The sequence below is a fragment of the Micromesistius poutassou genome (assembly GCF_964030765.1).
Source record: "Micromesistius poutassou genome assembly, chromosome: 9".
NCBI lineage: Eukaryota > Metazoa > Chordata > Actinopteri > Gadiformes > Gadidae > Micromesistius > Micromesistius poutassou.
Window position 1 is genome coordinate 16,274,984 of NC_140279.1, and position 107,537 is coordinate 16,382,520.

At 46.5% G+C, this 107,537-nt stretch overlaps 7 protein-coding genes across 10 annotated transcripts in view; 4 read left to right on the forward strand and 3 right to left on the reverse strand.

The window, feature by feature from the left end:
• The window catches only part of atp10a (ATPase phospholipid transporting 10A), a 35,404-nt gene extending 6,145 nt beyond the window's left edge, over positions 1-29,259 (forward strand). The window contains exons 5-20 of the mRNA XM_084472940.1: positions 157-409; positions 2,069-2,289; positions 3,460-3,654; positions 5,652-5,877; positions 5,908-6,294; positions 12,475-12,578; positions 14,378-14,504; positions 15,741-15,925; positions 16,588-17,005; positions 20,266-20,342; positions 22,464-22,589; positions 23,889-24,089; positions 24,693-24,773; positions 25,489-25,593; positions 27,231-27,418; positions 27,897-29,259. Of these exons, the coding sequence (XP_084329066.1) occupies positions 157-409; positions 2,069-2,289; positions 3,460-3,654; positions 5,652-5,877; positions 5,908-6,294; positions 12,475-12,578; positions 14,378-14,504; positions 15,741-15,925; positions 16,588-17,005; positions 20,266-20,342; positions 22,464-22,589; positions 23,889-24,089; positions 24,693-24,773; positions 25,489-25,593; positions 27,231-27,418; positions 27,897-28,563 (3,561 nt within the window). The 3' untranslated portion in view covers positions 28,564-29,259. The remainder of the gene's footprint in view (positions 1-156; positions 410-2,068; positions 2,290-3,459; positions 3,655-5,651; positions 5,878-5,907; positions 6,295-12,474; positions 12,579-14,377; positions 14,505-15,740; positions 15,926-16,587; positions 17,006-20,265; positions 20,343-22,463; positions 22,590-23,888; positions 24,090-24,692; positions 24,774-25,488; positions 25,594-27,230; positions 27,419-27,896) is intronic.
• A 6,661-nt stretch (positions 29,260-35,920) lies between these two features.
• On the forward strand, positions 35,921-44,466 carry ube3a (ubiquitin protein ligase E3A). 2 transcript variants are annotated; one of them, XM_084473090.1, is made up of 11 exons: positions 35,921-36,167; positions 36,581-36,628; positions 37,078-37,373; positions 38,287-39,545; positions 39,823-39,967; positions 40,305-40,510; positions 41,024-41,188; positions 41,492-41,647; positions 41,752-41,825; positions 42,171-42,314; positions 42,953-44,466. In XM_084473090.1, coding segments are annotated over exons 2-11 (2,568 nt in total). In that variant the 5' UTR covers positions 35,921-36,167; positions 36,581-36,626; the 3' UTR covers positions 43,074-44,466. The 2 variants fall into 2 exon arrangements, with proteins under 2 accessions (XP_084329216.1, XP_084329217.1); XM_084473091.1 differs by having other exon boundaries at positions 36,586-36,628.
• A 719-nt stretch (positions 44,467-45,185) lies between these two features.
• cnga3a (cyclic nucleotide gated channel subunit alpha 3a) lies at positions 45,186-50,265 on the reverse strand (the record flags this gene model as incomplete). The annotated part of the gene is made up of 6 exons (XM_084472527.1): positions 45,186-46,582; positions 46,703-46,809; positions 46,901-47,002; positions 48,602-48,775; positions 49,179-49,262; positions 50,165-50,265. The coding sequence occupies 6 exons, from the start codon at positions 50,263-50,265 to the stop codon at positions 45,186-45,188; spliced, it is 1,965 nt and encodes a 654-aa protein (XP_084328653.1).
• An 11,031-nt stretch (positions 50,266-61,296) lies between these two features.
• On the forward strand, positions 61,297-84,676 carry tmem131 (transmembrane protein 131; the record flags this gene model as incomplete). The annotated part of the gene is made up of 35 exons (XM_084472941.1): positions 61,297-61,415; positions 62,661-62,781; positions 63,178-63,294; positions 65,597-65,719; positions 66,236-66,316; positions 66,652-66,787; positions 67,004-67,113; positions 67,527-67,629; positions 67,994-68,102; positions 68,454-68,607; positions 69,232-69,399; positions 69,842-69,952; positions 70,189-70,323; positions 71,093-71,197; positions 71,885-71,971; positions 72,573-72,722; positions 73,085-73,160; positions 73,692-73,806; positions 74,466-74,604; positions 75,321-75,430; positions 75,519-75,591; positions 75,941-76,056; positions 76,475-76,617; positions 77,432-77,618; positions 77,713-77,898; positions 78,353-78,466; positions 78,791-79,036; positions 80,697-80,815; positions 80,949-81,128; positions 81,522-81,669; positions 82,416-82,519; positions 83,142-83,226; positions 83,775-83,872; positions 84,153-84,325; positions 84,434-84,676. The coding sequence occupies 35 exons, from the start codon at positions 61,297-61,299 to the stop codon at positions 84,674-84,676; spliced, it is 4,584 nt and encodes a 1,527-aa protein (XP_084329067.1).
• A 602-nt stretch (positions 84,677-85,278) lies between these two features.
• On the reverse strand, positions 85,279-88,337 carry LOC311352695 (inosine-uridine preferring nucleoside hydrolase). Of its 2 annotated transcripts, none has more exons than XM_084472492.1 (6): positions 88,301-88,337; positions 87,476-87,679; positions 87,027-87,209; positions 86,796-86,907; positions 86,489-86,625; positions 85,279-85,909 (listed from the first exon to the last, which is right to left on the reverse strand). In XM_084472492.1, the coding sequence occupies exons 2-6, from the start codon at positions 87,653-87,655 to the stop codon at positions 85,553-85,555; spliced, it is 969 nt and encodes a 322-aa protein (XP_084328618.1). In that variant the 5' UTR covers positions 87,656-87,679; positions 88,301-88,337; the 3' UTR covers positions 85,279-85,552. The 2 variants fall into 2 exon arrangements, with proteins under 2 accessions (XP_084328618.1, XP_084328619.1); XM_084472493.1 differs by having other exon boundaries at positions 87,476-87,663; positions 88,301-88,315.
• Positions 88,338-88,865: 528 nt separating this feature from the next.
• On the forward strand, positions 88,866-94,863 carry LOC311352969 (basic immunoglobulin-like variable motif-containing protein). Of its 2 annotated transcripts, none has more exons than XM_084472811.1 (10): positions 88,866-88,949; positions 89,235-89,821; positions 90,169-90,283; positions 90,768-90,863; positions 91,315-91,419; positions 91,550-91,644; positions 92,443-92,575; positions 92,666-92,749; positions 93,311-93,407; positions 93,903-94,863. In XM_084472811.1, exons 2-10 carry the CDS (start codon positions 89,332-89,334, stop codon positions 94,221-94,223), a joined length of 1,536 nt encoding a protein of 511 aa, XP_084328937.1. In that variant the 5' UTR covers positions 88,866-88,949; positions 89,235-89,331; the 3' UTR covers positions 94,224-94,863. The 2 variants fall into 2 exon arrangements, with proteins under 2 accessions (XP_084328937.1, XP_084328936.1); XM_084472810.1 differs by having other exon boundaries at positions 88,907-89,015.
• Positions 94,864-94,932: 69 nt separating this feature from the next.
• Positions 94,933-100,294, reverse strand: LOC311352970 (uncharacterized protein). The gene is made up of 9 exons (XM_084472812.1): positions 100,082-100,294; positions 99,617-99,684; positions 99,351-99,523; positions 98,800-98,903; positions 98,350-98,511; positions 97,495-97,700; positions 96,920-96,999; positions 96,564-96,624; positions 94,933-95,545 (listed from the first exon to the last, which is right to left on the reverse strand). Exons 1-9 carry the CDS (start codon positions 100,181-100,183, stop codon positions 95,542-95,544), a joined length of 960 nt encoding a protein of 319 aa, XP_084328938.1. The 5' UTR covers positions 100,184-100,294; the 3' UTR covers positions 94,933-95,541.
• Between the last annotated feature and the right edge of the window lie 7,243 nt (positions 100,295-107,537).

Below are 107,537 nucleotides of genomic sequence, written 5' to 3' on the forward strand. Positions count from 1 at the left end.
TCTAAACTACCTCTTCTCTCTGTGTGTCTCTCTCTCTCTCTCCCTCCACCTCTTCACTCTGTCTCTTTCTTTCTTTTTCTTTCTCTCTTTCTTTCTCCTCTCACTCTGTCTCCTTTCTAATTTTTTTCCCTTCTGTACCCCCCCCGTCTCCCCCAGGTGCTGATCCCCATCTCCCTGTTCGTGTCCATCGAGATCGTGAAGGTCTGCCAGGTGTTCTTCATCCACCAGGACGCCGAGCTGTACGACGAGGAGACGGACACGCACCTGCAGTGCCGCGCCCTCAACATCACCGAGGACCTGGGCCAGATGCAGTACATCTTCTCCGACAAGACCGGCACGCTCACAGAGAACAAGATGGTGTTCCGCCGCTGCACCGTGGCCGGCGTGGAGTACTCCCATGATGCAAATGGTGAGTGACGACGCTGCGCCGCAGGTGGTGGACGGCTATTGGATGCTAGGTGCTGGATGCTAGGTGCTGGATGCTAGGTGCTGGATGCTAGGTGCTGGATGCTAGGTGCTGGATGCTAGGTGCTAGATGCTATGTGCTGGATGCTAGGTGCTGGATGCTAGGTGCTGGATGCTAGGTGCTGGATGCTAGGTGCTGAATGCTAGGTGCTGGATGCTAGGTGCTGGATGCTAGGTGCTGAATGCTAGGTGCTGAATGCTAGGTGCTGGATGCTAGGTGCTGGATGCTAGGTGCTGGATGCTAGGTGCTGGATGCTAGGTGCTGAATGCTAGGTGCTGAATGCTAGGTGATGGATGCTAGGTGCTGGATGCTAGGTGCTGAATGCTAGGTGCTGAATGCTAGGTGCTGGATGCTAGGTGCTGGATGCTAGGTGCTGGATGCTAGGTGCTGGATGCTAGGTGCTGGATGCTAGGTGCTGAATGCTAGGTGCTGGATGCTAGGTGATGGATGCTAGGTGCTGGATGCTAGGTGCTGGATGCTAGGTGCTGGATGCCTAATGCTAGGTGATGGATGCTAGGTGATGGATGCTGGTGCTGGATGCTAGGTGCTGGATTCTAGGTGATGGATGCTAGGTTCTAGATGCTTGGTGCTGGATGCTAGGTGCTGGATTCTAAGGGATGGATGTTTGAGGATAGATTAAAGGAGATGGATGCTAAATGCTTGGTGGTTCATGTAATTGGTATATGCTAGGTGCTGGATTCTAGAACATTATTACTAGGTGGAGGATGCTAGGTGTTGGATGCTTGGTGCTTAATGCTAGGGGGTGGTTGCTAAGGGATGGATGCTAGAGGATAGAGGCTAGGTACTGGATGGTAGGTGCTAGATGCTATTTGGTCATTATAAAACAGGTGGCTTAAATCAAGCGATCTGATTGGTTCCTAACTGTTGTATAATGAGCGTATACACACAGCTATGACGCCCATTCAGCTTACAGAGTTCTGTATCACTCTGCGCCTAACTTGAACTGTTGTTTATTTATATAAAAGCAAGAGCATAGTTCACTGAAGCCTAAAAATATGTTGATTGATGGAGAGGGTGGAAATGTTTTAAAACAATAAGCACACAGTGAGTGAACTGCTCGATAGTAGGCTAAATTGCCGGAGAACCAAGCTCCAAGTCTCTAGCCTTCTCTCTGAAGGACGCTACCGTGTGTTGCATAGCAACCGCCGCACACTTTGCAGGCAGCCAGGAGGGAATACATTTTTGTATTCATTAAACAAATTAAACAAATGCTAGTTTTTTCAAAATTGAGGGTGTCTATGACTTTCATTTCGCCATACTTACGTAACCGTTTTATAAAAGCAATAGATCACGACAAGGCTGTGGTATGTTCTCATTATACCACATTAAATGTTCTCATGTTCTCATTATATGTTTTCATTATACCAGCGGAGGGACTGGTCGGGGCGGACAACGCCCCTTAACTGTGGTATAATGAGAACATACCACAGCCTGTCGTGATCTATTATCTTAATTATAATGCGTGTTTCTTTCCACATTGTTATCGTCAAATGTTGTTTCACACATGGTATTATCATCATAACAAATAAAAAAATAAAAAACCTTGGTTGTAACTTCCCGTTTCCTGTTTGCCCCCCCCAGCGCGGCGGCTAGCCATGTACCAGGAGCTGGAGTCCGAGGAGGAGGCGGAGTGCCCGTCCCGCGGCGGCACGCTGCCCAGGCGGGACAGCGTGGGCAGCCACCAGAGCGCCCGCGTGGTCCTGCGCTCGCAGAGCACCAAGTCCCACCGCCGCACCGGCAGCCGCGCCGAGGCCAAGAGGGCTAGCATCCTGTCCAAGCACACTGCCTTCAGCAGCCCCATGGTTAGCGTTAGCGTTGCTAAAACACAGCCTCACTCGCTCTCTCTCTGTGTGTGTGCGCTACATGGTCAGCACCGCACGCTAAAGTGAAGACGAACTCGCTCTAGGTGCGCTACGTGGTTAGCACCGCACGCTAAAATACAGCCTCGCTCGCGCTCTGTTGCGCTACATGGTTAGCACCGCATGCTAAAGTAAAGACTAACTTGCTATACGTGTGCTACATGGTTAGCACGCTAAAATATAGACTAAGTTGCTCTATGCGTGCTACATGGTTAGCACAGTACGCTAAAATAAAGTCTGACTTTCTCCTTGTGTGCTAAATGGTTAGCAACGCAGCTTATAATACATGCTAACTTGCTCCCCGTGCGCTACATGGTTAGCATGGAGTGAACACAGACTCACTTGTCCGCTGTGTGCTACATGGTTAGCACTGCAAGCCCAAAAATCCCTACTGCCATAATAGAATCCTCCACTTGTTGATAAAGAAAGTCCCTGTACACGTACAGCGTGTTGGTATATGTTCAAAGTACACATGACCCTAGCTGTGTTCGAAATCGTTCCCCTATCATGGATATAGTGCACTATATAGGGCGCTCGCCATTTTGTAGTGGTGTAGTGGTTAATTTCATTCACTACATAGTGGACAATAAAATACCCCCAAATTTGAGTGAACATACGACGTTCCCTACATGTTACTCCCGTATACCACAATGCAATGCGGGCGCATTTACTGACGCAAATGACGTTTAGAAATGTTCAGCGTGGTGTCCGAACTCTCATTTGTTCGTTCCCTGTATAGTTCACTATGTCATAAACACTATATAGGGAATAGTGAGTGAGTTCGAACACAGCTCCATGTTGAAGGTGACATATTATAGCGCCAGGTGTGAGTGTGATTAGCCGTTATAAGGTGGACACGCCCACTTGTGATGTCAGAAGAGGCAGATTTTCAAAACGGCTTGTAACGGCTAATCACACTCACACCCGGTGGTATAGTATGTCACCTTTAATGTGCTTGCCTACTGCCCCAGCAAACGCCAACCTCAGGCCAGTGCGGTGGTTTGCCGTTCACCCAACTTTCACATCATTTCTAATGTTTGTGTGTTTGATCATAAACCAGTTCTGTACCTCGACCTCTGACCTCTTCACGTCTCTCTCTCTCTCTGCCCGCAGGAGAAGGACATCACGCCGGACCCCCAGCTCCTGGACAAGGTGAACGAGGGCGGCAGCCAGCTGAACTTCATCCACTTCCACCGCCAGCCTGTGTCCCAGCTGCCCTCCGACCTCGCCGACATCATCGACTTCTTCGTGGCGCTGACCATCTGCAACACGGTGGTGGTGTCGTCCCCCGACCAGCCCCGGCAGAAGGTACCCTCCCCTACCGGAGATAACCATAACCATAACCATAACCATAACCAGTACATGCTACCGTGGTTGCATGTAGGGCTGAACGATTTTGGGGGAAATGATCGAACCATTTCGACCAATATTGCGATTGCGATCTAGTATGACGATTTTTCTTTTTAAAGTTCCTTATATTCTGTAAGCAATAAATCATTCGATTAGTATGACCAACACAACATTGTTGACTTCAGTCAGTAACCATAACAAATCCAAAATAATAATTAAAAAAAATATATCCAAAGAATAAAAAGTATATCTTTTTTTAATCGCAGCCTTTGTGATTTACAAATCGCGTTCTATTTCATCGCGATGTCGCTCTGAATTCGATGAATCATTCAGCCCTTGTTACATGTAGTCGTGTAGCGGATGGTTTTAGCCGGCGAAAGTGTAAGTGCGGCTGAGACTAATCAGAGCGTACAATTGAAATTGGATTAGCTACAAAAATGTTAGCGTGACCACGGGAATCAGAAAGAAAAGGTTCATTCTTCTTGTGGGAAAACATCTATCATGTTTTAAAGGCTTTCTTTTTCGAAGACAGTTCCTACATTTCTAAACGGTCATAACAATGGCACTGCTCAATACAGTGTATTGTAGACTACAAGGTTGTGGCATGATTGTTGTTTCCATACGCTTTCAAAGTAATAATCCATAATCCAATGCATAGGGAACATGGTATTTAAACTGTGCTCTGGGGTTACTCCAACGCCTTCACCGATATACTCTGACAATACGTCCTCTATTTACCCATAGTTAACTTTTTATTGCATTAGCTGTGCCCCCTAACTATACACCACAACAACAACAACGACAAACTGAATGGCCCTCTGTGCTTATAATTAACCACGTGGTTCTAAGCGTTTAGTGTGTGTGTGTGTGTGTGTGTGTGTGTGTGTGTGTGTGTGTGTGTGTGTGTGTGTGCGTGTGCGTGCGTGCGTGCGTGCGTGCGTGCGTGGATTCGCTGGCCTGCCGCCCCAGAGGCCCTGAACATTAAATAATATTATTCATAATGTGACAGATTATATATCTCTTCTATGTTTACATTTTTAGAGGTTAGCGGCTGCACGCAGAAGAGGCTAAAACCTATCAAATTGAAACCTGCTATCTTTTGATCAATGGCTCCGTTGGTGGTTCATTTCTCCCGCTCGTATCTTCTGCTTGTTGTCCTGTGGGCCTCTGGGCACAGAGGTGGGGCTGGTGGTACGATGCCCTTGAGGTCCTGAGCCTCGGAGCAGCGGTGGGGCTGGTGGTACGAGGCCCCTGGGAGCCAGGGCCTCTGGGCAGAGGTGGGGCTGGTGGTACGAGGCCCCTGGGGGTCGGTGTGTGGATGATTTATACATGGGAACCATGCCTCCCTCCGCCACGCTGTGGTTACACCATGGGGAACCTGGAGGGGAATATAGCCAATACTGCGATTTATTATTCACTCTTTTGCCCACTCATTTGTTCTTTAGTTACTGTTGAATGTGTTGCTGTTTACTAACAGTTTACTCTTTTATCTATTGTGACTAGACAGTGAATTCAGATCATGTCGTTAAGGAGCAGGTAGGTGTAATGGGGCGTCTTGCTCTAGAATGCCTACAGGTAGACTGCAGACAGACACCCTAACCACTGCAATACGTGGTGGATGCTAGATGCTAGGGCCCAGGTGCTGAATGAACATGTTCTACCTAAAACAGCACTTGTGGCGTTGTCATTTATTTTTACACTAGTCATGTTAAATGACTAGTGCCTCCTCTCCCTGGAAGGATCGTACCGCTTGTGTGGGCGTGTGTAGGCGCTGGTATAGTTTGACTCCCAGCCAAAGTGCAGAACCTGTATGCATTGTGGAGCTCAATGCCCCCTAACCCGTTCCTGTTCCTCAACGGCCGTGTCTCAACACATCCAATGTTAGTCACTTACTCAACAGTTCAACACTAACCGGGTCCCCCCCCCCCCCCCCCCCCCCCCGGGTTCCCTCCCAGGTGCGGATGCGTTTCGAGCTCAAGTCCCCCGTGAAGACCATTGAGGACTTCATCAAGCGCTTCACGCCCAGCCGCCTCACCTCGGGCTCCAACAGCAGCTCCTCCTCCAGCCTGGTCACCAACCGCTCCTCGGCGCGTGGCTGCTCCAGCGCCCTGTCCTCGCCGTCCGCCGAGAGCACCCTCGCCAAGCTGCACGAGGAGGGCGCCCTGCTGGGCGGCGGCGGCGGTGGCGGCGGTGGCGGCGGCGGTGGTGGCGGCGGCGGCGGCGGCGCGGGGCTCCAGGCCGCCTTCAGCCCCGTCCCGCCCGGCTACGAGGGCGGGCCGACGGCGGCCAGGGGCGGCGGCGTCGGCGTCAGCGGCGGCGCCGAGCTGCGCTACGAGGCGGAGTCCCCCGACGAGGCGGCGCTGGTGTACGCCGCCCGGGCCTACAAGTGCTCCCTGGTGGGCCGGCTGCCCGACCAGGTGACGGTGGAGCTGCCCCACCTGGGCAAGCTGGGCTTCGAGCTGCTGCACACGCTGGGCTTCGACTCCACGCGGAAGAGGATGTCGGTGGTGGTGCGGCACCCGCTCACCGACCAGATCACCGTCTACACCAAGGGGGCCGACTCGGCCATCATGGAGCTCATCAAGCCGCCGCTCACCGGTAGGAGCCCGCTCTGCGCCGGGTCGCCCCCCCCCCCCCCCTCTCACACACACACACCCTCAGCCCCCAGCTCCCTGCTCTGCGCCGGGTCTGTCTCACACACCCTCGCCCTAACTGCACCTGTTCTCCCACTCACCATCGCTCCCTTATCTACACCCCTCTCACTTCCTAACCCTTAGCCTGGAGAAGTCTCCCCCACACCTGTCTCCCCGTCCTTCTCTCCCTTCTCTACTCTCTACTCTACTCTCTCTCGCTCTCGCTCTCTCTCTCTGAACCTAAACTGAATCCTTACTATAACCCCCAAAGGGCACAGGGAACAGCAGAGCAATGAGACGTGAACGACGGCAAAAAGAATGAAAGGCTGTCAAACTTGACAGGACCCAATTTTGACCCTTCTTTGTTGTGGTAGCCTAGTTTTCAGCTTGCAGCTAGCTTGTGTGTGAGCTCTGCTACCGGCCAGCCAGTGCCTGCATGGAAAGAGCCCAACTTCCACACAGAAACACACATCCACACGTCGTTATGTAAGAGCTCGTGTTTTATGCCCAGGTTCCACCTTCCAGCACCCGGCTTTTAATTGGAACCCCTTTAAAAAGAGTCCTGACGTCCTCCACACGCTCGGGACTCTGTTGTGCTCTTTTAAGACCGCCTCTTAAACATCCCCACCGGTGAACACAAGCATGCACGAAAATACACAAACACACTCACACACGCGCACAATGACCAAAGCCGCTGAGGTGGCTCTTTACCTCTTCTACTGTGTACACACGGACCAGATGTCTTGCCTGGGAATCAGAGGCCAGGGAACACAGATTGTAGCGGCACCAGAACAACAAGAGAGCCCTGTACTAGGGGAGCCACTGTTTTGGCCGCTTCCTCCCGCGGCGCACGGCTCCTGGGTTAGTAACACAAGACCTCCAGAGGTTGTGCTTGTTCATTTACCTCATGAACGTCCAACGGGATTTTTCCGATCTGTTGGCTTATTCTTTACTCTCCACTTTTGGGCGGGGTATAGTGTGGTGGTGGTGATGGTGTAGTACTGAAAATGAGAAGTGCAGGGTTTGATCCCCAATGTGCATTGTAATTGCATTGTACGGATCCTTGAGAAAGGAAAACGGCTACCTGCTTCTTAATGGCCTGTACCGAACATCACGGCAAATTGCTTTGCATCAAAACTTCTGCTACGGGATGAAATGGTATTGTTATTATACGTTTCAGGCTGTGGTCTCAGTGGTCTGGTTCTTGTTGGTTGAGGGGAGCGAGGACTTTCTACCCCTTTTTTACACGTGATTACGAGACATCTTGTTCTCTCTAGACGCAGTCTGACCGCCTGATGGGGGGGGGGGGGGGGTTACAGCCAGGAGCGGCCGGAGCCCGTCTGAATTGTATTTGCAAATACTGGATAAATATTGTCCAATGAAGCGGGAGTATGTTTCTCTAGCTGCCATCCATCGCTACGGAAACGTCCTCCTGTCTCACTTTGTGATATTTATTCTGTCTCGTTTCTCTTATTCCTCGACGCAGGGCGGGAAAGAAACGGTTTTACGCGCTACATGTGTTTTTTTTTTTTTTCTTTCGCCCATCAACGAGATGAAATCCGTCCGGTGCTTTTGCGTGTCGGACACTGTTGTCACCGTTTTTTTTATTTTTTTTTAAGTTTCTTTTTACGGAACATTTGAGTGGCCCGGCGCACGCTGGGACATTTTCAGGTAGGACGTTTGCTGCCTTGTTAAAATATTCACACAATTTTGCTCCCTGGATCATTACAGAGAGGGGGGTTTTAAAGTAATACACTTCTCACATCAACCTGGCACCCCAGCAACCCGGACCCCCCCCAGAGTCCTAGCTATCCCCCCCCCCCACTGTGCGTCTCAGCTGTTAAGACGTTAACCATAATGGTAGACTGGGCGTGCCCTCCTCCGCACAGACCACTCAGTACTTTGCCATTGGTGTTTGAAACAGCCAATTGCCGGGAACACGGACCCCCACAATGGCTCCATTCAGCCAGAAACGTCCGCCTGTGTGACTTTAATAACATGGTGCAAGGGAAGGTAAACAGCAGTGTTTTAGGTCCCCGGTGTTTGAAGTGTGTCTCTGGTGTTTGAGGCTGGGTTGTTGTGGTGGTGTGACTTTAATCATCGTAGAGAAGATGCCGGTTCTCTTGGAGGACAAAAGAAACCTTTTAATATGTATGTGTATATTTTTCGTGTCGATGTGCGTTGGAACGCGATAAAGCAGCCTCGTCAACTTTGGCAGCCCGTCACGGAAGGGCCGCCAAGAATGCTATCAGAGGACCAGAAACTGCTAGGAATAGTTTCTGATGATAACAAATGAATAATACATTCCATTTATACAGCTCTTTACTCAATCCTCAAAGACACTATACATAATTCGACTTAAAAAACAAACAAGAGATAACGAAAAGAAAATTAAGCAAAAATAATAATTAAAAGCATGATTAAAACATTTGAAAGGATACAAATTTATTTACTACCTTATCCACACAAAAGGCAGAAAGCAAACAGAAACTCAAATCAAATTGTAACCTCGTGACAATCATCCTTTCAAAAGGACAAAATGTGAAGAATAAGTTTAACTGTTTAACCAAAGCCGTGGGCTGCGGTGGCTTGATTGTGTGTTTTGACAAACGCTCCGGAGCTGAGGAACACATGGTGCAGGAATGCTCCTCCGGGTCGGATCCTTTTTTCTTTCTTTCTTTCTTTCCCTTTTTTAACAGGAAGGGAAAAACAAACAGCGGACTGAGCTCCACCTGTATCTGTCAGGCAGACCGCGCCTCGCAGCTCTCTGTGAAAAGCTGCGGTGCTTTCTCTGAGCTCGCTGAGCTTTTTTCTTTTTTTTTTTGGTTTTTTACAATGTCCCGAAAATAGGTCAGCTGGTGTGTAGTTCATCAGCCCAAGAATGACGCACGTGTGCAAAAAATTGCTCGCAAAAATAAACGCAATGCAGATAATATTTAGGATATTAATGTAATGTCACCGCATCACCCTTTATTTAGAAGTTGTTTTGTTCCATTTAGTAAAAATACCGTTGCTAGTGTTCTAATAGTAACAATATGTACATAGTTCTGATGTTACATTTACATTTAGGGCATTTAGCAGATGCTTTCATCCAAAGCAACTTAAAATAAGTACATTTGTCATATGAAGGAGAAACGACAATATATCACTGTCGGTGCAGTAAGGATGTTCATAGAACTAAGTGCCAAGCACTTACAATTGCTAGATTAACCCATTCCCCGTATACAACAAAGATAGCTAGGATAAGACAAGGCTAGTGACCATATGTACCTGGTACTGTTAGTGACCATATGTACCTGGTACTGATAGTGATAATATGTACCTGGTACTGTTAGTGACCATATGTACCTGGTACTGTTAGTGACCATATGTACCTGGTACTGTTAGTGACCATATGTATCTGGTACTGACAGTGATACTATGGACCTGGTATTGTTAGTGACCATATGGACCTGGTATTGACAGTGATACTATGGACCTGGTATTGTTAGTGACCATATGTATCTGGTATTGACAGTGATACTATGGACCTGGTCTTGTTAGTGACCATATGTACCTGGTACGGATAGTGATAATATGTACCTGGTACGGTTAGTGACCATATGTACCTGGTACTGATAGTGATAATATGTACCTGGTACTGTTAGTGACCATATGTACCTGATAGTGATAATATGTACTTGGTACTGTTAGTGACCATATGTACCTGATAGTGATAATATGTACCTGGTACGGTTAGTGACCATATGTACCTGGTACTGATAGTGATAATATGTACCTGGTACGGTTAGTGACCATATGGACCTGGTGTCAGTTATGTTGGCTTGTATAGAAGGTTTTTTCTTCTCTTCTTTCTCCTCCTCCTTGTTCTCGCTAGTCTCCTCCTCTTCCTTGTTCTCGCTAGTCTCCTCCTCCTCCTCACTAGTCTCCTCCTCGCTAGTCTCCTCCTCCTCCTCACTAGTCTCCTCCTCACTAGTCTCCTCCTCCTCCTCCTCCTCCTCCTCCTCCTCCTCCTCCTCCTCCTCCTCCTCTCTGGGATTATTTTCTCTCTGTTCCCTCGCTCTCTCCACCACCTCCCTTCTAGAGAGTCAAACAGACACACTTTGACTGAACACACACACACACACACACACACACACACACACACACACACACACACACACACACACACACACACACACACACACACACACACACACACACACACACACACACACACACACACAGTAGCGTGCTGCTTGCACCCTTCATATTAAACTAACCCTCGCCCTCATATATGATCATAGGGAAATTACTGGCGGGGGAAACGTCTCTCTAAAGCAAACAAAACAAGACGGACGACAAACATTCTTGGAGACATATTAAAGATGTTTATCTCCCTTACAGCGGAATACATTTACATGTTTTCAGCCAGCACGCACATTCAGCCCGGGCCACTTCCTATTGAAGCAGAGAACAATGGGTGGATACGGCCTCGAGTGGGAGCAGATGCACGGCGAACCGCCGCAGCACCCCACCACGCAGCACCCCACCACGCAGCACCCCACCACGCAGCACCCCACCACGCAGCACCCCACCACGCAGCACCCCACCACGCAGCACCCCACCACGCAGCACCCCACCACGCAGCACCCCACCACGCAGCACCCCACCACGCAGCACCCCACCACGCAGCACCCCACCACGCAGCACCCCACCACGCAGCACCCCACCATGCAGCACCCCACCACGCAGCACCCCACCACGCAGCACCCCACCACGCAGCACCCCACCACGCAGCACCCCACCACGCAGCACCCCACCACGCAGCACCCCACCACGCAGCACCCCACCACGCAGCACCCCACCACGCAGCACCCCACCACGCAGCACCCCACCACGCAGCACCCCACCACGCAGCACCCCACCACGCAGCACCCCACCACGCAGCACCCCACCACGCAGCACCCCACCACGCAGCACCCCACCACGCAGCACCCCACCACGCAGCACCCCACCACGCAGCACCCCACCACGCAGCACCCCACCACGCAGCACCCCACCACGCAGCACCCCACCACGCAGCACCCCACCACGCAGCACCCCACCATGCAGCACCGTCGCTGGAGACGGAGAGTAGCTTAGAGGCTCTGTTTTGCGGGTCTGTAGATCTGGTTCTCCAAGGTCACTGAGAACCAAGAGAAGCGTAAAGGCATGTAGATGTGTCAATAGTCCTGTCAATTCTTTGTACACGCCCCTTAATCACAGTTGCAGTCTCAAAGGGCTTCATGGGCCCGGGTTATAAAGGGCCTCGGTAGGACAAGAGGGGAAAACCATCCCGAGCCAGGGGGTAGAAACCTTGAGATGTAACCCCGAAGAGGGATCCCTCCTTCCAGAGACGGTTGGAAGGACAATTGCACATACAATGGTAGCACATAACAAAACCAAGCCTATGAAAGTTATTCCCAAATAGCATATCCGTAACGAGTTACAAATCCAACCATAGCCGTGGAATATACACAATATTTAAAATGTATATAAATTTTTTTTAAATGTGAATGGTAATCAACGTTTTGAAGACATATTGTGATTGTCGGTAGGAGAAAAGCTTCATGCTCAGGGATGCAGTTTGTGGTCATTGGGGTTCGAAACCCACAACCATTCCCCCTTACCACGAGACTTTCCATCTCCGACTCTAGTTGGTCGCCGTTAATCTGTGACGCTGTTCAAGCCGTCCAGCCCAGTCCATGTCCTGGTGGAGGAGGGCTGGTCACTAAGTAATCTGTCCACAGCCGACGTGCCAGGAGAGTTCAGATGATATGGAGCGAGATTGCCGTAGAGAGGCCTGTCTGAGAGCGACTAGCCAGCTTGGCGGTCGGCTGAGGCGTGAAGAGCAGATGGCCTCCATGTTCTTCTTGGAAGAACTCTGATGTTCTGCAGAAATCTGCCAATGCATTCCTAACCCCTGAATTATCTTTCTACACCATCTCTCCTCTCCTTCTCCTCCTCGTCCTGCTGTTACCCTCATCCCCTCTTCATCCTCCCGTCTTCTCCGTCTCTCCTCGCCTTCCATCTCCCACTCTCTGCATAAACCTTCTCATTCCTTCCTGACCCTTCCGTTGAAAACCCGTGGGCTGACTTCTTTGTTTTCTGTTCCCTACCGTAGATAATTCCAAAGGAAAACGCCAAAGAAAGATTCTGTGCAAGACTCAGAGCTACCTGAACCTCTACGCGGCGGACGGCCTGCGGACCCTGTGTATCGCCAAGAAGGTAGGGGGGTGCCCGGCCAGAAATGCACTGTGGATCGATCCCGGGCCATATCCAGACTAGAGTTATGAGTTATGAGTCAGGAGCTGAGTTCACATTCTGTTTCTCTCTGCAGATCAGTCTGGCTTCAAGCCCGCTGAAAGCCTCTCCAAGTACTTGTATTATGATGGGGGCCAATTAGCACCGGGGCGGGGGGGGGGGGGGGCGGGGTTTCAGTGTTTCAGTGTGGTATGATAAACAGCGTTTCCTGCTGAGTTTCCCCAGTGATGGCGGTGCCCTTGGAGAGTGAGTGTAGCAAAGAGAGTGTAGCATTTGAAACTGTTTTTCATGTGAATGGAGAGAATAATGATGTTAAAAGACGGACATCAATTTGACGATGGGCTTTTCTCCTCTGAGATAAGCTTCACTTTCAACCGGATTCAGCAAAAGCAAATAGAGTAAGATTAGTGATTTAGATCTGATCGGCTGGTAAAAAGAAAATCAGAGAAATCAATTGCTGCCAAGCCAGGGCCAGGCTGCTATTTATTAGGAAACGCACACTCGGCATATCATGACGTATTCACACGGCTAATGACTCCATATCACTCTGGCGTATTAACAGCAAAGATGGACAAAGTGCATCAAAATGTGTTTATCCATGCAGGCGGGCTGTAGTTATTACATTGCTGGCCTCTCCTCCCCTCCTCGCACAACGTGACTTCTGCACTTTTACATGTAAAACCGCCGTGGAGATGTACAGTAGATTTGCCGACCTTTTTAAATTGCGATATTGACATTTATTAGAATTAGAGTGCAACCCGAGGCCCAATAAAGCGGCGCCAAGCCCTGGACCCGCTCCTCCCTGCTGAATGTGGGGTGTTGGGGTGGGGGGGGACGGCCACTCAGAAGGGGGGGAACGGGGTCTTTATGGTGCCCACATGGACCTTCCCCAGCCTCCATCTCAGTGACTCAGCGACAATCTGCCTGCTTTCACAGCCTCCTAATTTATACCCTCACAGGCTGGTCTCATTATGTCCCTCCTCTTCCCTCTCGCTCGCTCTCTCTCTCTCTCTCTTCTCTCACTCTTTTCCATCTCTCCTCTGTCACGTTTGGCCCTCCTCTGTTCATTCTTGTCCCTCGCTCATCTTTTAGCAATCCCTCTCTCTCTCGCTCTCTCTTCCTTCCTCCCATCTCTTCTTCCTTCTCTCTCACTCTCTCTCTCTCTCTCTCTCTGTCTCTCGCCATCTCTCTCGCCCTCTCTCTCTCTCGCCATCCCTCTCTCTTTTGTTCCCTCTCTCCTTCGTTAAAAGTGCGTCACCATGTGAAAGTGATAAAACACAATTTGAAAGCTCTCATATACTCAGCATGTATCGATTCTGTCGAGTCGCAGGAAGAAAAAAACAGAAACACCTGTACATCTGCACTCTGACAGCAGGGCTTTGTACTCTGTGCCCTCTTCCCTTGTGCTCATATATATGTGTGTGTGTTTGTGTCTTTTTCTTCCTGTGTGTGTGTGTGTGTGTGTGTGTGTGTGTCTTGTGTGTGTTTGTCTTCTTGTGTGTGTGTGTGTGTGTGTGTGTGTGTGTGTGTGTGTGTATGTGTGTCTGTGTGTGTTTGTGTCTTTTTCTTTGTGTGTTTGTCTTTGTGTGTGTGTGTGTGTGTGTGTATGTATGTGTGAGTCTGTGTGTGTATATATGTCTGTTTGTCTTCCTGTTTGTGCTTGTCTTCTTCGTGTGTGTGTTTGTCTTCGTCTTCGTGTGTGTGTGTGTGTGTGTGTGTGTGTGTGTGTGTGTGTGTGTGTGCGTGTGCGTGCGTGCTTGTAGACTCTGAGTCAGGAGGAGTATGCCTGCTGGCTGCAGGGGCATCTGGAGGCGGAGACGGCCATCCACGGCCGGGAGGAGAAGCTCTTCCAGTCGGCCCTGCGGCTGGAGACGGATCTCCATCTCCTAGGTAACCCTTCTGGGCCCTCACTCACAGCGCTGTCCTCATTCTGCCACAGGAGCAGGACCAGTGGCCGGGGGTGGTGTGATGGTAGAACTCATTACAGTAGAGCTGCCTGGTGGCTGGAGACTGCAGCGCCCAGGTAGCTGTACAGGGCCTGTGCACTCACAGCTCTCTGCTGCACTAGTAGTGGAGCTTGATGCTCCATGTTATGACTTGGAACTCACTACAAATGATCACGAGTTAGAACTCATCTCAAATGATAAGTATTTGGTTAAGAAAAGGGGAGGAAATAGTGTTTGTTGTAATATGTGTTTGTTGTCAGTTGTACGTGTTTTGGTTATTTATTTACTTATTGATTATTATTTGTTTGTTGCTTAGTTATTTAGTTGTTTATTGTCTGTGTTGTTTGTAATTTAGTTGTGTGTCGTCTGTGTTGTAAACTGTTGTTGTTGTGTTTACTGTTTACTGTTGTGTGTTGCTGTGATGGTTATCCAGTGGTTTATTGTTGTGTTGTTTACTGCCGTGTGTTGCTGTGGTGGTTATCCAGTGGTTTATTGTTGTGTTGTTTACTGCCGTGTGTTGCTGTGGTGGTTATCCAGTGGTTTATTGTCGTGTTGCTGTGATGGTTATCCAGTGGTTTATTGTCGTGTTGCTGTGATGGTTATCCAGTGGTTTATTGTCGTGTTGCTGTGATGGTTATCCAGTGGTTTATTGTTGTGTTGTTTACTGCTGTGTGTTGCTGTGATGGTTATCCAGTGGTTTATTGTTGTGTTGTTGTGTGTGTTGTTTACTGCCCTGTGTTGCTGTGGTGGTTATCCAGTGGTTTATTGTCGTGTTGCTGTGATGGTTATCCAGTGGTTTATTGTCGTGTTGCTGTGATGGTTATCCAGTGGTTTATTGTCGTGTTGCTGTGATGGTTATCCAGTGGTTTATTGTCGTGTTGCTGTGATGGTTATCCAGTGGTTTATTGTCGTGTTGCTGTGGTGGTTATCCAGTGGTTTATTGTTGTGTTGTTGTGTGTGTTGTTTACTGCCCTGTGTTGCTGTGATGGTTATCCAGTGGTTTATTGTTGTGTTGTTTACTGCCGTGTGTTGCTGTGATGGTTATCCAGTGGTTTATTGTCGTGTTGCTGTGATGGTTATCCAGTGGTTTATTGTCGTGTTGCTGTGATGGTTATCCAGTGGTTTATTGTCGTGTTGCTGTGATGGTTATCCAGTGGTTTATTGTCGTGTTGCTGTGCAGGGGCCACGGGCATCGAGGACCGGCTGCAGGACGGCGTCCCGGAGACCATCGCCTCGCTGAGGAAGGCGGGGCTCCAGATATGGGTGCTGACGGGGGACAAACAGGAGACGGCCGTCAACATCGCCTACGCCTGCAAGCTGCTCGACCCAGAGGAGGAGATCCTCACCCTCAACGCAGACTCCCAGGTACAGTCCTGGTAGGGCCCAGGTACAGTCCTGGTAGGGCCCAGGTACAGTCCTGGTAGGGCCCAGGTACAGTCCTGGTAGGGCCCAGGTACAGTCCTGGTAGGGTCCAGGTACAGTCCTGGTAGGGCCCAGGTACAGTCCTGGTACGGTCCAGGTACAGTCCTGGTACGGTCCAGGTACAGTCCTGGTACGGTCCAGGTACAGTCCTGGTACGGTCCAGGTACAGTCCTGGTACGGTCCAGGTACAGTTCTGGTACGGTGCTCAAGCATTCGGGTACAGTCCTGTCTTTAAATTTAGGCTTATTAGTCTTGCCTTACTCCAAACACTAGTCTTTTATGTTTAGGATGAGTAAGATGGTTTTACTGGTCTTTAAGTTGAGGCTTAGTCTTACTTAGTCTAGTTTAAACACTAGTCTTGAGGTTCAGGCTTAGTCTAACTTAGTCTCCACTAAACACCAGTCGAAACGAAAAACAACCTCAGAAAAAATATTTACAGGATTTTTTTCTAAATGACTCTCAACCCATTCAGGCCGAGCTTGAGGATTTGGGTATTTGTCTAAATTCACCATTTCTCTGCTCGTCCCAATCCTCGAGCGATGACCCATGACCCCACTCCCGTCTGCCCCCACCCTCCCCCCCCCCCACCCCACCCCCATCACCAGGAGGCGTGCGCTGCCCTCCTGGAGGAGAGCCTCCTCTACATCCAGGCCAAGTTCCTCTGCTCCTCCTCCTCCTCCTCTCCGGACCACACCTCCAAGCAGCCCCCCTTCCACGGCGACCTCTCGGCCTTCCACCTCTATCCTCCGTCCTCCACCACCACCACCACCACCACCTCCTCCTCCACCTCCTCCCACGCCGCCGCCGCCGCCGCCGCCGCCGCCCCCTTCCTGGTGCACCGGCTGGGGCTGGTGATCGACGGGCGCACCCTGGCCTACGCGCTGGACAAGAGCCTGGAGGACAAGTTCCTGGAGGTGGCGCGGAGCTGCCGCTCGGTGCTCTGCTGCCGGTCCACGCCGCTGCAGAAGAGCACGGTGGTGAAGCTGGTGCGCAACAAGCTCAAGGTCATGACCCTGGCCATAGGTAGGTGCAGAACAAACAAAAAAAAATGGCTTGTTGTAAATAGGAGAGGTTTTTCCTTCAGATTAGTCCTGGAGCTGAAGGCCAGACGTCAGACGGATGTTTAATGGTGACTTGTTATACCACCGGGTGTCGAGTGTGATTAGACGTTACAAGCCGTTTTGAAAATCGGCCTCTTCTGACATCACAAGTGGGCGTGTCCACCTAGATGTATGATGGATAGAGCAGCAATGTTTTCTACAGTCCACTGGGTAGGCTGGACTGGTCTATCCAGCGCACGTCTAGGTGGACACGCCCACTTGTGATGTCAGAAGAGGCAGATTTTCAAAACGGCTTGTAGCTTCTAATCACTCTCACACCGGGTGGTATAATATGTCACCTTTAACACTGGTATGATAATACTGATAGTTGATTGGCTGATATTGATAATCTGCACTTTTTTTTACTAAATGTCAAGGACATGGTGTAGCACTGGGGGAAATGTATGTGAAACGCTGTCCGATGTATAAACAAGACTAATCTGAAATAAATTGGCTTTCAATGAGTTATGGAGATTAGGAAGCAAAAAAGGGGGAATATCGAACATCAAACTGAATTCATCGTGGCGGAATATCTTGTGTCTGAAACGACACAAACATATCAAATATCTCCTAAAGAAATCGATCCAATTTTACGTTAGGCGGCTATAATATTAAACTAAATAGGCAATAAAAGTGTGTGTGTTGTTATGTTATCGACTTAAGAAAAACGTGTCATCAGTTAAACTCAAACCTTGAAGCCGGTAGGCCGGTTGTCATGGAAATGCAAATCCCAGCCGCTAAGGCCAGCTCCGCTGGTTGAACCGCGTCAAGCCGGGCCAGTGTAGTACAGTGGTTGACCTCTGAACCCTTCCTGCTCCTTAATAACCTGTATCTGAATTTCACTGCAAGTTGCTTTGGATAAAACTGCTGAAGTCCTAAATAGTGGAATAGATGTTTGGCTCAATGGTTTACTTGTGGGCTACTTCGTGGATGAAGTGTGGCCAGGTTTGACTGCTGCAGTAGAGTGTCTTCAGTCACCTTAAAACGGTACAAACGGTACTCAGAAAACGACAATGGGAGTTCCATCTGAACTGCGTATTTATTATCCCCTCCACTTGTTGTCTGGCAAAGCGAAGACGGCCACCAGCAAGCGTTGTGCGTCCTGCTGTTCTGACTGCTGCCGTCGCTCCAAAGCGTATAATTGGCTTTTCCCCGAGAAGATGGTCATAAACTGTTGTCTGTTGAGAGGACAATATCCGTAGATCAGTGGCTGAGTATAAATGTTGTGCTCTTGTAATGCAGACACATTTGTGCACATAAAGTATTAACCACAGTGTTTAATTAAAAGGGGTTTTAAAGGGGGGATGCTTTGGGGCTTAATGACGCGCTGGTGTAATGTATGTGGTGTGTGCGTGTGCTAGGACAGCAGTGTGACTTATGACGCTCCGAGTACGGGAGATTTATTAGTGTCCTCCGCGGTCAGGTAGGGCTTTTGTTCCTGCCTTCCAAGCGCTTTTTCCCCTTCCTGCTGTGTTAGCAATGCAGAGAAGAGAGGGAGTAGAGATGTACTCGCAGATATTGCTACATCCTACTGCTATGTCCGCGTGGCAACGATGGCTGGCGATATGCTACTGCTATGTTGGTGTTAGCGATCATATAGATGGCTGGTGATATGCTACTGCTATGTTAGTGTTGCAGTGATAGCAAAGATGGCTGGTGATATGCTACTGCTATGTTAGTGTTGCAGTGATAGCAAAGATGGCTGGTGATATGCTACTGCTATGTTAGTGTTAGCGATCACATAGATGGCTGGTGATATGCTACTGCTATGTCAGTGTTAAAGGGATAACAAAGATAACCGGCGTTATGCTACTGCTATGTTTCAGGGCTCTCAAGTCTCACGCATTTGGCGTGAGACACACGCAATGCACACCCATGCACACGCTCACACACCACACTTCGTATTTCTCACGCAGAGAAATTACCAGGACACCAATTTGCGCCGCTATTTAACAGTGGAACAGGTAGGAATCAAATGGGTTTCCCGTACGTAGGGTAACCAGACGTCCTCTTTTGCCCGGACATGCCCTCTTTTTGAGACACTTAAAAAAAAAAAAAAAATGTGTGGCGGAATTTCTAAATCTGGATTTTATTAAAGCCTCATACACGTTCACATTGAATTTGCCTTGCGTTTCTCTGGGTCGTTCACAAACTAGTTAGGCTACGCCCTCCCCTACTCAGTTCTGTTCGCTTTGCATTGGTGGAAGTGAGTAGGGGGAGTGGTGAAGTAGAGCCATCGGATTGGACGGTTTGACTTAGTTAGTTACCGTCATTGTATTTATTTTTTTACCATTATTGTTTTATAGGGACAAACATTAACAAATTTCTCCTACAGGGGAAGTTTTATCTATTGAACAGAAAAAAACACTTGGTCATACTTTACACACTTTACCACAGCATTGGCCTACTGAATGCCACAGATATATTTTAAGCATTGGACTGAATGCCACATAAATATATAATTATGTTTTTGCACGTTTGCAACATTTAAAAGTTCAGGGAAAAGTATACGCCTCTACTGGTGTTGCTTAAGCCAATAGCCTTTTGAGGCAGTGTTGTTTCTGAATATTAGTGTTAAGGGCCAATAATGCTTACTATCATTCATTAGTCACCATGTCTGTGGACACATTTGTATGCAGTCACATGTTAATATTCCCCCCCCCACCCCGCCGCCGCCGACAAAATCTCACTCTGAATTCAGTTCAAAACTCGAGAGCCCTGATGTTTTATCTAAAAAATTGAAATAGTTGATACAGCAAAACAAGCCTGCATGTCGGCCAGCCGCTCCAAATGTCCCTGATGGTTTAATGGCTTTTGGTTATCTGGGGATCGAAGGTTATTGGCTGACATGCCATAAATAGCAGCGCTCCTGAGATGCTACGAAAGTAAAGAATGCCCCGGCCCAGGGGCACTTACCGCGGCTCGGCCTCCAGTTCAGGGACACTCTGGTCCCTTTGAGTCCAAGTGCTCTTGCCAACCAAACAACTGGCGGTTAAGGGCCGCCACTAATGGAAACTGTTGTTTAGCGTTTAACCGCCGCCAGCGCCCCCGCGCTATCGCACGTCTCGGGCTACGATGGCTAGCTGATGCTAGCTAGCTTATTCATTTTGTAATCTTTATGGTTTATTTTTTGAATAAAAAATGCATTGTCTGTCTGTCTGTCTGTCTGTCTGTCTCCATCAGGTGATGGAGCTAATGATGTCAGCATGATCCAGGTGGCGGATGTGGGCGTCGGCATCTCGGGGCAGGAGGGCATGCAGGTGGGGCGAGAGAGAGAGATTTATACATTGACTGTGGGGTAAAAGTCTGGTGGGTTAAGTAGAGTATAGTCCGTGTATCTACTGTGGTGATGAACAGTCAACAAAATAAATGAACCGCATTTTACATAGAGCTTTCCTGCACACTATGGCCACTCAACGTGATGTACGACGTCATTCACACCCGCTCGCTCCCCGTGGTGGAATAGCAGCCACTAAATGTTCCCGCAGCACGGGGCAAGCTACTATTCTGGGTACCCTGCCAACGCCGATCCTTAAGGCTCGGTCATGGTTCCACGTCGGCGTGACGTGACGACCGCGTGGACGCTTCAACGCGGTTGGTGAACAGTGAGCCTGTTTCGGCTCTGCGTCGGGTTTTAGTGAGCGGACCAATCGCAGCCCTTGCTGCTGCCTCGCCTTCGACGCTGGGCGAGGCAGGGGAGGCGCACCTCAGGTCCTCGCTGTGGACGCAAGGAGGGGTCCGCAAGGACGTAACGGGTCTGTAAACCCCCTTTGCGTTGCGGTCGACGTCCAACCATAACTCGCCCCACATCCGCCTCAAGAGCCTTTGCCCCACCCCTCAACTCTTTTCAGAGGTTGCCATGCCCCCTCACATCCACCCAACACCCCCCCCCCGCTCCGCTCCCCCTCCAGGGCTCAGGTAGGCTCCGCCCCCACCCCACCCACATCCACCCAACACCCCCCCCCCCCTCCACTCCCCCTCCACTCCCCCTCCAGGGCTCAGGTAGGCTCCGCCCCCCCCCCCCGCTCAGCGGGACGGCGCCCGGCGTCCTGGCGGTGATGGAGCCGTCCAATCAGCCTCCCCTCCGAGGCGGCCGGCCGCTGCTGTGCTGCACATCTGCTTAAAGACTGCGCATCCTGTCCTCGGCCGCCGCCGGCCCATCCATCATCGTTAATAACCGCCGGTCTTAACGAGCCGCCGGCCGCTCGCCCTGCACGCCGAGGGCGGGGTCCCGGTATGATTAACACGCCCGTCTCGCTCTCTCTCTCTCCCTACCCCCCCCCACCCCCCCAACGTCGCACCGTGCCTTTTTTTTATTTATTTTTTAACCGCGGCCATTAGCGGCGTAGCAGACGGTAAAGCTGCTCTTAGACGCGGCGTCGACCGTGTTCGTCTTGTTGACGGTGTGGGTCTGACAGCCGCCGTGTTTCACGTGGGGGGTGTGATGAAGCGAGTGTGCTTTTCGGGGCGAGACGTGCCGTCGGGTCCGTTAACGGGTGCGGGTGACTTTCCGACGAGTCCAGCCCCGGGTTATTGCGCGAAGGGGAGAGAAAACGGACGATATTCGGACCGCGATGGACACGATGGGCTGAGGATGCAGATGATGAGATATTTTTTTAATTCCAACCGAGCAGCAGCCCGTTAGCGTATTCCCCGTCATCAGCACCTCTGTCCCGGTGACACGGGGCGAGCGGATAAGACCCGAGTCAGCCGGTTCGGACCTGCGGGCCCCCGGGTCGGGGCAGGGTCGGCCTCTGGGGCCCACGGCAGAACAATGCCCCTTCAAAAGTGCTGCTCTTGTCAACTTTGTTTTTATTTATAGTTTTTTGTTATTATCTCTGCCGCGGGCTCTCTCCGGGTGTCACAGGCCCCGCCCCCTCACCCACCCCACCCCACATCCACTAGCACCCACACCACACACACATCCACTAGCACCCACACCACACACACATCCTCTAGCACCCACACCACACACACACATCCACTAGCACCCACACCACACACACACATCCACTAGCACCCACACATCCACTAGCACCCACACCACACACACATCTTCTAGCACCCACACCACACACACATCTTCTAGCACCCACACCACACACACATCCACTAGCACCCACACCACACACTGAACACCCACATCTACTGGCACCCACAACCACATCTACTAGCACCCACATCTACTGGCACCCACACAGCACACACATGTACTATCACCCACACCATACCCTGGACACCCACATCTACTGGCACCCACACCATACCCTGAACACACACACACACACACACACACACACATCTACTGGCACCCACACCATACCCTGAACACTCACATCGTCTGGGACCCACCTAACGTGTTTCTCCCTGGTTCTGTGCAGGCGGTCATGGCCAGTGACTTTGCCCTCCCGCGATTCCAGTACCTCCAGAAGCTTCTCCTGGTCCACGGACACTGGTGCTACTCTAGACTAGCCAACATGATTCTCTACTTCTTCTACAAGAACGCTGTGAGTTCCTCTGGCACCCTTCCACCGCCGCCCCCCCCCCCCCCCCCGTCTCCCAGGCTCTCCAGCCTCTCTGCTCCGTACATGCTCACTATTGACGTTTTTTTCGGAGGGTCCGTGTTTCCTGGGCGAGTTTATTCCAATGGCACCCTTGAAACTCGAATGCCCTTTGGTGCTTCACAGAGGCAGGAATCCCCGTTATTAAAGACATGTTTTAAACATTTAAATTTCAAAGCAGCGGGCAAACTTTCTGAGGGCTGTGGATCTGTTCTATTCGATTACATGGTGAAGAGGATTATTCCTTAAATACATTTCGGTTGGCTTTTCTCTTTTGAAACGTGGCCGTTTCGCAGAGAGCAGAGGAACATTCTGGGATGTTCTGTTAAAAAACCCCCCCTGTGGTTTCTTTGTGGGGGAGGGGAGGGGAGGGGTGGGGGTGGGGAAGCGAGCAAAGTGTTTCGTTCTGTTCTGTACCGTGAGTCCTGAGCAGAACCAGGCTGTTATGCTGCGTCACGCCGTAGTGGAACCAGGACCACTTACACTGCAGTAAGCAGCACACAGATCACAGCTATTACCGTGCTTTGTGGAAGCTCCTGCCCTGGGTAGTACTATTGACGTAATAGCGGTACCGATGTGTACCTGAATGTAATGGCACCTGCTCCCCGGTCCCTGGAAGCCAGACTAGCTGTAATCTGGTTAAAGCAATGCAATGAGGGATACTTAAGTGGCTCGATTGCTGTGTCGCTGTGTCACACACACACACACACACACACACACACACACACACACACACACACACACACACACACACACACACACACACACACACACACACACACACACACACACACACACACACACACACTCTTACTCATTCTTAATGAGTAATTCATCATTCATAAAACTGACCGTACATCGACTCGCTCCATTCGTTCATCCATTCAGTCAGTAAATTATCTGTCCATGATTTCATCCATCTTTTCATCAATGAATAAAACCATAAATTCAGTCACTCATCTACTACGACTTCATCTGTCCATTCATTCATTTCTCCATCCATTAATTCCCTAACTTGTCCATCTATCCGTCCATTATGCCATTAAGCCATCTAATTTAAACATGAATGATTTTATTTATTCATTTTTCATCCACTCCACCTATCCTGGAGTCATCCATCTATGAATGAACTCATGAATGAATTGATTACGTCAATAATGCACGCATTTATTAACTACCAAAGTAACGATTTCCTCCATTAACCGATGAATTCCTCCGTTCCCGCCGTGCTCCGGTCTCCCCCAGATGTTCGTGGCGCTCATCTTCTGGTTCCAGTTCTACTGCGGGTTCTCGGGCTCCTCCATGGTGGACCAGTGGTACCTGGTGTTCTTCAACCTCATGTTCTCCGCCTTCCCCCAGCTGGTCACCGGCACCCTGGACAAGGACGTGTCCGGCCGCACCCTGCAGGCCCTACCTCAGCTCTACATGAACGGACAGAACTCTGAGGTAGCGTTGTGGGGCCGCGTGTCCGGGTTCACCGTCGCGGAGGTTGTGGAGTCGTTTGGAGTTAAAACCGTGCATCAACGCCCTCGTGGTTGAATGCACGGCGTCCTGACCTAACATTTGCGTGGGGGGCAGGATAGTCTAGTGGTTAGGGTTAAGGAAAGTTCTGTGTTTAATCCCCATGGTTAACACCTTAGGGTGCCCAGCTACCTTTAGGCATCCTTGAGCAAGATGTCCCCACCCCCCTAGCTGCTCCTTAAAGCCCTTAATTCACTGTAAGTCGAGTTGGTAAATAGTGCATCTTACTCATCCGTATGAGTAATACATTCATTACGGAAGATTAATCCATAGCCGTGTGTGTGTGTGTGTGTGTGTGTGGGCATATCTACATTTTGTGTGTGTGTGGGCATTATCTACATTTTGTGTGTGTGTGGGCATATCTACATTTTGTGTGTGTGTGGGCGTATCTACATTTTGTGTGTGTGTGGGCGTATCTACATTGTGTGTGTGTGTGTGGGCCTATCTACATTGTGTGTGTGCTTATCTACATTGTGTGTGTGCGTGCGCATCTACATTGTGTGTCACACTAAGCTGTGTGTCCTGCAGGAGTACAAGCCATACATGTTCTGGATGAACATGATGGATGCCTTCTACCAGAGCCTGGTCTGCTTCTTCATCCCCTACTTTGTGAGTTCCCTCTGTGCCACGCTGCAGCGCACGCAAACAAATACAAATAAGATCTACCCGACTGCAGACTGTACATGATTTGATGAGAGGTGTGTGTGTGTGTGTGTGTGTGTGTTGAAAGAGGGTGTGAGTGTGCAGGGACTGTGTGAGTCCAGGTGGTGAACAGCAAAGCAGAAACCCTGTAAAGCTGCCATTCAGAGTTTGTGCACAATGCAGCAAAAAACTACATTAGATATAAATGATTTATCACAGGGTACTAACACTACACCTTCCTCCATACCCCGCTGCCTGGCCGGGCTCACACACTCAATATTCATCTCGCTCTGTGTAATTCTGTAACTCTCTAACTCTCTCTCTCTGTCTCTCTCTCTCTTTGTCTCTCTCTCTCTGTCTTACTCTCTCTCTGTGTCTCCATCACGATCTCTCTCTGTCTCTGTCTCGCTCTCTCTGTCTCACTCTTTCTGTGTCTCGCTGTCTCACTCTGTCTCACTCTCTCTCTCTGTCTCGCTCTCTCTCTCTCGCTCTCTCGCTCTCTGTCTCTCGCTCTCTCGCTCTCTCTGTCTCTCTCACTCTCTCGCTCTCTCTCTGTCTCTCTCACTCTCTCGCTCTCTCTCTCTCTGTCGCTCTCTCTCTCTCTCTCTCTCTCTCTCTCTCTCTCTCTCTCTCTCTCTCTCTCTCTCTCTCTCTCTCTCTCTCTCTCTCTCTCGCTCTCTAGGCCTATGCTGACTCTGATGTGGACTTGTTTACGTGGGGGACCCCCATCACCACGCTGGCCCTCATCACCATCCTGCTGCACCTGGGCATCGAGACCAAGACCTGGGTGAGACACCGGGAACGAGCCCTCCCCGACCTTCACAGCCACCGGCCAAGAAGCTAATTCTACCAATGTTTCCATCTTGCATATTTTCCATGCAGTTCAGCACATCAACCCCATGTGCTGAGCACCACAAACTGTCAGAAACAGAAACGTGAGCCCCCTCCCCCTCCACCCCCCCACCCCTCCTCCTCCTCCTCCCCCTCCTCCTTCTCCTCCCCCTCCACCCCTCCCTCAGAACATGAATGCGGGCAAACTTGTTGGCACCTGGTCGCATGGGCACCACTACAATATCTGCAGCTGATTAGATTGAGACGCAGCTGTCAATGCCATATAACACCCCCCCCCCCCCCCGACAGCTACACCCTCCATCCACCTCTACCACCCCCTCCGTCCACCTCTACCACCCCCTCCGTCCACCTCTACCACCCCCTCCGTCCACCTCTACCACCCCCTCCATCCACCTCTACCACCCCCTCCATCCATCTCTACCACCCCCTCCGTCCACCTCTACCACCCCCTCCGTCCACCTCTACCACCCTCTACCCAGATCTCTAGCCTCCCTTCCACCCAATTCCCTCCTCCACCCGCCTAGCCCACCCCTCCACCTCTTTTAGACTCACCCCTCTCCCTCCGTCCACCCCCAGCCACCTCCTCCCATCACTCCTCCTCCTCCTCCCCCCTGCTACACACAGGCGCTACACATTGAGACAGCCAGGTGGAGGTGGTCAAGGAACCCGGGGAATGACCCGCTCCTGTTTTGGGTTTGGACTTTGTGCTCTTTGTCTGGTGACGTCTCCCAGTCGGACCGTCTTATTGATCCCAGTTATCTTAAACTGTATTCTCGGTGCGCTCCTGGGTACTAGCCGCGTTTCCCCCCCCCCCGCCCCACCACTTCCATTACGCTGCAGCTGAAACCATAAATCCCCCCGGCTGGCAGGTCCTTGCTCTGTACGGGAGAAACTCCCTTTCCCCCCCCCGGGAGTGCTCCAATCGGTTGCTAGAAGCAGCAGCACTCCGAGAAGTCCAGCGGTCAGACCGGATGCATCCTCCGGTTGACCGGGACAAGCTGGCATGGAGCCCTGGGAGCTGTACTCCCTCTTTGAGGAGGGGGAGGAGGGTGGAGGAGGTGTCAGGAGGTGGGGGGGGGGGGGGGAAGATGTGGAATTTCCTGAGTAACTGAATCATGTATAATGTATTATTTATGCCTATTGCTCGCTGCTGTCCCGAGTGTTTGTGTGTGCCTGAGCTGATAAGGCTGGATGGAAACTTATCTGTAATCAAATGTCTTGTTGACTTCTCTCTTTCTCCCTCTGTCTCCCCTCCCTCTATTTCGTGTCCGTTTTATTCTCTTTCTCTCCGTTTACCATTCTTATTTTCTTATTCTTACTTTCCTATGTCCCTCTTCTTCCCACTTGCTTCATCTCCATCTACCCTCCCTCTCTTTAATATGTTCCTCTTCCCGCTTCCCCTCCCCCTCTTTAATGTCCCTCTTCCTCCTGCTTTATCCTCTGTCTCTCCTCTCTTCTTTCTCCCTCTCATCTCTTCCCCCCCTCCCCCCCCTCCCCTCCCCTCTCTCATTCACTCACTCCCTCTCTTCTCGCCTCTCTCTCTCTCTCCATCTTCTCCCACTGTCCTCACAGACGTGGATGAACTGGGCCTCCATCGTGTTCAGCGCGTGTCTGTTCTTCGCCGTGGCGTTGAGCTACAACTCGTCGTGTCCCACCTGCTACGCCCCCTCCAACCCCTACTGGACCATCCAGAGGCTGCTGCTGGAGCCCCGCTTCTACCTGCTCTGCCTCGTCACTCCCGTCACCGCTCTGCTGCCCAGGTACCCACAAACAAGGCAGGGACACGGTGGGGTCTCTTCACGGCTGGAGTTGATTCACTCTTTTGGTCGAGGGACTTTATGCATCCCTGGGGGAAAGTGTAGCGGTTACAATTGCTAAAAGATATTATGCACAAACAGTACGTCAATTAATATTGGAATAATATAATATCGGAAATTGTCTGCATGTCAATTTTTTTGGGGGGGATCACTGAATCAGTTAAAAAAAAAACATGTTGGTTACCATCTATATATCCTTGAGCAAGATTTCCTAACCCCTACGTGCCCCTTCATGAGAATGTATCTTAATAATCTAGTCCTTTTGGATTGAATGCTGACTAAATAGTAACTTTATAGGATCTGCTGTCTCTCTCTCTCTCTCTCTCTCTCTCTCTCTCTCTCTCTCTCTCTCTCTCTCTCTCTCTCTCTCTCCTCTCCCTCTCCCTCTCCCTCTCCCTCCCTCCCTCCCTCCGTCTTCCAGATACTTCTACCGGGCGTGCCAGGGCTCCCTGTTCCCCAGCCCCACCAAAGTGGGCCGCCAGCTGGACCGACTCTGCCGCCAGACCCACGGCAACATCCTCAGCCTGGGACGCCTCGCCTCGACCCCCTCCGACCCCCTGGGCCTGAGGACGGCCTTCCCCTCCCTCAGCAACCCCTTCCCCAGATACTTCCCTCCCAAAGACCACCCGCAGAGCAGCGCCCAGAGCACGCCGACCGCACCAAAGGACGCGGCGGCGGAGGCAAGGACTTCAGAGGGCCGCGGTCTGTCGATAGCGACGGACGACGCGCAGTCCCGCCTGGACGCCGCCAAAGAACTTCCCTGGGTCACGGAGGGGTCGCGGGTCGCCCACCCCCCGGAAGGGTCCGCGCCGCTCCGGCGGTCGGACGTCCCCTCCACTCCTCCTCCTCCCCCCCCACCACCTCCACCGCCGCCGCTCCTCCTCCTCCAGACAGAGGAGGTGGGGGTGGAGATGGGGGTGGAGCTGGGCGCGCCCCCTGGTGGGCGGTCGCAGTGCGTCGCCTACACCCGGAACTGGGAGCAGAAGAACCAGGGGTCGGACCCGCAGACCCCCCCTGTGGAGCGCCGAACCAGGACCCAGGCCGAGCAGTCGATTGCTGCAGACTATTCTGAAGAGGACCGGCTCTAGGACCCAGCCCAGGATGGATGTATTTAATGTTACTCAACATTTTGCACGATAGCTTTTTTTTTAAGTTGATATATATATATATATTATATTTTTCAAGAGGATTGTTTTTATAAAGACGAAATTAGGTACTTACTTGCTTTTATATTCCGAGACCGTGAAGATCGCGGTTGAGTTTAAAAGGAACTGGAATATCTTCAATATATTTCAATTCTGGAAGATTTTTTTGAGCTAATTATGCATTTCAGTACTTGTGAACAGGCATTTTATTTAAGAATAGTCATACCATCTCCCTTTGATACGACGTCCTATTCATTCTGGAAGTTAAACCAAACACAAGCGATACTGAGGCATTAGATTGGGATGGGATTATGGATGTTTAATTCATTCAGTCTTTTTATTCGTTTTCTCATTATTTTCCTTTTTACCGTAATTCTATGTGTCCGGTTTTCGACACCGGTTTAGGACCGGTGTAGCGGAGAGAAGAGATTTTAATGGTCTGATTTTTGTTCGGATTCCAAACGCTATTCGCTAGTATGGAATGGTTCTACCACATCAAGATCCATTTAATACATTCTCCATTTTATATATTCTCCATCCAAAGTGCTTTTTCTTTTCCACGAGAAAAGAGCAGGAAGAAATATTGATGTAGCACACAGTGGGTGTAAAACAACAATAAGGATAAATGTGGTTTGTTGGAAATGTAATCAGCCTGGAAGATGGATCGGTTCCCAATGCTACAGGATGTGGAGTAAAGTTGCTCCATTCAATTACTGCATCATATTAATATCTGTGTGTGTGTGTGTGTGTGTGTGTGTGTGTGTGTGTGTGTGTGTGTGTGTGTGTGTGTGTGTGTGTGTGTGTGTGTGTGTGTGTGTGTGTGTGTGTGTGTGTGAGATCTGTCCTTGTGTGTGCGCATGTGTCCACATTTACATTCCATCTGTTCAGGCTGCTGCCTGCTCCCAAGTACTTTTATTCAAATGAAGTGAAAGTACACAACAAGCTTTTTTTCAAATATTGCAGACAGGATTTCAGAAGTAGTCTACGTTTCGTGAAAAGAAAGATCAGATCAGAGATTGTTGGTTCTTTCGGTGTGTTCAGATGCAGGATACTGTTCCTATTGGCACTTTCCCAAAGCACAACGTGATTTTAATTCTATACAAACACCCAGTCAGGCTGTATGCTAAAGATAGTCAGTTTGTTGTTTGTTTCCAAAGATCTGCACCTTGAAAGTGTCATCCTTATTTGCGTGTTGGAGAGAGAACCATTCATACATTGAGATTCTCTCAACAGCAACATGTGCCTTAACACTGGATAAGATGTGTGAAACCTTTTGTTGTTCATTCAAGTTGAGATGGTTCCATGGGCCATCGCTGGTCAAAGAGATGTTGGTGTTTGTAGATATTTATCTGACGTGCGTTGGCTCCTGTATATCGCGTCGTTATTGGAGTTCAATGCCCTGTATTTTGTTGTACTCTCTGTACTGTACTACCAAAGCGTGATTAGCGTTGAACCAAAGCTAACCCACTGCTACATTCCAGGATAAATTCCATTCAAGGAACACCCAGATCTTAAACTGGCTATGGCCTGGAAGTTTTTTTTTTTTTTTATAATACTTGCATCAGTGTTATATGGCATTTTCTTATTGTTAGTTATTCATCATGATTAAATCTGTCCTTGATGTTATTTGTGTTCAATGCCAATGTATTGTTCAATTTCTAAATTTCTAAAATCTTTTAAGAGACATTTTGTACCTGAAACCTGACTTCATAAAACGAGATGCTTTACCAGAAAAAAAAAAAAATACTTATCTTTTTTTTTTTAGCAAATGAGGTTTCCATTCCGTGTAAAAGAAAAACTCTAAAAAATACGAATGAGGGCCAAAACCAAGTGCTGCAACTATTTGAAACTATGAGTTCATGTGAGCTCACAGTGTAAGCCTATTAAAAGCAGACTGTGTGTGTGGTCGTGATAAATGCTTGGTGACACCGGGGCCTACAGTATTTGTATCCGCAGCGAAAGTTCCCCATCTCGTTTCGTTATTCTTGGTAGTAACTTCCCCCTGCTCTGTTATGCTTTCCCTAAACCGCTTCATTCCCCGGAGAATCGAGTCTCTGTCTGGAGAGGAGATCCATACTCTCACAGCTCCCTCTCCTATAGAAGCGGAGTTCCTTAAAGATGTCTGCGGCGCCAGGGAGATGGATTGTCGGTGTGCTGTAGTGTTGCAGAGGTTTGTCTTCTCCCGCTGAGCTCTTTGTCAGGATAACGCTGTTATGAATGTTTCTGTTGCTGGGCTTGCATACTCGCCTGACCAACGCTGAAGTCGGGCCTGTGTGCTGCCGTACCATCCAACCACGGGTGGATGGCACGGCAGCACACAGCGGATTAAGTGTTTTGTTGGCAAACGTTGAGACAAAAGTGAGGAAAGACTCATTACTTGGCCGTCGCTGTTGTGCCGAAACCATCGTGATCTGTTCACTTTGCTGGTTACACCTTCTCTTGCTGACTGTATTCAACACGCCCAGAAAGTCCCTCAAATGTCAGAAAGCAAGAAGCCACACAAATTGTTTGACCAAGGACCTTCTGTATGATGAAGGCAATTTCCACCCTCCTCCTTCTCCTCCTGCAACCAGGCACCAGCCACCGCTTGACCCGCGTCTGCAACAGAATAAATATACAACTATACAGCGCGCAGCATGGAAAGGGGGATTGATTTCGGCCATATCTGTCCAATTCATCTTCGGGGACGATGTGTAAAAACATGAGTAATGCTCCTGGGGTTTGCGGGCTGAAGATCAATTATCCTAAATCCTTCCCAAGTTCCCCTCTCCTCTTTCAATGGCTTGATGACTTCCTATGATTACCTGCAGACCAGGCGCGTGCTACCATACCGGTGCTGCTCCCGGATAATGGCAAGTCATTTGCATTTTGTCATACAAATGCCTCGTCGACTGGAGTCGTTAAAACCGGGGTGACCCCCATCGTTCTGAAAGGCTGAAACCAAGGTATTTTCAATTTCCTGAGATGTCTCGTAAATAAAACCCGGTTCGATGCCGCTGTCGGAGGGCTGGCGCGTGTGACATGTTTATGTGTTTTTTAACTCGCCGGCTGCCTCTCCTCCGAACTTCTGAAATCACTCTGATGGCTGTAGGCATGACATCACGTTTTATGTCTAATAAACACGCGCTGACATCGTGTGCACGAGCCAAACCCCTTCACTAGGGGTAGACCCAATGGGCCCTTAACATTCCCCATGCTTTACCTTTCCATGTGCTACCCACCATGAATTACCATGCATTACCCAACATGTCTTCCCCAACATGCATTACCCCTCCATGCATCACCCAATAGCATTACCCCCCCCTAATGCGTTATCCAACATGAACTACCCCCTATGCATTACCCAACATGCGTTACCCCTCCATGCCTTACCCAACATGCCTTACCCCCCCATGCCTCCCCCCCGTGCCTTACCCAACATGCCTTACCCCCCCTCCCCTCCCCGTGTTGCCCAACATGCCGTAACCCCCCCCCCCCCCCCCCCCCCCCCTTCCTCCAGGTCATTAGCCTGGAAATCCAGACCCACATCTAGAAAGCTGCTCTCGCGAGAACTCTGGATTTCCAGGGCACCAGGTCAAATCAACAGGTATCTTAAACGCTAGGCCGTCGTCACAGACACGCTTAATCAGCGAAAAAAACTAAACCAGGCCAATTCACCCGGGTGGGGGGGTCTTGAGTTGGCCTAAATGAGGGGCATTCGATGATGAGAACCGTAATGACTCAGGTACTTTGCGGAAGTGTTTCCTCACCCCAATCACAGTAGTTTGCAGTTATCCGGTGATTGCGCCGGTAAATCACTGTCATCGCTGTGGCCCGCCCCCCATCCTCCGACGGCTGCTTCAAGGGACTTCTTCAGAGGGCCACCAGCACCGATCTCAAGTAACGATTATTCACGTTAATTCACCCTGAATGATTTAAACACAGGTTAAACGGAGGCGTCTTTTAAAAGAAGGTCGATGAAACCGTGTGGGATGCAAACTTCAGCTTTCCCTTGACCTTGTAGGCCACGTTCTTAAAACCACGGGCCCCACCAAGGTTAACCCTCGCCTGATAAACATTGTATATAGCCTACCTGAAGGAAACTAGGGGTGCTGCACTATAGGTTTATGACATGTGAGTCATGTTAATGTGGAATTCACGACGTTCTCTGTGCCCAGTGACCCAAAGGTCAAAACTACCCCCAATATAACTGAGCTAATCACCAGCATATTATTTTTTTCACAGGGTTTTGTTCAGATGTCCACCGCACATGAATCACGAGCATAACCGGTAAGGATGGGTTACCTGGGTACAATTTTGTTCCGTTGAAGATTTCTCTGCTTGATGCTTGGCCTTATAAATATTTCCCAACAACAAAAATCAAAAATTTTTGGTTTATGGTTGTGATTTATTTTCTGTTGAATACTGCCCTCTTGGCCGAGTCATCAAACGGAATTTTGGCAAGTGTTCGGGCAAATTGGCCGTTCGTTTTTCCGTAGTTACAAAGTTTGTTACAAATCTATGAAGACAACCTGCAGTCCAGTATTGTAGCCTACAATCTGCTGCGGTTCCTCTGTGGGTTTACAGCGACCCCTAGTGGCTCATATGGAACTGTATCTGGCTTCTTAATCATTCATCTTGGTTATAGTCTTATATCAATAACGGAGATATCATGTTTATATATACAATTAAAAATTATATATATATGTTTATTTTTTTCGTGTATGTAGTCTTTGTACCTTTAGTATTTCCTTACTTATCTAAGTTACTTGATTATCCATTAATGTATACATTCCAAGTTCAACCCTATAATGACAATGAATGATTAATGAATCACACATGCGAGTGTCAACCTACATGTATGAGGGATAGATCAACCAGTTGGTACAGTCCACTATGAAGCCTGATCTATGCTTCTTGTATATCCCCTACACCACCACACATCCAGCTATGTATAGGTGCTACACACTGATAGAGGATAAGGTGGGATATACCCCAAAATAACAATTGCCATGTAAAGCAATTTGAGTTCCATTGAAAAGCATTACATAAATACACTGAATAATTCATATTATCATCTGCGTGGATGCTCCTCCCCCTTGTGATGTCACAAATGGGTTGATTGTGTAACGGCTAATCAACATGCCTGGTGATAAAATAAGGGACCCTTTAACTGGAGTTCTTCCTCCTACAGAAGTTACTATCTTCCTCCTACAGAAGTTAAACATAAAGCTTGGCACAGAACTCTCTGGAAAAGAGACACTGGCAGAGTAACCATCTCTCCCTCTGGGGTACCAGCATAGCTATCTGCATGGATCTACATAATTTAACAGAACATCCTATTTCAGAACCAGGTCTCGCAGATTTGTCGATGTGCTGCACTGTGTGGTGGGTAGCGGGGGTGATTTATAGGTTATGAATATGATTTAAAGGCCTTGAATGTGATTGCTCTGTCTTTTGGCCCCGGCAGCTGCGACCGGTGTCTCTCTGCATTAAATATTCCTTGGCTGTCTTGTCATCGGCTGGCTGGGGATTTGAATGGAGTTGATGTATGTAGAATATTTTTATTATCGCTGTTTATCATTGAGCTTGTAGGAAAATCGGTGCATCTTATTTACACGTTCAACAGATTCATCATGTTCGAAAATAACCAGAGTTACTCATCAGGGAAATGGGAAAAGTGTAAATATTCCACAAATAGTATCTCCTGTGCTGCTGTGCCCTTGGGCAGGGTATCGACAAGGTTCTGCACACACACACACACACACACACACACACACACACACACACACACACGACTAACGTAGACTAACCTTGCTTATCTGATTCTTATGTCTGCTCTGCACGCATAGGAATGAGTTTTTCAACTAATAGGAATACTAGGAATTAACTTAATTAATTAATAACTAGACTGCAGTGCTATAACTAAGAGTTTTTGTAACTACTCATACTTTTTAATGCTCAAATTTTGATAGAAAATCTCAATCTAAATCTAGATGGGATATTCTAATAATGACACCATCATGAAGCCACGCTCTTTTCTAAGCCGTGTGTACACCAGCGGTGGAACCTTCAGCCCCGGCCTGCCGCCTCACCACCACCAGCGCGTGGTGTGGACTTTCGAGGCCTCCACACGCATGCCTACAGCGCACACGTAAAGCGCTGTTGCTTCTGTTCCACTCCAATGTTAGTCAAGGTGCGCTTCCACAACGCAGGCGGGACTGAACCACATTGCGGAGGGCAGCGTGCTTCTTCTGGTGTGGGGTCTGTTTATCCCACCTCCGCCTGGCGGTTTTTTTTTTACACTATTTTGTTCAGCTGATCAATTTAAATGGACCAGATGAGTGGGTCCGCATGAGTGAATTTCCCCGGTGCGTGAGGAGAAGGATGCAGGGAAGTTCCGCTTTCGTGTGCGCTTGAACGTTGGAGGCTGTGTGTAGAGGCCGTGTGTAGAGGCCGTAACGATGCTGGGTCATGTCGTTCAGGGTGAGGGCGGCAGAAGGCAGACTTAACGACCCCATTCCACTGTCTACACAACCACCCCCTCCACCCTTCCAGCAACCCTCTGTCGTGACTGGAGGGACAGATGAGGTCAGAGGTCAAGACCATAGACCAACAGGGCAACACTTTTTTTTTATGGGCTAGTTGATGACACAGCACAACCATGCATGTCTATGAGCACAGTGCACTGTGGTGTAACCTGATATACTCACATCCTCATACATATTTACACGCTTCCTGTTTATGGTTTACTGTCTAGTCATTTACCAGACACCTTCATCCAAAATAACTTTCAGTTCGTCTTCAGAATTAATCAGATGTGTGTTAGGAATGTCAAGGATTCCTACAGGCAGAGCATGGGAAATGGGTTAAACACAAAAGTCGCTAGGTAGACTAATCGGCCCGAAAGTTTCCCAATGATACAGTAAGGATACATTGTTTATATCATGTTATTTATTATTTTATTGGCATTTTCTTCGAAACATTTACTTTTTCAATTTTAAAATATTATATATTTATATTTAAAATATAAATATATAAAATTATATTTTAAGAAGACGTGTCATTGTTTATAAACGAAGATTAAAAAAAAGACAACGGATCACTGCAATTCACAGAATCGAAATGAAAAAATATGTCAAGTTTATTTGTATATACGCATTGGAGTCGGACTACTTCACAATATATTATCATGTGTAGAGTGGCGTGTTTTGGTGCGGGGAGGGGAGGCGGCGGAGGAAGGGGGAGGACGTGGGGAATGGGTGGGAGTCGGTATTCTGACAGCCCCGCGGTGCATGCTGGGATACCTCGCTATGTTTACAGTGAGGCGTTGGAAATTATTTCATCTGCAACAATGTTTCACATGTTCTTGTAACATTTAACCTACCGTTTTCTTGTCGGCTAGACTCGCAGTAAACACATCGAGCTCATCTAGCAGAAAATAAAAGATCATTTATTGTGATCGATGATCCGTCGGCGACCGCTGGCAGTCAGAAGACGTGATTTTGCACAGTCACAGAGCAGTACGGCCAGCTAGGGGACGACCCCTGATACACTTGTGATAATCGGTGAGTATCGTGTGATGATTTGAGTGATTCTATGAATCGCGTCTGTACCTGATGGTGTTCTGTGGTTGGTTCTAACAGGGTAGACCACCGTGGAGGTACTAGGGGTATGGTGGTCTGTTGACATGTCAGCTGCCCCCCCTGCTCGAGTTGCAACATCACTTGTTATTGTGGATTGAGTACGGACAGTGTGTGGATTTAATACATCTGCGGATTACACGGAAACGTTGCTTTCGTTATCTAGGACCAATTGAGTAGAGTAGCATACTGTGCATGCCATTTTCACGATGTCGTGCTTTCACTTTAACTCGCGACTCTAAGCAATCGTGAGAAGAGTTGTATGGCCGACGAATACGATTCCCTGTGCTTCTAAGTGGACCCTATGAATTCATCTTTTCGTTGGGTCTTTCTTTCAGGACAGTTTCCAGTAAGACAACATCAGGAGTGTCTTATCCCAGTTCAATGTAAGTCCAAATTACTCTACGTCGTTATGTTTGTTTTGGTCCTCTATATGGAAATACATTATTGTAAATTCGCACACAATTATCCACAAATGATGACAACAAACATGTAATAACATATACAAGACTATAGACTATTGTACGGCATTCAAATGCTTTATTTAAAGGATTACAACTGGCTAGAAGTCTACAGGTTAGGCAGTGGATGTTGGGGGTCATACCCAGAACCTTTCAACACCCAGCGACTACACATTCCTACCCTTTCGGCGGAAGGCAGTAGGCTATGTCAATAGATCTACAGATGCGATAAATGGAAGTTAACCTTATCCTTTCCTTATTCATTTACATGTGTGGCAGGGGTTTCCCATTAAACTTAACTCCTTGTAATAACCCCACTAGTATAATAATCCAACAAGTGATCTTTCTGATTGTGCGTCCGCACCGCATTACAGGAAGAAGGCGACGGCGAAGCATCTGATCGAGCGATACTTTCGCCAGCTGACGGACGGCTGTGGAAATGAGGACTGCACTAACGAGTTCTGCGCCTCCTGCCAACACTTCCGGCCCGTCGACAAGAACTCGGCGGCCGTCAAGGCCCTGGAACTGTACAAGGTCAACGCCAAACTCTGCGGCCCGCAGAAGAAGGACCTGGACCCGGACCAGCCCGAGAGCAGCACCAACGGGTTCCGGCCGGAGTTCAACCGGATGACGAGCGAAGACCTGTTCCCCACCAAGGAAGCCTTTTCAGGTGCGGAGAGATTCCGGTTATTCCAAGATTCCGAGATTCCTTTTATTAAGGTGTTCACAGTATATATTCAGAGTATCTGTCGATACCTGTTCAATTCTAGGGTTTGGGTATTATTATTATCACGCCGGATTGGAAATGCTTATATATCCGCAGTGGACTTGTTATAATTATAATTTACCTTTCTCCAAAGAGACTGACATTGACCTCAGATACATGGCATTCAGGAGCAGGTAGGGGTTGACAGTTAGGGCATCTTGCCCGAGGATGCCTATAGCAGGCAGGTTGTGGAAATTGTGGGATTGAATCCATGACCTTTCAGCTGTCCGACTGTTTTCGTCATTTCGACATTTCTATTTAATGTGACACTGTGATTACACTAATGCTTGTGATGGTTTCTAGCATGATACTGGCCACTAACAATATTGACTGACCACAATACAGATACAACCTTCTAGTAATAATATAAGTATCCTCAAAGAACCCCTGCTGTTGTGAATTAAAACACTAGAGCATCTTAACCCATCACTTCCTGATCCTTCCTTTGGTTGTTTTCACACACTCTCTTTTACCTCAAAACACTCACACTGTATCACAGAAGCTTGAGTGTTGTTTCACTCTTTTAAAGTGATCTCCACAAAAGTGTTTACTTTACTCTCTATAACAAGTGGTGTTAAGAAGCTGTACTTCCCCTTAGTGGGCGGTGCAGCCTATACATAAACCGGGCCGTTGACCTGACAGCTGGCCTAATTATGATATGCTAACTTAGTTATTCTATCTAAGTTTAAGGCAAGCCAGTGTTGCTATTGATGTCGTTATAGTCTATTTTGAGTACCTCTATGGGTTCTCCTCTTTGTCTGGTGATGGATGCCTTATTTGGTCTAACCCAACCCTGTGGTTCTCTGTGTCCGTACAGACGTGTACTTCCTCACAGAGGACAGTGTGAGCGTGATCCTGGGCTTCTGCGAGGAGGAAGGAGACTACTCTGCCTTGATACGCGTCATCGGCCGGGTCTTCAGCAGTGCCGAGGCTCTCACGCAGAGCTTCAGGAAGACCCCAATCTGCTCTGCTTCTGCTGGCGGCGCCTCCGGTGGTGCTGGGGTGGATGCTGAAACCGAGGGAGAGACGACAGCGCCCCCGGTGGACGACACCGGCGGGGCTGCTGCTGCTGCTGCTGCTGCCGCCGCATCTCCAGCTTCTGCAGAGGAACCCGCTTCCTCGTCTCTGGTGGGCTCCGGCTCCGACGACGACCTGACGCTGGACGTGGAGGGGGTGCGGCGCGTGTACGACCGGCTCCAGGCCCACGAGCAGATCGAGGCGTCACTGGTCAACGCGCTCGTCTACCTGTGCCCCAACCTGGAGCTGGACCTGGAGTACCTGGACATGTACCACACCAACCGGGACTACCTGAACATCTTTGTGCTGGTGATGGAGAACACCAACCTGCACAGCCCCGAGTACCTGGAGACGGCGCTGCCGCTCTTCTGCCGGGCGGTGTGCAAGCTGCCGGCGGAGGCCCACGCCCGGCTCACGCGGGCGTGGGCGCGCTCGGGCGCCGCCCGCATCCGCCGCCTGATGGAGACCTTCCAGCAGCTCATCACCTTCACCATCGTCAGCAACGAGTATGACGCGGAGACGCTGGTGAACGACGACGAGACGGTGGTGGCGGCCACCAAGTGTCTGAAGCTGGTGTTCTACGCCAGCATCCTGAGCGGCGACCTCGACGTGGGCCACAACGAGGAGGACGACGACGACTCGGACTCGGACTCGGACGAGATCACCCTGCAGGAGCTGCTGGGCGAGGAGCGGCTGTACCGCCGGGGCCCCCGGGTGGACCCGCTGGAGCGCGAGCTGGGCGTGCGGACGGTGGACGCGCGGCGGCCGGCCGTGCCCTTCGAGGACTTTGTCAATGAGTCGGTCAACGAGGTGGTGGAGATGGACAAGGACTTCACCTTCTACAAGGTGGACGCCGACAGCAAGTTCTCCTTCCAGAGCTGCCCGTTCATCCTCAACGCCGTCACCAAGAGCCAGGGCCTGTACTACGACAACCGGATCCGCATGTACAGCGAGCGCCGCATCACCGCCCTCTACAGCATGGCGCAGGGGCAGCAGCCCAACCCCTACCTCAAGCTGAAAGTGCGCCGGGAACACATTATCGACGACGCCCTCGTGAGGGTAGGTAGTTTCTGATGTCTCAGAACGAAAGGCCTGGCAACTTTTGCCTTTTATAACGCAGTGGTTACCCACCTTGGGGTACGAGGTTCCCTCCACAGTTCCGTCTCAAGAGATTGCCTGATCATTTGATGCACAGGCAAACCTTCTAGTGTGGACCGTACATTGACTGGGACACTGATGTTGTTTTTGAGACGTCAAATTGGGTCATGGTCCGTAAAGGGAGGGAAACCCTGTCCAATATTTTTTAATTTCTTTCTCTGCTGTCTTTACTTTTCAGTTGGAGATGATTTCTATGGAGAACCCGTCGGACCTGAAGAAGCAGCTGTTTGTGGAGTTTGAGGGCGAGCAAGGAGTGGACGAAGGAGGCGTCTCCAAGGAGTTCTTTCAGTTGGTCTTGGAGGAAATCTTCAACCCTGACATCGGTATGACATGATCTCCCAGTTTTACAAGTGTCTTTTTGTTCCATCTCTGGGACCATTGTTTTTGCAAAATGGGTCATTTTACTTAGTGGTGACAGTGTTTGGCTCCCAGCTGAATGGTTTGGGGTTCGAAACCCACTGTCCGCATTCTACCAGTAGGCATCCTTGCATGGCGCCCCTAACCCCTATCAGCTCCTGTTGCCACATGACTTATACTTAGACTTAGACTTATATAATGAATCACTATAAATCACTCAAAGCATCATCTAAATGACTTAATAGTTCTATTTTTATAGTTTCATCATATTCATTGTTGTTTTTTTTGTTATTTCCCAAACAGGAATGTTCACATATGACCAGGAGACACGGTCGTTTTGGTTTAATTCGTCTTCGTTGGAGAACGAAGCCCAGTACAGCCTCATTGGCATCGTGCTGGGCCTCGCCATCTACAACAACTGCATCCTGGACGTCCATTTCCCCATGGTGGTCTACAGGAAGCTCATGGGGAAGAAGGGTACCTTCCCAGACCTGGAAGATTCCCACCCAGTTCAGTAACATTCCCATAAGTTAATCAACAGTCTGAGTTCAGTTATGTATCAGTCAATATCGGTCTTGGTTATAAGCTGCGATAAGATTGGATGTCGAGATACTGTTTTACCTTATTTAGAAATGTGACACTCCAGTTCTTATCCTTTGACGCACATTTAATTGTATTGTTTCTAAACATATATGTGAACTGCTGATCCTGGCTATACTGAATGTGCCATGTTATATCTGTAGGCTGTATTGGTTACAGCTTCCTAGGTTATAGTCAGTTGAAGGTTTTATTGAATTGGCTTACTTCCTCTGTATTTGATTAGTTAGCCAAGTTATAGGTGTATTCATGAGGCTACTGTGTCTAAATTATTAAACCTAAAGTTTAAAACGTCCCTTGAGTAACCGTGAAAAAGTACACATCAGAGTATTAGTGCTGTTGGATGTGTCACTGGTGGGTAAGTTACAACGTGTTACCTCCTATTAATAGCTCTTATACTGTATGTGATACGGCTCCTATTGCAGGTCCTCTACCAGAGTCTGAAGCAACTACTGGATTATTCTGGAAATGTGGAGGAGGACATAGTGACCAGCTTCCAGATCTCCGGAACCGACCTGTTTGGAAACCCGATCACCCACGACCTGAAGGAGCAAGGCGAGGGTATCCCCGTCACCAACCACAACAAACAGGTACACGAAAGTCTAGTGCAGGTACATGTCCTAACAAGGGGGCAGGATCATCTAGGACATTTGGTTAGGGTGTTCAAATCCACGCCAATAGGGTTATGGGTTTGACGCCCAATGACCACAGCCTACCGGTAGTGCATCCTTGAGCAAGATGATTCCGAACCCCTACCCACTCCTTAATAACATGTATCTGAGCAAAGACGGCGACTGCAAGTCACTCTGGATGAACAAGAGTTCTGACCAAAGGATCTACGCTTAGACAAATAATAAGCTTGGTCTATAATGTTTTACTTCTTTCATTTGCAGGAGTTTGTGGACATGTACACAGATTACATCCTGAACAAGAGCGTGGAGAGACAATTCAAGGCCTTTAAGAAAGGTTTCCTCATGGTCACCAACGAATCTCCACTCAAGTATTTATTCAGACCGGAGGAGGTGGAGCTGCTCATCTGTGGAAGCAGGGTGCGAACTCTCCCGTCACGTCCTAGTTGTTATGTGTCTAGCTTTTACATTTGATCATTGTAAAAAAAAAAAATGTGTATTGTAATTTATGTATTTTAAAACAGAATCTGGACTTTAAAGCACTTGAAGAAACGACCGACTACGACGGTGGTTATAGTAAAGACTGTCAAGTTATAAAGTAAGTCATCTTTTTCATAGAATTTTCCCTAGCTCTGTACCATGTGACATATCTCCATACCATGTAAGTTTGCCCGGTACCATTTAACAGACCTCCTTATAATATTTTATAGCTTAATGCATTATAATGTAGCTTGGCTCTACGCCATCCAGTTCACCGTGTAACGCGGCTACGTAACATAAAGCCTATGTAACAGTCAATTTAGATTTAGTGTTGTTATCATACTTGAAATAACTGCTTTTAAGATGATGTTATTATATGTTATTATGTTACGTTAACTACAACGTTAACCATTGTTCCAAAACCGTTGAGCTGGTTAAAGTTGTGGTTGTTCTGCGCGCACAGGGACTTCTGGGAGACGATCCACTCCTTCGGAGAGGACCAGAAGAGGCAGTTCCTCCAGTTCACCACTGGGTCCGACCGGGCGCCCGTTGGTGGTCTCGGAAAATTAAAAATGATAATCGCCAAGAACGGTTCTGACACCGATCGGTAAAGTACCCTGTTAATGTATTTTTTTTTTTTTAACCCACGTGGCAGGAAGAAAAATCTTTATTTACCACACTAGCATCAAACTTGCTATGTGAACTTGTTATAATTGACAATATTTAGCATGGTGACGCTTATGGCGTGTTTGAGATGCGTCGTACACCAGCCGCACGAGTTGCACTTGTGACGTCATTTCCTGGCTTGTAGCGCTTATAGCGTTCTGTTTGTCTTTGTGAGTCATCGGCTACTTATTGTTAGCTATGTAAGCCTCTTTAGCAAACCAGCTTGAAAACAAACACACAACTTTACATTGAATTGCACGCACAGCAAGACCGTGCAATGCATAAATTGGTGACCGGATTAAAGCAGCAATGTAATCAAGTGTGTAAGAGCATTTGAAATCGACATTAAAACGACCAGCATGGTACAAATACAAAGAAATTACCATCTCATTATGGGCGCAGCCGTCTTTGTTTGTCGAGTTGTACCGGACTCTCAGAATCCCGAGTGGGATGGGTTAAAAGGGGGCGTGCCTCGGTGGAATGTCGCAACTCGGGCTGTTGGTGTACGGCGCGTCTCGAACACACCGTTAGTATGCAACGGTGACGTCTTTGGCCTCACTTTCCCGCTCTTTCTTTCAGCCTGCCGACGTCGCACACCTGCTTCAATGCGCTGCTGCTTCCGGAATATTCCTCCAAGGAAAAACTCAAAGAGAGACTTCTCAAAGCTATCACTTACGCCAAAGGATTTGGAATGCTGTGAAAATGGATCGATGACGAAGTAGTGTATCAAAAAGAAACAATTTCTCTTTTTTTTTTAAACCTTTTTTCAGTAACTTTTCTGCTTTTGCGGTGCCTCTTGAGTTTTCTCAGAGATGCTTGGTTGATGTGCTCCTGGAGATTTCTCCGACCGACGGTAACGACCATATATGGCACGGTGACGGAACCGCAGCCACGACATATATGGTCGGCCCTCTTAACGGTACTGACCGTACATGGCGTGGCTACGGTTACGCCGGTCGCGTGGGCAGCTTTTTAGGCCCGTGACCTTGTACACGTAGAAACGCACTGAACAGAACTGGCATTAACGTTGAACCTGCTGAAGAACCCCACTTCTTCTTCCCCATGCTCCACTCCCATTCACTCAAGTGTCTCATCGCCGCGGAATGTAATGCATTTTATTTCATTATTTTCAGTATTTAAGAGTTGAAACTCCCGTACGCTTTTGTTGTGTTTACTGTAGGTAGTAGCATGTATAGAACTTTATAGTGAAACTGTGAAAGTGCACTTATACACAGTGTACTCCAACTGTTTGTTTTTTTTAAATTGAAGTGGATTTGGTTTGGTTTGTTATTTAATAACCAGCACTATTTGCCAAAACACAAAACTGGCGAACATGGTGCTGATTGTAATCATTGTGATGATTTTTGATTATTGAGTTCTGATGATGTTTTAATTGTGTATAACCCCCTTGTTCCATTCTCAATTTGCAAACTTTAGAAACTGAAGAAAGTAGTCGTGGATGAGGGTGAAAAATCTTAAACGGAGCCATTTTTTAACGCTTTCAAACATAGTTTTTAATCCAAGTCTTGAAGTGGATGTGCTGTGTTGACAGCATAATACTAGTTCCCTCAGCCCCGGTCAGGGAGGGTCTGTTTGACTGTGAATCATTCTTATGAAAGACCTTCTTGAACACATCCCCTGAAGCACAGCACTAGTGTACCAGCTCAAGTGTATTCATTCACCTGTTAGTCGCTTTGGAGTAAACCTACCACTAAACGATTTACTGGGAAATTACTAATTCATTTCCTGAAGGCAGTAGAGGTACTTATGGTATGGAAGGTGCTGAAAGTCGGGTTGTTTTTGGTGGTTCAAAACCCACATGCCTACGTTTGACAGGAATTTGGTTTGATTTTGTCTAAACAGTCTCTCAGGTGAAAAACAATTATGCAACGCGATTGTTACTCTTGTGTTCACAAAGTATTATTATAAATACGATACAAATAAAAAATCGTATTGAACGGTGGTTTGTTATAATCAATTGTTGTATGAAAGTCAAAATATTGTAGATAGATAATGAAGATGAATGGAAACAACTAGAATCCTATTTTAGTTTGGAAGAGGTTTTCCTCAGAGACAAATAAAACAAAGAATCACATTTATTATGTTTAATGACTTATTTTCAATGTCATGGACATACCTAAATTAGAATAGTTATTGGTTTCACATTCAATTGTTCAGTGGTATTTACAGTTAGGATTAAAATCAAACAGAGGTTTTCAGTTTCCCTGTTTGTACACACTGAGTACAGAGTACTACCCAACGTATCTGGGAGTACATAATGAAACCACCACATACAGGGTTCCAACCGACCACCCCATCACCCTTCATGTTCACCTCTGCTACCTTAGTGTTCAGCCTTTGTAGCACTATTCTTTCAAAGTCCTACTTATCTCCTTGTAGGCCAACACTGAGGGTCTGAAATATATTCTGCGTAATACTGAGGCTGGGGATAGAAAATTATTAGGAATAATAATGATTAACATTGCAGTATTATACAATTTCTCTATTGCTTCCATTTGATCCATGGACAGAATGGCTTAATAACGTTTAAGAAATCTTGAATAAAAACAGTTAAACATGTCAGCCATGTCTTACACCAAAATAATATATGCATTGCATACATGATCCCAGTTTTGACACTCATAATGGAGAACAAAAAGTAATGATAATAAATAATAATAATATACAATGATGTGTAAACAGAACTGCTATAAAGTCTTTCTGTCATGTTCTTCCTGTAGGGTTCCATGGTGGGTGGTGCTGAAGTTTCGGGCGTTTGATTGACCTTTCAGACTTCTACAAAGGTCCATTACTACTGGACCTTTTTGTCCTTGTCCGCCACCACCTCCAGCAGGTCTTGCGGCTTAACGGATTTCACTTTGGTCTCCATTTCGGTCACCCGCTGCTTCATCTTGGCCTGGGTGGAGGTGAACTCGGCCAGGATCTTGGCAAACTTGGTCTGCATGAGGTCCAGGTTAACCTCCAGCTTGTCCACCTTCTCCTCCAGGTCTTTGGGATCTGCGCCGGCGTTGGCCACGGCCTCGTCGATCAGGTTGTCCTTCATCAGGATATCTTTGCCCTTCTCCTCCAGGGCCTTCTTGGCGTCCGGGTACTCGGTCAGGGCCTCCATCAGGTCGTCCTTGGACAGGGCGAAGAGATCCGAGTAGCCCACGCTGCGGATGTTGGCGGTTCTCCTGTTCCCGGCCTTACTGCCCTTGATGCCCAAAATACTGATCTCCCCAAAGTACGCGCCGTCGCTCAGCACCACGAACTGTGTGACCCCGTCGTCCGCCACCACGGCCAGCTTGCCCTCCTTGATGATGTACATCTCCCTGCCGATGTCGCCCTTCTTACAGATGTAGTCCCCGGGGCTGAACACCTGCGGCTGCAGTTTCAGCACCAGCTCGATCAGGAGACCCGCCTCGCAGCCCTGGAAAATGCGCACCTTCTTCAGCGTGTCCAAGTGGACGTTGATGGCGATCTCGGCCTTGAGCTTGTCCGGGAGGTTCTTCAGCACCTCCTTCTCGTCGCACGTCTTCTTCTCCGTCCACAGGTAGTCGAACCACTTGATCACCCTGGCCTCCAGGTCCTTGGAGACCTTGCGGAACTGCATGTACTGCTTGATGGAGTCGATCTTGGCCTGGAAGTCGGCTCGCGTCGCGTTCATGTTGGAGATCATGGAGCCGACGTTTCCCACGATACTGGCGAAGATCAGCACGCCCGTGAGGAAGTCGGCGATGACAAAGAGGTACTCCACGTCCCGGACCGGCGGCGGTGTCTCTCCGATGGTGGTGAGGGTCAGCGTGGACCAGTACAGGCAGTAGATGTACTTCCTGGCCAGGCGGCCGTACTCGGGGTGGCTGATGTTGGGGTACACCCAGGTGTCCGTGCCAAAGCCGATGGTCTTGGAGATGGCGTAGAAGCCGCACGCGTTCCAGTGGATGATGACCAGGATCTGGAGCACGAGGTTGCTGATGCGGAACATGTTGGGGAAGCTCGTCCGGGTCTCCGTGCGCTCAAAGAACTCCAAAAGTCGGGGCATTTTGCACAGGCGGTTCAGCCGAAACTCTGGATTGTTGAAGCCCAGCCGTAAAAACAGAAGGTCAGTTGGTATCATGGAGATCATGTCGTATTTGAACTGGGACGTCGTTTTGTATTTATCCCTCAGTTTCTTGGAGTCTTTCACGAGAAGGCCTTGTTCCAGGTAACCTGTTGGAGAAACAAGGGATTAACAAAGAGCCTGGTACAAATGGCCAGATTTAGTCCTCAACCCGATTAATTTGTTCATCAATGAATGACGGGGATAAGTTTTCCTTTTCAAGAACGTACCTGTTCTCGATCTCACAAACGAGTCTGTGTAGTAGATGAAGTCTGACGTGTAGTCGAGGAATACCCAGAGCGTTGTGTAGGTATCCTGGAGTTCATTGAAACAGGCTCTGGAATACAAAGGAAGTAAACGTACACAGGTGAAGGTCTGAATTGTGTTATCAAGCGGGTGAGAGGTTAGTGGAGTGGAAGGGGGATTACCTTGTGATGAGCATCATGAGGTTGTAGAACACAGGGCAAGCGATGACCGTGAGCCAGTGGTAGTATTTGTCTGTGGCTGGATCCATGATCCAGATCTCTTTCCTGAGAACAAAAAGGGTTGTTAGGAGGTTTGAAACAAGATGTTATTCAAAGTCTAGTTGTTGTCGTTGCGTGCCATTCAAAGTTGTCCTTGTTATTTTTAAGTGTACCCAACAGACATGTATAGGTGTCGTTTTTGGTTACAGAAACACAGGAGAAGGGTTTGAAATCGCACTGGGACCCCTAGTGGTGACCGGTACTTACGGCGGCTCCTCTTTCTTTTTCTCGTCCTTTTTAGCATCCTTCTTCTCATCCTTCTTCTCGTCTTTCTTCTCATCCTTCTTCTCATCTTTCTTCTCATCCTTCTCGTCTTTCTTCTCATCTTTCTTGTCTTCCTCTTTTTTCTCGTCTTTCTTGATTTCCTCTTTCTTGCTATAGTTCACAGATTTGATTTTAATGTGTGGCTTTTAGCAGTTGAAAGAACAGAAGGGGTTGGAGTTGGGAGTGAAGAGGAAGTCTGGTCTAAAAGCACGACACCAGTTGCTAGATCTCACTTCAGCAGATGTTCTTTACTGTTTGTCTATTGCACAGTTCTTTGGTCCTTCGATCGGAAGAGATCTGCTGCTGGCAATTTTCTGCCAGCAGGTGGCAGTATGTTACAAACGTGTTCCAAAAAGAACACGTTTTCCTTTTTCTCATTGCCACTACCGAGGACAAGTTGGAAATGTCATTTAATTAAAGGAGCATATTTCAAAGAAATGTCTCATCTAATATGTAAATATTGACACAATCAGCATAATTAACATCCACTTTGTGATAGGGAGTTCACAACAAGCACACAACCAAAGTATCTGCTTGTTGGGTAGAGTGTAGTTTCTGATACTAGGGAGAAAAGGGTCACATTTAGGGTTTATCAGTAAGGGTTATTTATCTAACCGCTACTATAACTATACAACCTAAAGACAGACTCTAGTCTAATTGATGCTAAGAACTATTTCAAAGGGTTTTGTATATAGAACCACGAGTTTCTATGGGGAATATAGGGAATTTGTTTAAAACGTGCGAGTGCACACTTACTCATCTGTATTGTTGCAGTTATTCATATTGTAAGCAGCCAGTGGCCACTTACTAAGAAAACACAAACCAACACATTTGATCATAAAGCTACTCTGTATGATTCAACCACTATAACCACTAACCACATGCTTATTAACGACACTGATCATTCTGACGGGCTGAGGGTATTTAGGGCTGGCTTTAAGATGAACTGTTCACTGGTGAAACTCCCATACCCACAGAAGTGGTGGTCAGAATACACACTCAATGCACGTTTACAATATTTTCATTTTTCTTCAAATCCATTTGATTTAGTTAATTTGATGCACACCCTTTTAATTTGTTAATTATTATTATTTTGCTGTTTCTACATTCAACAACTTTCTGAACTATACAAGCAAGGCTATTGCTAGTAGAGATATTACGTTAAGTTGAAATTAAGATCAGGATAACATGACCACATTTCATTTTGCATTTGATTTAGATTTTCCTGTTTTCATGTAACCCAGTTTTCCTTGATGATATTAAAAAAGGCATCATACAAAGAGGTGCTATGATGCGTTCCGTTCGTCGACAGAGGTTCTCTGGACGTGTGGAGGGCCTCACCTCCTTTTGCGCAGGCTGTCCTGGAGGCCCAGGGCCTGGGCATTGCTCTCTCTAGTGGGGATGTCCTGCAGCTCGGGGCCCCTGAAGCGCTCCAGGAAGGAGTCTGGTCGCTCCTCCTCCACCTGCATCCTGTGGGACACCCACGACCGCAGCAGGAACAGGAAGTGAGACACCCTGGAGAGTCAGTGAGGGGTAAGGGGGAGGGGGGAGGGGGATCGAGAGAGGAGGGAGAGGAGGAGGAGGAGAGAGGGAGGGAAGAGGACACGGTAATAACTGTCTAGTGGTTTCTGGGATTGGGCTACATGGTCACATGGTCTAGTCCGGGTATCTAAGACAACAGTGTCTCAAACCCTACGGGGTATGATGACTGTAGTCTAGCAACCATCTCCAACACAACAAGGTCAACAGGGTCACATGTTGTCGAGTCTGGCGATGGTTGGCATGGCAACAGGGTCACGTGACATTGGTTTGTCAGGCCTAGCACCGGTTTATATAACTACAGTGTTTCCATGACTACACAATCACACTTTGTCTAGTCTAGCGAGGGTCTCCATGACTACAAGGTCACATGAAGTACCTGGCCATGGCGCCGACGCCGCTAAAGTCTCGGTGGGTGGTCGGTCCAGACGCCTCGGAACCGTCCTCACAGAGAGAGGGAGCCCTGGTGGCGGGGGGGGGGGGGGGGGGGGGAGGAGAGAGAGAGACCATAGGGTTGAATGACATGACAGGCCACGTGACATTCTGGGACATCCACATGGTAGGTTATGGCAAAAACAGGAATGAGTCCATTCTATCAGTCCCTCTGCAGGGTCTCCAACACGCTGGAGATCACAGGGGTCCAGCAGGCTTAGGACTACGAGCTCAGGGTGGAGTCGGATCAGGAGAGGAGAGCCCTGGGTCAGGCAGTGCGAACAGCGTCAACAGCGAGTGACAGGGAACCATCACTGATGATGTCAAAAAACATGCCTGTTGGCCGCATAGTGGTCTGTAAGCAGTCGGACACCAACCGCCTGTAAGCAACCTGGAAGCAGTCTGACACCAACCTCCTGGTAGCATTCTGTTAGCAGTCTGATACCAACCTCCTGGTAGCATTCTGTTAGCAGTCTGATACCAACCTCCTGGTAGCATTCTGTTAGCAGTCTGATACCAACCTCCTGGTAGCATTCTGTTAGCAGTCTGATACCAACCTCCTGGTAGCATTCTGTTAGCAGTCTGATACCAACCTCCTGGTAGCATTCTGTTAGCAGTCTGATACCAACCTCCTGGTAGCATTCTGTTAGCAGTCTGATACCAACCTCCTGGTAGCATTCTGACACCATCCTTCTGTTAGCAATCTGTCAGCAATATGTAATTAGCCTGTTTAAATCATTAGCTCTTAGCATCCTGTAATTAGTTACTACACTAGATGTTGATTCAGGATTGACTGTTGGGGATCGTTTGATATCTATCAACCATTGGATATTGATTGTGGATTGATTGCTCGATCATTGGGTATTGGTGGCAGACTATGGCTGGTGATCTTTTAGATTTTCTGTCAAATTCAAACGACGATGTATATCCAACCTGCTGTCGCCGTTTTCGACGACTGTGAGGTCATCATCTGTCGCACGGTTGGACAGCCGTAGCCTCGTAGCATAGGATTGGTCCGTACAGATCTTCGCCATGCTTCCCGCTCCAGCGTGGCTGGCCGGCTGTGGCAAAGAAACACAAGTGAGTCAAAGGTGACGGTTGGAAAATTGAGGAGCGCAAACATCCCCTTGTATCAAATGTAGCACAAGGTTGTTGTTATGGTACAAATATTGGATGCAATATCTTCTTTATGTGTGCTGTGTCTTTCTCTATAGTGTTTTACATTTTGTTTGCTGGGACTTGACATGAAAAGCTTATCTAGATGTCCTCATTTGTTCCTCATTGCAAAGGTCAATTCAATCGTACAGCATCAAACATATCAAGGGCCATACTATAAGTTGTTCGACGTTGTACGATGGCCCAAATGGCAGCCTATCGCCTGTAACTAAACGACCTCTGACGAAGTTTAAGATGGGATCGAACAATATATACTGTATAACAATTTCAAGAAAGTGAATGTAACATAGTACAATAGGTTTGTAGAACCTCAGTGAAACAGAGCAGAGGATTGGTTACATGCACAAAGTGAACGCCAGTATCCCTGTACACCGTCAAAGCGTGGGCCCTCCATACAGCGAGTGATTATGTCCTTAAGCAAACAGGATCAGAGGCCGGACAGAGTGAAAGCTCAGGAGCCGGTAAAAATAACTGAGAGGAGAGATGGCCAGTGAGGTCCAGTGTGGTCCGTGGGGTATACACAGCTCTTTAAGTCCATTAGCCCCTCTTAAAGCCCACCGACCACTGAGTACTTTTAATACAATATGACTACATGTCTCCTCGAAGACCAAGACCGATGGCTCAGTGTGTGGAGATGTGTGTTTTTAAAAGACGCACTAAAAATACCAAATGTGAAGGAAAGGTCGAGCACGTTAGGAGTGAATTTGTCATTGAAATTTAGAGTGACTCGTAGCAGTAAGATTCTGGGTTGGAACCCCAAAATCTGCCATCAGTAGGCATCTTTGATCGAGACGCCCCCTAATCCAAACCTTCTCCTTAGTGACGTGGATCTAAAATGTACTGAGTAACTTAAAAATAAATAAAGGCGATATAGTAGGCGATAAAACCGCCTACTGAATAATAAATATGCATAGTGAATAGTACTACAGAGAAGCAGTATCAGATGTGTTCTTGCAATCTTTGTGGATTTCACATCACATCAGGAAAACTTGGAGAATCTGAGGAACATGAAAAAAAGGAAACTATACAACAGTAAGAAGCAATGAAATGTGTTTTAGGTCAATCCGGACTGTTGTACAAAGATCTGCTGGTTGTTTGGCTCTCAGGTGGTTGTGTTGCTGTGTACCCGTGGCGTTGACCCGTGTAGATTAGTGCTAATACCCGGGAGTTAAATTAAATTGTGTACCAGGAGGTCCAGGGAAAAAAGCCTTACAGCTTTCTGAAAACCTTAAGTTGTGCATTTAGGGTGAAGAGAATCAACTGAAATTGAAACCTCTGGTCCAGTGAAATGAATAATCACATTTAATATTAATCAACTAGAAGTATGTTATCATTATCATAAAATTAAGTGAATTCAGGTGTTGCTTTGTGATTTTTCTGTAAGTGGATGTCAGAATCGCCGAAGAGACCTTCATGTTTATCAGTCCAACAACCCTGTTGGTTCTCTGACCTTGCTCCCTGTCTTACATAAACAGTGAATTATATGAATGTATACAATTGGTATACATTCACATAACTGTTGCACAATACATACATTTGCTATATTACAATAAATGAAAGTAGCTGTTAAATATCCTGTTTCTCTAACTATTCATTAATGTGTGTGTTTATATCCAGATGGATTGAAGCATTGTTCACTTGAATGACGTTCTATTAAAGTCTAAATGGGAGTATAGGTGACTTCTATCTTTAAAGGCTTATTTTTTGGGCTTGTTCTACCTGTGCCTGTAATTATTTAATTTTTTTTAACTATGGCGAAGTAGACCTATGTTAGGCCTAATTGTTGGTCTTTCAAGCATTGTTGACGTCAAATGATTGTTGAACTTTACTTTCAACAACTCTATATGATCACCATGCAGCTCTCATTCTATATCGTGATTGAAATGTGATTAAATGTATTCTTCAGCTGATTTAAGTCGTCTATAGAGTGCTGATCCTGTGAGGACATTGCCCTAACACCGACAAATGAGCAGCAACAAGCTTCACCAGAGTTAGTCCTTAAATCAGATTTTTTCCATTAAATTAAATTCCTGTTCAAGAACATCATCATAAACATAAAACAAGCCAAAAAAATACCGAACCCACCTGTAACAAATATCCTTACACCGATCTAGACAAGTATTTCTGGCAGGTAGTTCCTCCTAGCAGGCCGTTGTAGGACTCCATGTCAGAAATGTTTGTAATCCTCTTTTTTGGGTATCTGAAAAATGTCGATCGTTTTTATTTTTTATTGTTTCCAACTATAAGCGCGTTTCTCTGGTCAGCAGACATTCAGCACTGGAAGTCCTGGACAGCTCTGCTCCAATAGGGAGGAGCCCAAGCAAGCACTTAGGACCACTTTAGGCTGAGAGAGGGTCCTGAATTATAGCGTTATCCCGGTCTAGCGTAATACAATTTCCGGTCTCTTACTTACTAGTAGATGTGACGCCAGTTAACAGTTCCCTGGGACCGGGCGAGAAAAGTTAGAACACGACAAGAAGAACAACAACAATGTGAATGAGAATAAATCTGGAGCTTTTGCGAAATATTTTACAAAACAATATTCGAAACGAATACGGATATTCTTCAGATATTTTTTATCAGAAGTCCCGCCCTCTCTCTCGGATCTCGACGCTAAACCCATAAAAGTCCCGCCCTCTCTTTAGCCACTCACTCATTAATATCATGCATGGGAATTGCATGATTCATTTCGCATGGTGCGTCCGTTAAGAAAAGCACCCGTATGTTTCATAGCTTTCGAGTTTCACAATACCTCGTCATAGTCAATCAAATTATTAAGGGGTCAAAGATCTGTCTAATCGACACTGAAATTATCTAAATACTCCTACTCAAATGTCCAGGACCTCTTTTTCTTATAGATCGAAATTGTAAAAGCCGCAACAATTCAACACATTGTTTAAATAAAATTCCTTCTTGGTTCAAAGTCCTTCTAATATCAGGCTAGTTTTAACCAAAGTGAAAAAATACTAACATCTCAAAACTTTATTTGTAGGCCTACATAAAAAAATAAAAAAATTCCCGAAAATAATCATAATAAACACAGAGCCAACCAGCCCTATAATTTAGCCGCTGAGAACTTGATGAGCAAGCAATTCGAGTGATTAGGGGAGAATGTGGAGAATCAGCGTTTGGAGCTGCGCACCCTTGATCTAAATGTCTCTCTCAGCTCGCCTCTCCCACCCTCCCATGCACCACCAGCGCCCCGGCCTCCCGGAGCTAAGGAGAATCCAGTGAGCCACGGTCTGCTATCGCTAATCCCAGCTTAGACCTGAGCTCTGCTCACCTAATGAGCCCCACCTAATGCTCCCGCTGGGGGTGGTGACATAAAGCAAGAACCAATGTGACCACTCGCCTCGTCTTCTTCCTCTTCTTCTCCTCCTCATTGTTATTCCCTCTTTACTGCTTCTCTCCTATCCGATGGTCATGTAGCAGACGCTTGTATCCGAAGTGACTTGATGGTCCTACAGTGGATTCAGGAGCAGCCAGGGTTGGGCTGTGGGCATCTTTGCAAGGGATTCCTTGAGATTAAGCTGTGAACGTTGGGGATCGAACCCAGAACTTTTGAACAGAGAGTTTAACACCTTAACAACTGCTATGCTGTCTTTAGTCTACCTATAGCCATCCTTGAGCAAGATAACCTACCTACCTTTTCATGACATCTACGTGAAGTCACTATGATGCTTTGTCTAAAAATGTCAAATGCTAAATATTTGCTTAATTGTAAATAGAGACAGAAAGATTATACACTACAGGTTCAACGAGCTAGACAATTGTTTTAAGGGGCCTAAAACCATAGCCTGCTGGTTTGTAGTCTATTAGTCTGGTTATAAGTTGATAGGCCTACAAGTTGTGCCAAAAGTGTGTTGTGTTGTTTTTTATCACATATGCGGACGTTGTGTGTAACAACCTGAAGCGGGACGTCTGTGTAGCTTAGGTTGTTGTGTCCAGCAGCAAGGGGATTCCACAATCCACAATAAAGACTTGGAGACAGAAATAGGAGTCGCTCAGGATTTGGTTTAGACATCCATGTTAAGATAGGCTACTGGCTAGTGAGAAGGTGCTTATGCTGTGATAGTCTAGTGATCTGTAGAGAACACAAAAAGAACAACACACAACAAGCATCTATATCTGTATATCTGATATTCAGTTGTTTTGCTCTTGGCCATTTATGCTGATGCAAAGGTCATTGAACAATTAATAACCGTTACTTTTCAACTCTTTGACTTCAGTAACTTTTGCCATACAAGCATACATCCATTAGGCTACTTGGACGTTTAAGGCCTCAGTCCTTGTTAGTGTCGGTCGCTAATTGCACGTCAACATGAGGCGTTGCCACGGTAACGCTAAATGTCCAGCTACAGCCTCTCTCTAACCACTCACTCTCTCTTTTCCAAGCTCCTCCAGTCCAGCAGGCACGTGGCCAGGTGGTGGCTGCAGATCAGATCCAGTGAAAAGCCTCTTAAATGCATTGGGGCAGAAGATGAACGGTCGACCTAATCACTGCATTCTCTCTAAACCCTGGCCTTCCCAGGATACACGGCGGCACTGGCCTCCATCTTGATGTGAGCGGTTCCAACATTTGTCATTTTTAACATTACCTCGGTTTTGGTCTGATGAGTTGATCCGGTCCTAATCAAATCAAATTGTATAATCTGATTTGATGATGGGTAATTGCCGTTGCGTGGGCACTAACTCTGTTGCTAATTAGGTTGAATGTTATACGCCACTAACTTGGATTTGGTGTTGGTATAGCTTAAATTAGGCCATTATCATTAAGTGTATGATGATAAACTTGGAATAAACGATTATTTTCTTGATGAAATTAACATTACAAACAAGTAACCCTACTTTTAAAAGACAAATGGGGGAAATAAGGATGTTGTCGACGATTACGACAGATAAAGAGGTGAGCAGACGTGTTCTTGAGAGGGCAGCCAATTCCGTGTGGAGTGGCCCTGGCAGCACGCGCCCTCTCTCCAGATGCGTTCCGCTCGCTCGTCAGAACGACGGCGGGAACATTCTGGCCACGAGCCTCTCTTGACATTGGCGTACTCCAATCAGCGGCGTCCGTAGCCCTAGAATCACATGGCGTTGCTGTGGTAACCCCGAGAGTCTCTCTCTCTCTCTCTCTCTCTCTCTCTCTCTCTCTCTCTCTCTCTCTCTCTCTCTCTCTCTCTCTCTCTCTCTCTCTCTCTCTCTCTCTCTCTCTCTCTCTCTCTCTCTCTCTCTCTCTCTCTCTCTCTGCCTATGAATGACACCTGTGATGTGAAGTCACTATGATGCTTTGCATAAAAAATATCTGCTAAATGTCTGCTTAATCGTAAATAGAGACAGAAAGATTATACACTACAGCTTGAATGAGCAAAACACTTGTTTTAAGGCTCCTAAAACAATAGATTCTGGTGTGTAGTCTATTAGTCTGGTTATACGTTCAACAGGTACAAGTTGTGCTGAAATATGATGTTGTTTCTCTCTAAAAGGCTCTGCTGGTAACCAACCAGTATGTTCTGGGAAGGTTTCTGTGTAGAGATTTAACCTAGTCCAGTGCCAATATCTCAAATTCTCCATCTACTCAACCGTTTCTAAAGCATTGTGTTCAACATTATTTATGGACAGGTTTCTGTAGAGATTTAACCTAGTCCAGTGCCAATATCTCTAATTCTCCATCTACTCAACCGTTTCTAAAGCATTGTGTTCAACATTATTCATGGACAGGTTTCTGTAGAGATTTAACCTAGTCCAGTGCCAATATCTCTAATTCTCCATCTACTCAACCGTTTCTAAAGCAGTGTGTTCAACATTATTTATAGACAGGTTATAGGGCATAGCACAGACAACAGAGGGGTATCTAGGATTTGTTGTGCCGTTATAATTTTTTTTTGACCGGTATGGATGTAGGCCTGAGCCAGATTCGTCTTCAAAAGGGCAGATTTTAGTCGTAACATTAGGATTTGTATGCACAGATTTTCTTTAGTAGACCAGGATTTTCTATCAGATAGGCCTACGTGTAGGCTATTGCCCTTCCAATTTATGTGACATCCCCTGCCAAATCTTGCCATTTACCACCCCCTCCTCCGTTCGGATGATTATTGTTAATTTAGTGATCTAGCGATAGCTTTAATGATGATTAAAATAGATAAAAGATTTAACGATAAGTAACTTGACTGTTTAAAAAGCACTTACAGGTTCATTAATGAATAACTGAAACACAAAGACAAAGATTATAAATCCACGTTTTTAACTAGGGACACTAACCCTAACCCTTCCTCAACAACATTTCTTTTGTGTTTTACATTTTAATGTTTATAATCAATGACTGCATCACCCAGGCCTCATGTCAACCCCATTGCATCAAGGTGAATAACAAGATGTCTTACATTTTAGTTAAGTTTAGTTTGGTTTCAGTTCTAGTTAGGGTTTGGATTACGGTTAGTCATTTCATGTTTGAAAGGGGTGGAAAGTAAATATAAAAGGGTTTTTCTCATTCAACAGGCTCTTATTTCAGTTTTTAATGCTTTGATTTAAAGTATCAAACAGATATTTATACAATTGACAACATAATTACAATTGAATATACTTTTTTAAGAGAACAGGAAAAATAAGGAAAATAACTATACCTCAAGGGCCGACTGCCTCTCCCGTTATATATTTGGACCATAACAATGTCACATAGGCCTACAAATGCATTGCATCTCATCATTTTTATTTAATTACATGCAATAGTAGGCCTATCTTGAATTCAATTTGACGGTATCAAATGCAAAAGAGAAAAAAATAAAAGTCTTCTACAATATGCAGATCAAACCACACAAGGAACAAGCAGTGAGAAATAGTCTACCAAGGTTCATTTGAGAAGACATGTATGACATTCACATGACTACTTTTTTTACCATAACAAAGTAACATGAACTGCATTAGTACAGTCAAATAACAATATTGTATTTTGTTCAAATGGCAGTGCATCCAAGCCAAAAGGTGAGAATGGGCCTCTACAAAACAATTCAGTGTTTCTTTCACATCTCTAGAATGACAAAAGTAGAGTGTAATGAATCCTGTGAAGCTACATGTAGCCTACATTTTACCTACTCAATTTCATTAACACTGTTGTTTGTTGGTCATTGTTGAGTAATTAAGTGCGAAACTAGTTATAATGGGGAGACAGTGTTGTGTTTGCAACTGCCACTTTTAATTTGAATTCCACGACATGCGTTACTCGTGCGCCGTTGCATCCAAGTGCCAACGGCTGCGGCCTGGAGAAGCATCTCGCTGCGGCCTGCGGGAAGGCGGGGCGTTACATCACGCCCTGCCCACATCACGGGCGAGTGCATTCTGGGATTGCGCAGCCCATATAAAACCAACAGAAGAAGAAAAATACGTCTTTCTTGAAAATACTTTAACTAAATACGTCCTCTTGAACGTCCTCTTGAACTAGCAGCTAACCCCTAACCCTAACCCTAACTAGCAGCTAACCCCTAACCCTAACTAGAAGCTAACCCTAACCCAAACCTGACTTAGATTAGCTAGGCCTTAACATAAAATATTTCACTACTGCACAACGAATGATTTGAGGAGTTCCCGTTTATTATTTCAAATGAAACATAATTAAGAATGCACTCGCCCATGATGTGGGCAGGGCGTGATGTCACGCCCCGCCTTCCCGCAGGTCGCAGCGAGACGTACTTGGCGGCCTGCGGGAAGGCGGAGTTGGACGTCCAACCACGCCCACATCCGGATTGGCGGGTCCAGCCCCGCCCACATCCAATACCTTTATCGTGCTTCATTCAGGACGAAACTTGCTGCATTTACGAGACTGTTTGGACGCCCCCCGTACATATACGTATTCTTCACATATTCTTTCAGTGAGCGGTGATTATTTGTGAAATTGTGCAAACGACAGCCTTTTCAATGCATTTGAGGAAGGTGGTAGCATGTAGTTAAAGCAAAGTCCTTCTAGGTACAGTACACTCCCTAATATGTTTGCTCCCATTTGGTGAAAAGACTAGACTGCGTCGGGTTCTCTGAGGTCTCGTATTTTCACAACGAGAGTCGTAGTGCGGGTTATCTCGGCCATGGTTGAGAAGGAATTGGGAACCGCGACATGGAGGAGAAAAGGATTGTTGCCCAGGATTGTCCGCCGGAGCCCCGCTGCCCACTGAATGCTGGGCAACGGCGGCTCCGGCGGGAGACAACCCCGAGCAACAATCCCTTTCGCCTCCATTTCGCGGTTCAGTCTGTACTTGATATTGACATGGAATTGGAAGAACCAGAGGCGTCTGAGAACCCGACGCAGTCGTTTGAAATTCATAATATCATCCGGAGGTGCTAACATCTTTTGACCATGATAATATATATTATATACATATCAAAATATAATATGATATTATTTAGATATAGAGCTCCAGGACTCCCGCCGGAGCACCCGGAGTGTTCAGTGTTCCACTGTAAACACTAGCGCATGGTACCGTGGCCGCAAGCTGCTCAGGGCCACACCGTCACCCTCCACCTTGACCCGCCTCTAAAAATGGCGCGTTTGTGGAGAGCTCATTGTGGGACTGGCTCGTAGTGGCTGTATCTCTGCACCAAGGCTGAATTTCTTGAACATCTTCAAGTACTGTATTAGCATCCATAAAATAGCATGCCATGGGACCTTTAATATAGGTGTTAGTGGGCCCCTAATACAATACACTCCTTCTATAGTGTCTCTGATAAAGGCTGCACATGCGTTGCTAGGCAACGTCACGTAAACAAAGGGAGTCTTTCGTGCACACATAGAACCCAAGTTTGCGGGTGAACAGTTCAATAACCAATAAAAATGTACACAAGCACTGTTACGTATTAAACTTTAATAGCTCAATAATAAAAAACCTTTTAATAAAACTCTGAATACACATTTTCTCGTCCAGAAGAAACCAAAACGGCACAGAAGTTTTTTATTCAAGCAATGTAGCACGAGTTGGAGTGGAGTTGGTAATGGATATAGCCTACCCACGGGTGTCGCAATTTTTTAAAACAAAATTAACAATAATAATGGGGGGGGGGGGGGTTAATATACCGTAATAAACCTACAGTTTAGCTTCATAACAACAACAACAATTATCTGCAATAAAACACATTCAACGCATTCAACGCTCACCGACATGATGGACTTTCAGTCTTCCTTCTTCTCAACCGCAACAGGTATGCTAAAATAGTGTTGTGGGCGGGGCTGGACCTTTCTAGGCGGGGCTGGTCGTCCAGCCACGCCTTCCCGCAGGCCGCCGCCGTTAGCTTCTCTTTGCATCAGCATGTTCTGCCTTGTTGCCGGGGGTTATTTGAACAGGTAACACCTGTAGGCTCCGCCCCTTTCTCGTTGTAAACACGGCCACGGCCACATCCCTGGGCTCAGGGTAAACCCACAATAATTTCAGAATTTTTGCTTGACATTCAGAAAATGTCGAGCAGGCAGTTGTTTAAACTGCCTGCTGGACAGGCTGGATGTTTAAACTCAAGGCATTTAAGGCATTTAAAATCGAGGACACCTAAAGGTAGTAGTACCTGCAACTACATTTACATATAAGTCTCATTGTGTAAGAATCAGCCCCTCCCAGTTAGTAGGGGGAAAAAAAAACTAAAACGACAACAGAGTTCTGTCCACTCTAACTAACTGTAACTACTGTGTGACGCAATCAAACAAAGCTGGGCTGGCAGGGTGGCACGTGTGGGAGGGGTTTTGGGAGTGGCAATTTTATGATTGTTGTATTCAAAGAGAGCGAATTGACTACAGATATGTCCAGGTCATGTTAGTCTATGAGCTAGTTTAAATAATTGCACATTGTCACTTAACTTTAACACTTAAGTTTCAGGGCCTCTAAGGGCCTACAGGGCAGCAGTACTGTCACACTTTTGCTCTGCCTCCTGTTTCATCTCCTGCATTTACCTTAAACTCGGCCTCTTTAATCCCAATTCTGTCTTTTAAACATTGGACAGGATCAACTGTGGTACTGTGGAGTTATGGAACCAGCCCATGATTTGCTCTCTCTCTCGTTCTGGGTTTATCCCCTGAGGGATGGAAATGTAACCCAACTACATTGTCACAGCTAGCAGATGCTGCTACAGCCAGCATACAATTTGCAGATATGGCTAAGAGCTAAAGCTAGCAGCTAGAGTTACAGCTAGTATATTCCAAGAACCCAAAGTTGGCATATTGCAGCAACACCAATAGCTAAAATGCTACCATCTATGGCTATCAGATATGACTAGGTCTGGCAGCTCGCATATATAGCTAACAGCTATGGCCAGCACCCTTTCTCATTAACATAGCCTCCTTCACTATGCACTGTATATAGCACATAGTGCAGAATATAGGTTTATAAGATGAGGCTTTATTAAAAACTTGAATTCATTTTGGGGGATTAAGAAAAGGGTTACATTTGAGTTATACAGAATGTTGGATTGAAGCACCCGTGCAATCACTATTCCCTGCCTAACACCAATTTCCATAGTTCCAAGTTTGCACAGGACTCAACCAAAGCTCTCCTGTGTTGTATAGTGGTAGGCCTCCTCTTATCATTGGTTCAGCCCAAATATGAAATGAATCTCTGTAGAGAGGAGCGAGCTCTTGTTCAGCTACTCTGCCTGTTGAGCCAGTTTGGTGAGTTTCTTAACCGCTGGTTTGTCCTCATCTATAATCATGGTGAGACCCATTGTGATAATTTGATTTCACACCAGCAGTTCCCCTGACAGGACAAGGCGGTGCTACAAAAGACTACTGACTCCGCTGCTGAACATCACAAATAGAGAATTAGTTTAAGAGCATGTTCAGGGTTCCCAGTCCAGGGTGCATGTTTTTGAGCTTCTTCTGTCTTCTCGGGTGTAGCTGTGGTTCCTGAACGCACGGCAGCATGGAAACAATGGGTGCTCACTTGCTGTGTGTGCTGTGTGTGCTGTGTCTGTCACCTCTGGCGTCCCCGAACCCGCTCACCCGCCGTGTTCTGCGCTTTGAGCCTGCGATGCTGGACTTCAGTGAACAGTGAGTAGCTCGTCTACAGTGCTGTAAGCCCACAGCTCGGCTAATAGCGCTGTTTGCAGTTTGATTACAGAGAGTGAAGCTCTTTGTGAAATTGTGCCCAGAGAGTTATAAACAATTGAGGGTTAGGAATCTGTTTATAACAACATTTTATCTATTCTGAGATTTGCCTTTTTTCGAGTCACGGATGTGCATGCTCACACAAAAATACTCCACAGTTAGTATCATTGTGCTGCTGTTCCTTGTGAGCAGGGTATCAACCAGGTTTTGCACCACACACACACACACACACACACACACACACACACACACACACACACACACCATAGTACAGTATTTCTATGATTAATTCTTGTTTTGCCCGGAAGGGTTTTAAAATACTGGACTGTTGCTAGAGAGCTAGAAAGATGCTGTGATATTTCTGCATGCATTGTGCCAATGATTCACAAAATATGACATTGTAGACCCATTTGAACCAACTGCAATACAATGGAATGACAACTCTCAACATATGAAACATACCCTGAGACTTTAAGAGAACACTAAATGCTAATAAAAACAGACTTGGCTGGGAGAGGCGTAACCGTAGCTCCAAGAGCTTCAGGGGCCAACACCCATGTGGCCATGGCTCAGGTGATCCCGTTTCACCGCGTGCCTCACCTGGTGCAGCGCCAGCGGCAATCTGACGGGAGCTAAATGTCACAGGAGCACGGGATCCCGTGACATCATCCTGTGTGAGGACCGGAGAGTCAGTGCGCCGCTTAGCCTCGAGCACAGGCTAACTCACATGTCACGTTTAGTTTAGTTGACTAACTCTGAATTTGTTGCTGACTATTTCACTTTGAGTAAGTTCACTTTGAGCAGGTCAACTAGTCAACTCTAGAGAGATAACTAGCAAGCCTGCTACTCACTTAGAGGTTGCTCAGAGTCAACCCACTCAGTCTCTCTCCCACTTGAGTGTTTGCATTTAGATAAGGTCTTGCCTATCTAGAAAGCACAGTATAGAAAAATCATTGTTTGGTTAATGACAGATGTACTAAGTGTAAAAAAGGACTTGAACACAGAAGATTTCCAGGAAATACAAAAAATATGTCAACAATCATGCCCCTCCCACTTTTTTTTCACTCACCCTGACACACATCAGTTCCTGTTATTTTCAAAATGAGAAGTTATAAGTTGTTTGCATCGTAAGCCATTGGCCATGATCTTTATATATGTTCATCTAATTCTCCCGCTTTCTATCTGCAGCCCAGTGGGGATGCTCAAGATGGAGAAAGTGCACCTCCACAACCCCGGCTCAGAGGAGATCAGTCTGATGTCCATATCAGGCTCCACAGCACACTTCCATGCGTCCTTCTTCAAGCACGATGTGAGTATCTGCCTTCACACAGCCTATAGTCCGGAACTACACTACCCAGGATGCTCGTGGGCCATCTCTTTCTGTTCTTCTGATATAAAATGTGTATTTGGTGTTCAGAAGTGAATAACTACATATCAGCAAGTTGGCAAGGTTGCCAATCTGATAATCTTCCTGTAATCCGTTTTCGGTTATTTGATGGAAAGTAATTCTGAGCTTAACTTATTTTATCCCTCATTCCATAGTTTCCTTCCATGTTGATTGTAGTTAGAGCTTATAGTATGATCACCATGCTATAACTCCGGTCGTAGAGACCGGTCGTATTTTACGCCTGATTAATCCTCTAACATAGTAAAGTCAAAGGTCCACTTTGTTATATTTATGTTTATTAAACTCTCTTTCCACCAGATACTGCCACCAGGAGGAATGACATCGTTTGATGTGGTGTTCCTGGCCCGCGTGGTGGGAAACATAGAGAACACTTTATTCATCAACACATCACATCATGGTCTGTTTGCCTACCAGGTAGGCAACCAACACACCTTTTTTCAAAGTTATTATCTTGCCTAATAGACAATTATTATATTAGTTTTGCTGTATTATTGTATTTTATGATTTGTGTTTATGCAATTAGCAGATGCTTCTATCCAAAGAGATTGATAATGAATTCAGATCCATGTCAATAAGGAGTAGGGGTTAGACAGTTCAGAGACAGGACGTTAAGGAGCTGGTGGGGGTTAGACAGTTCAGAGACAAGACATTAAGGAGCAGGTAAGAGTTAGACAGTGCAGAGAGACAGGTAATTAAGGAGCTGGTGGGGGTTAGACAGTACAGAGACAGGACATTAGGGAGCAGGTAAGAGTTAGACAGCACAGAGACAGGTCATTAAGGAGCTGGTTGGTGTAAGACAGTATAGAGACCGGTCATTAAGGAACTGGTAGTGGTTAGACAGTACAGAGACAGGTCATCAAGGAGCTGGTAAGTGTTAGACAGTGCAGAGAGGGGTCATTAAGGAGCTGGTATGTTACAGTGCATTTTCATTGGTTTGCATTGGATTTATTGATTTATTTGGAGATTTTGTTTAAACCTACCTCTACTAAAACCACTATCTTTGCTCTACTTCATTTAATTGGCATCAACTATTTATCCAGGGAGACATCAGATGTTCTGCTATGGTATTATTGGACTATAGCGTTACCAACTGATGAGGCCCTAGGTGGTATTCAATCTAAAAGAATACAATTATTTCAGGCAGAAATTAAATCTTAAACATTTTCCGTGTTCTAGCTTTATTCACTCTAACCAAGTATCCAAATTGATTATTGCACAACAATCTCTCAAGTGTTATCTTTCTTTTGGTATCAAGATTACATAGTATGTCCTTGTAGGTGTGGAGATATACTCTATTTACTTTGGGTATGAAAGAAACTCCAACTGGGAGTCAAACACCCTTTCCACCAGACTACCCTGTTCCATTTTACAATTGATTTTATATTTAGAAAATGATTATGATATTCAGTGGTCAATCTGTATATTTGGTTCATTTGTTTTAGCTTTTCTTCTAATTTCCTGTGTGTGTGTGTGTGTGTGTGTGTGTGTGTGTGTGTGTCTCTGTGTCTCTGTGTCTCTCTGTCTCACTGTCTCACTGTCTGTCTGTGTCTCTGTGTCTGTCTCTCTGTCTATCTGTCTGTCTGTGTCTGTGTCTCTCTGTGTCTCTGTGTCTCTCTGTGTCTCTGTCTCACTGTCTGTCTGTGTCTCTGTGTCTGTCTGTGTCTCTGTGTCTCTCTCTGTCTGTCTGTGTCTGTGTCTCTCTGTGTCTCTCTGTGTCTCTGTGTCTCTCTCTGTCTCTCTGTGTCTCTCTGTCTGTGTCTGTCTCTCTGTCTCTCTGTGTCTCTCTGTGTCTCTCTCTGTCTCTCTGTCTGTCTGTCTCTCTGTCTCTCTGTGTCTCTCTCTGTCTCTCTGTGTCTCTGTCTGTTTGTCTCACTGTCTCACTGTCTCACTGTCTGTCTTTGTCTCTGTGTCTGTCTCTCTGTCTCTCTGTCTGTCTGTGTCTGTGTCTCTCTGTGTCTCTGTCTCTGTGTCTCTCTGTGTCTCTGTGTCTCTCTCTGTCTCTCTGTCTCTCTGTCTGTCTCTCTGTCTCTCTGTGTCTCTCTATGTCTCTGTGTCTCTCTGTGTCTCTCTGTCTCTCTCTCTGTGTCTCTCTGTGTCTCTCTATGTCTCTGTGTCTCTCTGTGTCTCTCTGTGTCTCTCTATGTCTCTCTGTGTCTCTGTGTCTGTCTCTGTGTCTGTCTCTGTGTCTCTCTGTCTCTCTCTCTCTCTCTGTGTCTCTGTGTCTCTGTGTCTCTCTGTGTCTCTCTGTGTCTCTCTGTGTCTCTGTGTCTGTCTCTCTGTGTCTCTCTGTCTCTCTCTGTCTCTCTGTGTCTCTGTGTCTGTCTCTCTGTGTCTCTCTGTGTCTCTCTGTCTCTCTCTGTCTCTCTGTGTCTCTCTGTCTGTCTGTGTCTGTGTCTCTGTGTCTGTCTCTGTGTATCTCTGTGTCTCTGTCTCTCTGTGTCTGTGTCTCTCTGTGTCTCTCTGTGTCTCTCTGTGTCTGTGTCTCTCTCTGTGTCTGTGTCTGTGTCTCTCTGTGTCTCTCTGTGTCTGTGTCTCTCTGTGTCTCTCTGTGTCTCTCTGTGTCTCTCTGTCTCTCTGTGTCTCTCTGGCTCTCTCTGTCTCTCTGTCTCTGTGTCTCTCTGTGTCTCTCTGTGTCTCTGTGTCTCTCTGTGTCTCTCTGTCTCTGTGTCTCTCTGTGTCTCTCTCTGTGTCTCTGTGTCTCTCTGTGTCTCTGTAGGTGTTTGGGGTGAGTGTTCCAAACCTCTACAGATTGAGGCCCTTCACCGTGCCCCAGGCCCCTGCAGATGAGCATTCCTCTCGTCTGTTGAACCTCCAACCATCTCACAGTCAACCTCTCCAGGTAGGCCACCGCCTGGAGCACGTGTTACTAGATCTTAACCCAACCCCATGATCATATTTCATGTAACCATGTGTACCTGTGTCTATACGGATGTACCCGTGTGTTTACAGATGTAACTGTATATTTACAGATGTACCTGTATGTTTTTCGGGGTGTACCTATAATGCCGTCATCGCTGATTCATTTCAATTTTAAATTTCAATGAAATGCGAGAATTACAGAATACAACGGTATCATCAGAGGTCAAAATGTATTTTGAGAAAATACAAAAAATGATGAGAGAATGAGGAAAAATACTCCTGTTTTGTCAATGATGACAAAACAAAAGTGGCCACATAACGTAAGACTGTAATAAATTACTTTAATATTAATATATGATTAGGAACTCTAAATAATAACTATAAATATGAGATGAAAACGACGTGATATTTTGGCATGGTCTTGATTGGCCTGTATGATAGTGAACGTTTCATGTTCGTAAAGTCCTTCACGAGGTTTCCTGTTCATCTCCACCAGGTTGTGGAGATGTACTCCAGTGGAGGGGACCTACACCTAGAGCTGCCCACAGGCCAACACCCACACGCTGAGGAGTTATGGGTATGCTTTCAGTCATTTCGGCTTTTCTCCTGTAATTAACTCAATTAAAACATAGACTGTCTATGTACAATATTCATTCATTTGTATTATTCATTTTAATTGTTTGTTCTTGCATTTTATGTCTTTGTTATGTGTGTTTGGGTAGCTACAAAAGCGATTAATCAATCAAATGTATTCGTATTCATATTATTATTAATTTTAAGACATAATTAAACAATTTGAACTCCTACAGAATCGATTCAGATTGACAATGATTTAAAGATCCATACTTTAACAAAATCCACAGAAAGATAAAAAGGAGCATCTGAACACGATTCCGTTGTTTCTCTGTGCAGGAGGTTCCCCCGTTTGAGAAGAGAGCGAGTTTTGTATCTCGGTATGCAGACGACCACACGTCTGTCTTCGGGGTCAGACCCACCACCCCCAGCCTGGACCAGTCCGCCATCCCCTCTACGGAGCCCTCCTTCGCCGGTACAGACCCCCCAATGCCTCTGGACATTCACCAACATTTAGTCACTGGGTTTCCAACTTGTTTCTTAATGGGGATCATGTATGCTAAGGAGGCTCCAGGATTAAATGTATTGGTCTATACTGATACTCAAAATCAAAGGATTTAGGCTATTGTTGCAACTTGTGGAACCTGTGTGTGCTGGTTACTTCAACATGTTGTGTTCCTCGTGGTTCCAGCTCCTGCTATCTACTCCTCCAAGGAGGTGCTTGACTTTGGAACGCTGCGGGCTCAAGGTATGGGGCTCACTGATGGTGGTGGGGATGATGAAGATGATGAGGATGATGAAGTACTTCCAGGTGTTCTCCAGACCCCTAATCCATCTCTCTCTCTCTGACTCCCTTACACTCTCTCTCTCTTTGACTCTCTCTGGCTCTCTCTGGCTCTCTCTCTCTGACTCTCTTTCTCTCTCTCTCTCTCTCTCTCTCTCTCTCTCTCTCTCTCTCTCCATCGCTCTCTCTTTCTCTCCTCTCTCAATGCTCTATCCTCACTTGTTTTATATCGTAGATCGCCCCAGGACGTTGAATCTCCTTTTAAACGCAGGAACAGAAGATGTTGGAATCACAGTAGGTTTTTATTGTCCCTGTATCTGTTTTTTAAACAATATCCCTCTCTATCCGTCTTCTTTATCTTTTATTTCAACAGTATATGTCCTATGTCTGAATGTAGTTCCTTCCCTTATGTTTTTTTATTCATTTACAGAGTGTACGAACGTCACCACCAAACGAAGCGATCTCAGTGGAATTTAAGGGGGTTACTCTGAAGGAACGAGGATACACCAAAGTAGCGAGTATAACTTTTGATCGTAAGTTTTTTTGGGGGGAAATAATTGATTGGTTTGGTTCGGGATGATTTTGGTCATGAGGTCAACATTAACCGAGTGAAGTCTGGTAAAAAAGGGAAGTTTGTTTGTTTCAAGCTGCAAGTGTCCTGCGTGGGATTTATCCCATTGCCGCTATATTTTCTTTATTTCCTCTATACATTTTTTTTTATTAACAATTGTATTAAGCTGTATTCAAACCATGTTCCACTCCCAGTTTGTTTTTTTTGTTTCACAAAAATACGTACTTGTAAAATAGAAACACCTCATCCAGGGGGTCCTTCGTGGTCTCTCCTCCACAGCCTCTGCGGCAGCAGGGTCCGATAACGCTGTGTTTCCTCCTCCACAGCCTCTAAAGCAGCAGGCCCAGACCAGTCGTCTGGTAAGATCACAGTGAAGGTGACAGAGAGGAGTTATCTCACACTAGAGATCCTTTACAAAGCCGACCTGCTGGCAGGGTATGCTACTTGATTACTTTCAGTTGTTTTGAGTTTTATACAGAACAAAACTTATCCTCGAACTGATAATCCTGTCATGGGTAGGAGGATAGTGAATAGGGTTATTGTGTTAAGCTGAAATGTTTTTCATTCAATCCCCGAAGCCCACCAACTTATCTGTATAGGTAACCTTTACCAACCCTACCTGCTACTTGATGACATGTCTTCTAAATGACCCAATAATAGTAATAGTAACTAAACTTCAATCCAGTTGTGTTCAGGCCTACCATCATCCAAGCCAGGCATGTCAAGTTTTTTCCAGGATTTCTATATATCTCTATATATATTATTTTGCCATGCCTTCTGTTGCAGCTATCTGAGTTTTGAGGACGCCACCACCCTGTTCCACATCAGGAACAGTCCCCTGGACCCAGTGGTCAGACCCGTCTTCCTCACAAACACCTTCGGCTACCCGGTCCAGATCCTCAACGCTTCCCTTAAGCTGGACGCCACAGCCATGTTCACTGTGAGACCTAGAAAACTGTCTAGCCCCTACCTGCTCCTTCACCACCTGTCTAACCCCTACCTGCTCCTTCACAACCTGTCTAACCCCTACCTGCTCATTCACAACCTGTCTAACCCCTACCTGCTCCTTCACAACCTGTCTAACCCCTACCTGCTCCTTCACAACCTGTCTAACCCCTACCTGCTCCTTCACCACCTGTCTAACCCCTACCTGCTATTTCACAACCTGTCTAACCCCTACCTGCTCCTTCACCACCTGTCTAACCCCTACCTGCTCCTTCACAACCTGTCTAACCCCTACCTGCTCCTTAGCCACCTGTCTAACCCCTACCTGCTCCTTAACCACCTGTCTAACCCCTACCTGCTCCTTAGCCACCTGTCTCTGTACTGTCTAACCCCCACCTACTACTCAATGACTTATCTCTGTCTTGTCTTACCCCTTCATGACCCATATCTTTATTCATTGTCTAACCCCTACCTGCTCATTAACAACTGTGTCTCTGTACTGTCTTACCTCCACCTTACCCCTTATTGACCTGTCTCCAGATTCACTGTCAAACCCCAACCGGCTCTTTAACGCCCCGTCTCTGTATCCACTGTCTGACCCCTGCTGGTCCCTCTCTAGGTTCAGAACCTGAGTTCGGTGGTCCTCCCACCTCAGGGGTCCCAGTACGTCTTCTCGCTGGTCTTCCAGCCCGTCCGTCCGTCTGTCCTCATCAACAGCAATGTCCTCCTGCTCACCAACCTCTCTGGCTTCCACCTCCCCGTCCTGGCCTACACAGGCCTGCTAGAGGTAGGTGTCTACTGCTCTCCGTTTATACACAGGGTAGTTTCTCTATAGTTGTTGTAGTTTTGATTCTCATTTTAGTTTCCCATTGAAATTGATAATTGAATCTGCTGTTCTTTCCTGTACTTTCTGCCCTGACTACTAAATTCCTGTCTCGGATCAAGTACTACTTTATCTTATCTTGTTGTGTTATAAAGATAATAAAATAAAAATGTTCTGTCATATTTTTGTAAATAACAAAAATAACACCACGTCAAATTATTAATAAAAATTGATTATCATCAAGACATTCATATAAAATACCTATAAATGTGCTGTTTATGTTACATGTATACAAAAATGTAATTTTGTATTTTGTTTGTGTGTGTGTGTGTGTGTGTGTGTGTGTGTGTGTGTGTGTGTGTGTGTGTGTGTGTGTGTGTGTGTGTGTGTGTGTGTGTGTGTTCAGCCCCTGGTTCTTCCTCCCAGTCTTCAGGATAGCTTCCTGGACTTCGGGGTTCAGAGTTCAACGAAAACCAGCAGCATTACTCTGGTTGTCATCAACGGTAACCCTATAGAGGTGAGTGTATGTGAACCACACACACAAACACACGCACACACACACACACACACACACACACACACACACACACACAAAGAAATACCCAACAAATCAAAAAGAATATAACATATCTAAAAAAAAAAGAACATATCTAAGAAGTAAACCAATTTTGACAGTTATTTGAATCAAACGTAGGGTTCTCGTTGATATTAATCGATTGATTGCTAGGTGTTTTGACCATCTCCCTCTCCCAGCTGGAGATCAAGTCCTGGCTGGTGACAGGGGACAGTTTTTCCATGGAGCTGCTGAAGACGGGCAGGGGGAACCAGACGGTGGTGCGGGGGAGTGCTGAGGAGCTGCAGCGGGCCCCAGCCTCCCAGCAGAGAACGGTAGGAGCGCCCCGCGTTTAGTCTGGCCCCCTGTGTGTTTGACTCAGGGGGCAGGGCTCGTGTTGAAACAATAATAATATTAGTTCTGTACAGAGAGATAAGATAAGATAAGAACTTTTTTAAGATAAGAACTATTTCATCCCATACATGAGAATTTCACTTTGTTACAGCAGCCCATGGAATATACAAAGGTGCAATAAAAAGTTCTTTATAAAAAGTTCATAAAGTGTCCAGCAATACATGCATGCATGCATAAAATAAAATAAAAAATCACACAGTGATTACAATGTCATGCCATAAGGGCATAGATGTACACGCCTAAGGGTTACACAATAAATGAAGCTAAGAGGTACTTCACTACAGAATAAATACTTAATTACACAGTACAGTGTACAGTGGAAAGTGCACATTATTACATTGAAGTATTGCAGTATTTAGGTGGATTCGTAGAGAGGCATTCGTACCCCTTACCGTTATTTTGACTGTTTACCGTATATTGGTGTTATTTCAAATGATTAGTTATAATATGCAACTTTATTGTCCTTGAATAACATTGTACACATATTCAACTTAGACGTGACGAAAATTCCTTCCGCCAAATATTAAGCCCTGATCGGTTACATCTTGCATCATGCTCCCACATGTTAACACCATCTCAGATCTAAGTAACATGAACTTTCCTCCTTTGTAGCTGAACTCTGTACATAAATCACCTGTTGTTATACGCTTCAGGCTAACACAGTCACCTGCTACATGTGTCCGTGTGTAGGTGATACTAGCTTCAGGCTACTACGCAGCGTTCAGAGTAAGCCTGATAGATAACAGCCTCAAGGGAACGTATGAAAGAGCCGTCCACATCACCACAGACTATGAGGTAAGAGGTCCCTAAAGTGACAACATCTGATACCGGTTTGCCTTTATCTTTCAAAGATGCTAGTAAAAGATGGTATTTTGGTATATTAGCCAATGTATGTATTACATAATTATTTAATAATTTTAATTTGAATAATTATTACAATAATAATAATCATCATTTGTTTATTAATTGCATTATTTAACATGGATATTACCATCCGCTATTGACCATACATTTGTGTATAATATTATAATAAGAATATATATTTGTTTTAATATGTTAGACCAAAAATGTGTGTTTTTATAATAATAATACTAGTAATAATTATAATATATTACCTTCAGATATTGACATGACAATACCTGTGTTATTATGATAATACTAGTAATAATAATATATTGACCATATCTGTGTTATTAAAATAATAATACTACTAATAAAAATATTTTGAATATGCTACACGTGAACCTCCTAAGATGGCGCAATTTGATTGGTTCTCTATCTTGGGATATTGGGCGATATCCCATGGGGATATTGTTTTTGCGCGTGACGGTCGTCTCGTCACGCTAATAAATAAAACAACTTTATATTTTTTTTTATTGTTTGTTTATTGCAATTATTCACCTCAGGCTCCGTGAATAGTGGGGAATAGCCCCCATTCCCCACTATTCACGGAGCCTTCGAATTGTTAAATATTACCTTCAGATATTGACTATACCTGTGAAAGCTCTTGTCGTCGTGGGAACGCTGTCCAGTTGTCCCGAAAGCCTCACCCTGCCCCCCTCCTTTCCTGTGAGTAGCCTCTGATTTAGTTGTTGATTGCTGCCCTTTTTAAAAAATCACTTCTCGGAACACATTTGATTTAATAAGTGTTTTTGTTCATTTGTATCTTGTGTGTCTGTCTGTCTGCCTTTCTGCCTGCCTGTCTGTCTGTCTCCCTGCCTGCCTGTCTTTCTGTCTGTCTGTCTGTCTGTCTGTCTGTCTGTCTGTCTGTCTGTCTCCCTGCCTGTCTGTCTGTCTGTCTGTCTGTCTGTCTCCCTGCCTGCCTGTCTTTCTGTCTTTCTGTCTGTCTGTCTGTCTGTCTGTCTGTCTGTCTCGCTGTCGTCTGTGTGCCTGTCTGCCTGTCTGCCTGTCTCTCTGTCTCCCTGTCTGCCTGTCTGTCTCCCTGCCTGCCTGCCTGTCTGTCTGTCTGTCTGTCTGCCTCGCTGTCTGTCTGTGTGCCTGCCTGCCTGTCTCCCTGCCTGCCTGTCTCTCTGTCTCCCTGCCTGCCTGTCTCCCTGCCTGCCTGTCTCTCTGTCTCCCTGCCTGCCTGTCTCTCTGTCTCCCTGCCTGCCTGCCTGCCTGCCTGTCTGTCTCCCTGTCTGTCTGTCTGTCTGTCTGTCTGCCTGCGCAGGGTAAGGTGGTGCACCAGGGCCTGGTGATCCAGAGCTCCTTCAGACAGCCGTCTGAGCTGCGGCGGGTGGTGGCTCTGACCCAGGACCGGCGCTTCACCCACAGGAGGCTCCGCAACGCGCGCACCCTGGAGCCCCGCCGCCGCACCAAGGTCAGCCCCGCAGCCGCGCGCTACACCTGCCTTACAGAGAGAAGCAGTGTCTGTTGGTTGGTTCATAAACAAAGATGGTTAGAACCTGATTAGTCAAGTGTTTGTGAGAGTGTATGTATGTGTGTGTGTGTGGGGGAGGGGGGGGGGGAGGAGATGTGTATTCAATTCTATTTTATTTGTAGAGCCCTTAATCACCGGTACAGTCTCAAAGGGCTTAACAGGCCAAGGATTTATGACACCCCCCCCCGACCCTAGCCCCCAGCCCCCAAGAGGGCAAGAAAAAACAGGGTTTCCTTTTGAGTCAGCAGTATAAACTCACCTCCCCCCCCCCCCCCCCCCCCCCCCCTCCACCTCTCTGACAGGTGGCCAACATATACTTTGATGCGGGGCTACAGTGTGGGGATGACTGCTACGTGGGCCTGCCCTTCGTTCTTAAAGGTGAGTGTCGTTTAAAGGGGTGAGGTGGTTTGACTCAGACATACATCATGGTAAGCCCACACACATTCTCCAATAATCAAATGATTTCCATTTTCCTTTTTTTTTTTTTTGCTGGTCACAGGTTAGGCATTTGTCTGTATATTGCAAAGGGGAATATTACACTTAATACTTGAGATTACACTTAACCTTTGGTGGGGTAGACCTGCTTTATGGTCCAGAAACAAATTGGGATAAAAAGGTCACTGAGGCGGCTGGTAGTGGCTTGTGGTCATCAGATTGTATCATTGCAATACATCTCCATCGTACCAAGCTACGTCTCACACTCCACCCCTCTTCTCCTCCTCTCTCCTCCGTTCTCCCTCCCTCTTTTCATTCTCCCCCTCTCTCCCCCCTCTCTCCCCCCACTCCTCCATCCCATCTCCTCTCCTCACTACCTCCTTTCTGGACCTCTCTCCCCCTCCCTCCTCCCTCCCCTCTCCCCTCTCCTCTCCACCTCCCTTCTTGACCTCTGGACCCCTCTTCCTCCTCCAGGGGAGTCCAGGCCTGGTGGTCTGGTGTTGCAGGAGGACATCTGGGATGAGGACGTGGACCTCCTCCAGAAGCTCCTGGGACGATGGAACGACCTCGTGGATCGCTCTGGACATGAGTAAGACCCACTCAGGACCAGGGCCCCCTCTCTGGTGGAACTCAGCCCCCCGGATTGTGTGTGTAGAATGAGTGTGTACAGAGCGATAGTACTTTATTTATTCCAGATGGGTAATCTGGGTGGCACAGCAGAAAATACTGGACAGTGGGAGAAAGAATATACAAAATAATTATACAATATCATACAATATGTCGGTATACACATAAAGAGAAGTAGTACTTGGATAAATCGAAATAAATAAAATAAAAAGGTACATACAATATTTCTGTAGATAAATAAGAGCACCAGTAGAATTAAAAGATTTAACAAATGAAACATAAATATAAAATATGTCTAAATATACATAAAGAGTAGCAGTAGAATTAAAAGATGATAAACAGTAAATAAATAAATAAATAAATAAAATACATAAATATATACAATATGTCTTTATGCACATAAAGAGTATAGCAGTAGAATTAAAAGAGATTAAAAGTAAATAAATCAAATAATGAAATACATAGATATATGACAAAGAGTAGCGGTAGAGCTGTGTGTATTTGTGTGTTCTCTCTATTGCTTCATTTGTTATCGTTTGGACTCGTTTGGCCTCTACAGCCAACCGACGGGTTTCCCCGCTCATGACCCGTCCCACGAGGGTGTCCCTCTTCTTATCATAGGATCAAGGCGGTGTTTGAGGTGAACTCCGAGCTGCAGGAGAACTTCAGGTCGGAGGTCACGGCCAGGCTGACCTGGCCGTCGCTGCTCAACTGTACCCAGCGAGTCGTGTTTCCTCTGACCAACGCCAACAGCTCCTCGGTGAGTTCTGAGTCCCTGGCTGGTAATCCCGCCGTCCTAATCCTTCAGCCAGGAAGGATGTGTTGTCACAAAAACAAACACTGAGACTGTTCCTTATGAGGTCTTTATTGGTTGCAGTAAGCAGGAATGTACTAGTAGTATTTTTTTGTCACAGTGTAAATACTGCCACCTATTGTTGGACAGTCTACCTTGCACATTGCACATATTGTTATAGTCATACTGTTAACCTATTCACATTCCATGGTCCAAATATTGCACATTTCTGCACAAACTGTGCAGCTCCTTTGTTTCAAAATAGATATACTTTAAGTATTCTTTATATAATTAACATATTGTGTTTTTATGGGTTAGTAAATATTTTTATTTTATGTTTTCTGATTCTTACTATATTTATTGTTATTAGTATGTACCAAACAGACATGTTCCTTTTATGTGTTTAACTTACTTGGATTCTGATTCTGAATTCTGATTCTGATACTTATCTGAGCGGGTTCTCCTGTACAACTATAGTTCTGTGAGCTGGGTTCTCCTGTTTAACTATAGTTCTGTGAGCTGGGTTCTCCTGTTTAACTATAGTTCTGTGAGCTGGGTTCTCCTGTTAAACTAGATCTGTGTGCTGGGTTCTCCTGTTTAAATATAGTTCTGTGAGCTGGGTTCTCCTGTGTGAATATGGTTCTGTGAGCTGGGTTCTCCTGTGTGAATATGGTTCTGTCCAGGATGAGGAGGTGGTTCTTGAGAACCCTGCTGATGTTCCGGTCTTCGTTCAGCTTTTCCCCTTGGCTCTGTTCCCCAGTCCGTCCGTGTTTTCCGGAAAACTAGCCGACAGGTCTGAACTCCAACAACCCAAAATCTGTTGTTTGATTTGATTTACTTTAAGTGACTCAATATTTACCCCACTGTCTCCTACCTCCCAGGGTGCCGTGGGCAAATCTATCCAACATCAACATTGACAGTAAAACTCTGGAATTCTACGTGCACCAACATCCAGTGAGTCTCGATAGAAACAATAAAAGATTAATAATGCTCAAATATTGCCATTTATTTGAAGGGGATTTAAAACAAAGAAGCAGTTTGATGTTACGATATGATACGATGCAACTTTATTAATCCTCTGTAGGAGAAATTAGTTTGTTGCAATAGCCCAGCAGCAGTAGAAAAACAGGATAAAAATAAATAAAATACAATAAAAACACAGAGTACTAACCTGCGTGTGTGTGTGTGTGTGTGTGTGTGTGTGTGTGTGCGTGTGTGTGTGTGCGCGTGCGTGCGTGCGTGTGTGTGTGCGTGCGTGTGTATAAAGACAGCACCAGAGAGCAGTGGTCCTGGGTTCCTCCAGGGACCCTCAGAGTCCTTGGTCTACAACATGCTCCTCCAGCCGGGAGAAAGCAAGTCCTTCAACGTGAGGTTCACGCCCAGCAGCAACCACAGCGTCTCCTCCCTGCTCATAGTCAGGTACGCCATCTTCCCCGGAGACCACACCCACACCCAAGAAACTGGGTTCGATCCCCACATGAAATACCTTGTACACTACATTCATGTTCAACGGGAATGTGGCAATACAAAAAGAGTGGGATGCATGATGGCATCTCTAAACGCATACAGGAACTCATCATGCAAAGAACTTGACCAGAACTTGAGACAAGACAGTATTCCCCAGTTAATATCCTTGCACAGTTGCTTTTTGTATTTTAGTATTCTCTAAATTTCCTTCTTCACTGCACCGACATATCAAGGAATACGTTTTTACATGTTTAAAGTTGCCTGGCAATAAAGATTCATCTGATTCTGATGAAGTTGGGTTCAACCTGGTACTGGTTGGGTGTAACTGACTGAAGTGGCCGTGGAGTATACATGTCGCGTATCTGTTCAGGAACAACCTGACCGTGATGGACGTGCTGCTGCTGGAGGGTCAGGGAGTCCGGGAACGCCTGAGGGTGGGCAGGAAGACCCCAGGACCGGACGGTCACCTCAGGTTCAAGGTGACGGAGGCACTGCTCAGACACTGCACCGACCGTGAGTTCACTTGTTTACTTCTCTCAGATCGTGAGTTCACTTGTTTAACGTGTCCCAGTCTCCAAACTGTGAGTTCACTTGTTTACGTGTCCCGGATAAGGAGTTCACTTGTTTACATGTCCCGGATCATGACTTGTTTACGTGTCACAGACCGAGAGTTCACTTGTTTACATGTCCCAGACAGAGAGTTCACTTGTTTATGTGTCCCGGACAATGAGTTCACTTGTTTACGTGTCCCGGACAGTGAGTTCTATTGTTTACATGTCCCAGATCATGAGTTCACTTGTATACATGTTTGAGCATTAGCTGATGCTCGGGCAAAACTCTCTGTCTTTGAATACCGGACAAAAAACAATAATACTGAATCCTAAATCCTATTTTCTCACTAGGCCTACACACATTTTTTTTAAGTTTGATAGTTACATTTGTTGTTAAAAAAAATAATGTTTTACAAAATCAACCAGGATTGTTGATCACTGTCCATCCTAAGCACTCAGTTATTCTGCTCGTATGCCTCAAGGGCTCTTTATGGTCCCACGTTCACGCAACGCAAGGACCACCAAGACGCTTCAACGTAGTCGCGAACGTTTATGGTCCTGCGTCAGGTTTTAGTTAGCCGACCAATCACCAATCACAGCCCTTGCGGCTGCGTCGCCTCGACGGAAGGTTACAATTTTTGGGAGGTGCACGTCAGGCCCCTGGCGGTGGACACAAGGAGGGTCTGCACGGACGTAAGGGGTCCATAACCCCCCTTGCGTTGTGTGAACGTGGGACCATAAACAGCCCTTAAGTCTCCGGCCGTGTTTCATTCCAGAGGCCAGACCGAAGGAGCTCGCCCATTCTCTGCGAAGGTCCTTCAAGGTGGAGAACGCCGGTGCGCTGCCAGTGCACGTCACCTCAGCGCAGATCGACAGACACGCGTGTGGAGGATACGGCTTCACCGTTGTGGACTGTCAGGAGTTCATCATCCAACCAAACTCCTCCAGAGAGCTGGTCATACTGTGAGCGGATGTCTGTGTTTCGAAGCAGTTTCTGTTTTAATCCAGTTTTGGTTTTGTTTTTGGCTCAGTTGGTTGGTTGAATGTCTTCACCCAGGTTCACGCCAGATTTCTCCACGTCTCGAGTGATCCGGGAGCTGAGGCTGGTGACACGTGGGGGTTCAGAATTCGTGTTTGTCCTGAATGCCTCGCTGCCCTACCACATGCTGGGGGTCTGTGCCAAGACCCTACCACGGCCGGCCTGGGAATGGGACTTCTGCCTGCTGGTCTCCCTCGTCATGAGGTGGGTGCCCTTAGGTGTCATCACTGCTTTGGCCTCCTTGGGGACACAAATCCCTGACTGTGCTTGACCAGCTGGTTCACTCTGTGAACGCCTGGGTGAATGTGTGTGTGTGAATGGGTGAATGTGTGTATGTATGGGTGTTTGATTGGGTGAATGTATGTGTGAGTAAATGTTTGTGTGAGTGTGTGGGGAAAAGGTGAGTGTGTGTTCGTGTGGGCGAATGTGCGTGTGGATCAGTTAATGTTTATGTGATTGGGTTACTCTGTATATAAGTCGTTGAATATGAGTGAATGTGAGTTGATATTTATCAAGTTGAGTTCAGGTGGCTACTGAGGCTAGAGAGACACTATTTCACCAGCAGTCTGTAAACTCACACGCCACACCGAGATGATCTCCTCAAACCTTCTTGTGATGAATTTATTTGAACAGTTTCTTTCCCCACTTCCTCCTCCAGTATCATGTTGCTGCTGGTGGGAATCCTGGCCTACCTGGAGGCCCGCAGCCGTTGGGAGATGTTCACAACACATCTCTCCATGGAGGCTGGCAGAGAAACTAACAGCCCAGCACAGTGAGTCTGTCCCGACCAGGGGCGTTTCCATGCTAGTTTAATAGGGCTGGTCCAGCAATGGCCCATAATAATGTAGGCGGGAAGAACGTCAATTTCACAAAGATTCACTTATTTTGTCATAGAAACTATCAGTCTCCCGTCCAGATTGAGTTGATCTTTGATCCCTAATAACTGACTTGATAACAGCCCTTTAGTCCGTCGTTCTTTCTGCACACTACCAGCTAGTGACCTCTGTTTTGACCTTTAAATCAATTAATAGACAAAAGTAATTATAAATAGACGTTGCGTGTTCTCAACTACGATTCGACCCCCCCCTCCCTCCAGTTCCTCCTCCGACCCCCATGGCCCCCCACTGAGCTCCAGAGGGTTCTACGGCCCTGGGGGCGGGGCCTCTCATGTTGGTGGTCGCCACGGCAACGGACGCACCTTACCCGACGTGGGCGGTCCGGACAGGAAGTCCAGGGCGGGCGGCCTATGTGCCGTCGCACATTGGACGACTTTCTCCCAGCCGGCCAATGGGAGCGCCTCAGGCACGTCTCAGCCGGCCAATCGGAAGGCTCAGAGCGGCAGGCAGCCGCCAATAGTGGGAATGGGTGAGGTTGAGGATCAGACCGGAGCAGTTATTCCACTGATAAGAGAACTGTGGCCTGGGGAGGAGGAGGAAGAGGAGGAGGAGGAGGAGGAGGAGGGGGAGGAGGAAGAGGAGGAGGAGGAGGACACCAGTCTGATGGAGGTCTTGGACCAGGACGAGGAGCTCAGCTCTCTCCCAGAACAACAGTCAGGTACCCGGGTTTACTACTTATACCCAGCGGGTCGGACTACCAGATACCTCTCTTGTATACATATATTATAAACCTATATATATGCATATATATATATATATATATATATATATATATATATATATATATCTTACATGTGTTTTTTTATTTGCACTGGTGGTTGTTAAAACTTGAAATTGAAGGTTTGTTGCTTCTCCTTCCATGTATTTGGGGTTTCTTGTGGCTACGCTGTGTATTTTAACCTGGTATGATACTGTCAGGCTGGAGATGGTTTGAAAGGGTTTGTGTTTTGTAGTCTGATATCCTACTGTACTGGTGTCCTTTTTCTGCAGAGCCGGAGCTCATTGTGAAAGTGCAAGCTAAGACCAAAGAACAGAAGAAGAAGAAGAAGAAAAAGAGGAAGAAGAGGAAGGAGGAGAAGAAAGAGCAAGAGGAGATGGAGGAGGTGGAGGAGGTGGAGGAGCCGGAGCAGGAAGAGGATGCGGCGGACAGGGAAAAGAAAGTCAGGACTCATGGAGACGAGCTAAAAGACCTGCAGGACGATGATGCCGCCTCCACCACCACCGACACCTTCACCACTGACACCTCCACCACCGACATCTCCACCACCGACACCTCCACCACTGACACCTCCACCACCGACCAGGAGTCATTAATCAGAGAGGTACCATTATACGTGTGGTATCGCCATTCATTCATCCTCCTGGCTACAGGGAAACATGTAGCCAACTCTGGTATCGATGTCTGGTCACCAATTTTGCAAACTCATGCCTAGACTGACTAATACGCATGCTCCAGCTTGTTGACCAGCTAATTAGTATCTTACATCCATGAGTAGTGCGCATGATGTAACTTGATGACGATCCGTTAGTTCATTTATTTGCATGCTTGCTTTGTTCCAGGAACCGGTGAGAAAGAAAGGAAGGACTGTGAGCTTTGAAACCAGAGAAGAGGAAACATCAGATTTCCCTGTCGCAGCCAAAACCCAGAAACCGGGAACTCCCCAACCAGATGGCCAATCAGGAACAGGAACCAACACAAGAGACAGCCAATCAGGAACAGGAACCAACACAAGAGACAGCCAATCAGGAACAGGAACCAACACAAGAGACAGCCTATCAGGAACAGGAGTCAGCAGGAGAGACAGCCAATTAGGAACAGGTTCCACCGCCACGAGAGAAACCCAATCAGATACTGGATCCACCAGGAGAGACAGCCAATCAGATATAGGAACCACCGGGACCGACAGCCAATCAGGAACAGGAACCCCCAGAAGAGACAGCAAATCAGGAATAGGATACCGCAGGAGCGACAGCCAACCAACCACAGCCAGGTGTCTTCATGTCGTTTCAAGACAAGAAAAGTCGACTAACTTCCTTTCTCTCTGTGATATTCAATCAAATGTATGTTGTGTCTTACTGATATGAAATCTCTATTCTCTGTTCCAGTCCTCTTGAGCTGCCCTATGTGCCCTATGTGGAGGCTAAAGACCAGACCTTCCCACCCAGCGCTCCTCAGTCTCCCTCCAGTGTCCCGAAGACCGAAACCTCGCCCGAAGAGAGCTTCTGTAGGCCTTCTTCACTCTCGTTTTAGCCCTAGCTACATAAAGCCCTAGCAGCTTTATGTCTACAGCACACATCATAGTAGGATTCTACTGTAAGTTGTCATAAGTTGTACTGCATTTTAAACTATTTCCACAGTCTCGGGGGTACAGGAAGACAACCACCCACCTCGAATCTCACCGCAACAAAGCAGCCCTGCTCTAGACCTGGACTACTGTAGCAACCGTCTCCCAGAGCTGGACCACTGTATTGCCTCAGAGGAGGACAAGGACTTGGAGCCTCCTGAATGGGATCTTCCCCTGTCCACTTGTTGCAGCCGTGAGTCTGTTCCTGCCTTAGAGCCGTTGTTATCACCACCCTGTCGTTTCCACCATGTCATCCCCACTCTGTCATCACCATGATGTCCTCACCACTATGTCGTTAGCACTCTATCACTGCCACCCTAGCAACACCGCCATGTCATTGTCACTCTGTCATTACCTCACAGCTCTGTCATACCCATCCTGGCATTACCATGATTCCGTCATCATCCCCATGTCATCATCACCCTGTCATTGCCACCACTTACCAATCTATACTCACTCCGGTCTATATATGATCACAAAGGAACAATCAATGTTGTTTATTTACAGTGGTCGAACTCTATGATTATACATTGTTGAATAGATGGGATTCATCGGGGTCTTCCTCTGTGTTCTGCACCACAATCAGAGGTAGCCACTCTGGAGCAGATCTCCATGCAGACCAGGAACACAGAACTCTTCCTATGGAGGGCCATGTTGGGGCTTTGCTCACCTCCGCCGGGACTTCCCGCCCCTCTGCCCGTGGACGGTTACAGAAATCTTCTGGACGCCACAAGGTTGGTAGGCCTGATGGTCCCGCGGGTGGCTCAGACCAATTTTTGTCATCTGCTTTTGATGGTGATTGATTTGTACCGCACCAGAGGTCATTGAGGTCCATGCTTAAGGTTGATTCTTGGTTCTAATTCTGTGTTGAATAGCTGCTCGAGGAATGCAGTCATTCAACAGTATAATTCAGCCAGATATACAGATATAATTTCTCAGGAAAATAATATTGTTGCTCTGCAACCAATTGGAGATATCTTAACAGTGTGTAACGTTGGCATTTCCGTTAAGGGTGTGAGCTTGGGCTTGCTAAACCAACATGTGTAACACATATGTTGTGGCAACCCGCTCCCCACCAGGGGGAACCGTGGGCTAGTGGTGGACGGGGTGTACCACCGCCATCCACTAGCCGGCGGCAGTGAGCACATCTTCACTCAACGCAATCAGCCTGATGGAGAACACTTGGCCGGAGGGTGGAAACAACCGGGCGGACATCTTAAAAGCCGACCGGGAACTCAGCCCAGAGAGAAGCACGACGACCCAGCAGAAGGCCGACGACACATCCTACTACTTGAGTCTCACGGAGGCCATAGTATAGTTGATGTGTTACCTGTTATCTCTCATACCTGTGAATAAACGCAGAATACGGCTTTATTGGAAACCTCTGCGTGGTACTTGCCGTGAGATCTCTGGACTCTTGTGGACCGGGTTACCACAATGTGTAACAGCAGAGCATCTGAGACCTTGAGTTTTATTCCAGTGATGAAACCAGGAGGGCTCCTGGGACCGGGCGGATCCCAGACCAGATCCAGGAACAGGACCACAGCTCTGCTGCAGTGCCTGCTGGCTACGACCGGAGTCCAGGTGAGGAGAGGACCCCTCGCTGCCCGTCAGGATGAAGTCAGTGTTGTTGTTTACGGGGCAGGATAGTGTAGTGGCTAGTACGACTCCAAGCCGTTTTAGTCAAGTGTCTTAATGACTCAATGGTTTATGAATCCTAAGAAATTTACCTATCCGTCTTAACTGCTTATTATTTAAAGGAATATTAAATGTGCATGTGTTAAAGGTATGATGTGTAACATTTCCACTTTCAAATATCTAAAAACGACTAGTCCTATGTACTATATTGTTTTTTAAAAAAAAATTCAAATCAGAGCAATACTGCCCCAAAACAGGAGACAGTTATCAGGTAGAGACCTACTTTATGTTTGTTATATTTCAATATCGATGTGATATTATGACAAGTGGCTCATGTCAGCCACCAAGCTAATGGTACGGTAGCGTTCTTACGTCACCACAACGTTCAACAGACTCCACCACTTGGATCGTGGTGTAGACAGCAACTGCCTTGTTCCCCCGCTATTTCACGACGTCAACAAACTTTGTCTTTTGTTAATTTTTGGATTCAGAGACCCCCAGCGGCAGAAGTTACGTTTGCTATATCATTCCTCTTGGTGGGGTCGCCCATATGTTAACATCTCCTCAGGTGCTCCTGGGAAGTGGCGACCAGAGAACACAGCCCGTAGAATCCTGACACACACCACCTCAGTGGACAGTTACGGCTCTGAGAGGTACCCCAACAACATCACATTAAAGGTGACATATTATACCAGCCGTTACAAGCCGTTTTAAAAATCTGCCTCTTCTGACATCCCAAGTGGGCGTGTCCACCTTGACAGATACAATTGATGGATAGGTGAGCAACGTTTGCTACAGTCCACTGGGTAGGCTGGTAGTCTGATCTATCCAGCAAACAGCTAGTTGGACAGAAGAGGTCGATTTTCAAAATGGCTTGTAACGGTTAATCATACTCACACCTGGTGGTATAATATGTCACCTTTAAGATGAAAAAAGTTGTTAAAAAATATCTAGGTAGGCAAATAAGTACAATGTGCATATAGAATTATCAATAAGATGTGCATATAGATAACATATATAAAGTATATATATAATATATAATATATATATATATAATATAAGTATAATGCATCTCATGGAAACGTGCACCACCTAGTGTAGAAATCTTCAAAATAAATCATACTCATTACAACTAACTTCACACAGACATGCAGTTTGCCTACAGGGGTCTTGATCCGCCCTTCTCTGTCCACACCCCCAGGTTGTGGACTCCTCTGGTCACACCGGCCACTCCGGACGTTAGTCCTGATAACTCCTTCTCAGCATTCGGACCCAGCAATTCCTTCAACCTGAGCCGAGGTACTCCTTTCTCTATAAACAAAAGTATGAAACATAGTATATTATAATTATAGTAGAATATTGGTCTGACGTTACCATCGTATAGGATATTTAAACAATTGTCTCATGAAATATTTTATTAAAATAATAATTAAAAAAAATTGAAATATATATAGAAATATAATTTTATATATATATATATTTGTTGAATACTTGTAAAATGTAAAATAATATTTGGATAAAATTGATAATTTGGTAATGGTCCTGACTTAAATAAATATATCTTTGATTTGTGTATCAGTTTTTAAAGGAATAAATGAGGCCAAGAAGCCAGTTCCTCAACAAAACTCGGCTGAACCGACGCCGGCGGTGTCATCGTCGTCGTCGGTGTCATCGTCTATCTGGGACGCGGCCCCTAGCGACCCTCTAACAACCTGGTCCACTAGCTGCGGCTCGCCCACCATCCCCACCACGGTAAGGTCCCCACAACGTCTGGTTCCAACTCACACAGTTAGGTCCTCACAAAGCTAGGTCCTCAAGATCATGTTAAAAACATTCAGATTGTGTACTTTCCCCCTGTAGTCCATCTTCACCACCTCTGGGAACACCTGGTCCACCACCGGCCCGTTCAGCAGCCCCGTCTGGTCCATCAGCCGCGACCCCACACTGCACCACTGTTTCACCTCGCCCTCTAATGCCACGCCCACCGCCCCCGAGGCTCCGCCCTCTCCCGGGGAGCTGAGCCCGACCTATAACCCCTGGAGCCTGTGGCGGCCCATGTTGAGGAGGCGGGGCTCTGAACCCTGGCCCAGCCCCTCCCCATGATCCCATTTGAGGACTTCAAAAAAACAACTTCTGCTGTGAAACACATTTTATAATAAGACACTCCCAACTGAAACCGGTTCACTGCACAGCATGGTCACCCCAGTAAGGTCCACCCACAGTGAGGTCCTAACTACAGTAAGGTCCCCACAGTGAGGTCCTAACTACAGTAAGGCCCCCACACAGTGAGGTCCTGACTACAATAAGGTCCCCACAGTGAGGTCCTAACTACAGTAAGGTCCCCACAGTGAGGTCCTAACTACAGTAAGGCCCCCACACAGTAAGGTCCTAACTACAGTAAGGCCCCCACACAGTGAGGTCCTGACTACAGTAAGGTCCTAACTACAGTAAGGTCACCACAGTGAGGTCCCAGTTACAGTAAGGTCCTGACTACAGTAAGGTTCCCACAGTAAGGTCCTGACTACAGTAAGGTCCCCACAGTGAGGTCCTAACTACAGTAAGGTCCCCACAGTGAGGTCCTGACTACAGTAAGGTCCCCACAGTGAGGTCCCAGTTACAGTAAGCTCTGACAATCCCGATTTCTCTATACAGAAATGAGTCAAATCAAATTTTTATAGATTTGAATAAAATGTACAAGGTTCAAATTATTCATCTTTAATAGGGTTTCAGCAGCAATTCACAGAAATATATCTTTATTGAGTCTCTTCACCAACAAAATTTGGTTCCCTTTAAAAACGATCAACGCAAATGAATGAACATGACAACACTGCAATTTGTGGCAGATATTTCAATAAAACATACACTTCATAACACCGACCAGTTTGCTTTCGTATGGTGTCGATGGTCACAGTTTGACATCATTTAAGGAACCAGTTCAGTAAGGCACCAAGCGGGAACAAGAGGGGACGCTCATTTGCGTCAGGGCTGCTGGAGTGAGTTGGCGAGCAGCCTCCTAAACTTCTCCAGATCACACTCGGTCATGACGACCACGCGGTGAGGCTTCTTCAGCATGTTGGTGGGGTCCAGCGCCATCATCCCACGACACACGCTGCCCTGCAGCTCCACGTGGACGCCGCACTCTGTGCTCTTGGTCACCACAGTGCCGTCGATGCAGGCGGCCATGGCGTAGGAGTCGTAGGACACGAAGCCCGGGCCGAAGTGCACGTCGCGCTTGGACTTCATGACCGCCGGCGAGTACGCCCAGCACTTGGAGGTCAGCAGCTTCATGAAGCGTGCGGCCGGAGAGTCCTGGTTCAGCATCTCCCGGAAGAACTCCTGGACACATCGGAGACATGGGAACACCCACCCCCCCCCGCGAAGATAGGATAGGTTAGTGAGGATAAGACGAGACCAATCAGCCAGCTCTCCTCTGGGACAACGGGGCGTTTCACTTTCTTTCGTTTCAGGTTTGTTTTGACAAAATTGTTGCTCGAGGCGAGGATCTGTAAGTGGATAATTGTCTACTAACAGCTAATACAAACTAGTAAACTGTAAGAAAGTGTCTATAAAGGTTACAAATCCACACTGTGTAGACTGGCCACTGTATAAATACTTAAAATCCCCTCTTCATTCTCTCACACAAATGAGTAACGATACAGGAAACCAGGTGTAACTCCACCCCTCTCCGTTTTTAGTTAGTACTGCTTTGGCGTACTAGAACTGCTGGATCCGAGATTAGGACGAGAGCCACATGCTGTGGATCACTCCCTTTATAATGTGCACAAACTGCAGGATAGTCTAAAAGGGTGCTTGACTCCAGCTGAAAGGTTGTGAGGTCAACCGGAAAGGTTGTGGGTTCAACCTCAGGTCTGTGTGACGGGGGGAGGGTTGTGTGCAGGAGGGGCTACAACTCACCCAGGTGAGTTGGTTTCTGCAGCAGTATTCCATGGTGGCAATGTGTGTCGGGCAGCGGTACTCCTCCAGGACGATGTAGGCCGACTCCGGGTCGGTCACAAAGTTGAACTCCCCACATAATGTCACGTTACCCTTCCCTGTCAAAGAAACACGTTCTGCGGTTTTTTCATTTGCTATTTCTGGAACGGTTTCAGACTCACTTGTCAATCTTTTTCGATAAACGTGTCCAGAGTTTTCCTCTGCTGCTAAATGATAAGTCGAAATGGGAATCGTACAAGGCTGAATGTGATGTCATGTTCGCACTCACCTTCCATGTTCCCCCCCATGATGAAGAGGTCTTTGAGGCGGTCTGGGAAGCCCGGGTCCAGCCTCACAGCCATGGCCAGGTTTGTGAGAGGGCCGAGGGCCACCAGGGACACCTGCGGCACAAAACCAAAAACCCGGGTTTTGGATCACGTTCCCAGGACAAGACAGTACGACAGAGCACAAGTTAAACGGCACGACCGGGGTGGTCTCCCCCCCCCCCCCCCCCACCCACCTGGTTCGGGTTTTCCGACACGAGTCTGATCATGGCATTGACGGCGTGCTCCTTCTGGATCTTCTCCCTCCAGTCGGGGTCGCGGTCTTCAAGGATGTCCCCCAGGCCATCGCTGCCGAAGTGATCCTTAGGCAGTTCTGTGGCCCTGATGAGAGGGCCGCCCAAGCCCTGGAACACCGGGACCTGGGCAAAGGTGTCAACCATGTTCCTTCTATGTATTACCTGGTGTGTTGTTGATAGCAACACATAAAATCTGTCTGTTCCATAGTACAGCACAAAGACACAAAAGCAATCAGGATATTTCAAATTGACCTTTAATCTTTCAATTTTAATTTTACATTTGTAGATATTTTAAATCAATCATTTATTCGTTTCCCAGGTGTATTTTTCACTCAGGCATCATATTTACACATAGCGAATAGTTTTTTTTCTTGACCTACGGTACTTACCTCACGTTTACAGACTTCCAGCACCCTCAACACATTCTGGCACACATTTTCCAGGGACGTGTTCCCAAAACAGCAGGTAACACCAAGGACCTCGACGTTGGGGGCGGCCAGGGCCATCATGATGGCCTGGGCATCGTCGATTCCACAGTCCGTGTCGATGATCACCAATTTCTTGGCCATGTTTCTCTCTAGAAACCAAAGCAGCTGCTCCGTGAGAAGTAAGAACAAACGACGTTAAATAGTTTTGCTCGTAAAGGGGCACAGTGCGTCTTCTCATCAATGAATGTTAAGTTAAGTTAACTATTCAACTTGTCCTACTAGATAACTGTGTCAATAAAGTCTGGTGCAACCTAACCATGTTACTAGGTGTATAACCAAAACACAGACAACTAAAAACCAGAGCCACAACTTGTTCGTTTTCTTCGTGAAACTATTGTTGAATATGGCGTGGATAACGTATATAAATAAATAGAAACGTTATATTAAGTTTAGTTAAGTTAAACTAACTCACATTGATCGCTTCATAAATGAATCATGAATTTAAAATCGGAGGTGAATCTCATGGCGCAGACTTGGGTATCTATTTGTGTGTTTAATATTGCTCATTAAATGCACATTTTATTATCAATAGGCATTTGGTTTAAATGGGTATGATCTGTAACGTCGTATTACAGTTCAGTAACCTTTTTAGAGGTCACGATCATATTTGTAGTCTTTTAATCATGTTAACACCTTTCTCAACCAACCCGCAAGTTTCCACTAGGAAGGTTATTAAGGATAAGATATCGTGAATTGTACAACAGAAGCTTTTAATAAGTGTCCTACCTCCAACCCAGTAAAGATTGGCCCTGAGATTAATGCGCTGACTAATCTTTCAATGGGTGGTAGGGTCAAAAACGCCATCAACCCGGGGATATCCTTCAGAAAATAAAAACTCGCATCTGCATTTCATCAACGCGATACAATGTTGAGAAGATAATATTTAAATATACTACAATTATTTGTGTCTTGTTTTCTACTTTTGTTTTGCAATTAGGCCTGCATTTAGGTGTTATTAGTTTTGACAGAATAACCCGTCTAGAGAGTGGTACAGTCCACATTATCTCGCAGAATGCGGAAGTCAGGACGGGTAAGGATGTGGTGTTTTATTTGTTTATAAATGGTCAACACTATCTTATTATTGGATGCATGGATAGATTGCATATATTGTGTACCCATGATTATTGCGTATTCAAATATATATAGTTAAAATAGGTTTAAAATGTGTCCAGATCTGCTATAGTGGTGCGTATTTGATGCCCACTACAAACAGCTGATGTGATGTGACAGACAGAGCCATCACAGTGTGTTAAAATATAGGCTCCATTTGTAGTTGTTTATTATGGCTGGACAGTTGCTGTCAATTTAGTGTAATTCCTTGCTGTGTGAAACACAAAGCATGAGAAATTTGTACATGCTTGTGGGATGGAGTAAGGTGGGTTCTTGCACAGGTGCTTCTAGCTGCGTTTCTGCCACAACACAACGCCGTGTATGCATATAGGTAATATTGTGAAATTATGAGCATTTCCCTGGGTAGAACCACTTGAGCTCCTTTGATCACAATTGGTGATTGGTGCTGCACTAATTGGATCAATCAGTTTTCCTCAACATTGGACTAGAGGGCAAGGCTGGCTAGACCATATTTGTCGTCAAATGTTGACGTCCAGTTCGTCAACTTCATCATCTCTGTAATTAACAAAACCATCCCTCTGGTCCTCAGATTAAATAATCATCCCCATTGGACTCCACCACCGCTGTCTGGCTCCGACACTCGGCTCTCCGCCCTCTTTGGCCCCGTCCAAGCAGCCCAAGGTTCGATGCCGAATCCGTCAGAAGGTCAAGAAGCAAATTGTTGTGCTCTGGCTGGCCGGCCGCCGCCACAGAGGCCCAGCGAGCAAGAAGATGGCCGCGGTGCCGTGTTTAGCTCTCTCTCATCTCAGGAAACGCCCAAACCACGTCGGGCGTCCAGCGCCGATCTCCACATCCAGTGGACCTGTCCCGTCACACACTCCCAGGAGACGTTCTACACGGTGTGCTCCGACTACGCCCTCCTGAACCAGGCCACAGCCGTATACTGCCCCCAACCGGACACCACCATCAGCAGCAGAGACGCAGTGCCCAAGATACATGAAGAGGGGGCTCTTATTGTGAAGCCGCTGCTGGAGCTCAGTCAGATAGAGGTCACCAGCGTGGCATCAGATGGGGACTACGATATGGATGAGATGTCTGCCCAAAATAAGCCTATCCTTGCCTGGGAGATCGACACCACGGACTTCGCTGCCGTTCTGACAAGAAAGAGTAAAACAAGTGAGTCATTTTAATACTTTGGATCGGGTAAGTTCATACAGCAGGCCGGTGGAGTGTCTGGACTAGTCTATAAGGGGTGGCCCGCGAGCGGTACAGAACGACACCCGGCATTTTCAGAACTGTGCAGAGAATATATACCAAAATGTAAATTTCATTCATTTTGGTAAACAAAGCTTTTGTAGGGATACGGGCCGACCTGTGGACAAGTTCATGTGGCAGACGTTTCAGGTGTTCACACAAGAATATATATATATATATATATATGTGTGTGTATGACGTTTATGACGATTATAAAACCCTTCTGTCCTGCCTCACCACACAACAGCCTCTCCTCGGTGTGTCCACAGGCAACCCCAAGAAAGCGGGCTCCAAGAAGACGAAGAGCCGGAACCTCCAGGACCCTCCCCTTCAGCCAGCCCAGGAGGAGCTCCGGCAGAGGAAGGTGCTGGACCTCCGGAGATGGTAACCCCACCCTCCCTTTTCCCTCCTTTTTCAAACAGCACCAGTTTACCATCATGTATTCGTCCATCCCTTTCTCAGACAGCACGAGTTTCGCAATATGAATTCATCCGTCCATTGACGATTATTTTTTCTGACATTTTCACATTTTTAGACTTTTCCTTTTCATAACAAAATGTCTTAAAAAGTATTTTATTTTGGCTTTGGTATTGTTTTTTTTTTTTTTTTCTTTGGAATTGTATTCGTTTTTGTTATATTGTTGTTATTATATCTTCAGGTATTTTATTATCTTGTCATCGTTATTTTATCTCCAGGTATTTTTTCATTTGTTATTGTTATTATATTGTCAGGTATTGTATTATTGGTTATGTTATAAATATATCTCAAGGTATTGCATTATTGGTTAGGTTACGATTATATATTCAGATGATACATTATTTGTTATATGTTATTACAATAACATTATATGTTATTATTATATCTTAAGGTACTGCATCAGCCGACCGCAGTACAAGACGTCGTGTGGGATCTCCTCGCTGATCTCCTGCTGGAACTTCCTGTACAGCACGCTGGGGGCGGGAAGGTATGCCCCTCACTTCGTGTTTCTTGTTGATGTTCAAACACAGACTGGCTTCTCTCCTACATCACAGAGATGGATCAGAGAAGGCACCTGTTGCAAGGTTTGCCCCTCACTTCCTGTCCCTTGTTGATGGTGCAACAGAGACTGGCTTTGTTCCTACATCACAGAGATGGATCAGAGAATGTCTATTTCGTGTAGAAGTGTTATTGTGCTACCTTGAGATAAAGTAGAGTGCCAGTGGATTGTGATGTATTGGAATGTGGTTTAAATTGGACGCCAGTTAATATAGAAGGTTTTTGGTTTTATGGTGGATGAGAGTTAACTGTGTGTGTGTGTGTGTGTGTGTGTGTGTGTGTGTGTGTGTGTGTGTGTGTGTGTGTGTGTGTGTGTGTGTGTGTGTGTGTGTGTGTGTGTGTGTGTGTGTGTGTGTGTGTGTGTGTGTGTGTGTGTCCAGCCTTCCTCCCCTCTCCCAGGAGGATGCACTCCACATACTGGGCTTCCAGCCGCCGTTTGAAGACATCAAGTTTGGACCGTTTACCGGGAACGCCACGCTCATGAGGTGAGGCCATGAGGACAAAATTCACCCTCATTAGGTGAGGTTCAATTCAGGGATGCTGGTCCATAGCTTTCCCCAGTGAGATCCCTGGAGGCTACAATGACATTGTTCATATTTCTCTCATCACTTCCAGATGGTTCCGGCAAATCAATGAAAACTTCAGAGTTCGAGGTTGCTCCTACATTCTGTACAAGCCCCACGGAAAGCATAAGACTGCAGGGGAAACTGGTGAGACACATTCATGCTCTTTAAAAAACGAGTTTGTATTCACCTCCACTCATGTTGTTGCTGTGGTCACCACTGAGACCGTTGTGTGTCCATGATTACAGTGCTCCCCCTTGATTGGACGAGTGATTATATACATATATTTAGTCCCGCCGTAACTCGCCCTGTAAATCAACATACTGGTGGGCATGTATTAATCCCAGAGAGCATATCCTGGTGGCACCGAAAGTACAACAGTAGCAATGAAACTGGAGAAAATAAAGGCATTGCAGACCACTGTGCTTGGACATTGTTAACAGAATATGCTCCATTATTGAAACAGTACATCGTTGCCCGTTGTTATTGAACTCTTTTTCCTTCATCATCATTTCAATCACCACTAGGTGTCCCTAGCGTACTCATTTGAAGCTTTGAGGTGGAACCTCATTAGTGGTTCATCTGGCTGAGAGGCTTTGAGGCATCGTCTCGACACCACTACACATAAGTACTGTACTTGCTGGGCATAGACGTAGGGACACTTGATTGACCTTTATCTCAAACTCAAAGGTCAGGCAATATGCCAATTTATTCCATCTGCCATAAGACTCTATAACACAAATGTTATGAAACATTTGTGTTATCACTTCACCTGATACTTCAATGTAAATAATAATGTGCACTTTCCACTGTACATGTGAAATTAAGTATTCATTCTGTATTAAAGGACCTAAAAAGGACCTAAATAAAGTGATTGATCTTATCTAATATCCCATTATCCACTCCGAATTGAACGCAGCTTTGGCAACGCTTTTGTGTTCCCAGCGGAAGGGGCGTTGCAGAAGTTGACCCAGGGTCTGAAGGACACGTCCATGGCGTACATCTACCACTGTCAGAACCACTACTTCTGCCCCGTGGGCTTCGAGGCCACGCCCCTCAAGGCTTCCAAGGCGTACAGGTAGCCGGGCCTCTGCCCCCCCGTCCCTCGTCTTCTCATGCTTCCTCTGTGGAGCTCCACTGAGCCCTTGTTTCCTGTGGGTTGCTCCAGGGGTGCTCTGCCAGCCAACGACACGGAACACTGGATTCTCATCGGAGAGCCGAGCCGGAAGCACCCGGCGATTCACTGTAAAAAGTAAGCCAATTAAAAAAAAACGTTTCATGTAAAAAAAAAAAAAAAAAAAAAAGGTAACTCTTTGGACGAGCCACTGTAAAAGGTTGGATACTCTAAGCTATTTAAAGCAAAGACATCCGGTACCGTTCACTGTAAAAAGTAAGACACTTTAAAGGTGACACATTATAACACTAAGTGCCGTTTTGAAAATCGGCCTCTTCTGACATCACAAGTGGGCGTGTCCACCTAGATGTATGACGGATAGATGAGCAACGTTTGCCACTGGGTAGGCTGGTGGACTGATCTATCCAGCACACATCTAGGTGGACACGCCCACTTGTGATGTCAGAAGAGGCAGATTTTCAAAACGGCTTGTAACGGCTAATCACATCTGGTGGTATAATATGTCACCTCTAAACTGTTGACTGTATAAAGTAAGTCAGTGATCAAACTATTCACTTTAAATGTAGTACACCCAAAACCATTCACTGTAAAAAAGTAAGTCAGTGTTCAAACCAAACACATCATGTTGGTCCTAGCAATGCACTGCCGATTCATTAAAAAAAAACCTCTCTTATCAAGGTGGCTCGATATCGTGACGGACCTGAACACACAGAACCCAGAGTACCTGGACATCCGCCACACAGAGAGGGGGATTCAGTACCGCAAGACCAAGAAGGTTTGCTGCTCACCTTTTCAGCTGGTTATGGCATTGTTTGCTTCCAACTCCAAGTACCGTTGTACAGTCGGTCTTCTTAGGCCTGCACCTGGACCACACTCACTGGCCCTTAGTACTGACCCTTCTTGCCCTTAGCCCATCTGCTTGCCTTGAGTCCACCTCTTAGCTATTAGCTGTAGTCCTTAGTGCGAGCCCTCTTAGCCCACCAGCTAGCTCCTAGTCCTAGTCCTGAGCCCACCCGCTATCTCTTAGTCCTAGCCCTCCGTTTAATTCTAGCCATTAGCCCACCCGCTAGCTCTTATTCCTCAACCTTAGCCTAGCAGCTAGCTCTCAGTCCTAGCCCTAGCCAAGCAGCTAGCGCTCAGCCCGATCCCTGAGTAGTACCCCTTCGCCCGCTAGCCTTTAACCCTTAACCACTGTGTTCAACGATGCCTGCCGCGTTGTGGCCGCGTTCCTTTTTGCTGCTGCGATCCGACCGGTCCTTTTTGGTCCCAGGTGGGCGGCAACCTCCACTGCATCATGGCCTTCCAGAGGGTGCACTGGCAGAAGCTGGGCCCCTGGGCCCTCAACCTGGAGAACCTGCGCCACGACTTCCACCAGCGGGAGCCCGAGCCCGCGCACTGTCCGGCGCCCGCCGAGGGCAGCGGCGGCGGCGGCGGCGAGGACAAGGTCTCCGCCAAGCGCCTGGCCCGCCTCGGACGCTCACAGAGCACGGGGAGTCAGAGGGACACCGCCTGGAAGCGGTCGTCCAACGCCACGGATAACCGGAGGAGGTGCCCGGCGGGGTGCGACATTGAGGAGGACCTGACGGACTGAGGTGCGCCCGCGCGTGGGAGCGAGTCGGCGCGAACGAGAGACGAGTTGTTGCGAACCGCGCAACGGGGGCGGCCGAGGTACGCCCGCTACGCCTACGATCGCAGCGTTCCTCACGTCCCCGTTCCCGCTTCACTCCGAACGGAAGGTTGAAATAGTAACAACAGACTAAACGCTGAAACTATGAGCTACCCTGCGAAACTTTTAGCTTAGTTTAAACTTTGACCATCATGTGGGAACCTAAAGGACGTCAGATGTCAGGTTAGAAGCGTTAAAATCCCCCCCCCCACCTTTTAGGTCATGTGATTCTATGGTTCTTTGAATAAACAGTGCGTCTCATTGTGACAATCCCAGCTACCAACAGTGACTATAGTGCAACGGAGCGCTCTACAGTAAACACAATGTGATACCCGGTGACATGCTATGCGGTTTGAATTGAATGAATGCTGATTGTTTATTTATTGTATTTGTTCTTAAGTGTAATGAATTGGAGCAGTGCTTCAGTGAACATGGAAAAACCCTCGCTGATAAGTGTAGTGTAGTTGTCCTATTCTTGTTTTCAAATTAAAATCTATTCCCTTCATATTTGATACCTCCAACCCCCATGTTCAACACCCCGTCAGTGTTTTGGACATAGTTCTTAAAGAAAACAATAAACATTAATAGAAACCTTTGAGTTGGATATCAGATTATTTCAGGTGTTTAATTAGACCCAATGACCCAATGCCCAATGATGAAATAAGCATTTAACTTAAAATAAAGAAATAAAGAAGTTTAAAAATTAAAGAAGTTTGATCTAAACAATCTGTGTGCTGCTGATGCAACTAAAATAAGGGATTCTGCAGTATAACAGTATCATTTTTTTCAGGGTCCACAACAACTCCTATTTCTGCTGAATGGACAAAATGTATTAATGAAAATCAATACACTGACAACCAATGGAGGCTACTTCCTATGGTGACAAGTTCAATATAATAATATATATTCCCGGTTTGGAGCCAAACAAGTATTGAATGAAGGTTGACAGTATCAAGCAATAAAAATTATCCTTCAATTCACCGTCACAGTTCAAGGTATCATCACCTAAACAGAGTACAGACATTTGATTTATACAAGGCGTTTTTTAGTGAAAGGTGAATGGCTTTTTGTTCCAGATCAGGTACCAGCTGTTGTTCTGAAGGTAGAGTCATTGTCTCATACCCCTTATCCTATAAGACGGCTGTGAGTGGCTCTTTGTCAAACTCCGCCTTCACATGCAGCAAGGGAATCTGCTGGGAGGATGTACTGATGTCACACCTCTACGGGTCGAGTGGCTCCGTTGTCACCTGTAACCATGACGACAAAGTCAGCTGGTCAAATGACACGATGGATATCAAACATTTGGGTTGAAAAGGTAGGATGGTGGTAGGATCTAGGAATATGTTGATAATATTGAGAAGCTATTCTTAAACTTTTATTTTTACGTTTATTATTATCATTTTGGTGTGGAATTGCTGTATCTGGGAAAGTGCTGAAGACCCTGTTTATGCTTGGTGTTGAACTGATATGTGATATCAGTATTTGTCACACTTGTCACACTAACCCTGCTAATAGCGTGATAGATTTGCTAAGATTTGCCCTCCCCTTCCTCTGTCTCTCATGGGACCTTATTTTGGAGAAAATAAATCCAAAATCCCTAAAGAGAAACTCAACTTTTCATTACCTTACACTTGATCCGGTCTGTTTCTTGTGTCAATCAAGGAGGAGCCTTGCCTTGAGTCGCAGGAAAACCCTCCTTCACACAAATCTTTTAGACAAGACTAACACAGCAAATTCTTGCCGGCAGTCCTCTCTCCACCTCTCACTCAGGTTTCCACCGTTCTTTTCATGCAACAACTTGGCTACACAATAACAAACAGACTCGATCAAATGAAAGGCAGAGAACAAAAGTTATATTTCTCTGTAGGGAACCTTTCCAATGGTGCTGTCTGACACTTATAATAACAATCTAAGACTCTCAGTGGCAAAAACAAGCACTTCTAGAGGATCTACATTGACAGAGTGGGATTGCCAAGGGATTACATTGCTGCCTGTTTCACTGATTGCTTCTGCGGCTTCCTCGCTCGATACTAGACCAATTTCAAAAATTGTCGTCCGTATTAGTCCCTTAGACCCAATTATGTGAAAATGGGGCCCAGCTTGGAAACCCAATGCGATGAATGTTCCGGCGTGCTACACACTTGTATGTCCATCCGTTCCTACACTTTTCTTAGCATGTGCAACCAAACGTTAGTTTCAGACCCTGTACAAATGCTTTGCCCTGGCTTCTATTAAGTATTTGACTTCAAATAAATTCTGACTGACTTCATTAGTAGACGTTTCCGGAGCTCCGTGATGTGACTGGGACCCACGCGGCAGCAGCCCCCTAGTGGTGGAAGAGACAACAAGAAACCAGTAGAAAATACGGTACGTCAATAAATCAATGTTATTACTTGCTTCTGACTCAGGTAATTACAGTCCTGTTAGTATAAAGTGATGTACAGCGGGTTCTCATGGCAAATGGTCTCACCGAAAAGCCAAATGACTGTCAGTGTTTATAGTGTTCTCAAGGCACATTGTGAAGAGGACTCTCTTCCCAACGTTACACTAATAACACTGTCACGGCCACACCAGGGGCGTTCAGAGGAGCAAACAGGCCTGATTTAATTGGTTCTTCTTACCAATCATCATGGCTCCTTGTTTCATCCATTCCTGGCTCAGTTCTGCTATGGATGACACCTTTGACCCTGAGGCATTCCACCTGAGAATTTAAAAATATTAGGATTGCATATTTCTTATAGATAATAGTGATTACAGAAAGCGCTGTCATGCGTTTTTGCAACGATTGTAGCTCTACAATAGTTCGATGGCTAGTGGTGGATTTTTGTTAACAAAAATCTAATTACAGTAAATCTCAAAACGAAAAAAAAAAATGACATCCTTGATTGTTTTATAGCAGCAGCATAGCAGAGTTTTTTTTTTTTTTATCCACTGTGAATAGTAGTAGTACTTAAACTCCCTCGGTGTGTGTGTAGTAGTACTCTTCAGCAGTGGCATTAACACTGACCCTGTGTGTACTACAAGCAGTAGCAGGGTTTCATTTGCTATTTAAGGTAGTGGGGGGCAGGGGGGGGGGTCGCTGTCGGACTGGGGTAGGGGTGGTGATTTTTATACTTGTGTATAAAATAAATATACAGTCCTCCTTCAGCGCTGTGTAAAGTGCTGTGGGAAACCCCGAGTGGTTATTGTCACTGACCCGCTGAGTCTGTCCCACTCCTCTCCGCTGTTGGGGTACACCACCCAGGGCCGGTCGGGGCTCCTCAGCTGGCTGACCGTCTCCAGCAGGGGCAGCACCAGCGCCGGGGAGCAGCAGTTCACCCCGACGGCCACCAGCTGGCTGCATCTCTGAGCCAGCCGCACCGCCTCCAGGAACGGACTGCCGTCACACAGCGAGCGCCCGTCCTGAGGAGGGGAGGTACCGTCACCCTGGTGTCATCCTGCGTGGGCTCGCATATGCGATGGGCGGCAGTGGCTCGGGAGGCAGAGCGTGGTTGGCCGGTAGCCGCGAGGTTGCTGGTTCGATCCCCGGCTGCTCCTAGTGTTTGTGTGTCGAGGTGTCCCTGAGCGGGGCGCCTCACGCCCTAACTGCTCCCTGACGAGCTGGCTGTCGCCTTGCATGGTTGACTCCGCCGTCGGTGTGTGAATGTGTGCATGAATGGGTGGATGTCAGGCAATATTGTGAAGCGCTTTGGATAAAAGCGCTGTATAAATGCAGACCATTTACCGTTTACCACATGGGGTCGCGCCAGATTCCGACATATATAGACATTTGAGGATGTACTAACTTTCTAATCATTTGTAGCCATGCAAACAACTACATTTAAATCACTTAAGGTACAGCACTTCCTATTCAAGTACTTATCTGGTGTGGTGTGTTGCACATATGTTCACTGGGACATTGATATTGCGGCAGGTGTCGATTGGGTTTAAAACTATATGATGTGCCGGGGAAGCAGATGCACAAAAATGTAAGGAGTTAGGGTTGAAAATCCCTTTTTCCACACATAAATGGGCTAAATCATGAGCGTTACTGAATAGAAGGAGCTCCTACCTTACAGGAGAAGGCCAGCCAGGCCCTACAGCTGGGGAACTCTCGGAGGAGCTCCATCAAGGCCACCGCCTCCTTCACACTGGGGATGGTCTCCATAGCTACCAGGTCGGCCCCCGCGGACACAAGGCAGCTGATCTGAGGCCGGTGCCAATCTTTCAGCTCCTGGGGGGCCCCCCAACCACCATCATCACCCACTGATCAATACATTTCGATTATAATTATGTGGTATGGGGAGGAGGTACACTCCTGTGATATGAGATTCATGCAATCATTGATTAAATATTTTTTTATCACCCATGACTTTGCTGAATGCAGTCCATTTGTCTTGGCGTAACACTCATTCATTCATTTCGCTGTTCTACTTAAACACTCCTGAAGTTAATCGACTCAGCTCTTCTCTATTCATACCATAAATGTGTCATTATTCAGAGTTCTGTGCAACTCGCTGACCTCTATACTCATCGTCTCGGCGTAAGATCCGGAGTATTCCGAGCCGTCCAGTAGAAACGCACCGAACGCACCGACAGACCCCGCCACCAGGGGTCGCCCTCGCCCTGGCCCGGTAAGGAGAAAATGTATTAAAAAATGATTTAAGATCCGCGTACGGAAACTACTTCTACTTCACCAGTGTAATCAACCTGGGTCTAATACTCGATGATAGCGTGATAGTCTGTACCATGGTGCACTTGGTCTAGCTGGCTAACATAATAAAGAAGCATGTTGCTAGGGGCTAGTAAAGTATTTATAGATCCAAACTATGACTTCATGGTAACATGACACTCTTATTTTCTCCCATTAGCTGATGTGATGCAATTCTCTCAGTTTCCCTGACTGCTTTTTAAACTCTTTTTTTTGTCATTTAACAGATGTAAAGTGATTGACAGTGACGTCAGATACAGGACTTTAAGGAGCAAGTAGGGGATTAGGGCCCCCCCCCCCCCCCCCCCCCCCCCCAACCTGTTCTTCCTGCTCCCAGTGTAGTCCATGAATGAGCAAGACACCTGTATCATTGTTGCTGGTGACAAACTGCTGGACGGCTTCTTGGGCCAGGTGAACTCCCGACATCATCAGCTCCTGGGCCGACTCAGAGCTCATGTCTAGGTGCTTCTGGAAGCCATTGATGCTGGCCTGGTAGGTTGCCGTGGAAACCACATCCGCTCCGCTGACAAGAAAGCTACGGAATAATATCACATGAAATAATTTGTGAACTACTTCTCAACCTACATGTTTGTGTCAATGTGTGTGTAGTACTGTGGTGCAGGCTTACCTGTAATGGGCATCTTTTATGGCCTGCGGGTTAGTATGCAAGAGTCTGGAACTCCACAATGGATCCCCCTGTAAGTAGGATTTAACATTGTCATGACAGGTGTATAAAGCCTAACCAATACCAGATATGATCCCCCTTCAAAATTGTACTTTGATATAAAGATAAACTATGGTCACACATTTGTCAAAGGTTGTCATTCACAACCCAGTTTGGATATAGTTGAGGCGTAAGTCATCCTATTTATCCCTGCGTTTCATATGTCTGTCATTAAAAAAGATCTCTAACCATACACAGGGGGCAATGAGTTCATACGTGAAATAAATAAATATATGTGCAGTCGAGATTGGTGCTAAACAGATTTAAACAGACTTTATGTTGACCCCGATTGGAGGCTGGTTAGTCGCAAGTACTAGCAATAACTAAGTGGACCACCAGGTGAACTTTAGGGTACCTGTTACTACTTACCTGTAACCCAAAGCCTTGAGCCTCTAGCTCCGTTGCTAGCCCACCATCCAAGATAAGAGGACCAGCTCCCTGGATAGATGCTATACTTTCCGTGGAACACATTACACTTATTGTGTAGAAAGAACGACCAAGTCTGTTTTTATCTGTAGCCGCACACACGATTTGCACAGATTGGATGTTGTTAGTTTCTCGTACAGTAGTGAATAGCACTTTATTGAAGCACTGTTGGTTGCATTCATGAACACTCGGAGCTATGGACGACAGTCTACCAGCCAGATGTTCATTTGCCACTAGGTGGCGCGTGGCTCAGCGTTATTGAATCTCGACCTTGATACAATAAACGATATTATAATCAGTCAAATATGTTAATATTTCTTATTAATAATATTGAATTTGTATGTTTGCAACTGTTGCATAACCATTCGTGCAGCATCCGTTTACAATCTCCGATTTCTAACCGATTGCTTTTGAACATGCCATTATAACCTTTCACCCAACCGCGTAACCATGGAAACGACTATCGGTGGTTTCCGGAGGAGGAGCGGAGTTTGACTCAGCGCGCGGCTTGTTGGCGAACTTTGTTTACTGCATCGGAGAGGTTTGGGGCTGCTACGGATTCCGTATCAAATTGAAACTTTGGGACTGAATCGATCAAGGCTTCCCCGTGAGGGGATAGTTTTTGGGATGGCTTCGGGAGGTGGCCAAGGGGGAAAGGGAAACAGACAGAAGGATGAAGGCAATAAAAGGGACAGGTCGGATGAATCAAATAGTGAGGGGGACAGCGATCAAGGCAGCCGGAAGGTTCCAAAGGTCCAGGGAGAAGGAGAATACAAGTTTCTTGTTAAGTTCAAAGATAAAAATGATAAAGCTTTAAATCCCCTCAAACTGTCGGATGATATAAAAGATAAAATGGGAGGTGTACTCAATGTGAGAATGCTGAGGAATGGAAACGTTCTGGTTTTCTGTAAATCACATGGTCATAAAGCAAAGGCCATGAAAGTACGTCATTTACTTAACAGGCCAATTGAGTGTTTCGTTCCTGGGGGCGGCGGGGTTAAGGGAGTAGTTTACATTAGCCCCGAAATCACTGAGAGTGCTTTAATTGAAAGTTTAAAGGGAGCTGAGATTGAGTCTGCCCGCAGATTCAAACAAGATGGCACAGCGGTATTGCTGACCTTCAAGCAGGAAACCATGCCAGAACGAGTATTCCTAGGGTATATGAGTTTTACAGTGAGAGAATACAGGCGTCCACCATTGCGTTGTTACAAGTGTCAACGTTTTGGCCATGCAGCAGCTGCATGTAGAGGGGACAGGAGATGTGGAAAGTGTGGGGGGGACCATGACTTTAAGCAATGCCAGGTGGAGAAAACAAAGTGCTGCAATTGTGGGGGTAAACATATTACTTCCTTCAGAGGGTGTGAGTACCATATAACAGCTGTGGAAGTTGAGAAAGTAAGAGCTGGGAAGGATATGTCTTATGCAGAGGCAATAAGACAAGTTAAGGGCACAGGGGAAGATAGCAGGCCAGTGGGGACCAGTGCTCACCCGTTGCCAGGAAAAGGGGATATATTGCGGACAGACGAAAAAAAGTCACTTCTTGCATTCATGGTAGATGTTGTGTGGGCAGCAAGGAATATTACTAAAAGGTCTGATGCTATCAAAATTGTGGTGGAGGCGGCTGAAAGGTTTCTTGAGGAGGTTGAAATGGGCCCAGAGGAGTTACACACATTCATGAGGCAGAAGCTTGAGGTGCAGGAGAGAGGGAGGGAGAGAGAAGGGAGGGGCAAAGGCAGGAGTGAGGGAAATGGTAAAGAAGGGGAAATGGACATGACTGAATATGAAGATACTTAATCTGCTGATGTTTTATTTATTACAATGGAACGCAAGGAGCCTTATCGCTAATGGCCAAGAGTTTAAAAGATATGTTGACATTTTTAAAGGAGAGTATAAACCAGCTGTATTGTGTATCCAGGAAACTTGGCTCAAACCCTGTTTGGACTTTGTGGTGCCAGGGTATGAATGTATTAGACAGGACCGAAGTGGGAAAGCAGGAGGAGGGTGTGCAACGTTTATAAGATCTGAGGTGAAGTACCAGAGGGTGCAAATAAATTCCTCTCTAGAGTGCGTGGTGGTAAAGGTGTGGGAAAACAATAAGTGGGTAAATATAGTTAACTTTTATAATCCCTGCTTGCCAGTCAGCATAATAGATTTGGAGGAGATTATGGAACAGATAGGGGTACCGGTTATTTGGCTAGGTGACTTTAATGCACATAATCCTTTGTGGGGAAGCAGGGTAAAAGATACTAATGGGAGCACAGTGGAGGACTTTATGGACAAATATGGTTTAGTATGTATGAATGATGGCAGGCCAACTAGGTTTGAAATTAAGACGGGGGCAGTTTCATGCATAGATTTAGCATTAGCATCCAGTGAATACGCAAGGGTAGGAGAATGGGACAATATGGATAGGTACTCAATGGGTAGTGATCACTTTCCAATACTTTTGAAGTTTGGGAAAACTTTGTTAACTGAGGATCAGACTGGACCAACCTTTTTTAACTATGGGAAGGCAGACTGGGAGAAGTTTTCTAGTAAGTGTGATAGTGGTCTAGACAGTGTGAATGGAGAGGGAACAATAGATGAGTGGAACAACAGTTTGTGTTCAATGATATTAAGTAGTGCATATGAGTGCATCCCTTTAAAGAGAAACTCTAAAACTAGAGTAAGTGTGCCATGGTGGAATAGGGCTTGTGATAAAGCAGTGAGGGATAGGAACTGTGCATATAGACTATTAAGAAGGTGCCCGACAGAGAATAATGCGATAGAGTACAAAAGGCTTAGGGCTAAGGCAAGAAGGGTAATTAAGGTTACAAAAAAAGAGTGTTGGAGAAGATATTGTGGAAAATTGGGCGTGGATACATCAGTTGGTGAAATATGGGCAGCAGTTCACCGTATGTCAGGAGTGGGAAGAAAAAGGAAAATGCCAGTATTGGAGGAAAAGGGAGTTATAGCGAAAAGTGATATAGAGAAAGCCCAAATGTGTGAAAGTAAGTTTAAGGATGTACATAGGGGAGTAAACATCGGGGAGGAAGGCATTAGAAAGAGGAATGAAACGCTAAGAAAAAACGTATCTAAACTTGGGGTTAATGACGATAACACTGATTGTGTTAATTTGTACTTTTCAGTGGAAGAGTTGCGCAGAGCCATAAAAAATGGGGGGAAAACAGCACCAGGGAAGGATGGCATAAGCTATGAGGTTTTTAAAAGACTAGGTGATCTAGTGGTGGAAGAAATGTTAGCACTTATAAATAATGTTTGGAAAGAAGGAAGGCTTCCATTAGCCTGGAAACAGGCAGTGGTTGTCCCAATTTTAAAACCAGGGAAGGAAGCAGAGCATCCAGGGTCGTATAGACCTATTGCACTAACAGCAGTGATATGTAAAATAATGGAAAGAATGGTGACTGATAGATTAGTATACAAACTGGAGAAGGAGGGGTGGTTTACACTAATTCAAAGTGGTTTTCGCAGAGGAAGAAATGCCATGGATTCTGTGATCTCCCTGGATTCGGATGTAAAGAAAGCCATGGTAAATAAAGAGGCAGTAGTTGCAGTGTTTTTGGACATTGAAAAGGCTTATGACATGTTGTGGAAGGAGGGGCTCATCATTAAGCTGTATGATGCAGGGGTTAGAGGCCGTATGCTAAACTGGATACAAGACTTTTTAAAGAACAGGGTCATCCAGGTTAGGGTGGGGGAGGCGATGTTGAATGGAACATGCATTGAGAATGGAACGCCACAGGGAAGTGTAATAAGCCCAGTTTTATTTAACATAATGGTGAATGACATTTTTAAAGACATTGGTTCAGGTTTTGGTTTTGCATTGTTTGCGGACGACGGAACAGTGTGGAAAAGAGGCAGGAACATCAAACACATAACAGAGAAAATCCAGGAGGCATTAAATAAAATAATGGAATGGGGAAGCAGGTGGGGATTTAAGATTTCAACGGAAAAAACTAAATATGTTGTATTTGGCAATAAGAAAACTGAGGGTCAAGGTTTGCAAATGTATGGGCAAGCAGTAGAGAGGGTAAAAGAGTTTAAATTATTGGGAGTAATGTGTGATGAAAGACTGACTTATAAAAAGCACATAGACAGTATTGTGAGAAAGTGTGATAAAGTTATAAATGTCATGCGGTCCTTATCAGGAAGTTTGTGGGGTGCCGGACAGGATACGCAGATGATGATTTACAGGGCAATGGTTAGATCGAGAATAGACTATGGGTGTTTGTGCTACGGGACGGCAGCAAAAACAAATCTCAAGAAGTTAGATGTAATGCAGGCAAAGGCGCTGAGAGTCGTCTGTGGGGCCTTCCGTTCCACCCCAATTGCAGCCTTACTTGTGGAAATGGGGGAGACCCCATTGGGTATCAGAAGGGCTAAGCTGGCTATGCAGTATATCTGTAAATTAAGGGGACATCAAGGGGAGAATGTGGGGGAGCTGGCTCTGGCAGGTGCATGGGAGTGGGGAGGAGCAAGAGTGAAAAGGGAAAGTTTCATTTTTAAAGTCAATGAGGAAATGGGGAGGATGGAGTTTGGGGAGGAGGGGGTGGCCCCGGTAGTGTACTGGCCAACTATACCACCATGGATTATACCAGTGCCGGAGATAGATATAAGTGTGTTAGCTCATGAGAGAACTGCAACAGTTGGGGGAATTGTAAAGGAAAGACTAAATAACACGTGGGGACAGTACATACAAATATACACTGATGGGGCTCAAGACCCAAGGACTGGGAAGTCTGGGTTTGCTTTTTGCATCCCAGATTTGAATGTTGTTAAGTGTAGGCGAGTGTCTGAGGGGGTTTCAGTTTACACCACAGAGCTGCTCGCAATAATCTGGGCTATGAAGTGGGTGGAGGAGGTCAGGCCAGGGCCAGCTGTGATATGCTCTGACTCTGCGTCAGTGCTGATGACATTGAGGGAGGGAGGGCTTGGAGCCAGGTCAGACCTCATGGTCGAGCTTCTTACCCTGATGTACAGGATTGAGCAGGTGGGAGAGTCAGTGGGGTTTATGTGGGTCCCAGCTCATGTGGGGATAGAGGGGAATGAGTTAGCTGATGGGGCAGCAAAAAGGTCTTTAAGAAGGGAAGAAATCGATGTAAAAATGAGGCTGGGGATAACTGAGTGTAGATCAATCATCAAAAAGAACATCATGGCTGTGTGGCAGGAGGAGTGGGATAAGGAAAAGAAGGGGAGGCATTATTACAGCTTGCAGAATAGAGTGACAAAAAGCCAGTGTTTTTTGGGAAAGGAAAGGAGGCATACAGTCATGATGACTAGACTGAGGCTGGGGCATTGCGGACTCGCATGGGACCTACAAAAACTTGGGAAACATGAAAATGGACTATGTGGAGCGTGTAAAAAACAGCAAACAGTGAAACATATCCTGATGGAATGCACTGGTCTCACTCGACAGAGGGAACATCTGTATGCAGCTGTGGAAAGCCTGGGAACAGCACCGGTTACGCTAAAGAGCCTCTTAAATCCATCTGAGAACCAGCCTGGGACTATAAAAGCTGTCCTGGACTTCATAACAGCCACTGGATTACCCCTATGGAAATAGGATGGACTGACTGCGTCTGAAATATATATATTCATGTATATATATATATATATATATCTTTTTATTTTTATTTTATTTATTTATTTTATTTTTATTTATTTTATTTAATTTATTTATTTTTGTTTGGTGGTTTATTTATTTATCTAATTATTTTGCCTGTGGGTGGCAGCAATGTGCCGCAAAGGCATACAGACTGCCGGAAATTAAAAGAAGAAGAAGAAGAAGAAGTAACCATGGAAACGTTGTGCAGTTTGGATTTTGGAGCGCGCTGCTAGCTCATCCGTGTAGTAACCCATCGACACTTAGAGAGGTTTTTATAAACGCACTACTTTCTTACGACGTTTGAAAGCAAATGGTATGTTGAGTTTTACGGTTTTGTACATCGTATTTTAAAGGTGTAGTATTTGCGTTTCACGCTGACGCCAGAGATGAGTGTGTATAGCAGTTAGCAGTTAGCTATTGAGTGAGTCAACTCACTGAGTCAACTCACTGGATAGCATAACACACATGGTCACCGCTACTGGTCTGAACGTGTGAATGGGCTTGTGGGTCAAGAAATGTGTGAGCAATGAGCCATGCTGTAGCCAATGTGATTGTGTTAGCTTGTGGCTAAAAGTGGCATTCGTTTGTGGAAATGATAAGAAAACAGCTCGACTGATTGGGTAGATTGATTTTGAGTTTTGGGTAGGAGAGTATCATCTGGAGTTGTTAGGGGGTCGCTAGAGCCAAAGCACCCATTCCCACAAAGATATTTAAGTAGTGTAACTTTTAATTGCACGAATACATTATATGCACATTTCAGATATCATTGATTGAGTCCGCTGTAGACTATAGTAAAATACGCAAGAGGGAGCACTCTCGGCATTGGATTTTCTCCTATCAAATAATTAGGACATATTATGCATATTGTGTCTATCTGTCTATCTGTCTGTCTGTATATCTCTATCTGTATTTCTGTATATCTATCTATCTGTCTCCTTGGCATTTTCTGCAATGTGTTGGATAAGCAGACATCTGTTTACTCACTGAGGATGTGTTATTAGGATTTGTAATGTTAACTTAACTACTGTCTGTATATCTTTTAGCAAATACATTTAGTCATTTGTCAGATACTTTTATCCAAAGCAAATTACAAATGAGGCTGGGGCCTTTTGGCAAATAAGAAAACAAAACAAAAAAGCAGCTGCACAGACAGCCCAGTAGCCCTATGAATCAAAAAGGGTTTTTTATAATTCATGAGTGTGAGTGCATAAATGTTGCAAGAGCAATGTCAAATTCTCAACAAAGTGCATTCTAAATTTAACAGTAGTTGCTAAAGACAAGCCAGTCCGGTCAGTGTTTGAGATCACGTGACCATGTTGTTTCCAGGAGGACCGCTACGCCTTCCTGGCTGAGTGGTATGACCCCGGCGCCACCCTTCTGCGACGCTACCAGCTCCTCTACTACCCCAAGGACAAGTCTGTTGAGATGGTAGGCACTATGAGGCTGTGGACAGTTTGACCATTTTTAGTCCTTCATCGAACGCTTTTTATCTAAAGTGGCTTGCAGTTCATTTCACGTACAGGTCATTAAGGAGCAGGTAGAGGGGGTGAGAGCCATCATGCTCATCTTGCCTACAGGTCAGGCTGTAGTGTTGACCCAGAAGCTTTCAGCTGGGAGTCAAAGACCCAAACAAGAGATTCCTTTTTAGGTTGAAATCAAATCTCTGTACTGTCTAACCCAGTACTGTCTCTGTAGTGTCTAACACCTTCCTGCTACTTAATGACATGTATCTGAATGCATTGGAAGTAGCTTTAGATGGAAGCTAAATGGCACAGTAATAGATCCCTCTAGTGG

Coding starts and splice junctions, on each gene's coding strand:
- ube3a (XM_084473090.1), top strand. Junction 39,968..40,304: donor AATCTTCAACCCTGACATCG/GTATGACATGAT, acceptor TTTCCCAAACAG/GAATGTTCACATATGACCAG. Junction 41,648..41,751: donor TGCTCATCTGTGGAAGCAGG/GTGCGAACTCTC, acceptor ATTTTAAAACAG/AATCTGGACTTTAAAGCACT.
- LOC311352695 (XM_084472492.1), bottom strand. CDS start 87,655: ATGGCCAAGAAATTGGTGATCATCGACACGGACTGTGGAATCGACGAT. Junction 87,210..87,475: donor TGGAAGTCTGTAAACGTGAG/GTAAGTACCGTA, acceptor ACCTTTGCCCAG/GTCCCGGTGTTCCAGGGCTT. Junction 85,910..86,488: donor GCAGAAACCAACTCACCTGG/GTGAGTTGTAGC, acceptor CGATGTGTCCAG/GAGTTCTTCCGGGAGATGCT.
- LOC311352969 (XM_084472811.1), top strand. CDS start 89,332: ATGCCGAATCCGTCAGAAGGTCAAGAAGCAAATTGTTGTGCTCTGGCT. Junction 91,420..91,549: donor GGGAACGCCACGCTCATGAG/GTGAGGCCATGA, acceptor CATCACTTCCAG/ATGGTTCCGGCAAATCAATG. Junction 92,750..93,310: donor CCGGCGATTCACTGTAAAAA/GTAAGCCAATTA, acceptor TCTCTTATCAAG/GTGGCTCGATATCGTGACGG.
- LOC311352970 (XM_084472812.1), bottom strand. CDS start 100,183: ATGTGTTCCACGGAAAGTATAGCATCTATCCAGGGAGCTGGTCCTCTT. Junction 99,685..100,081: donor CTCAAGGCTTTGGGTTACAG/GTAAGTAGTAAC, acceptor TCCTACTTACAG/GGGGATCCATTGTGGAGTTC. Junction 98,512..98,799: donor CCGAGACGATGAGTATAGAG/GTCAGCGAGTTG, acceptor GGGGCCCCCCAG/GAGCTGAAAGATTGGCACCG.